A 121,896-nucleotide genomic window follows, 5' to 3' on the forward strand; every position below is an offset into this window, starting at 1 on the left:
TGGCCGCTTGCGAGGATGAGCTCTTCTTCATGATGAAGGCCATCACAACCTCGCAGAGAAAATACGACTCAACACAGGGCAATGCTCTACTTAAATGGTGCATCTCGGTCAAGGACATTGTGTGGCATCTGGTGCGGGATGCAAACGAGCCGCTGTGCGAGTTCCAGCTCAAGGACGTGGAGTACGACCGGACTGACAATTCTGACGGGTCCCACATCAACCTGATCCGTGTTGGCAAGGTCCTTGGCTTGAATCTGCTCAACGATGCACTCTATCCCGAGATGGTGGCACCGTTCTTCGAGGACCCGCGGACGGCGTCTGTCCCTGAAGGCCAACCCATGGTCACCGTGTATTGGTATATGCTTGAGGCTGTCGCCGGTATCCCAGTCATGGATCACTTCGAGGTCAACCTCTTCCCCTTAAAGATCCAGCTCGAGCGGGAAATCGGCAAGAAGCTCTTCGAGTATGTATTCCCAGGCATGGGAGGAGACAAGTTCTCGGCCAATGGCGGGAAGAACGATTCGCCGCTGATGTCCAAGCAAAATGTTCCCGGCGGGGACAATTTGGCCGAGGAAGAACTGCTGCAAGAACCTATGCGACCCGCTACAGCCATATCAGAGAGGTCTGCGTTCGACCCCGGACAGTTCGAGACCCGCGCTGGGTCCCTTGAACTGCGGCTGCGGCCGACGCTTACCTCGGACACCAAGATGAGCCCGACTAGGAGCAAGGCGCCCAGTGTTCACTCCAGTGAAAAGTCATCAACGTTTGGCTTCTTTCGTTCAAGCAAACCTGGGCTGTCCAAGAAGAAGTCCTGGGACTCACTACGCTCAACCAACCTACCACGGGCTGGCGTGAACCGCACAAACACAACCTTGTCGTCCAAGAATGAGACTAGTTCGGTGAGCTCCGACACGGTCAAGAAGTCTCGATTCGGCCTCCGCAGGTCAGAGAACAAGAATGATGAACCTTCGGACGACTTGACCGAGATGATCTCGCGCGCATCCAACTATATGACCTTCTCACATATCAAGCTGCCCTCCGTCGTTCTCTGCCTCAGCTACAAAGGAAAAGGCGACCGCAACATTGAGGATGTCCATGACTTTGTCTTCCGCCTGCCAACCATCGAGTATCACAACAAGATGTGGTCGAACCTTGATCTCGCTCTCAATTTCAAGAGTCGTGTGATCAAGGCCCTCATCAGCCACACGGGCGCCATTATTGGCAACAAGTTCAGACATCGACCAAATGTTGCGCAGCAATCCAAACTCCGCGAGCTTGCCAGCAGCTCGGTCATTATCGCCGCGCCGAGCATGAGCGACAGTCAGAATGGCAGCGGGGACGACTCATCGAGCCTGTTCGGGCACGATTTCTCGCGCTCGCCACCGCGCTCGATTCAGGAGTCCGGCTCCTCCATCCAGATCCCCCGCAGCAACAGCCGCGGCTCAAGCATCGCATCCAGCGGGAAGTCCATGCACAGCAGTCAGCTGCAGGTCACGACCAACTCCACCATCACCGCCCCCAGCTCCGGCGGAGAAAGCTCGCAGAAACCTCTCACACAGATCCCGACCGGCCCTGTGGTGCCCAGCTTCCAGATGATGCCACCTACACCCAAGGAGCGGTCGCCGTCTGACTCCAGCAACAACAAGTACTCGGGCTTTGGCATCTCCATGCTCCGCCCTTCCTCCAGCAGCAGCATGCGCTCGTTCAACAGCACGAGTTTCGGTATCAACCAGCGGCGGGGCAGCAATATGAGCTCAGCAGCCTACAGTGCCAGCAGCGGCTCTCCCGAGCAGGTCGTTAGCCGGTCGCGTACGATGCTTGGTGGGCTCAAGGAGAGGAGCGAGAGCGGTGGTAAGGACGCAGGTGCCTTCTTCAAGGAGAAGTTCACAGCCCTGGCGAGCAAATTGAACAACAACAACAACAACAACAAGGACGGCAACAGCAATTCCAAAAGCGAGGGGGAAGCGATGCCACCTCCTAAATTACTGACGACCCAGTCCGGCGCCGAGGACAGGCGTCATCCAGGGTCACGATGGTCGTCCAAGAACGCGGAAGTCATCGAGGAAGATGAAGATGAAGGCAGTAGGACTGCCGGAGAGGAGAAGAAGGAGAGAAACAAACCGGTCCAGGTCCTCGACACCAAGAACTGAATGGTGGAACCCCATGACTTATTTTGAGAACGACAATGTTACTTCTGCTGTACATATATATACAAACCCCATCTGCATATCCTTGGGAGGGAACCGTATGGATTTTTTTGTGATTTGCAAACAAGGGTGTCAGGCAGGTTTTCTTGGGCCACTCAGTGCAGCAAGCACAAAGAGAAGAGAGAAGAGTATTGGGAACAGCAAAAAGACCGGCAATGGAGTTTGGACCTGAACCTTTTTTGGTTGTTGCTATGTTGCGGACTTTTTTTTTTTTTTAAAAAAAATTGGGAGGCGCATGTTTGTTCGTTCTACACATGACAACTCTCCTCGGATCAAGGTTAGGGGTGGATGGGGGAATGGTCGGTGGGTGTTTCTTTGTTGAGGTCGACAAGACAGCAAAAAAGGGGTGGGCGGGCCTCTCGAGGGAGTTTTTGTTTGGTGGCGCCACACACTATGATGAGATGAGATATTCGAAAGGCAGGGGGAGGTAGACATATTGCTGGCGTGATTTTAAGGGGGTGTGGGGGGTGTTAACATCTATATATACTACTACTATATGCACAACTATGCGTCGGAAATCTTATAATATTCCAAGAATCTGGCGACCAAGTAAGTACTCGGTATATTCTTGGGTCGGTGCTGCAGCTTTTCAACATAGTGGATTTTCGAACCAGAAATAGATCTTGAAAGTCTTGATTTCTTTCTTTCCTCACCCAGGGCGCAGGAGATTTGTATATGTATGCCTGTATGTCTGTATGTACAACTTCTGTTCTCGTGGTCGTCCATTTGCTCTTTCAATGTAACAGTCCATTTCCACGCCATGCTCATGCAAATGCTCGAGTTCCGTAATAACAAAATCCCGTTTGAAAAACGCCGAACATGTGGATATGTGGTCGAACTCCAGACTTTCGCTACCCTTCCTAATGTTGGAAATCGCTTAAACCCCCCCCCCCCCCCCGGATTCAAGAGGCTGCAGGAGCCGTCATGTCGCGCGAGCAACTTCTCTCTCCGTCTCCCGCCAAACATCTTTCGTTCGCCGTTCGAAATCAGAATAAATGTAAACGAACTGCAATATAACCGTCAAATCCCCGCGAAGGGGGAGTGGATCACCCAGAATAGAAGGTACCAGAACGTAGTGGTCCTTCTAAAATAATGCGAGCGCGATGTTGCTGCCCTCGAAATACTCCGTAAAATCTCGATCCCCAAGGCTGGCGCGAAAGAGACGACTGATCGAGCGTATGGTCCTTGTCTCGGGTCCGAGTAACAGGGTTTGATTGGTCGGTTCCATGGTCAGCCTCGGCCATTGTGACTTGTCATGGGCTATGTCTCCTTGATCGAGGTGGAAGTGATGTAACGGTGGCGAGTTCATCCGCTGAGCAAATTCTGCAAGTCTCTCCGCCGCTGGCTCCACCGAGCCGCCGGGCTGTGGCTCTCTTTCATACCCCAGCTCTTCCCTCAAATTCAAGCTTTTTGCTCTCGAGGATCGCGACGTGTCCAAAGAGCCAAAGTTTCCCAAAGATTACCAGTCCTCCCCACTCGCTTGCATGAATTGGATCTGGTGGGGGAATTAAAGCGTGGATGGTGGGGCGTGGGTCCTGTCGCTACTTTGCGACCCTTGTAACGGATGCAAAATGATGTGTTGACATGACGAGTCAGACTCCTGCCAAACCGCCGGGCAAATCGCGATATCGGCTGTTCGGGCATCGTCTTTTTGATGACCTCGCAGAAAAGAGTCGTATCGCATTGGTGCAAAGTCTTTGGCTGGCCCGGATGAGTGAGGTGCTGCGTCGGAATCGATAAGCTGTTTCTGGACCGGTACATCGTGGTGATGATACCGTGGTGATAGCTATGCCCTGTCGGTATCGTTCAATGTGTAACCGGAACCCATCGAGCTGGAACGCCATCAGCGCCAATCTCGTATGCCCTCGCGCTCGCTTTTCTCGGAGGGAGGGCCCATCGGGCTCGACCGGGGCGTTGCTCGTCCAGCTTGCCGTTCTTGCGCATGGCCATCTCCATAACAGCCACACGGATAAAGTCAGAATTTTCCCGCATCTCACGCTGGCGTGGGCCTGGAGGGAACGAGAACACAGCCTCCTTCCCTCGGGCTGATGGTTCGCTGGAGGAGCGCGATGCACGGGTGCCTGGTGGTGCGCTTCGCGATCGGTGGACCTTATACGTCTGCATCTGGATGGAAGCCGTAAAAGAGCCATGAGGACTCGCCGCAGAAGAGCTGGCTTGCGACTCCAAGCGAGCCGTCTGAGTCGGGTTGAGATACCTGCGAACGGCAGCCGAGGGCTCTTCCTCTAGCGTGGGCGGCATACGCTCGTCGGTGAACGGTACGTTGGGCTCCAGGGTCAGAATTGACCTCGTCAGGAAGTCCTCGGGTGGGATCGAGGGCATGTTCATAGATGAGAAAGACCGTGCAGCATTCCGTAACGCGCGTAGACTGGCAGTCAGATTCGATTTGAAGGCGGACCGGAATGGTCCAAACATCTTCGTCCCTTCCTTCTTCTCCTCCTCGCTTTCAGGTGAGGGATCGAAGACGGTGAGGTCCAGCTCCTCTGCGTCCGTCTCGCGTCGGTAGAGAGGGTGGTCCTCATTCTGACCCGGGGGCGAGGAGACTGGTGTGAGTGACTTCCTCATAGGACGTATCCTCCGAGGCCTTGAGGCGCTGTGGGGGCTCTCGACAGATGAGTACGTCTCTGTCGAAAACGAGTCTGCCAGCGAAGGCACAGACTCGCAGGACACCGTGCGGGTCGACATAGGTGACATAAAGGGGTCCTCTCCAGCCGACAAGAAATCATCCGCCAGTTCCTCAGGTGGGCTTAGCAAGACATCTAGAGGCCCTCTGATGAAGTTCAAGCTGAGTTCCTTCTCCGAATCCTCGCTCTGCAGGAAGGACTCGACGGTCATGCGCTTTTCTGTCTCCCTGGCCGGACGCTGTCGCGAGTTCCTCCTCGGGGCAGGAATGGTTGTGACGGCCAGCAGCGCGGCGACAGACGGTGGGATCGCATCAGGTGAGTAGGTATCCCTCCATCGCGGAGAGCTGGAACGATGCCTGCGTTCGTCATGATTCCGGTGAGCGCGGTGTGGAGGATTACCATGGGCGGCGATCTTTTTTGACTTTGTAGGTATCTGTACGGGACTTGTTGGAGTGGTTGGTCTCGCGTCGGCCGGTGGAGAGCTCGGAGGGCTAGAGAGTGGTGAGCCGTCAGCTGGCCTGACAGACTGGTGTGTGTTCACGGCCATCTTCTGCGCAGTGGTGGCAGTGACGTTCGCAGTGGGAAGGCTGCTCGGGAATATTTGGGTCGCGTCGCGACCATATCTTCCCCAGATCGATGTGGTGGAGGATACAGGAGATAGCTGTGGTGAGGCGAGAGGTGACGAGGTTGTGGAGGAGGCGGAAGGAGAGGAGCGAGAAGAACGGCGAGTCTGGGGCTGATTTTGTCTTGAGACCAGAAAGGACCTGGGAGACATCATTGTGGGCGGCGGGTCAGGCAATTTAGGCCTGACGATTGATAAGGCTTGGCCGCAGCAGACACAGGACCGGCACGTCGGTGTTAGATCCGATTAACGGTTGGACATGACCGGCTGGCCCTTTCGTGATCCAGCACAGGCGCCTGGGGTGTCCTGTCCTCGTTATGGTGAAGCGAAGCCGCAAGCGGCCGCCGTGTAAGCTGTGGGGCCCAAAGGAGAGTCGTGGCCAACTGCGAGACGCGGGATGACCCAGCAAACCGGGAAGGAGAACTATGACGGTGTTTTTTTTGTCTTGGCCTATGGCACTGCACGCACACGGCAGGATGCACGAGACCAGTGACAGACAGGTGTCGAAGCTGGCAGGGCTGGGCCTGGGGTTCCTCGGTGCTTGGTCGATGCGCCTGGATGGGGATGGGTGGTTCAGGGTCCAGTTGCGTGTACGTAACAGTACGTAAGAGGAACAGGCGGCCTGGACTCTGCCGCGGTGCAAGAAAGACAGAGAAGAGGGTCGGTAACTGGCCAGATGGGTCGAGCTGGGCTTCCAGAAACCTCCCTAAAGCGTCGAGATCTCGTTGGTCGCAGGGGCCCTGCTGGATCGAACGAGAAAAATCGTTGAGAGAAGCCTTTAAAGGCGAAGGCCGAAAAGAAATTACTTGATGTAAACCCGAGTCGAGTCAAGATATTGCGTTGCCTCTGCGCTGCCTCGGCGATTCTAATTTTTCTGCACTGTACGAAGTGCAAAGAAATACGAATTCCAAGCCACGACACAGGAGAATGACCCTCTCGAGAGTCCCGTGAAGAGGCTCTTCTTTGTCGCGTGTGGTCGGTCGCGTGTCTCGGCGTCTTCCCACTTATGACATCCACCACATAGATCCTGGACCAAACCTGCAGCCTGTATGCTGGTTCGTAGGATTTCTAGGCCAAGCCCAAAGTCAAATTTGGCGTTGTAGGTGTTTGGTTGGTCTTTTCTTTCTTTTTTCCTCCTTCTTTCGTTGTAAAGTCGGCTTCCAACCAAAGATTCAACCAGCCAAGTTTGTCATCGGTTCCTGGGCTGCCGCTTGGTGTGACCTCATCGGAAGTCGGCGGAGTACCAATCAAAGGCCACGCACGACTGGAGCAGTACCCAAGTCTTGATAACGGGAAGAGGGAAAAGGTCGATCTCGAGGTCGCAGAGGGCGATAATGAATAGGCAGCTGGTGGATGATGGCGATGATGGCAATATATTGGTGATGATGACAATAGCGATGGTGACGAGAGGAAAGAGACAGGACAGCTGCGATAAGAGAGGGAAGAGTTGGACGTCTCGAGGAGAGAAAGGGACCTGAGGGATGTCTAGTGACAGTCAAGCTCCAGGCCCAGGCAGGGGTTGGTTGACTCAAAACGAGACTGCAGAAATGCCCTTGTCTCGCCTCGCCTTCCGGGCGGCCGCACTGATAGGGAAGCTGTTGGGCCTCTCAGCGCGTGTGCCCTGCAGTTGAGCCTGAGCCTGACCTGACGAGAGGACAAATGATTGTGTCACTCACTCACCCCAGTGTGTACAGCCACTATGTACGTACTGCGGTACGTACCTTGCTGATAAGAGAAGGAGCAGGGAAGATAGTCAGGGATAAGAGACAAGGGATGTCAGGGTCGTCCCGTTGCTTCCGGGGTACGTACATATTCCACTTACCACATTATCGTATGTAGTGCCGTTACTGCTGCGGCGTCACTGGCTAAACCCAATGTTCCTTCCTCATGGGAACATGACCAAATACGGGTGGCCACAGCATGCACAGTAGGAGTACATAGCGTTGCAGCAGCAGCAGGGGTACGTACCTTTTTTGGGCATGGGCACACAACTCTGCTCAGCAGAATGTCCTCCCTTCCCCACGCCGACTTGCTCGTTCACACGTCTGTGTTTTTGTCATCCTCACTACTATGGTAGGTCAATACCAACTGATCATCCAACCGCACACCACTCACCCACTCCAACATGATTTCGTTGGCCATGCCACTGCTATGTCGTCGATCAAGATGTCATCTACGAGATATCTAAATCCACGTATATTGGTTCATTCCTGTCCAGCACAACACCTCGCCCGCTCATTCCCCACAAGTAACGAGGCACGACGGCAAATCTTCAACCCATCGATCGACCTTCCTCTTTGCCTTCGCTTTCAATAAAGTCATTTTCCATTCCCGAACTTCTGTTTCCTTTCTCTGAAAAAATTTTCCTATCACGTTCCATGAGAATTGTGGTCTCAGAGCATGCAGGGTCTTTTTAAATTGCCCCTTACACTTTTTGCGCGCAACTCCAAAAGTTCCTCCGGCCCGGTGTCGAATGAAATTCTTGCTTATTTCCACCCACAGCCGACGGAGCCGCCTTCTTAGAAGAATAAGTAGAAGAGTGAAGGAGAAAATTGAAGAGGAAAGAAATGTCACCATCAAAGATCTGACATAGGACCAAGGGCAGGGGATCCTCACGATTTGGACCCGCAACGCGCCCACTGCAAATGCCGGCGGGTTGGAATTTCATACTGCGGGTCCAAACGCAATAACAAAATACAACTACCATTACCCACTGCTCATACCACCTGCACCCTGAGATTTGATCCCTCTCTCAAGCTCAGGGATGGGCTTGACCGCATCTACTCGCCATGATAGGAATCTCGCTTTCAGGGGCTTGGTGACAAACGATAGGTCTATGTGTGGTCGACGGTCGGGCTGCAGTAGAAAAAGTAACAAGGAAGACACGATATCACAAGACAAGGCAACTTCAGCTCCAGGGAGCTACTACGGTAAGGCGCTTCAATTTTTTGTCAGGACTACCCCTCCTTCGAGTCGTTCGCAGCATCATGAGCTTATCTCTACCCCGCCCCTCCCCCTCGTACCATGCCATGCGTCTTGCCCCAGAACCTACCCACCTCTTGACTTTTGGGCATCAAAGCAGACATGGAAATCCGCGGCTTACCGAATTCAGCCTGCAGCATCTTCCCTTGTCAAAGAAAAAAGAGTAATATTTCTAAGTAAAACCATGAAGAAGCAAAAAAAGGGGGGGCACATACCGAGAGTGGGTCGAAACAGAAGAAAAGAAAAGGAAAAGCCAATAAAGGAAAAACACACACAAAAAAACCACCCCCCCCCCGCGCATGACACAGATTGCGACCGCATACCGACTCCTCCCCACGAGCGTCGTGGCGTGCACCGGTTGGTACGAAGAGTTAAATAGTACCATAGGCAAATGGCAACATCAATTAAAGTCATTCACATATCAAATTTCAAAAGCTTTCGGAGAAAAGAAAGGAACATAATAATCCTGCACGTGGCCAGATCGAGACATCTCTTATCCCTCAGCCCTCATTCGCCCGAAACTCCCCCCCCCCCCTTTCACAGCTCATGCCTGCAGGCCTCAGATTCGGATGATATATGCCCAAGTTGTGCGTGTGACTAATGAAGGAGGGGTTGCAGGAGTGTGGCTGCAATGCATGTCATCAAGCACACACATCTGTCATGTGTGTTTGTGTGCGTGTGTGCCATAGTAGGATTGCGCAGCGCGCGCCCGAGGTGTCACATCGGATAGGGAATTTCAAGGGACGGGGCTCTGGTTGCGGAGAGTGAGGGGACGGTGATCTGCAAAACAAAACACCTCGGGAAGATATTCTCTTGACGTTGACCAAAGGAGAGGACAGGAGATTTGATCTAACCCCCTTGTTAGTGTAGACAGAAGGATGAAGGCTTCATGATGTCTTGTACAATATGACAAACAATCGATCATTATAATTGACATGTTCAATTCAACTCTTAAAGGCTGTGTAATTTATGTTGGTGCTCTTTGTTGCTGATCTTTGACGGGTTGTTGTGCCCAAGACGGTTTAATCAGAATCAATATAAGTTGAGACGGACAAGTTATGGCCAGCAGAGGCACAGGTCAACAGGAAAGAATCGATATCAATTGTCAATGCCTTTTCCCAACCCAACACCCATCCTTATGCACACCTTTTTGGGGTATTATATCACACACACATACAGCTCACCGATGCAAGCTTCTCAGAGTTCATGTTCACTCATCCCCGTCCGCATTCGCAGCCTTCTTCCTTGCCTCGGCCTCTCTTGCCCACTCCTTCGCCTTGGCACTGACCTTCTCGCGACTCTTGGCATTGCCGTTCCCTTCTTCCCACTTGGCCCACCGCTGGAACCAACCCTTCGCCTTATGTGGCTTCAGCCCCTTCATCTTGAGCCCACGCTCAAATACACCTCGCACCGCCGTAGCGTCGGCCTCCTTGCCTTGTTTCTGGGCGGTGGCGTACGCGGAGATTTCAAGGTCCAGCAGCTGGTTCCAAAGGTCAAACTTCTTGGGGTACGCAGCCAACAACCCCTCAAACATTGTCCGCCCGCGCTCCTGGTCGCCACTTGTGGAGCGGAACTCGAGAGCCGCGAATTTGGTCATCAGCGAGACGTGCGTATGTGAAGGCAGCGCCTGCGTCGCACGGGGCAGGAGAGCACGGGCACGCTCGGGGTCTTCAATAGTGTTGTGCAAGAAGTGTGCGTAGTTAGTCCACACAGTAGGAGACTTGGCGCCAAACTTCTTGGTCATGGTTTGGAAGAGCTCGTCCGCTTTCTGTTGTTGGGCAACATTAGTAATTTGTCTGATGGGAATCATCCGTGGTGAAGCTTACATCGTGTTTGCCAGTCTTGATGTAAATGGTGGACAGACGTTCGTGAACCACCTGCTCGTCGTTGTACTGGCAAGCCCGCTTGAAGACCTCGTCAAGGGTTTCGTTAGTGCCGTAAGCGTTCTCCATATTCAGGTAAGCAGTCCAGACGTTGAGCTTCTCTGCCTCCTCGCGGATGTTGATCGTCTTGAGGGCGCGCTCAGCAATCTCGCAAGCCTTTGCGGGTTCGCTGACTTGTAGATGGAAGGCCATGTACTGTATCCACAAATCGGACGAATCCGATTGTCCCAGCAAGAGCCTCTCAAAGTCGCTTGCCGTTTGCGGGCCATTGGCGTCAAGTTGGGCTGTGCGGTCGACCTGGATCTCTGGCTTGCGCTTCTTCTTTTTCTTGTCTTTGCTGTCGCCATTGTCGGACTCAGCATCAAGGTTATCAGCTGCGGCATCAAGGGCTCCACCAGACCAGTCGAAACCACCAGCATCCAGGCCCTCGTCATCGCCAGGCTCCGCCATCTCATCATCCTCGTCCTCACCCTCGGAGGAATCGGTCTGATTGTCAGTGCCCCGAATGATAATTTCAGGGGCATCCTGGAACACTTGGTCGTCATCGCTGTCGTCCTCGTCAGAGCCAAGAAGAGCTCCAGCATCTTCATCCAGATCGTCCATGTCCTCGTCCGAATCTTGATCCTCGAAATAAGACGGCTTGAGACCGAAGCTGATTTTCTTCTTCTCGAGATCAATCTTCATGATGCGAGCCTTGACAACGTCACCTGGGCTGTACAGCTTCCTGGCATCTTTCACATGTTTCTCTGCCATCTCACTTCTGTGACATAGACCACTGACATTTGCAGTGCCATCAATCACGATGAAAGCGCCGAACTCTTCAACCCCACGCACCTTGCCGGTGACCACTTGACCCTCGGTGAAGTCAGACAGAGTCTTTGGAGGCACGTACTCGTTATCGACGATGGAAGATTTCAGGCTCATGTTCACCTGCCCAGCAGCCACATCAACTGCAATGATACGGCCCTTGACCAGCTGGTCAACCCGAAAATTCTGCTTCCAGTCTTTCAAGAACGAATCGGACAAGTCAGAGATCTTGACAAACGCTGTCACGTGGCCGCCAAGATTGACGAAGAGACCCTGATCGGCAACATTCTTGACAAAGCCTCGCTTTATCTCACCAGCCTCGAGAGCAGAGACAGTTGTGACCTCCGGGTCCTTGACTGGCAGGTTGGAGCTGAGTACACGCGATGGACGGGTGGAGAGCCGCAGCTTCTTGTTGCTTGCGTCGACGTCAACGACTGCAACTCTGATGATCTCGTTCTTGGCAAACTTCTTGGGTTTCGCTTCGTCGTAGTCATCTTCGAGGTCTGCGAGATGAACCGGTCCAGAGACATCTTCACTCAACTGCACCATGACATAACGATCGCTGAGCTTGGTGATCTTGCCAGGCAAGACCAACCCTTTCTTAATGGTGTCCCATGTGATTGCGTTCGACGAGTTGGAGGTCCTAGCTGTAAGGTCGAGACGGTTCTGGGACGCATCCACTGCCTTCACTCGCACCTGCATTGCAGAGCCGACAGGAAAGCTTCCAGATGGGTTGCTGAGCAGAGACAGATCATCGGACGCGTCGTTGATGGCCATCCTACCACGGACAGATGGCGATAGGTTAATCCAGAGGCAATTCGTCTTGATGTTGTTGACGAATCCTGTCCACTCAGATCCAGCTTCGATCTGGCTTAGCGACAGCATCTCAAGCTCCCCTTCTTCCTTCAAGTCGCTTGGCTTGGCAGACAGCTCGATCAAGGCATGTGTCGAACGGTGTGAGATGGGGAGGAAGCGGTGATTCCTTGCGTCATGGACGCCGAGAACTCTGACCTTGATGACTTGTTTCGGCTTGAACTTCTGTAGAGGGTTCTTTGGGTTCCCAATCTTGTCCCAGGAGTCGTACACCTGCGATACGTCCACACGGCCTTGAATATTGTCAGCAAGCTGCACGTTGAGCTGTGTGCTCTTGATAGACACAATCTTGGCCTTTGTGATCTTGCCCACAGCGATGTCTTCTTCGGTCTGAATCGAATCATCGACGGGGTTCTCAACAGACTTTGCAGCAGTGCTGGGTTTGCTAGATCGTTCTTCCTTTGCATCCGCAACCGATGGAATAGCAACGACCGCTCGAGTATGATCCCGGTCGACAGACACGATCTTAACGGATACTGACTGCAGCTTGTGCATGCCAAAGTCCTGTTCTTTCTGCTGCTCTTGGGGTATCATGGCTGCCGGAAGGAGGGCAGTCAAGTTGCCACCGAACTGCACGAAGACGGCTGTAGGAGTGATGTTCCGAACAAATCCATGAACCAGCTGCCCAGCTTTGACCTTCTCCCAATTCGAAAGGAGTTTGCCCTCCTTCGCTGCAGCAACCAGACTCGGCTTTGAGGTCACTGTGAGCGCCCGACGGCCTTCATTTTTCTCCAGAATCACCAGATCGTTCAAGTTTTGCCCCACGTGTATCCTTTTGAGCGCGGCTCGATCCTTGGCAGCAGACTTGTCTGTCAGATGGCCGACGGTAAGAACCGCCTTCAGCAAACTGTCATTTAGCTCCACGTAGATGTCGTCTTCGGTTTTTTGGCTAACTTTGCCCGAAACAAGATCACCAACGCTGAGCTTCTTGAGGGCCAATTGCTTGTCCATGCCGAACGCTGCAGGATCTTTGCAAGACACGACGAGTCTGTTGGTCTCGGCGTCGACATCGATCACATGCACGTTGACAACCTGGCCCTGGCGGAAGTGCTCCTTGGGATCGCTGATGTATGCCTCGCTCATCTCGGATAGGGGAAGAAATCCGCGCAAATGGCCATAAAATTGGACAACAGCGCCATTCTGGAGGACGTTCATGATTGTTCCCAGCACCTGCATGCCGACCGAAACGTCATCAAATGACTTGATAGGCTTCTCATCCGAGTTTACCAAGGTCTTCTTCAAAGTGAGGCGGAGTTGACGCTTGGATGGGTTGGTTGACAGGACTCGCGCCTTGACCTTCATGCCTTCTCGAAACTTCTTTTCGGGGTGTTGCAGACGAACATCGGAAAGATGCATCTCAGGGACCAGCCCTGATATGCCCTCCGCAAGTTTCAAGATGAGGCCGTGAACACCATTCTCGCCGATGACAAGCTTTTCCACGACACCGTTAATGACGCCTCCTACTGGCACATCCTCGACGCGCAGAAAGGGCTGGTCAAGTACCGTCTTCTCAAACGAAAGCAAGAAGAACCCGTCAAAGGCGTTGTATCCAACGACGCGGCCCCGGTGCTTGGATCCCACCTTGAACGGACCGCTGGACTCGTATAGGCCGTCGACTTTTCCATCCTTAACTCTAGAGATATGGACAAAGCCAGGGATCCCCTCGATGCCCACGTCAACAAAGAGACCAATGTCGGTCTCGACTTGTCTGACAACGCATTCTTCGACAAATGAAGAGATAGGCAGCGCCTCCAGAGGGCTCTTTCCTTCGTCACCAACCTTGGCGCTGACACCTTGCAAAGATTTGACATGTTCCAGAATCGAGATGCCCAGTTTTGGCTTCTTCGCTTCCGGAAACGTGCAAATGATCCTCGCTTTGAGTTTTGACCCGACCTTATGCTTGGCTGCGAGGTCTGTACCATTTGGCCCTATACCCGAGTGGATGTGATCGGCCGTGGCATCAAGATGACCTAGGACCTTCCCAATGAGACCACGTTCAGTGATTTCAGACACAAGCACCTCGACGGCAGTCCCAGGGACAAAGGTGTTGATCGTAGTTGCCTCGGACGGAAAGTTCTTGCAGCTGCCCAGCTTGTCGCTCTTCGTAGACAATTGAGCCACCTTTCGGTTCGCACTCAAGCCTGTGGAGATGCACAAGAACACGTTGCCTGGCTGTAACCGGCCCTCGGAGATGCTGGGATCAACCTCCTTCTTTGGCATGAACCCGGTTATGTTAGAGCCTGCAATGCCAATATCCATAACGTAACCGTGATCTTCCACGCTCGCAATGGATGCCATGACAGTGCTGTTCGTGACCAGCTCTTGCTGAGACAGAGTCGAATTGGCGTCCTCTGGCCGGAGAGACAGCTCTATGCGCCTCTTCGCCTTGCTTGGCAGTGCAGACGAGTCTTCCATCGTCGACACAACATAAGCACGGAGGTATTGCCCAATGTCGAATAATTCCTTCGTATCAATGTCGTCGTCAGGTGAGTTGTCGGCGTCGGCGTCGGCGTCGGCGTCGTCGGAAGCGGCGGCTTCCTCAATTCGCTTTGTGAGGGCTGGTGAAATGGCTGCAATGGAGACATGGCCGACAAGGTTGTTCGGTAAAGCTAAAGCAACATCAAGGTCATTGATCTCGCAAACTTGGCCAAGAACCAGTGAGCCCTTTACAAGTCGCTGCATGTCCGAGTTAGCCAGCCTCTCTTGTACTAGGATAAAATCCTCAACCGAAGGCGCATACCTTATAGTTCAGACCTTCGATCTTGACAGCATCCTCGTCGCGGGTTGATTTGCGCGTTCCTTCAGCATCCTTTGTGGACGACTTGCGCCTCTTTTTCTTTGAGTCCTTGCTTCCAGTCTTGGCCGACTTGCCGAATTCTTCCTCAAAGAGCGCATCACGTTTGGCCTCAATGGTGATTTGCTTGTGCTCGAGAGGTGTCAGAACACTGCCGCCGCCTCGAGGGAACAATGGCTCTTCATCCTTGATGGTCGCAATTGCCGGGCCAGATGAGGGAGTCTTGTCAGTGGTTTTCGAGCCTTTCTTGAACTCCTCGCTCTTGCCTGGCTTGTCTGATTTCGCCTTCTTCGAGGGCCTCGTGTCTGTGGCAGGCTTCACGTTTTGCGTGGAGGAATTGGTGGACGGCGCATCCTTCCGTTTTAGAGAACTCATGGTTCCATGTGGTGGTGAGTTTCTCTGCTAGGTGGAATGGAAGCGAAGAAGACCTGTTGGTAGTGATGAGCAGGGAATTGAAGCTGCTGAAAAAGCATCACAAGAGAAGTGGCACTCACAAGCAAACTCTCCAAGGCCAAGAAAAAAAAATCAAAAAAATCAAAGGCCCAAGCAGGGATGTGCACTATCGATAAGCACACGCAGTTGGCCTCGGCAGGCAGACCACAGGGAGGGGCTCCCATGTCAGCAGGTATGTATGAACATACAGGGTTTCAGGGGTCTCAGGCCCAGGCATGTGCCAATGACTCCATAGCATTCAGGGTACAGCAAACAAAGATCAGAGACACTTTGGATTCTTCTTCATACCAACTTGACCATAACAAAAACAACCACACTCCTGTTCTCAGGATAATGATATCACCCAGACAGTCCTCACCAGAGGTCTTCATAATTCATCTACCAAGTCTCTGCTCATGAGCCCTAGAAAGAGGTTTCGACGAGGCCGTGCTGAGGCCAGCTCAGCTGCTGGCCCAGCAGCAGCTCCAACAACACTGCAGCCCAGCCAAGCAACTACGACGTCACAGGTCTCCTCGTCCTCTGCTACGTCTGAACCATCAACATCAACAACACCAGCCACATCCAGGAGGGAACCTGACAAAGGGATGCCACCTCCTCCACTTCCACAGCTGAGCTCAAGCAATAAAACAGATGGAAGCAATAAATCAGACCAACAAGGGTACAAGACAGTACGTCATTTGGGCCTGGTACTGGCAGCATGCACGGTTACAAACAAGGCTACAAGTACAATACTGATTTGCTCACTCTCTGTAGATACACAAGACTAAGAGTTGGTATGGATCGTTAACCCGAAAATCCACTGCTTCCACATCACTACAACGCGAGACAATAGTAGGGAGTCCACTCAAGGCTGGCTCTACACCTGACTTCCACCGTTACGACTTGAAGAAGAATGGCGAGACGGCGAGTCTGAGTGGTGGAAGTCAAGCGTCAGTCAACGCACTCAGCAAGTTGCACGAGACTGACACCGAGACAAACGTCGACGCTTCCGTTGCGAGGAACGATACGTCTGTGATGAAAGCGCAAGCCGATCAGGTCAAGACCCGGGAGGGTCTCGGTGCAAGGGAAGAGAGCGATGGCATAGCAGCACCCGGAACGGGCGCCGATATGGGAGCAAATACAGACGGCACCATGGCGAATGCGCCACCAGCAGCTGACACGCAACAACAGCCATCGGGATGGCTAGGAGGGTGGTTCAGTCGTAACCCCGTGCCAGCAGACCAGTCGGCCGGAGCTAGAGATGCGCCCATAGTGTCTTCACAATCAGAGCCCGCCCCCGATCCACCTACGCAAGTGGCCACGGCCAGTACTTCGGAAGTAGAATCCCCTCCAATCACATCTAGTCAACAGCCTGCGGCCTCTTGGTTTAATATTTTTTGGTCTGCCAAAACCGAGCCAGAGGGGTGCAGCGAGGAGTCTACAAAGGCAGCAGAAGCCTCAACGCAACCTGCACCGGAGGATGCGTCTGTGGAAGGCCCCGTTTTGAGTGATCCTGAACCGGCCTCAAAGCCCTCAGCGGGCTCGACATGGGCATTCTGGTCGAGGGACGCGCCCAAATCGCCTGGGCAACAGCCACCAGGTCCCGAGACTGGCGAGCTGGCTGTCGTAGGCGACCGATCAGAGAGACGCCCGCTGAGGGCCAACTCAAAAGACATGGGTGGAGATGAGCAACTAAAGGAAGAGCCTTCGAGGGGCCAGTCGATTAAGGCCAAGCAAAGCAAGGACAAGCTAAGCAAGAAGACCAAGAAGACTAAACCTCAGTCCTTGGATCTCAACAAAACACCCTCTCGGCCTGTCACACCTCAATCCGACGCTACCTCTACTAAGATTGAGTCTCCGTCTAAAGGCAAGACCAAAACGCCCACGACTGCGACCAAATCCGCTCCACCCAATCTTCTCCTACCCTCCTTCAAAGATACTTATAGGATGAAAGAAAGCCCCTCCATATTGAAGCAGATCACAGCATTACTCCTGAGGGCACAACAAGCACCAGCAAAGCATGTGTTTCTCAAGAACGAAGCTCCCAGGATCAGGAAGGCCATCGCGATTGGAGTACACGGACTGTTCCCGGCTACCTTTCTACGCCCCATGATTGGCCAACCCACGGGAACCTCGATCAAGTTTGCAAACCATTGTGCGGAAGGCATTCGAAGATGGGCAGAGAGCCATGGCTGTGGAGACTGCGAGATTGAGAAAGTCGCATTGGAGGGAGAAGGGAAGATCGAGGCGCGCGTCCAAAACTTGTGGACCCTGCTTCAGAATTGGATGGATCATATCAGGCAAGCGGACCTCGTAGTGATCGCTTGTCATTCCCAAGGTGTACCCGTCTCGATGATGCTCTTAGAGAAACTGGTAGACTCCGGTGCTATCGGCAATGCCAAGGTTGGAGTTTGTGCCATGGCCGGTGTCAGCCTTGGGCCATTTGCCGAGTACAAGAGCAGCATGGGTATTCTCATGGGTACTGCAGCGGAGCTGTGGGAATTTGCGAACTCAGAGAGCGAAGTGTCGAGGAGATACGAGGCAGCTCTAAAGAAAACATTAGAGTACGGGGTGCGGATCACGTATGTGGGGAGCATTGATGACCAGCTGGTCCCAATGGAAGTAAGCAAAGCTCTACTCATTTAACAGACGATATTTACTGAACTAGTCACAGTCTGCCATCTACTCACCGGCTAGTCATCCGTACATCTATCGAGCTGTCTTTATAGATGGCAGATTACACGCATCAGATTTCATCACTCATCTCGTCGGCTTCGCTTGCAAACTGCGCAACATGGGCGTTTCCGATCATGGTCTCATTCGCGAGCTGTCCATACCGCTTGCAGGAAGCCTCTACGGGGGCGAGGGCCATTCACGGCTCTACGACGACGACCAGGTATACGAGTAAGCTGCCCCCATCCCCCTCATCCCTTTTCCTGCCCGTGATCAACATTCCCTATTCCGCACAAGGATGCAATTACTGACTTCTATAGTCTTGCCATCTCCCATACCCTCGAGACAACGGACGCTGGCTCCGTACCCTGCGAGATTGCAAGATACGAAGGTCTTGCCCAACCGAATCCTTACGTGCTACCGTGGATCATGCGAGGTCTACTGGAAGAGGACTTTGTCAAGACGGAGCTAAGTACAGAGACAGATCAGCTTCTGAAGCGCTTTGACGACTGGAAGCCCACGACTAAGCCTCTCCAGAACGTCAAATACCGACTGGAGGCTGTCAGATCGAGGCTATAGACGGGAGAAGAGAATCAGGCTATAATGTTATGTATGGGTGCCCTTTTGCCTTGGATTCCCTGCCGGAGAGATTCAAATAGTGGTTGAGCTTCGGCTGGTCAATACTGGTTCTTTTTTTCATGTCTTCCTCCATCGATTGAACAGGATACCTGTTGCGGCTTTATCATTTTGGGGTCATTGGCAAAGCATATAACAATCATAGCGGGCGTACTCGGGCGTCGAGGAAAGGGAAACAGAAGGCGCTTATAAATGGCTCCCAAAGCCTGATACAACGGTCCTCAAGGACCCTGATTTTCTTTTGCATCTTTCTTTTCTTACAAATGGGCTTCGATGATGGCACATTATGAGAACACAGCAATTACTAGAGCCCATCCCTAAATAGATAGCCATATGATACAACAGTCCTACAAAGTCTTTAGTGGATCTGATGAACGTACTAACTGTAGAAGAGAAGCCTCTGAGAGCCATCAAATCGTTCATCTCCGTCTCAACTCTTTTTCGTACAATCACTTCATTCAACACTTCTTGTTTGGTGTGTGATTGTGTGTGTCTCTCTCCACACAAGGCCTTCTCTATACAGAAGCATACATACTTATTTTACCTCTATCGTCCAGTCTCCACACCTCAAATTCTCTCAATTAATCCCATTGCTCTACAAATTATTGGACGTATGCTGACCGTGCTCAGATACATCATGACCATGCTATTTCTTTGTTTCCAATAATGCAAAGAGGTAAAGAAAAGGGTAGCCAGCAGGTTGTAGCATAAATGCTCTGGTTCCCGTCCAAGTTTCCCCTCCCACCTTGATGCTATGCAGAGTAAAAGAGCAGGTTTTCTCCCTCTTTCCCTTCCCCCCTCCCTCTCTCTGTGTGAGTGTGCGTCCCAAGTTCTTCTCCGGTGCACAGAGATCATCATAGTAGACACTCTTCACACGTCGTCAACGCACATGGTGAAGAATGTCCCCTGATGCCGAGGGAGAACAAATAGCAACACCAAAATGAAGGATAAAAAAAATTAAGGAGTGATACCAAAACAGGAAAGAAGGGGAAACAAGTGCTCGCTGGTCCGAAAGCACACCTCATAGCTCCCACTAGTGCAATCTGCCATATGCCTGCTTCATCATCATTGTTGCATTGTGTGTTGCTTCTTCTTCATGCTCTTTTCCTCCTCCTCCGGCTGATCCGACTGATCCGAACTGTTAAACCATGTTTTTTTGGTGAATGTCAAGCTTCTCCCGTGTCCTTCCTCCCCTTCACCTTCTCAGCCTGGCACGGCCAGCGATGTTGATTAAGACGTATACTGGCTCTCCGGCCTGCAATCCCTGGCTTGTTCTTCATGTTCCTCTTCCTCTTCCTCCCCTTACCCCAGACAATCCATCGTGATCACGGAAAGGGTATCATTCCTCGATATCCATAGCATCCACCACGCCATTCAGGCTCTGCCTGGCACCTGCTGGGGGGGCGAGCCCGATCCTCGCTCCACTCCCATCAAAGACCCAGGGGCCAGCATCATTCCGCGGCGTGATCGGCCCCTCGTGACCGTTAGTCGTCGGGAGCCCCCCACTGCCTGGGCTGGGAGTCCTCCGGGCGTTGGGTGTGGTGGTTGGGATAGGCATCGGATGCGACGTCGTGTGGCAATTCTCGGTTGTCGAGGGCGTGCTGGCACCGCCATCGCTTGCGTGTGCATCGGCCACGGCCACATTGTCCATCAAGGAGTCGGACGCAGAGGGGTCGAGCGTCTCGTCTTGGGCGGGTGTCGTGGGCGGGTTCGCAGGGCGGGACCGTTCCATGGAGGTCCTCGCCGCCCTCTCGGCGGCCGATGCCCGGGCCCTCTCCAGTGACGTCCTTATTCTGTCCATTGAAGACCTGCCGGCCTCTACCTGTGCGGGAGGGTCTAGCCGCGGCTCCTTGTTCTTGCTCTCGTCCGTGCTTGCGTTGTCCTTGCCGTCCAGCTCACCGTTCAGCTCCTCCCAGTCCTCGGGATCTTCTACCTCGGCCTCGAGGTCGGCCGCGGCTCGGCAGTTGGGACAGATGAAGATCGGGTAATTTGGTCCGGACAAGAGGGCGCGAATGCATTTGAAGTGCCATGTGTGCGAGCATGGTGCAACAAAAAGACATTGGCAGGGCTGTGTAATAAGGATCATGAGTCAGTAAGTGACCTGTAGAGAACACCTGCACAACTAGGGAGAGAGGAAGAAAAGCAGGCAGGTCTGAAGAGGAAGAGGGTTGGAGGGGGAACCTACAGCGATGGAGTTCAGACAAATGGAGCAGTCCTGCGAGTAGTCCTTCCCTGACCCCTCGCTCTTGGTCATGTTCCATAGTCGCTTATGCGAGCTCATACTGTGTCAAAACGTCAGTACCAAGTTGAAGAGGGGCACACTACTTTTGAGGGAATTTACTTGAACTTGTTCAGCTTGTTCTGCCAGCCGCGATTCAACTCCAGGCGCATCTTGACGCAGCGGAAGATCATTTCCTCGCCCCCCTTGAAATCGATGCCCAGCTGTACAACATCTCCATCGTTGACGGGGAACGGCTTAGACTCCTGACCTGGAGGGCTCAGCCGTATGTGGTTGAGAAATGTGCCACTGCTGCTCTTGACGTCCTTGATGTACCATTTGCCCTCCTCGTACCAGAACTCGCAGTGACGACGGCTGACGACCTTGGATTTGAAGCCCACGGGGGCCGAGGACGGGGCGTTGGTCGGTACCGGAGGCTGACTGTCCCGCTCGGAATAACGGCCGACACGAATGACCTCCTGGCCGGTAGGGAGGGTGCGGGCTATCGGGGAGAAGTGGAGGGAGGGACGAGTGCTTCGAGGGTCGACGAAGACGGAAAAGCGGATGGAGGGGAGAATACCGTTGAGGCCGGTGCCATCTTCGGTGGGCCTGCCAACAATAGCAGCAGCAGAGGAGGAAGCAGCCATGACAGTGCCTGTCGTAGCTGACCTGGACCGCGTCATACTGCGTCGGCCCGTCGACTCTTGCTCAGGATCTGATGTGGTGATGGCAGTACCAGGTAGTGGTAGTGATGGTGGGAGGTTGACGGTCAGAGGGGTAGATCGAGTTGTGGTCAGCGGCTGGGTCTGTTCTTCTTCTCCTTCGCCGTTGTCGTCGTCGAGGGCTTGTCTGGAAGAGGAGGAAGTGTTCAACGGATGCGTCCAGGTGGGCACTAGCGTGAAACGGCGCGAGTTGGTAATGGAGCGGTCGGCGTCACTAGCCGAAGCGATGGTAGCCGAGAAGGTAGTGATGTTGTTGTTGTTGGTGGTGGTGGCAGCAGAGGGAGTGTCTGAAGCGGACCGCGTGAGGCCTTGTGCGGGCCTGAAGAAGGACGAGGAGGAGGTAGGCGAGACGGGAGAGACAGGGGAGGTAGGATAGTTGGTAGCGTTGCTGTTGCTGTTACTGCTGTGGTCTCTGGACAGAAGGTGGTTCTGGGTATAGTTTCGTAGATATGATAGACCCCTCCTTGTCCTTGAGGTGGTGGTTGACGATGACGATGCTGATGATGGGCCGTCAGGGCGGACGTCAGGGCGAGGGTGATGATGGTGGGGGCGTGCGTGAGACGCAGACGACGAGGCTGGGTTGCCAGCAGCCAAGGAGATAACGCCCGCTGAGAGGGAGGAGGTTGTCGCAGGGGCGGGCGAAGTAAACATGACCTCCAGCACTGGGAATGGGGAAGGATGCAGCCGTCCGGTGGTTGTGCACGAACAACAGATGACCAGTGGATTCGAAATTGCACTCGGCTGTCTGACTGACTGACTGACTGACTGACTTGTCTTGTCTGGTCTGTATTTGAGTGGCGGCGAACCGAGCCGAATGGGGACGGGAAACGGTGGACGGTGGACGTGGACTGGGCCAGCAGAGGCTTGCACCAAAGGAGTGGTAGATAATAGAAGGTAGAATCCTAGGCCTCAGAAGGGTTCCTCCCCCAGGGAACCAAATAGTAGGGCGTATTCGAATCTGACGGGTCGTCTGTCGGCCGTGAACATGAGGACGATGCCGTTATTACTCCTTTTTGCACAGCGGCCCTTGGAGTCGTCTCTCGTCTCGTTTGAGTGTCTTTTTCTTTCCTTCTCTCAACAAGTAACCCTCTATTCGAACGGGAAGAATATTGTAACCTTTTGGGAAGCGAGGGAAAAAAAGAAAAAAGAAGGAAAGGAAGAGGAAAAGGAGCGAAAGGAGTGCTGGCTGGGTGGACCGAGTGGTGGAGTTTACTGCCTTTTTTGGGGGGCTGCTGGTCTGCAGTCAGGCCCTCCTCCCCCCGGTCAGGCCCGTTGTAGAAACCCCCCACAACGCATGACCATCCCTGGGCCTGGGCCTGTCAGGCTACTGTAGTACTGTACATCCTACCGTAGTATTTGGCGTATGCACTATGACAGTAAATAGAATTGCCCACTGACCAGCCATCCAGGGGTACCCTCGACAACTGTTGTTGTTTTTCTGATGAGTTAGGGTCCAGACCCAACGTACAGTGAATAGCCACTCTGCCACTCACGAACGGCCGCCTGACACAATAGAGAAGCTGTCGAAGACAAAGAAGTAGATTGACTACTTAATAAGTAGTACAACAAAGCCTGAGCAGCAGAAGGATCACATTTATGATGATAACAAACGGCACAAAAGGAATCCCATGGGCTGCTTTCTATCTATCATTGTAGCAGTGCAATTTGGACTGTCCTTACCGAGACGGGACTGGACCCCTTGGCAATACAATAAGTAAGTAATGGTAGTGTAGTAATATTACTATGGGCGTTAGGGCGTTAGAAATGCAGGACCCTCGGATAACCTCCTACAAGCTAAGTGTCCTAAGTTGAGCCCCTGACACGATGTCGTAGGACGAGATAGATGCTCTGTGCACTTTGGTATCAAAGCTACTTTGACAGCCTAGTTCAGGTGAGAGAAGTGGTCCAGTCATCATCGCGCACGTTCATCTCAATCCATCGCCCGAGTAAGAATAAGAAGTAGAAAAGAAAACAGGGAAAAAAAGGAATGGGGGTTTTCAAGGGGAAAAAAAAAAGAAAGAAAGAAGGGGGGAGGGGGATCCGAAGAGGCACATGACGGTCCCCCCAGCGGGTGACCGAGCATACCATACCATATGTACAAAATAATTAGTGGCCTGAGTTGCGAAACGGCGATGCACGTCAACGTGTTTGTCTCCGCCCTCGACATGCATCCCCTCCCAACCATAGCACCCCAAGACGACTGGGAGAGGTGGTGTGGGTATGGGTATTAAGATGGGTATTGGATGGGCTGGCCCGCTTGTCTAGCGACTCGGTTCCAGAACTCGAGGGGCTTGAAAAAGCCACCAGCCACCCGCCAGCATTGGCTTTGCTGGTTTAGCCCCAGGGTTTACAAGAAGGCCGCAGGGGCGCTTTGCTAATCCCTCATCCTTATCCCTCTTTATCCAGTAACAAAGTGAGGTGAAGTCAGGGCATCGTGATCAGATTGTCCCCTCGTCCCCTTTCCAAGACTCGCATACTCAAACTTTGTTAACCAGTAAAGTGAGGAAGCAGGTAGTCCTGTCGATAGACAGCATCGGCCGAGGGCACCAAGAGTTGGCTTTCCCAACACATCTGCTGCGATACCTCCCCTTGTTATACACGCACGCACACAACACACAGACTGGGCTGACGAGGACGAAGCGCAAGCCATAAGTCTCAAGTTTTCCCGAGTTTCCCCAGGACAGGCAAACGCCTTTAAGCCCATCTTCAGCGGCATGTGGGAACGGGGCCGTCCGTCCGTGTTCAGGGCCTCGTACAGTGAAATACAGGCCCCATACCGTCCGTCCCTGCGCCCATGGATTGGGTCAAGTAGCCGAGCCGCGCCAGCCCATTATTCTCTCTTTCTTCTCCTCCTCCTCCTTCTCTTCTCATCCTAGTCCTCTGTTTCCTTCTCAGGGCGCTGCACTGCTGAGCCCCACATGCCCCAGATCCTGTCTTGCGAATCTCCAGGTCCTTTGGAGGGATCCTTCCCGTTAGTCAGTCAGTCAGCCTTGCCAGTTTAGGTCTTCTGACTATCAGCTGAAGTAAGTCATCCATCACCCTGGGAATACTCTGGAGCCTGTAGCCTGCGGTATTCATCAGTATAAAGCATAAGCTTGCACGAGATGGCCAAATATGGGCCCAGAATTCTATCTATTGTGCTGCCCAACCGGGTGTCCCTGTTGAACCTTCTACCATCTGATCAAAAGAGCCATGATTATCTCTCATAGAACCAGCCAACTGCAAGACCCAAAGTATGCAACTTTGCCCAGCTTTAAACTGTTTCCCCTCGGCTCTCAGTACCCATGAGCTGACCAAGCCATCGTTCCATGTGGAAAGAGAAGAGATTTGCGGTTAATTATGTGTGAACCGAAGCCACACGAAAGACCAGCTACTTATGCAGTGCAGTTCCAAATGCTGTTTCTCTCTCAAAGCCACGCGGAATGAACTCGTGGTTCTACATTTGAATTGATTACCATAAACATCATTAAGAGCATATTGCCATGCAATTATGCTACCATTAGCTGCACTTGAGCAGCCACACCACGTGTAATCAAAATCGATAGTCAAGGAACCAACCTCACGGCAGTGACGGAGAGATTGCTCGGTGTCCCTCAAGAAAGGATATTGCTGACGAGAGAGGTTAACTTTCTTCATTCACTGATTATTCGGTTCACCATCCTGAATCATCTGATTGCATGGTATTCGGACTTTCAGAGCAGCCGAACCGACATTTACATTTTCAAAGTCGGATATAAAATGAGGATATTCTCTCTTCGGTACATCATGACAACGATCCATGAAACTGGCAGGTATCGCTCATAAAAGCTAGTCTTTCCAGAGGTCGTCCAAAATGTGTCCTAGGTGCTCTATAATAATACTTGCGGCCCTGTGCTGCTGCTTCCACCAACCAAGTTCTGCAGCGGCTGTCCCTCACGTGCTGCGACAGGTTGACCACAGGTTTACTCCCAGAGCACCGACAGCTGGCGAGATCCAGCTGGACCTTGGCCCGCAGCTGTCTAATGGCTCCAGCATTTGGTTCCCTGGGAGTGAAGAGTTCAGCACCGCCACGTCCCGATGGAACATCTATGGCGAGCCCAACATCTCGGTTGTGGTGGAGGTCGCCACGGCAGAGGATGTTGCTGCCACGGTGCAGTACGCCAACTCGATCGACATGCCCTTTCTCGCAGTGAATCGCGGTCATGGAAGTCCTTATACTCTTTCCAAGCTTCAGAATGGGATCGAAATATGGCTGTCCCAGCTCAACAGTATCGATATCGCCGAGGACGGCAACTCTGCTGTCCTTGGTGGCGGCGTGTACATAGAAGAGGTTGTGCATACTCTGTTTGAGTACGGAAAGGTCGCAGGTGAGTTTTGACACTTTGTGCTAGGAAAAAATTGGCTGACAGGCGCGTGAAGTAACGGGATCATGTGCATGTGTTGGTAATATGGGCGCTGGGCTGGGGGGAGGCCACGGGCGTCTCCAGGGTTATTTTGGATTGATTGTTGATAATATCATCTCCATGGACGTCGTGCTCTGGAACGGTACACAAATCATTGTCAATGAAGACTCATATCCAGACCTCTTCTGGGGACTCCGAGGCGTCAGTGTGCCACATCCAGAAGGAAGAATGGATGATCTACCAAGAACCAATCGCTAATGCCACACAGGCTGGCCATAATTTCGGGATCGTCACGAGCTTCGACTACAAGATATACGATCAACCATCTTCTGTCTGGTTCTACGGACTCTATTATTTCAACGAAGACCAGCTTGAGAATATCTTCAACGAGATGAACCGCCAGTCGGAAGCCACCCTCCCCGAGGAGATAGGCGGCGTGCTGCTATTCTACGTCTGGAGCGCGACCATCAATGCAACGGACCCAGTCCTCGTGCTGACATTCAACTACGCGGGCGGCGCAACAGCAGCAGCGCCCTACATCGATCCCTTCAAAGCATTTGGGCCCGTCGCCAGCACCGAGGGCCAGGTCCCCTACGACCAGATCTCCAACGTCTCGGGAACCGGCGTGGCCAGTCCCCTATGCGCTCACGGCACGCAGCGCATGCAATTCTCCTGCGACCTTCTCACGTACAACGTCACGACGAACCGGGAGATGTACGAGCTGTACAGGAACATGACGCTGGCCGAACCCAGCCTAGTGGCCACCAGCGTCGTGTTTGAAAGTTACAGCCTGCAGGGGATTAAAGCCGTGCCTGGGAACAGCACCGCATATCCTCACCGCGGAGACAATCTCATCTGGTCCCAAGTCATCGCGTACGACTATGACCCAGGCCTGGACGCTACAGCGATCGCGTGGGGTGAGCAGGCGCGCCAGCTTATACGCGACGGCCAGCCTCCAGGCGAGGAGTTTAATGTTTATGTTAATTATGCCTTTGGGGGAGAGACCTTGGAGAGTGTGTACGGTTATGAGACGTGGCGCTTGGAGAAGCTCAGGGCTCTGAAGAAGGAGTGGGATCCGCAGGGGAAGTTCAGCTACTACATGCCCATATCATGAATTCTCTAAAGAGGGTCGGATGAAGGCAACTTTGTTCTTCTTAGGTCGGCTTCCTGCCGAATAGCCTGTACATAGTCCGGGAATTGGGACCAAGTTTATATCAAATTCCCTGCAAATAATTGGTAGGACTTATCAATTAATTGCATTGCAGACTGGCCTCCGAGGTGGATTACCCCTACGTCTTTGATGCTGTTGAACCGCAGGCACTTGGTAGAAAGACTGGCTTCCAACACTCTAGCAGAAGAAGACGAACGAAAAAGCTCAAGAAAAGAGCAGAGGAGTACTTATTCAATTGAACACGAGATCAAAGTAGATTGAGCTGACTTGATGAGCTGGACTGTTAAGATTTACTACTATCATTGAAGATAAAGCAAATAACTACTCAGTTATAACCACACTTCGGTAATTTGGTCAGAGAAACATGGGAAAATTTTGAGCGATATTGCAAAAGTCAATGTTGTTGATTATCAAAATAATATCGGAGGGTGGTTAATATGTAATTACAGGTGAACTTGGCCTGCATTTAATAGTTTAAGCAGAAAAAAAAAAACCCCCCCAAAAAACCAGACCGGGCAAGAAATAATTAGAATCTAGGTCTTTTGTGTAGTGTACTATGAGTAATACCTATAAACAAGCTCAAGACTTTCAGAACTATGTGTGATATGCTCATCACACAACACAACTATAATGATTTAATTGGTAACAAAAGTGACAAAAGATCATCAATATATCATCCAGCTCAAGTCTCATAAACCTTCTTCAGCAATCAGTAACAACTCACTCTGATCTGGAAGTGTTGCTCCATGTAGAGTCACATGAGCAAGCTGATCCTGCAGCTCTCTGCCTCCACTTTCCGCAAAAGTCTCAGCCTCGCATAAGGCTGAGGATCTCCACTTGTAGAATCAGGCTGGTAGAGTGGGCTTGGCACGATTCTACCGCTGAATAATATTGCTTTTCCAGCGTATTTCAAAAGCATTCCATGTTCATTTGCTGGAAACCGTCTCGAATTTCAGGCCACTTCTGCAAGGCGTGACGAAGCGATGCATGCAGATGGGTGGTATCACGAAAGGGGAATGTTAGTCACGCCGAAAATGATTCGAGAGCAACCGGACAGTCTATTTGTCCGAACTGTTCTCATTGACTAATAGGGCGCACATCTTTGCATCTACAGACCCTCAACGTTTGATCTTGGGGGTAAGCTTGTGATACCATAGGTGGATCCCCGTATTGATTCCTAATAAGAGGTTCATTGTATTTTGCGATCTAACCAGGAGAAGTTCTCCAAGCTGTGGATATTATCAGCCAGGACTTGCGCCGCCGTGCTTTCGGTTCCAGGTGATGGGCGATCTTTACCGAGTGAACAAGTACTTACTTGGAAGGCTTATCCTGTACTCGTGAAGATTTTTAGGTTGTATGAGGGTGAGGGCTGTGCGACCAGGCTCAAGGGGATTTGTCACATTTAAGTATACTCCAGGTATTTCGGCTATCAACATGTTAAGTCCAGCTTCTCCCGGCTTCGTTCGGGTCTTAGCGGAGGGACATCCGTTAAGACCGCTTCTCTCTCTCATGTTGAAACTGACAAGCGATCGGCCGAGGACGTTTTCAGATACGCACTGATGTTATCATATCATTTGCACTGGCTACATGACCTTTCTAGTGGAGTACTCGTGAGCAAGTACATAAATAAGCATCCAGGGCGGGCACCACAAGAAGGCTGAGAAATTTACCTTGCCAAGCAGTCTGTCTGTCCTCCCTGTTCCCCTATGTTTGCGGATGTCGTGGTCCGCTAGTGAGTAGGGCTTAGAAATCAACTCGTCTCAGCTGCGCTACTTTCCTTATGCTGGGGTTGGATATCGTCCGCAATGGTGCTGTGGCAAGACGCTAGCACGCTTCACCATCTGCCGTCGTCCGCGCTGACGCTATTACGGGTTTAGTCTTGTCTGCGCCCTTTCTCCGCTAGGGGTTGTGAATGTGGTATTAGATTGTCGATCTCGGCGACGTTGAATAGCTGATGAAGGCCTTGCTTTCTCCTAATTAAAACCGATATAGTATTGTGTAAATTCTCATAGCTTGACCAATTCTTCTTCTCTTCTTCGTTTTCTTCTTCTTCATCATTATCCCTACTCGTGACTTTTTCTGTTTCCCATTTGCCAAAGGGCCTCGCGAAGCTCACCGCCCTCGTCTGGTCAATATCACACCCCGACACCCTTTGGCCACTTCGCCCTCTGCATTCTGTCAAGTATAGATATTAAAGTCATCTCACCTGTCATTCTTATTACTATTTTACGTCTATAAAAGTAGTACAACCGAATGAGCTGCCCATGATGTGGGGCACTACTGTAGACGACACCAACCTGACACGAACAGAGAGCCATCAAAGGAATCAATGGCACAACAGCCCCGGCCCGAGCGCGAACGAGGTCCCTGAAGACACATCTGCCACAGGGAGCGATGAAGACGCCGCGTCGGCTGAGCAGGCAGGGACCTGGGGCGAGCGAGACGCTGGCCTGCCTGATGAGCGTGCTGCAATGCGAGAGTTCGCAGAGCTACAGAGAGAGCTGTCCGAACTTTCCAGGGCAAAGTCGAGACCAAGGAGCCGAGCGGCAAGTCGAGTCACCACCACAAGATCCGCTCACAGAGCCGCCTCACATGCCACGACGCACGATGGTGAGTCGCAGGCCGACAATGCGGGAGTTGCAGACGAGAAGGGCGAAGACGACGACGATGAGTTTGAGCTCGACGCCTTTATTCGCGAGGGGCATTTCGAGAAGCGAAAGGAGGGCAGGTCTGCTAAGAAGGTCGGCGTCGTCTTCAAGAACCTCACGGTCGAGGGAGCAGGCGAGACTGTCCAGTTCGTGAAGACGCTACCGGACGCGATCCTTGCAACCTTTGGGCCAGACCTCTACCGTCTGCTGTCGAGATTTCTACCATTTCTCAGATTCGACAATGGGAAACGGCGCACCCTGATCCATGATTTCACCGGTGTCGTCCGCGGCGGAGAGATGATGTTGGTCCTTGGCCGCCCAGGCTCGGGCTGCTCGACCTTCCTCAAGGCGATTGCCAATGACCGGGAAGCGTACGCCTCGGTCAAAGGAGACGTCACATATGGCGGAATCCCGGCCGACAAGCAAAAGACCATGTATCGTGGCGAGGTCAACTACAACCCGGAGGACGACGTGCATTTTGCAAACATGAATGTCTGGCAGACACTCGTCTTTGCACTGATGACCAAGACCAGGAAGGGCGCAGCTCAGGACATTCCCATCATTGCACAGGCGCTCATGAAGATGTTTGGTATTCCCCACACCAAATACACCCTGGTGGGTGACGAGTACACTCGCGGCGTGTCGGGCGGAGAGAGGAAGCGAGTCTCGATCGCCGAGACACTTGCGTCAAAGGCCACCGTTGTCTGCTGGGACAACTCCACGCGGGGGCTCGATGCTTCCACAGCCCTTGACTATGCCAAGTCCCTGCGGATCATGACAGACATCAGCGACCGTACCCTGCTCGTTTCTCTCTACCAAGTCGGACAAAATATATTTGAATTGATGGACAAAGTGATGGTCATCGACGCTGGCCGTTGTATATACCAAGGACCAGCCAATGAGGCTCGACAATACTTTGTAAGTAATGAGTACTTTCTTGCCCATTCTAACGCGTGATGTCCCCGTTCATTATAGGAGGTTCTCAAACAAAAAGCAACTTCGAGTCCCTGCTGAAGTTTGTACTGACAAGTGGAGTAGATCGATCTTGGATTTGAGGCTCCTGAGCGTCAAACCACCGCCGACTTCCTAACTGCGGTAACCGATCCGAAAGAGCGAAGATTCAGAGAGGGCTGTGAAGCCAGTACTCCCAAGACGCCCGAAGAACTAGAACAGGCATACAGACAGTCACCACTCTACACCCGTGTCCAGGGCGACATCCAGGCGTACGAGACTCACCTAAGAGACACAGAGCATAGCGATGCGAAAGAATTTGAATCGGCCGTTCGGGAGGGCAAGTCCAAGACAGTGCGGAAGAAATCCCCCTATACCGTCAGTTTCGTTCGACAAGTCCAGGCCTGCGTCAAAAGAGAGTTCTGGCTTCTGCTTGGAGACAAAACGTCTTTGTATACCAAAGCATCCACGTACGTGCCGCTCCCGATACAAACATTCTTTCACCATGTCTCCTCCTCCTCATTCTCCTTGTGGTCACTCCAATCCACTAACTATGACCACAGGATCATCTGCAATGCTCTCATTGTGGGTTCCCTCTTCTACGGCGAGCCTCTCGACACCGATGGTGTCTTCACTCGAGGAGGCGCCCTATTCTTCTCTGTCCTCTTTCTCGGCTGGCTACAGCTGAGCGAGCTGATGAAAGCGGTCAGTGGCCGTGCGGTTGTAGCCAGACACCGCGAGTACGCCTTCTATCGACCGAGTGCTGTGAGCGTCGCCCGCGTCGTCATGGATATCCCAGTCATCTTTGTTCAGGTCTGTGTGTTCTGTTTGATCATGTACTTCATGTCCAGTCTGGATGTTGTTGTCTCCAAGTTCTGGATCTACCTGCTGTTCGTCTACACCATGACGATGTGTATGACGGCGCTCTATCGCATGTTTGCTGCGCTGTCGCCAACCATCGACGATGCAGTCCGATTCTCTGGCATTGCCCTGAACCTCCTCATCATCTACACCGGATACGTCATACCAAAGACTCAGTTGGTCTCTGACTACATCTGGTTCGGCTGGATCTACTACATCAACCCCATCTCGTACGCATTCGAGGCCGTTCTGACAAATGAGTTTTCCGACCGCAACATGGCGTGCGCAGACGATATGCTCGTGCCCCAAGGAACTGGAGTCGATCCAAGCTACCAGGGCTGTGTGGTCCCTGGAGCAGCCGTCAATGCCCATTCCGTCAATGGCGCCGCATACCTCGATGCGCAGTATAGCTACACGAGGAGTCATCTATGGAGGAATTTTGGAGTTCTCATCGCTTGGGCTGCACTCTACATTCTTGTCACTGTCTTTGCGGTGGAGACCTTCAACTTCGCCCGTAGCGGTGGTGGAGCTTTGATCTTCAAGAAGACGAGGAAAGCAAAGAGGACAGTGGCAGTTGCATCGTCTCCTGTCGACGAGGAGAAGGCTGTTCCCAGCAGCGGGTCGTCTAGCGGGGTCATTGCCACCAATAGCCCAGGCGAGGCAGCAAAAGAGGAGGCAGATGGCCTGGAACGAATTTCCAAGAGCGAAAGTATCTTCACGTGGCAGGATGTGGAGTATACTGTGCCATACCAGGGCGGTCAGCGGAAACTTCTGAACAAGGTCAGCGGATATGTGAAACCGGGCGTCATGATTGCTCTGATGGGCGCAAGCGGAGCTGGGAAGACCACCCTGCTGAACACACTGGCTCAACGCCAGCGTGTTGGTGTTGTGTCTGGAGAGATGAAGGTAGATGGTCAGGAACTCGGTCTTGAGTTCCAACGAGGAACGGGATTCTGCGAGCAGATGGATCTCCACGATGGCACTGCCACCATCAGGGAGGCACTCGAGTTTTCTGCGCTCCTTCGCCAGGACCGGGAGGTGCCTCGCGCGGAGAAGCTGGCGTACGTCGATACCATCATCGACCTTCTCGAACTCCGAGAGCTCCAGGATGCTATCATCTCCAGCCTGGGCGTTGAGCAGCGCAAGCGTCTCACGATCGGCGTCGAACTCGCAGCCAAGCCGCAGCTGCTCCTCTTTCTGGATGAGCCGACGTCTGGTCTGGACAGCCAGAGCGCCTGGAGCATCATCAGCTTTCTCAAGAAGCTCTCTCGGGCGGGACAGGCCATCGTCTGTACCATCCATCAACCATCTTCCGAGATTATTCAGGTCAGAGTTTCCTCCCCCCTCCTAGTGCCCTCCCTTCTTTAGTGTCTCAGAGATGGTTGGATTTGAATTTGTCATTAAAGACTGACGTGTTTGGCACTGTTCAGACATTCGATATGATCCTTGCCTTGAACCCAGGTGGCAATACCTTTTATTTCGGCCCAGTCGGCGAGAATGGAAGTGCAGTCATCGAGTATTTCGCCGAGCGAGGCGTCCAATGCCCACCCAACAAGAACGTCGCCGAGTTCATTCTCGAGACCGCCGCAAAGAAACCACGAGGAAAAGATGGCAAAAGAGTGGACTGGAACGAAGAATGGCGCACGAGTCCACAGGCACAAGAGGTGCAAGAGCAGATCGAAGGGCTCAAGTTAACGCGCAGCAGATCCACCACGGCGCACCAAAAGAAGCAGAACGAGACTGAGTACGCCGCAACCACGTGGATGCAGACGTATGAGCTCACGAAGAGGATTTTCCGGCAGTACTGGCGCGACCCGTCGTACTTGTACGGAAAGCTCTTCGTGTCTGTGATTATCGGTATCTTTAATGGCTTCACGTTTTGGCAGCTGGGCAACTCCACTCAAGCCATGCAGGACCGCATGTTCACCGTGTTTCTCATCGTCATGTTTCCACCGACTATTGTAAATGGCATTCTTCCAAAGTTCTTTTCCAACATGGCACTGTGAGTCAACTCCCATTTCTGATGCGTCTCGTTGGGGTTCTTGGTTTCGCATTTTAACACGCAGAGCAGGTGGCAAGCCCGTGAGTTCCCGTCTCGAATTTATGGGTTCGTGGCTTTCACCACAGCGCAAATATTGGGGGAGATTCCGATGGCCATCATCGGAGCCTTTGTATACTGGGTGCTCTGGTATTTCGCCACGGGCCTGCCGACAGACAGCAGCACAGCAGGCTATGTCTTTTTGATGACGCTCCTGTTTTTCATCTTCATGAACAGCTGGGGTCAGTGGATCTGCGCCTTTGCCCCCAGCTTCACTGTCATTGCGAACGTGCTGCCCTTCTTCTTCGTCATGTTCTCACTGATGAACGGCGTGGTCCGGCCGTTCGCCCAGCTGCCCGTCTTCTGGAGGTACTGGATGTATTACCTCAACCCGTCGACGTACTGGATCGGAGGGGTGCTGTCTGCTACGCTGACGGGGATCCCGGTGGAATGCACGGCGGACGAGACAGGGCACTTCGACCCGCCGCCAGGCCAGACCTGTGGCACTTACGCGGGCTCATTCGCAGCCGGTGCTGGAGGCTACCTTGTTAACCCTACGGCGACAGCCGACTGCCAGTACTGTCCGTACAGCCTCGGCGATCAGTACCTGGCAACGCTGAACATCACCCCGCACGACAAGTGGCCTTACTTTGGTATCTTCCTCGCTTTTTGCATCAGCAATTGGGCGTTGGTTTACTTCTTCATCTACACGGTGCGGATCCGCGGCTGGAGTTTTGGATTCGGCTTGTTATTTGGCAGTCTGGGTAAAGTGGTGGATAAGGTCAAGAGCCTTGGGAAGAGAAAGGACTAGTCAAGGATTTCCTAGAGATCAACAGGATAGACAGGATTTGAGGGTCTAGACAGAGAAAAAAAAAAAAAAAAGGAATGTTTTCGGATAGAAAAATGGATAGACAAGGTTTAGACAAGGTTTTTGGGTACGCATAGAGCATAATAGTGAGAGCGGAGAGGGTGCTTCAGGGACAATGAATCTCAACATGTAGAAAGTCTTTATTTATCAATACCCTGCATTTGCAAATTGATTCGTCTTTTTGAACAGGAGTGAACCAAGTTCAATGTTGAGTAGGATGATGACGATCAAGTCAAAAGAATAGCGCACATATTCTCCGCACTTTCCAATTTCTCTACGCATGATGTGCTCTGTTGAAAGGAGGAAAGGAAGGGGTCAAGGGAAAACAAATGGTAAATATGCAGATAAAAGAGGTTTATTCATCTATCGATGCGCTGGTCAGCACCGGTCAGCAGGTTTATCGATAAGAAGCGAGGTGGCTACGACCGGGGATTTTTCTCTTCAGAACGACGTCAGTCTTTTCACATTGCGACTTGAAACTTCAGCCACAACCTACAGACAAGATGCTGCGGTCATGCTCGTCGCGATTGCCAGCGAGGCTACGCCCTGCGAGTCTCGCTCGGTCCCAGAACAGCCGCCCATCCTTTCGTACCAGGACATTAGCTACCGTCTCTCCGCCACCTGCCGCCCGAGTAAGTTCATGCTTGTTTGGTTTGGCCCTTTCTCCTTTACTGAGACCGAACACCGTCCGTATCTTTTTTTTTTTTTTTTCGCTGACCCTGCTTGCCTCCAGGAGCCTACAGAGCTGAACGATGTGACAACCCTGTCGAACGGAGTCCGTGTCGCAACCGAGGCCCTGCCAGACGCCTTCTCCGGCGTGGGAGTCTACATCGATGCTGGCTCTCGGTACGAGAACGAGTACCTCCGTGGCACAAGTCACATCATGGACCGACTGGCCTTCAAGTCGACCAAAAATCACACTGCAGATAAGATATTAGAACAGGTCGAACAACTGGGTGGGAATGTGCAGTGCGCCTCGTCACGAGAATCCATGATGTACCAGGCCGCCACCTTCAACACCGCAATACCGACTGCAGTGGGCCTGCTCGCCGAGACAATACGAGATCCTCAGCTCATCGAGGAGGAGATTGAGGACCAGCTTCTTACTGCGCAGTATGAGATCACAGAGATATGGTCCAAGCCTGAGTTGATACTACCAGAGCTCGTACATACCGCGGCCTTCAAGGACAACACGCTGGGCAACCCACTGCTGTGTCCAAAGGAACGCCTTGGGTCTATTGACAAGCATGTCATTCAGGCGTACCGCGACGTCTTCTACAGGCCCGAGAGGATGGTTGTGGCTTTTGCGGGCGTGACGCATGAGCAGGCCGTCAAGTTGGCTGAGCAGCACTTTGGCGACATGAAGGGTACCGAACTCCCAGATGTCTCAGACACTGCGTCGCAATCCTCGATAGAAAGCGACGCCTCATCGCAAGGCAGTGAAGCTCTGGCATCCTCGGTCTCTTCCATGTCCTCCTCAGCCGCCTCCTCTCCACAGTCGCCGAATCTGCTTTCCAAGATCCCATTCTTCAAGAACCTCTCAACTTCCACATCACATAACGCTTCCGTGAAGGCCGGTGACCTGCGCAGCCTCTTGTCGAGCCAAGATCTGCACCGGCCAGCCCACTACACCGGCGGCTTCCTCTCCCTCCCCACCCAACCGCCCTCCCCAAACCCCATGATGCCCACCTTCACCCACATCCACCTCGCCTTCGAGGGCCTGCCTATCTCGTCTGACGACATCTACGCACTCGCGACCCTGCAAACCCTCCTGGGAGGTGGCGGCTCATTCTCCGCCGGCGGGCCAGGCAAGGGCATGTACTCGCGGCTGTACACCAACGTGCTCAACCAATACGGCTGGGTCGAGTCGTGTGTCGCCTTCAACCACAGCTACACCGACAGTGGGCTCTTCGGCATTGCGGCGAGCTGCTACCCAGGCCGCACCGCAAGGATGCTCGAGGTCATGTGCCGCGAGCTGAGAGCACTGACCCTCGACACGGGCTTCTCGGCGCTGGGCGAGATTGAGGTGGCGCGCGCCAAGAACCAGCTTCGGTCGAGCCTACTGATGAACCTCGAGAGCCGCATGGTCGAGCTGGAAGACCTGGGCAGACAGGTCCAGGTCCACGGGCGCAAGGTCCCCGTGCACGAGATGACCAGGAAGATCAGCGAACTTACGATCCGCGATCTGAGACGTGTGGCTAAGATGGTCGTCGGCGGCATGGTGAACAATCAAGGAAAGGGCAGCGGTGCGCCCACGGTGGTGCTGCAGGAGGCGCAGGCGGACGGTATCGCGTCCAGGGCGATAAGCTGGGACGAGATTCAGGATATGATTCACCGCTCTAACCTGGGACGGCAGTCATAGATTTTCCTGTCTGCAGTCTGAGGGCATACCTGGCCTTACAATGGCCATACTGTACGTATATTATAGAGAGGACAAGCACCTCGTTGTATTAAAAAAAAAAAGACTTCACTATTCCTAGGGTTCGCCTGCAGAGATGTCAATCCGGTCTGTAATAGAAGGGGGGGGGGGGGGGGCAGAAAGGAACAAGAGAGAACAAGAAAAAGGATTGTACAGCTTTCAAGACAAGGCAACCTCTATGCCTATTCCTATGTCATCACATTTTTGGGTGTGGCGCCAAACATGAATTGGTGAATGCTATAAATCTTGGATTTCCGCAGCTCGAGACACCTCACTTCTTGAATACCGCGTGACCCATCCTTTCGATCTCCCTTCCCTCTGAGGTGTTCCTCCCGACGGCCTCCAGCAGCCTCTGCCATACCTCCGCATCCTTCATCTTGACGGCTTCCTCTGCGGCCTTGACGCGCATGCCGCACTTCTCGTACATGGTGAGGGCTTGCCCAGGCTCGAGATGCGTGCACTTCGAGATGAAGACGGAAGCTAGGCGTGGATTGCCCGCTTGTAGAGTGAGATTGTAAAATGGCTGTTTTCCTCCCGTCGGAAACGTCAGTCGGTCACAAGCACACAAGAAAATGGTCAGTAGCATGGAGTCAACGTACCTCCCATCCGATGGGGCTCTTTCTCTGTTTGGATGTCTCCTCGATTTCATTCCAGTCGCGCTTGGCCACGAGAGCTCGAAGCCTGTAGATGGGGGTCAGTGAGTATGAGATGCCACAAGGGAATGTCATGCAGACTTACCGGATCCACCAAGCTACCTTCTCCGGCACCTTAAACTCACTCTGTATCCTCCTCGCCCTTTTGTCATAACCCAGCCGGATCAGCTTGAACATCGTGTCATTCACACTCAGTCCTGTAAAGCTATCCGTCAGGTCTCGATCAAAGGCTTCCTGCATCCGCAAGAGCGTGGCCGCTTCCTTTAGCGCGCCTAACTCGAACGCGCTCTCCTTGCTATTATCGCTCAGCAGCTTGGCGGCCAACGCCATCTTGTCCGTCGCTGTACGGCTGTCCGGCTGAGCTAGCGACTCGCGGATGAACACGGATGCTCCGTCGAGACGCCTGTCGTCTTGGTAGTAGAGGTCCTTGAGAAGGGTCCTGTCGTCTTCGCGGAGAGCAGAGGATTCGACGAGGGCGGTGGCTACAGGGCGGCTGTTGATAGAGCGGAAGAAAGCGGCTAGGGGTAGCTTACGCCGCAGAGTGTGGAGGACGAAATAGACGAGGTCAGTGTCGCCACTCTCGATTGCCTTGTCGAGAGCAACCTCGTCCTCTTCCATGCTGAGGAGGAGAGGAACCTGACGGCCGGCCCTGGGTTCGTGGTTGAGCAGCTCAGTGGCTAGGCGGCCCCGGCCTTCGTCGTAGGCGGCTCGTGCGATGGACTCGAAAGAAATCCCAGGTCTGCCAGAGAGCTTATCGACAATGAGACGACATACCGAGTCGTCATCCTCAGAGCCTGCCCGAACCTTGGCGGATGCCCAGTGAATATATATCTTGTCTGAAGGCAGACGAAGATATCCTGCAATCCGAAGGGCGAGGAGATATTCGTGGCGGTTCAACAGACGAGCGATGAGCCCTTCAGGGCCAAGACGCTGGTACTGATCGTACGAAAGTGGTATGCCAACCTCATAAAAGCGGACTGCATTCAAAACACGCAGTGTCTCACACATATCGACAAAGTCGTCGCTGTTGTAGATGTCGAGAACTGACTTGCCAAATGATGCGGCTTTGAGCAGCTGTTTCTGCCAATGAATGCTGAATTCCTGTCCAGCAGCATTGACACAAGTGTCGACTGCCTCGACCAGGTTAGACCGGATCAGTTGAATATTGTCATCAGCCTTCGGGGACTGTATCTCGAGCTGGGCGACAGCATCTAACAAGATGGACGCCGCAGATTCGGTGCCGAATCTAAAGACCTCGTCTGTGACTTCTGGCACTTTCTGGAGGAAATCGCATGCCTCATTTGTGAGGATGCGTACACCATCATGGTCTTGGATGATGTGGACTCTGCCGTCGTACAAGAATTTGGTTGCGGCACCTGCTGGTCCCACGACGTGGACCTCATCTTCCCATGCAATGACGACACCGTCGTTGCCGCACCACTGTAGGTACTTGGGGGATATTCTAGACTTGGACTCATATTCGCTCAAGCGATTCTGGAAGTCACTCGTGATGACATGCGCCCTTCCTGTCTCCGTGTACAGTGCAGCGAATCTCCCGTTCGGAGACACGCTGATGTGGGTGAAAGGTCCTATATCCAGGAAGCGATCCTCGACATCTGTTGAGTCGACCAAGTATATGGTCTGACCGATGCTGAGCAGCGCCTCGACTGAGCGCGAGAGGGTGAATCTGGGTGGGATGATGGTCCACGAGTGCACTTGGCCCCCGGGTGGAGAGGCCAGCAGTTTGGGCCGTGGCTCATCATAAGACGAGACAGAAATGAGGGTATTGTTGGACAGCAAAGCTATAAAACCAGAATCATAAAATCTGTGAAGGATCAGTCTCATATTGGTCGACACTTCAAGTTATCTTTCCGACCCACCTGCAAGATTGGACACCGAGCTCCTCAGCTCCATGGCCCAAAGAGAATTGGGTGAAGTCGCCCTGCAAGTCGTAATAGCACCGCACGACGCCGTCTCTGGTGACGACTAGCAGCTTTTCATCCTCCGACCAGCCAAGACCCTTGATGGATCCATGCTCCCAGGGAATGGTCTTGATAGGCTTTCCGGCGCAACTGTAGATGTCTATACTGGGCTTGGATGACTTGCCCGTGCGGTAGGCCAATATCTTGGTCTCGTCACGATACAGTGCTGCAGGATGTCAGCTGGTCATGTTGACTCATATCGAGCATGTATACAGTGGATTTTGAGGCTCGTCACTTCGAGGCAGATCTGCCACCGAAGATATCTTGTGAAATTGCGAAGGCGGAGGCCCAGCCACATAGGCCTGCATCCCTGAAGCTTAAGGCAAGAAGAGTCAACAAGAGTTAGCACATACCGACAGCCCCGCCATAGAGAGCCCCAGCAACAAAGAAATTGTCAAGATACAAGTCGAGGTCGAAGACAGCGGTGTATAGCTGTGTCTTTCGGTAGAACCGATCGCCCACCTTCTCCCAGCCTGCCGTGGGGTGCGTCGATTCCATCTTCCTCGATATCGACAATCAACACATCCTTGAGCCCCTCGTGACCTCCAAAATGTGATGCCCTTTGTTATTCAGCTAGACTTAGCATTTGGTATCAACAAATGATCTCCCATGCGTCTGCAATGAGGAAGCAAGTTATGATGAGTAAAATCGTCGGGTTGTCTTGAGAGGCTATCAAAAGACGTGATGTGAGGTTTTGCGTCAAACCAAGTAAGTTACGCCCCAGTCGATGGCTGCTGCTTGTTGCGTCGTCTTGTGCAGGCCTGACAAGGTCCAGGGCCAGGGCCACACAGCGTCCAACAATACAGAGAGCACACGCTAACGATAACGACTTACGGAGCACTTGGCACATAGGCTCTAACCACTAACTGGTCAGTGGCCTGCGCAGGCCTGGCCCCCCACCCCCTCCTCGCCTGGAACACATCGAGCAATCACAACCAACCGCAGCCCGCCCCTCTCTGCAGGGCCTCCTAGCCTGCCAGCGAAGGACCCCAGAGCGAGGCCGATATGGACCCACCACCTGGCCCAGTACCGTCGTCATGGGATGATGATGATCTGGAGCAGTGGGAGCTTATCCCCTCCCCCACTAACACCATCGAGACCACCACTTACGAACCTCCAGCCAGGAAGCCCACGGCGCAGGACGGACTCGAAGTCGCCGTCGTGGCAGGAGGAGACTCTGCTGCCGCATCTGCCTCCTCCCTACGGCTGCAAAAGAACCCCATCATGCCGGGCTGGAAGGATGATTACCTCTCCTCGCTGCTCGAGGCCGAGAGGAACAGCCCCGTCAACTTGGCCCTCGTCGACGCCTGTACGTCTCTCATTGTTGTTGCTGTAGTTGCTGCTGCTTCTGCTGTTACCTTTGCTATTTCTGCGTTGAATCCCACCATCTTTACCCATGCAATACCAGCACCAGACTTACAGTGGTGTGCTGCCCGCACCCAACTCTAGGTTCCCAACTCAACGACAAGATAGCCCTCCTCGAGGCCGAAAAGGCCCAAGCAGTACAGCCACCCCTCAGCGCCAGCACTACCACACCGTCGAGCCCACCAATACCCAGCGCCTCCACCACCCTCCCGAGCACCGACCCCGTCCTCCTCCGACTACGCGCCGACCTCGCCCAAGCTCTACGCCAGAACACAGCCCTAGCCACCCGCCTCCGCGCCGCCACCGCCGACCGCGACCGCCTACAAGGCCTCACAAAGACCCAAGAGGCCACGATCGCCACCCTGACCACAGAGCGCGGCGCCCTGTCGCGCCGGGTCCGCGACCAGGCCGAGGAGCTGCGCGGCAAGAAGCAGATGCTCGAGCAGGTGCAGGACGAGGTGCTCACGCTGGAGATGCAGCTCAACGTGGCGGAGCAGCAAAAGACCAAGATCGCGGCGGAGAACAAGAACCTGATTGACCGGTGGATGCGGCGGGCGGAGCTGGAGGCGCGGGAGATGAATGCTGCCAATGAGAGGGGCGGGCCTGAAGGGACGTGATGATGATTTGATCATGACGACTGACGACGGCGGCCTGGATGCGCGCACGCCAAGACAAGAAAGGTGATGGTGTGCTATAGAAGTCTATGATACCCTGGACCGGCATATATTTGGTTCCTCTCGTGGATTTATGGAGGACAAACGAGGGGTACGATGATCATGAGCGTGTGGACTTTGTTCCAGCTGCCTATTGAAGAGCATGTGCAAGTCAAGGCCGGCTCTGCTGATCTGTTCTATACGATATGCTATGCTCGCTATCGTCGCTGTTTACAAGGGGTGTGTGAACTCTCTTCTCTAATGCATGTGTGTGTGCAGTGAGTCCTCTAATCTCCCTCTTCATGTTCCACCACGTTCTCCAAAATCTTGGGTTTCCAGAACTGACCATCCAGGTGCATCTCTACCCTTCCTCCCCCGATTTCCAAGAGGGGTATCAACGTACAGAAATTGCATCTACCCGCCCAACATATACTGTCGAGGAAGGAGAAAAAACGAGGAAAGAAGTGCCCACTTATGCCGTATGTGCCAGATCAACTCTTGTATAGATATAAAACGGAACACGTCCCAATGTCCTCCATCATGAAGTCGGTTGCCTCGCGCACTGTCTCGGTCTGGTCTTGTCTTTACAAGTCCTGTCCTCCCTCAATCTTGGTCGTGACATGATAGTCTCCTGTTGAGTCGGTCCAGCTGACGCCATTCTCAGGCCAGCGGTGGCACTCGGGCTCAGACAGGATACTGCTGGCAATATCGTTCTCGTTGTACTTGGAAGATGTCGTAAACTTCTTGAGCGACACGATCTTGCAGCCCTTCCTCAGGTCAAGAAACTTGATCTTGAGTCTCTCGGTAAGGTCGGGCGTGAAGGCCTGGTTGTTGGCCAGGACCACGTCTGCCCGCTTCATGACCTCGCCGATGTCCTGGTTGTTAAGGAAGTCGTCCTTCATGATGCGGACCTTGCCCGGCTGGATGCCCCACAGCTTGCACCGTGCCTCAAACTCCCGGTGTTGTTCCTTGGCCAGCCTCGAGGCGTCCTCCATGACCTCGCAACCCCAGCTCTCGCAGCCGATCTGCAGGGCCGCCTGCAGCACGACATTGCCCACCCCAGAGCCGAGATCGACAAAGGTCTGCTTGGAGGTCATCTGCAGATCGGTGCACAACACCTTGGTCACAAAGTTGTGCTTCATCTCCCCATAGATGTTGTCCGTGCCGTTCGTGTATCTCCTCAGCTGGTCCACATTCGGTGTCACCACCCGGTCGTAGACCTGCTGGAGGATATGTGTGACGAGATCCTCGGTCAGGTCATGTTGCCTGTCGATGTTCTTGAGAATGGCACCCGTCTTGAGCTGGTCGAGAATGGTCCGGTTGTAGTCGTCGATGGCGTCCCTGAACGCGCCAATGTCCAAAATTCTCTCGTTGGAGTTCCGCTCCAGTTTTCGGATGATCACGCCGAGTTCTTTCTTGACATCCTCGTCGGTGATGTATGTTTCCTTGACGTTTTTGACCACCTTGATGATATCCTTAATGACATCGAGTTTGTCCCTCTGGTTCACGAGTTCAAACCTGTCGTTATCAACGACAGTCAGTCATGTGCTTTCCATCAAGAAATAAGACATACGGGTCTAGACCTAGAAGAAAGTTTCATAATCTGTGTCACACATACCTCTCTCTTGTCAGCGACCCGGGGTACTGCAGCTCCACAGCCGAGTCCGCGTCACTCGCCTGGGGAAACGACTTGAGGTCGCCCAGCGCAAGCGAGACGACGTCCGCAGCATGCACGAACCGTAGGGGCCGCCCGCCTTTATCCTCGTATCCGGTCTCGGCCAGCTCCTTCAGTGCCGCGCTCGGCAGTCTCCGGTCCGGGTCTGTGCGCCGCGCCTGCTTGCGCCTCTTGAGCCTGCTCTCCCAGTCGTCGTCATCGTCATCCTCGCCGTCCGAGGGGTCGAACGTCACGCGTGCCTCGCTGTCTGTCCCGGGCGACCGTATGCGCTTGCTGCGCGACGAGCTGGCGGGCACCGCGAGGTAGTGGCGGTCGTCGGTGGAGGAGGACGAGGCGAAGGGGCTGTTGCTGGTGCGCGCGCGTCCCGAGGGGGAGCACTTGAGGCTCCTAGAAGCGGCGTTCGGGGGCGCGGAGCGCGAGGGTGTCTTTCCTGCGCTGCTGGAGCGCGAGGGACCACGGCTGAGAGGTGTAGACGTCCGTGGTTTAGCAATAGCGGAGCTACTCGGGGTGGCGGTCTCGACGGCAACGGTACGGACTTTGACTTTGGGTTTCGGGAGGGAACTAGGAGTAAACTTTCGCTGGTTCGAGAACATCTTGTTCGAGTCGGATCCAGAGAGAGGGAGGGAGGGAGGTGGGGAAGGGAGAGGGGGGGGGGGTGAGTTCGAGTGACAAAGAGGGTCGATGATCGTGATCGTTTGCTAGGTGGTGTGACGATATGCCGTATCAGAATAGAGACGAGGCGAAAGAGACACACGACAGGACGACGCTCGCGCTTTGATGTTCAGCGCTGAAGAAAAGGAAGGTATGCTACGAAAGCAATACAGAAAGAAGGTCACACGCAGAATATGGATGCTGAGAGAGAACTAATGGAGAGAATGCACAAGTAATACAATAAGCCGCCCCCGCGCCCTGAAGGGTTGAATAGGCAGAAACATTCGTCGATACGAAAAAGGCGGGCAGGTGAATAAGTTGAGTAAGTGTGAGCAAGTACTTTAGGTGGGTGGACGGGGTGGGCGGGTGGTGGGGTGAGTTAACGGAAGACGTCGTTATGCGCAAGTGTACAGCATTACTTAACTGTAGCCTCACCAAAAAAGAAGGAAAAAAATCAGTCTAGGCCGCCCCAGTGGCAGCCGGCAAGAGGAGCACCTGCACCTGCACCTGTGCCTGCGCCTTGTGCCTGCAGGGTCGCCTTTGCCCTGCTGACCAACAAAAAAGTTTATTGGGGCCTCCACCACACCTTCCCCGCCTCCCCCCTCAGCCACTCAGGGTTCCAAGACCTCCTGCACAGACATTTCCCAGAGGGTCGGGTCGATGCTTGTGTCACACTAGCCAAGACGCCCAGTCACTATATGTAAGGCTGAGTCTCGGCCCCCACCTGCGAAGTAACAAGGAGACAAGAAACAAGACAAAGAAGAAACTCCCGTGGATCCCTTGACGATCATTAGACATGGCGTAGGTTCAGATTAGACAACATACCATGTCAACAAAGTGTTCTTGTCTGTGATAAACCAACTACAAGAAGGGCAATGCGAGATGGACCTTCCGATATGCTCATGACTGAGGGCACTGGCGATGAATGCTGGAATTCCTCCTCACCAGGACTTGTTGACTGCTGACACACAAGAGGATATCATTATCTCTTCAAGACATATGTCGAGGAAGACTAAAGTGAACATAGCAGCAGGGAAGAATCAGTTCAGTTCACCTTGATCAGAACGCATGGATACATCACCGCATTTGACGAAAGGACGGCCTCTGGTTCATGAGGAGAATTAACTATTTTTTTTCTTCTTCTTTTCTTCTTTTCTTTTCTTTTTCTGCTTCAAAATGTATCCTTCCTTGTCTCTTCTACAACAACCCATTTGGTCTCGATCGTAATTCCCGTAGCGCCCACGCTCGTCGGCAACCTCCTCGTCGACTCGGCATCCCAGTCATCCTCAGATTGGTCGCTCGCCGCCCGACCTCGAGACCTGCTAGACCGTTCCCCTCGCTGCTCGCGCTGCACATCTCCCCTCCCGACTGTCGCCGTAAAGTGCACGTGGTCCTTGCCATAGATGGTCTCGAGAGGGAGCCCGTTTGTGACGCCCTCAACGAGGAACTTGTGGTTCTTGGGGTCCTGGTTGCCGCCGCCGCCCAGGCGCGACACATACTCGTCCTCCTCCTTGTCGTAGAACCTCCGGTAGCGCCAATACGAGTACAAGGGTAGGAGCATCGGCAGACTGTTGCAAAAGATGCTGAGGTTGACCTCGAGGATGGTGAGGAAGGCGATCTCGCTGCGAGCGATCTGTGTGGCGGTGGTGTGTTAGCAAGGTGGATTGTGCGAAACGTAAAAGAAAGGCAGCGGTAGGATGTCAGGCTCACCAATGGCGCAGAAGCGCCCTCCGCCTGAAGGAGGCGGACCATGCGGATGATGGAAACTAGGGTCACGCTGTGCAACAACAGAAAAGCATTAGCAATCTGACTGGTTGGTAGTCATGTCTGCGGCAGCATTCACAGACGTACCCAAGACTAAGCAGGAAGACCCCAGACAGGCCGAGGCGGGTCGACACGCTGACCGTCTTGAGCGACCAGATGGTGAAGAGGGGCAGGCAGTTGATGATCATGTTGGTGGTGCAGTTGTAAATGCCCGAGGCGACGGAGCTCGCCGTCTTGTTCTTGCACTGGCCAATGCCGGTCTCGAAGTGGCCGTCGTGCAAATGACAGACAAGCAGCGACTGCAGGAAGTTGCCCAAACCCCAAATGGCGACGAGCACCATCATGTACTTGGTCGCCTGCCGCGTGATGCCGTGCGTGAAGACACGCAGGTAGAAGGAAAGCACCGAGAGCTTTGTGGTCACGATGCACATGTCGTAGATGAGAGAGAATGGTATGAAGATCTAAGGAAAAGAGAGAATCTTGTCAGCGGTGATGCGCCTGGCATCGGTCATCGACACTCGTCGGCAGGTGGAATACTAGAAGCTGGAGGCGTACGGTTGAGATGAACTGCTGGTTCTCGACTGGTATAGCATCTCTGTGATAGCCGGCCCCTGCTGTGGACCCTAGATTATGTGGTTGACGATTAGCCTACGATGCTCCTCTGACTCGATCACGGTGATCTTTGGAGATCCTCCAGGGTTGGGCTCAACTCACATAGACCACCACAGGTCAAGATCACAACGGCTTGTGGCACTGCGGCGAGGATCAAATAGTCATCCCAACCTAACCTCGAGCCCGTCACCAGCCGGGCCACGATTCGAAGCCCCACTACCAGGACCGCCAAAAATGCCACAACAGAATAAGCAATAAGCTGCCTCTTGATGAAAGGTAGAATCGGAAGGATCGCGTGCTCGAGGCCCATCATGGTCCCGCGACACCGGCCTGCTCTGCGCAGCCGTTCACGGATGAGACCTGTCGCGTGCACGCGCCGAGAGATGAATGGTCCAGTCAGCGAGGCCTCCGCTGCATGTCAGTCAGGTCGATTGGTGTGACTGTAAATTGTGTGCATCAGAAAGCCGCATCCATTACGGAGTGCGCGCTTCCTGTGGAATGCCGTCGAACGTTGAAAAAAAGGAAAGAAAAGGAGTGTCGTTGAGGAAGGTAGCTTGGATGCAACCAGTTCTCGTTGCTGTCTTGATGCCCTCTTTTGTTTTTCTGTTTTTCCCTTCTTTTTCGTCCCCTTCTACTACCCTTCTAGACCTCTCCAACTCACAAGCTTTCTCGGTCTACGCACCCCCCTTGATAGCGGCATGTGGGTAATCTGCTCCTTCGAATGAGCATTAGTGGTTAGGTTGAATTAATGAGCTGAGCTGAGCGGAATATGCAGCGGTGCTTGGACCGCGAAGCGACTTTTGCCATATGGCTAGAGGCCCGCCAAGTGGGTACAGGACCCAGCCCCAACACATAAAGATCTCCGTCGCTAGTCGGCCCCAGTTGACGAGGGCTGCGAGGCCACTCGCGGGGGAGAACCGGGCCTGGCCAGGCAGGCGTGGTAGGCTGCATGTTCAGGGCGGCCCAGGTATTGATTCCTGCGACAACCCAAAGGGGAGACATCTTGGAGAGCAAGCTGCAAGTGAGCCAGCAGCCTGTTTAATGATGCCTTGTATGCGTTGGCGCCGGCGGCGCCGGCGACGACGACGATGCTTCTTCCATCACTTTTCTTCAGCAGGGTGTAGTAGCCTTCGTGCATGTAAAATTTTGTCTCTTGTTGCCTCGGCAGTCTTTTAAAAGTCCTTGCGACTCCAGCTCGTTCATCATCAAACCACGATGTGTCTCATGATCTACTTTGTGGCTGAAGACTCGACCCTGCCTAGGTCGATTCTGTCTATGCCTCCGCCCCCCGGAATCAGGAACATTAAATGCCCTACAAGGGCTCACCATGAAGCAGAACCCCATCTTTCAGGACATCAAAGCGACTAAAGTTCGGCGTGGATCATTTTTTTCGAGGTGGGGATCGGACGTTAACATATTGAGAGAGCAGACTTGAGTCTAGATCGTCGTTGTCCCTGAGAGGCGTAAGAGGGTCTGCATGCTGCTCTGATCAAACCGAACCCATCAATTCTATTTCGCCGCGGATCATCCGGATCACAGATCGTTACAATTAAACATATATTGCTGGAGCCTCAAATCGCCTTTTCTTTCCTGCAATGTGGCGCCTCCAATTGACTTAGGGCACACCATCGCTCTTTACAATGAATGCAGTTGAAATCAATTTTTGAAAATGCTAAAGTGAGACGATGCAAAGGTAAAGGCAAGTAAACACATCTTCAAACCAAGGTAATGAATGCCAAGGCTTCCCCTCTGAAGGCTGCATTTGCATCCTTTCTTTCTCTGTCCTCCAATATCATTCCCATGCTCATCTCTCTCTGCCTTGCACTTCTTGGGCCCTTGCCCCTGCCGACACCCCTTAGGCAAAGAGACGGCAGGGCAGGGCGCGCCTAGCACAGACTAGTACCTGACAACTCGACACCTGGAGCATACGGTACAGGAGATCCAACGTTGTGGGCAAAACGGTCTTCGAACCGTTGGTCTACACAGGCTTGTCGCCATCCCTCTCCTTCTTAGACCTCGCAATAGTCGAAATGATGGCCTCGTGCCTGTCGATCACTGCAGCCACAGCGGCCTTCAAGTTCCTGCTCTGCTCCTGAATCTCCGGGTCGTCGACGATGGCTGCGGCGTTGGGCTCATTTGGGATGACGCGTGCAAGGGCGAGGTACAGCTTCTGGTCGATGAGCTTTCCAATCTCGTCCATGACCTCCTTCTCACGGGCCTCCATGAGAACAGGCGTCAGGCCCTGGTCGTGTGCCTTGAAAGACATAGTTTGCTGCTGATAATTGCCGGTGACCCGCCTTGGTATGGCCAAAGTTAATGCTTGGTCAAGCAGTGGCGCGTGTTGAACGGGAATTTCCGCTGGGGCACTTGTCAGGCGAGGAAGTGAGGAGTGAGTTATCACAACAAAAACAACCTTGAGGACTAGGACGGTCGTAAATACGAATGTCGATCAAAGCAAGCTTTCATTGTTCGGAGGCGGTAAGTATGAGGAGGAATTTTGGACAACCATTGGCAGTTGCGTACGACAATATCAAGATGACGTAACTTGCATCTCTGCTGAGCTAAGCTTCAACTCACCCCCTCAATCTGCTGAAGAAGTAGAGACTTCTCTCTAGTTGGTTGAGCATCACCCATACCGTGCAGCAAGATCATGAAGGAGGGTGCCTTGGGGTAGAGGAAACTTCCTGCGTTTTAAATTCTTTTCATTTGACATTTTCTTTCTCCTTCTCAGGTCTCTAGTGCTGAACAGAATCCCAATGTATCCTCGACCTCGAAGGGTCTCTTCCTCTTTCGAGGTCCCCGCTGAATCTTGTCCTCCGCCCATCGAGACTCGGCCTCGCCCACGAAGATACAGCGTGCCCGCCACTCCCAAAACTCTGCGCCCGCGCCCCATACCGTAGAGGCGACAGGCCCAGCCTCGGGTGGTCGCGCTGCTCCCTCTCGAGACTCATCCTCATATACATATCTGGCCCGTCGAGTCCCCGTCTCTTCCATTCCATATCATCTGCCATCGACCGGTAAGCAGTCGAGGCACCACCCGCTGTTGTTGGCTTCTCATGGTCTGTCGATGGCCAGGGATGGGACACGCCTTCCGACTGGCCTACCTGGCTTCTCACGCTTTTGGACTTGTCGCGGGTGTAGTTGAGGTAACTCTTAGTACCCCTTACGATGCTCTTCCAGGCGTTGGAGATATCATGGACGAGGAAAGCCGCTGCCACGAAGATAAAGGAGACAGCAAGACCGATCCCAAACATGTACTTTGAGACATAGCCGATGGTGAGGCGGTCGCCCCAGTCCTCGAGATTGATAGCGAAGAAGGCGGCTATAAAGGACATAGGTAAGAATATGATGGTGACGATGGTGAAGACCATGATGGTTTGGCCTGGAAGAAAAACCAAAAAGGCAGTGTCAGCGCGCGCACACACAATGAGAAGAAGATCGTAGATGGCATCAGTTTACTATACTGACCTTGCTTGGCAGCGATGATGGCCTGTTCGCGGGCGAATCGTGCCTCCAGCGCGTTGGAATGCTTCTGCTTCAGATCCAACAGGTTGGTCAGACTGGCCGAGATCCCTCTGGCCTGGTCATTCATGCGTTCGACATCGTCGTACCGCTCTTCTATGAGGCGCATCTGCTCCTGGAAACGGTGCTTGATGTCCCGCAGGATCAGGTCTGTGGTCCTGCGGCTGCTGCCCTCGACGCGCAGCTCCTGCTCGATGTTCAGCTGCAGCTTCTTCAGCACCGACACCTGCACGTGCAGGACGACGGCAATGATGTTGAGTTCATCCTGGATGTCCTTGATCTCGGCGAGGAACTTGGTCTCCGAGTGGATGTTGAGAAGGTCGTCTGCGAACTCGTCCTCGTCCTGGCCGTCGCTGTCATGGCGGTGTCGTTTCTTGAGCCACTGTGTCGACTTCTCCGAGGCCCTGTTGAACTTGTTGAAGAGCTTCGACTCCTCGTTGGTCACATTTCCGATACTGCTCTCAAACATGTCCAGGAACTGAAACTGCTGCTCATCGATGCGGTGTCGGTCAAACATGCCTGCGCAGCGATTTGTGATGACCATGGCAAGGTCATAGACTGACTGGATCTGGCCCCTTGTCTTCGCATTTGTCTCTTCTATAATGCCATCAACCACGTTCAGGGGATCTTGTTTCGGCTGGTCCCATCTCTGTGGGAAACAAGTGATGACAGTATCGCCACCGAGAATCCACATCCAGAGCTGATCCACCATGAACAATTTGGGCTCTTCAGGCTCCCGGTGCTTTTGACAGTATCGCCACACAACCTGATCCGAGTCCCGCTGGGTTGTGTCGATGCCATGGTAGAAGAACTGATCCAATGTTCTCCTAGGATGGAGGTACTGCTCCATGTATGCATGGATAAGAAGTTCATCCCTCGAAGCATTGTCAGGTGGCGGTTCACCTTTCTGGGCTCTTGCGATAGTTGCTGTCATGTTCAGTCGCCGATTATGTGTTTCGTAATGAAGGAAAGGCATCTACAAAAGACCAAAAGCCGAGTCAGCTGTCAAGAAATTGCCAGACGCATGATGACACAACTTGGTGAAAAGTCAAAACTCACGAACAAGACCATTTTCCCGTTATTGACAAGCTGTCTAAAGGCCTCAGAAGAAGCCCAGGATGACTGTCTGCTGCTGCTGGCCAGCTTTGCATCTTTGCTCCCCGGTGGGTTCCCTGGGTTGCCTTTATTTCTCTTCTGTCGCTGCGGGTGGCGTTCGGCAATCTTCTCCGACTTGCTCTTCTTCTTAGTGTCTGGTTTCGCCGTGCTGTTTTCCGAATGTTCTGTCGAAACAGACTCGGCTCCTGTGTTCTGGCTCGGTCCCCCGTTCTCTTCCCTTGGCTGTTCCGCCACAGACCCGAGGAGACTCTCTTCCCTGTCCGCTCTGCGGCTTGGTATACGCTCGCAATAGTGCCTCATGAAGTTCGCATGTGCCAGCGGGCCTCGGTGCTCCTGGTCAAAGCACTTTCCCAGCGCCTTGAAACCCTCGACATCACGATGACCTCCTTCGATGAAGGACTTGGCAAGCAGGGTATCGATCCAGGCAATGTTATTGGCCGGCAGGTGAATCCATCGGAAATGAGGCTGCCATTTGATATTCTTGGTGAGTACCGGCACCGTCGCCTTCCCCGTCTTTTCGTCCCAGCCGTACAGTAGGTCATATACCGTGTGCTTGAAGACGAGCTGCGGCTTCTTCTCCTTGACGGTATCTTTGAGAAACTTTTCCTCCTGGAACTCTCCAAAGTCGACAATGGTTGCCTCAAACCTCTTGGACGCCTCCCGCGCGGGCTCCGACAGCCTGTGCGCGTGTCGCGCCGGCGACAACAGCTGGATAATCTCGGTCTCATGTCTCTCGGCGGCGCAGATCATGGGCGTCCTCTCGAACTGGTCCTTTCGATTAAGATTGGTCTCGGGCCTCTCGAGGAGCAGCCGCACGACCTCTTTACGCCCGTTAAACGAGGCCCAGTGCAGGGCAGTCATGTGATTCGAGAGCTCCGCGTTGACATTGGCACCGGCTGCTAATAACCTAGCAACCACTGCCGTGTGGCCTTTCTCGGCGGCGTTGATCAGGGGCGTCCACCGGCCGTCCGATGCGGCGTCGCAGTTGGCGCCCTTGCTCAGCAGGAGCTCGACAAAGTCGACCCGGTCCAGGATGCTCGCGAGGTGGAGTGCCGTCTTGCCGCGATTCTGGGCGGCGTCCACGATGTTCCTTGTCCCAGGCCCGCCGCTACCGCCACCACTCAGCAGGCATCGCGCAAACTCAAGGTGCCCGTTGGTCGCGGTCCAGTGCAAGGGCGAGCGTCTCGTCGAGTCTCGCAGGTCCGGGTCCGCGCCGTGGTCGAGAAGCAGCCTCACGATCTCTACATTCCACTTGCTTGCCTTCTCAGACGCCAGAAGCAGGAGCGGCGTACGCCCATCTTCAGCGCCCGCTTTGCCGTCCTTGTTTCGGCCGCCATCCGGGTGGGCGCGTGCGTCAAGAAGGATCTTGACGATAGTAGTGTGGCCGCGCAGGGCAGACACGCACAGGGCCGTCTGCCCTGTCTTGGGCAGCCGCCAGTTGGGATCCGCTTTATGGTCCAGCAGTTCCTTGACGATTGCCAGGTGCCCAGCCTCTGCAGCCTTGAAGAGAGGGGCTACGTCCTTGTCCTTTCTGGGGTGGACGTCTGCCCCCGCCTCGAGCAGCTGACGCAGGATATCGAGGTAGCCCTTTGTGGCACTTTTCACCTTTTACCAGAAACTTGATCAGTAAGAAATTGGTTGGAGTCTTCTTGAGAGTACCAGTAAGTGAGTTTACTGACCAGGGCTTGTTTTAACGTATCATGATCTGCTGGTGAGGCCCATTTCTCCTGAGAAAGCACCTCACGAACCCGTGACTCGTTGCCTGAAAGCGTGGCGCTAATAAGTTTGACATGCTTCTGCACATGTTCGGGCGCATTGCTGCTGGATAGACTCGCTGTGGTCGTCATCGTCGCTGTCGTCGTCGTCGAGGTCGCAGAAAATGGGGGTCTGACAAGACAGACGGGCACTAAATTAATAATAATAATAACAATAAGAACGAAAAAGATGATCGATCTCTCCAAATTACCCGCTTCCTCCTTCTCTCCTTATAACAACAGCAGCACAGCCTTATTCACCAGAGATTGCTGACATGACTTTGCTGTGGTGACGCCTCAGCTGCTGGTATACCAATTATTTGCAGTTTTGTACTGCAAGTTTGTAGTAGGATGGAGGTGGTAGGGGGTGATGAACGACTGGGGGGGGGGGGGGGGAGAGGATAGGGGCGGCTCCTTCTCCAATCCCTGCAGCTGAAGCAGACTGGGATTATGCAGCAGAGCGAGATTGGGTGGGTGTGGGTGTGGTTCTACCACCATAAATGCTTACTTGCAGCCTGTAACCAAGTTATTAGACGAGGTTTTACGACATAAAATATGAAGCTAGCCACATACTACTTTAAGAACTACTTACAATACTACGTAGAAGCCTGTAATGAGACGCTGACTGTAGCCAAGCATATATGCATGAGACTGATGTGCCTCATACAAAGATGGTAGTAGGACTGTATTACGACGGCCACAATTTAGCAATGTTAAGCTCAGGATACATATTAGAACACCCCCGGGCACAATGCCTAAACATGTACTCTTTAGCAAAGAGCATACATAATATAAAGACTTGCTTCTTCAACCAAGTTCCACTGTCACGCAGCCTTCCACTCAGAACAACATCTATAGCTTCTTTTGGTAATCTCTGAAAGAGAATAGAAGAGCCAAAAAGACTTGTTGTGTACTTTACATATCTCCATACAATTTCCAAATGAGTATCTCACCTGCATCTTTGTCAACAGTCAAGATTTGGCACTCCAATGGAATCAATTTTCCCAGAGGCAGTAACACAGCGCAAGCAGCGTATATTACAGCGCAGCACACTCACACAACACACATGCGCCCAGTCTAATAAACACCACCCACCCAAACCACTCTCTACTCCATCGTGATAATTCAAGGAAGGAGCAAAGGCAAGAAAAGTGAATACCCAGAGAACCTTCCTTGTTTTTCTGTCTCTGTCCTGACCCCGCACAGCACCTTCCAGACCACCCCATTTCTTGGCTGCGTCGCCTGGCGATTGCGTCTGTAGAGCTCCTTCCCCTATTGTCCCGTCCACCACATGGCCGGAGGGCCTTCCATTCTATATTTGGTTTCGTTTCCTCTTTTCCCCCGGTTTGCCCAGCATGCACCGTTCAGTTTGCGCCCTTGATTGCTGCGCTTGGTTTTTTTCTCCCTCTTTTCCTTTCCTTTCCTCTCTTCTATTCTAATGCGATCTTGTGCATCCTCTTCGACATGCTATTTCATGAGAAAGTTAGTAAACAGTATTCTCCTTTCACATTTGGCCTAGGGAAGCCAGAGTAAAACTCACAAATCATAGAAAGCAAACTGGCTCGGCTGGCTGCCAAACTCATAGACAAACCGACTAGCCAGGTACGAGCCAAAGATGGCACACAGGTACGCATCCGGAACCCTCTCAATGATGGTATCCAGCCCGATCTTGTCGAGCAGCAGCTGCGGCAGCGCGTCACGCAGCACAGACTTGCGGATGCTCTGGTTCCGCCACAGGTCGCTCTGCTGTAGCTCCTCGTCGAGTGTCGTGATGGCCACCGACAGCTTGTCGGATAGCACCGAGCGCGACACGCCCGTCTCCTCGTGCTCCCGCCAGATGGCCTCGAACTCGAGGCGCGCGTTCTCGCGGATCTTGGCCTGCACCTCCTTGACGTACGCCTGGTAGAAGGCGGGCGCGTTGCCCTTGGCGTCGTAGCACATGTGCTGCACGAAGCCTGCGTCGTCAAAGCTGAGCGACGCGAGCACCTCGAGCGACGACGACGTCACGCCGCCCTTGTTGGCGCTGGCGTCCTTGAATACGATACAGCCAGCCTCCTCGAGGCGCAGCTTGGCGTCCTGCGTGATGAAGAGGTTCGCGCCCTCGACAATGTACGGGATTGTCGATCTGCCCTCCTTGATGATCTTGGCGACGCTGACCAGGTCGATCGACTCGGGTCGCCCACCGCAGGGGACAAACATATCCGTCAGGCCCGTGTCGCGCAGATGGTACGTGTTGCGGAACGCTGTGCCGTTGCCCACAAACTCGCCGTTGGGCAGGGTGATGTTGGAGTCGTCACACAGGATCCGGTATCCGTCCTTGGACAGCTTGGACATGTTGAACTCGGAGATCATGACACGCTCCTTGGCCAGGCGGAGGAGCTCCTCCTTGTCGAGCCCGTTCGGGTCTACAAGCACACCTGATCCGTCCACGATGGAGGTGTACTTCTCGTTGCTGAGGAGGATCTCGTTGCTCCCCAGGTCGCCATCAGGACCGCCGGTCTGCATCTTCCTCACCGTGGCAGGGTCCAGGTTCAGCTTTCGGTAGATGCCCTTGACGTACTCGCGGACGCTAAGTGTGGTCATGCCGTACGAGTCGTGAGGAATACCACCAAGCCTAGGAGACTTGCCGGTGAAGAAGGACTTCCACCATGGTGCGCCACGAGCCCGGGCATGCTCAGTAGCCCAGTCGACCAGGTCGGCAGTGTTCTCGTCAGGACCCATGAAGATGATCTCCTGCTTGCCGTACAGATCCACAATAGGATTCTTGATACCCGGCGTCTCAGCGGGGAGGAGCAGATCCAGGATGCTGTCAATGTACTTCTCGAAAGCCTCCTGTGCCTTGTTCTGCTGCTTGGGGTCCAGCAGGATCACGCCCTTGGAACCGCCCTCGGGAATGTCCTTGTTCTTGCGCTGCTGTGTACTGGCCAGACCATAGTTCTCGTCAAACATGTTCCGAGCATTGATCGCATAGGCCTCCTTGCTACGGGACTTGACGATGCGGATACCACCACGGGCCACATCCTTGAAGCGAAGGTGGAAGCCACGCGACTCTGCCGAGATGACGAGGAACATACCAAACAACGGCTTCGGGTACTCGACGTCGGGGAGGAAGGATGGTTCCAGGCGGAAGCTGAGTGCCACCTTGGTCGGGGTGAAGTAGTTGGTCTTCAGGATGGCGCTGTTGAATGTTCGGAAGGCGTTCATGACCATCTCTTCATGCTCTGTCGAGACCTGCCTCGTGATGTATTCCTTCAATCTCTCATCAGACATCACCTCGGTCGCTGGCGTAGGAGCCACATTATGCTGGTCGAACTCGGGGCCGACGCTGAGATGCACGCTGGCGAACGAGGCGTACAGCGTCTTGATAAGCTGAGGGTAGGAGGCGATGATCTCGAGGATGTAGTCAGGGGTGAAGGTCTCCGTCCTCAGCCTGCGCTTCAGCTTGGACAGTATCTCCTGGTGCGTGCTCTTCCTGGGGTCCAGGACCTCAGACAGAGAGACGTATTCTGACCCGAGGCGGTTCAAGAAGTGCTGCGTGAAAACCCACACACAGTGTCCATAGATGGTCTCCTGCAGGCTAAGCTCCCCAGAGGCAAAGAGCGAGTGCAGCTTGGTCTGGGGAATGCAGTACAGGAGCGAGACTTCCTTCATGATCTGGTGGATGGACTGGTCGAAGGGGGGATAGCCGCTGCCAAGGTTGGTCGCAGGCCGAAGGTAGATACTCATGACGGTGATGCCGTTAGAGAACTGCTCGACATATTTCCTGGAGCTAGTCACGCCATAGTAGTGGTAAAGATCGGAGAGGGCACTAAACATCCCCCTGGCCGTACGCGAGCGGAAGGCCACGACAAGGCGCTTCTCATGAGACCCGGCGTGGTCAAAGACCTCAATCACAGGGCCGGTCCTGCTGACAGCCACCTCGATGATTTCCTTATACATCTGCTTCGTGTTGTCGGTAGCCTTGGCAAGGAACATCCGATCACTGATGACCTCGAGGCGCGTCTCGTTGGGATCGGCCTTTGGCTCGACAAATTGGCACTGGTATACAAAGTAGCACCGCAGTGATACCTTGGACTCGGCCGTGTCGCCCAGGACGCCCGAGGAACGGAACGTCTCCACGCGGAAGCGGTCGCTCAGGTTGCCGTCCAGGTACTTGTTCTCCAGCCTGGTCTCGAAACGAGGACCTCCAATGGCACTCTTTCCAGGCTCGCTGGTGTCGATGTAGATGGCATGGTCCCGGGCCTCCATGTCGAGCCTGATCTCTTCCCGCCCGTCGTTACGCGACGAGGCAGCCACCTTGGCAGCGTATAGAGAGGTGATGTGGTCCGCGATGACAGACGTTGTCTCCAGCTGAAAGTATACATCATCGATACCCAGCTCGTTGTAGAACCAGGCAATCTGCGCCTCCACGCGGTCCTCTGGGATCCAACCATTCTTCAGAATCAGGGATTTGACTATGTGGACGTAAGCAAGTCAGTATCTTTCTGTTTCTCTCATGTCCTCCACGATAGGGGCGGCTCATGCCGTATTTGTATGTAGTAGATATGGGGATTTCGGTTTGGAAACTCACCCTCCTTCATCTGATCTGCCTTTCCGACAAACGCCGGAGCAATGTATCCTACTGTCGCAGACCGCAGCACCCTGTACCCATTGCCATTGACCTTGGCGGGCACGCCATGACTGACCGATGTGGGCTGAGGAGAGGCGTGGCGGGAAGGATCCTCCCTGATCTGGTCGACCAGCTTATTGCCGGGACTTGAAGGTGATGATGACGAGGAAGCCATGGTCATGACGTCGTCCGAGTCGGCGACAGTCTCGTCTGAGGAGTCAAAAGGGTCTATATATGTAGGAAAGCTACTACAACACTCAAGGTCAGTTTTGATGACCAGGCCAGGCGCCACAGGCGAGGTGATAGCATCAGTCGCCATGGTTGATGATAGTGGTGTGTGTGTGTTGAAGAATATAGAGAGAAAAAGAAAGTTGTCTAATGATGATGAAGGAGGAAGAAGAAGAAGAAGAAGAAGAAGAAAGAAAAATAAGGTTGGAAACTAGACCTGGACGAGGTGCATCATGGAATTGTTCTCATCATGCCCAAATAAGAGGTCAACGACCAAAAGAAGAAGGACAGCGAGGAGGGAAGGGGAAGGGCCAAGGTAATATATAAAGTAAAATATGCAAAGGGCGCTGTCGTTATCTCTCTCTTTTCTCGTGGACAACGGCAACCTTGTACCGCGGCCAGCCCGCCAGCCATGACAAGCCACAGGAAGTGAGCCAGATACGAGTTCGTCTGTGTGAGGCAAGGGGATGTACATGGGGACCGACGAGGCCGGAGAAGAGAGAACATTGAGGGAGATGATGAGTACAAGACTCATGCTTGGGGGTTGGCAGTACCTTGATGTACAGAGGAAGTATCTCTTAATGATACCGGGGTCTCAATTGTAGGCCCATGCTGTGGCATTCCCATGAATCAGGACGAGAAGGGGAAGACAAAAAGAAACAGAAAAAAAGGTGTATAAAAATTACTGTCCCATCACGAGGGGCGTCAGCGAGCTCGCCAACCCACTGGTCAACAACACGGCCGGAACCTATTTCCGTTTGCCGTGAAGGGCCAGAAGGAGCGGCCAACCTTGACCCGTCGCAAAATAAAAAAGAGCGGCTTGTTTCGCTTGTTTATGGGTCTGACCTGCAGACTGGAAGAGGAAAAAAAAGAGAAAGAAAAAAAAGGTACAGCTGAAAAGGGGAGGTAGTGACAGCCAGGTAAAGTTCAAGACTAACACGGCCACTGGCCTCGGTCTTGTCCTTGCTGGTAGGAGAGGAGAAGAAACTCTTGTAACCTCGGAGGTACCTCGAACCTTGACCCGCGATCTTGTCGTGAAGAGCAGATCGCAGGCCACACAGGAATGGGGCCTTGATCATAGATCGTGGAAAATTCATTATGCACATGTGGCATGAGGACATGTTGCGGTTTGCTGGCACTACTTTGTGCGGTCTGCAAAATGCCATCTGCAACCACTTTGGGACTGGTGGATCCCGGGAGGAGGTGGGGGGGTTTTTGGTTGACCATGGATAATAGCATCAATTGGAAGGTGACGGGCCCTTCTTCACCGCTCTTGGGGTCTCAGCTCGCCGTCTGATAAGAGACTTGGACAATGTCCGTGTCTCCTGTATGTACTATGTGCGTGGTTCCTTCATGTGTTGTGTGTGTGTGTGTGTGTGTGCGTGCGTGCGTGCGTGCGTGCTTGAGAGCGAAAGAAAACGGACAAGCGTTCAAGAAATTGTGGACGTACCGTCTCGGCTGATCCGTGCCTGATTCGTTGGGCGGTTCGTTGGAACGAATGACGCGCCTGGTACAAGAAAAATAAAATAAAAAAGCAAGAAGCCCGAGTGGATGCTTCTGGAACAGAGATGAACGGCGAACACCCTTCGGAACGGAGGCGAGTTTAATTGATCGTGTCTGGATCGAGAGTGTTTGCAAGTTGGCAAGTAGAGACCGCAAGAAAGGACCCCCCAAGGGATGTAGAGGTTCACTTGTGGCTCGGGCAGCTGTGTGGGTCAACCTTTAACGGATTCGCGACAACAAAGGAGGAACCAGGTCTTAGATCGCTGGCCGGTGCGATCTCTCTGCTCGCCGTCCGGTGTCAGATATAAATGGAGAACTTGACACAAGAGATAAGGAGCCGCCAGGTAACCAAAGAAGAAAGTCCCCAGCTCGCCGCAAGGGGCTAGGAATGAAGAATTGCAACAGGGGGAGCGTACCGTTTGTTGGGTGTGGTGGTTTTGATTTGGAAGAGCCGTCGGATGGTGAGGAGGTGGAATGCGAGGTGTTCTGCTTCGGATCTTGGCTGGTTAATAATTATTCCTTGAGCTCCCCTTCTTTCCTGTTTCTTTAACAAAAGGGGAAAAAGAGAAGAAAGAGAGAAGAAGAGAGGGAGAGGAAGAAAAAACAAGATGCAGAATGATGCAGGGGCTTAGTCGTTGAAAGATGACAGAAAAACAGGTACAAAAAAGAGACGACTGGCAATCACGCATTTGCATCCCATCTCGTGTTTTTCTGATGTCATGAACCAATCCGACGAGGGTTGGGGCGCTGCTCGGCCGCTGGGAGGCCCCTGCCCTTGGAAAAAGGACAGTCCAAAAGGTTCAAAGAATGCTGCTCCAAGATAAGCTCTGCTGCCAATGGCGGGGCCTCTCTTGGCGGCAGTGACCCGAGAGAGTTCCACGTTGCAACACGCCAGCGAAGCCCCCTGGAGGCTGGCGCACACCTGAGCTGAGCCCAGCTAAGTCCCAATTCTCAGCCGCAGTAGGGGGACAGGGCCCAAGGACAAAAAAAGCGCCGGAGGGCCCGATAGCAATACAGTACAACAAGACAGCACTCGAGGTTGCGTTGTTTATGGTCTGGCCATGCGCAGGGGAAAGAAAAAGAAAGAAAAGAAAAGAAAAGCAAGGGCCAAAAAGGAAGGGTCGAGGCAGACAAGGAGACTTACCCAAAAGATGTGAAAATGCAATTTCTGAAGAAGACAAGAAGACCAGACCAGACCAAAACAGGTCAATGTCGATTTATTGTTGTTGACTTATCGTCCCCTCGAAAGACTTGATATACAGATATTATTGTCCTGCTTCACCAAGACGCCGGAAGACCTTACCGTCTCGGGGAGCAGAAGAGCCCATCTTATACGATCGTCAAGTCTCACCCAAAGGTCTCTCAAGCATTATGCACCATGACTCGATGAGGTAAAGCTTTGACGACCTTGTCCATCGTGACTTTTCCTTGTACCTACGCGCAGGAATGACATCCAACCTGGCCGGGTGCTGGACCAAAAACCCAACTAACTGGCTAGGACGGAAAGTCTTTTCCCCAGATTCCCGAGTCAAGTGTTTGAACAAGATACAATGGCAAGGATAGTACATACTATGTAGTAATAGAAAATAAAGAAAGAGAAAATGAATAGAAAATACCAACCAAACCTAGACTGGATCGGGAATTATGTTGGAAATTGTCGTCGCCGTCTGATTCGGAGGAGGCAAACTGCTGCACGCCGTCCTGGTTGTCGTGTACCTGGAAAAGTGGACCACAAGGGGAGGATGCCGTTCACATGTTCCCAATGTAACCAAAGGAACGGGTATTCGAGGCTTTTCGAACAGCAGAAAAAGACCATTGAGCTATTTTCCCCCCTCCTCGAAAAGATACTACTGCAGTACTGTTACTTGCCATGGACAGAACCTTGAGTTGGCCAGGTTCGAACTTCCGTTTCATGTCTAGCTTCCGAGGAGGGACACAGGGCTCCATCAGACTCCGTACTGGATATCCACTGTTGCTGGGGCTTGTGTCGCCACGGCCGACATACGAGAAGAGAATTGCGAATTGTGCGTACTACAGTACATACAACATAACATGGCTGTCCAGAATTTCGGGCTACAGTGGTGTCAATCAGCAATGTCGGTCAATACAGTACAATACAGTATAGTACAGTACAAATTTATAGCGCGCAATACTGCTATATTAAATTGTGGTACAAATTCTGGCTGCCATAAAATTCATACATGCATGCACCTTGATGGTGCATGTAACTCCAAAGACTCCAATGGAATACGTCCCGACCGCCAGCAAACTACAATTCCCACCGGGTATCATCCCTTTTTTCTCATCCTGATCTTCAAATCCTGCAACAAAACAGAGCAACGTGACCTCACGATGTGTCAAGACTAAAGTCATTGTACGTAAGAAGCCATCCCAAGTTATCCAAGCTTGACGTGCATCCTGAACAAGTGAACCACTCAGTTAGACACCTGGGCTTCCCGGCAAGGGCTGACCCCATCCGCTTGCTTCTTGTCTGGCCCGTGCTTGGGCTTCTGGTGACGTGCGAATAGTTTCTGTTACCCCCATTTTACTTCATCGTATCCCAGTTTCCGCCATTCTTCGTCTGAGATCCGGGGTATCACGCGATTTTCCGTCTCCATTTCACAAGATCCATTACCTTCTCTTTACCCCAGATTCTCTTTCCACTCTCCCCCCTTTCTCCTCCTCCCGTGAGTCCAAGGACTTCCCGTGTGTGTGAAGGCCGCATTCTGCGGGGTGAGGTCGTCCGGCGTAGCCACCATGTGTACATGCTATGTAACAAAACATCCCAGGCTGGTGGTCCAGGTGACCAAGAAAGACCCCAGGGCCAGGGCAACTCAAGTTGAACTACTGTTTTGTTCGTCTTTCTCAGCCAAAAGTTCTAGAAGGCCTGTGGAGCGTTTCCGAGTCCCGAGGCGGTGGAGAATATAGCGGCCTACTGCCCTAGGAACAAATGTCACGGGGCCTAAAGGGGGAGAGACCGATTTGTGTAATTACTGTACCGTCCTGTTGTTCTCATAGCACGTGAACACTTTTGTCCCAGGCCTCGTCACGACGCTCCGGAAGGCTCTTTTGCTTGTCAGACAAACGGCCTGGGGCTTCTGTCCGCTGGCCTTGTCTGGCACTCACAGGATTCGGTCGGCAGTCATGGAAACCCGACAGAGCCCGTTTCATCAACCATCTCGGCGGAGAAAAGGAAAGGGCTTCCAAACAGGCAAAGTGCAACCCACCCAAACTACCCAGCTCGTTGGGCCTTATTTCTATTTTTACAATTTGCAAGGTGTAGCCACAGCAGGCCGCTAACGCACTGGGACGACCCGACCATCGAACGCCGCCTCCTCTTCTCCAGCTATTGTCAGTTTACTACAGCAATTACTATGGAACCCTTGGTAATTGATGTCCGCCCGCCCCCCTGGTTCGAAGTAGGGGGAAGAAATCAGAAGCACCAGAAAAGAAAACACGAGCAGAACACTGCCACGCTCTTATCATGGACCGCCTTCTTTTCCGACAAGCCTGCAGCTCCCAAAATTAACACACGACCGTCGTCGAAGCTTACTTTGTTATCTCGAGCGGCCTCTCAGCCTCGTATTGTTCTTCTCACACGTTATGATCCCCTCGTACAGTCTACACGCACAGGCCTTGGGGGGGAGGCAATTTCCATGGTCCTCTCACACAAGATCCTTTCATCTCACGGCGTATTTCTAAAAATTTATCCATAACGCTGACAAGCCACCAGGAAAACATCGAATGAGAAGCTCGAAAGAAAGGGTCATCAAGGTTCCTTATCTCTACCGGATTCCTACATTGATGCATGCAGGGCAAGGATTCTCTAGAGGCATCGGGTTGATAGCGTCAGCCCACCATGTTGTAGGCTACAACATAATACCAGGGGTTCTTCGCCCAACAGTATGCGTGATCGTTATCGCAGGAAAACTCGGGCCACACACCGTCTCAGAGTACCTAGAACAAGGGAAAGCATTGGGGCCCAAAGTGACCCCGACTCCATGACTCTCTTGTCCTCCCAACCGCAGCATTCACCCCATCACTGCTGTTTTCGCAGTGGCCGACAAGATCTCATCCAACATGGCATCCAGGTGATTCTGCACAATTGAGACGTGTCCCTCTCCCTTGAGCAAGTGAGGTCTCACCTGGTCCCTGGGCAGGTGTTCCGCCAGCCACTTCCCATGTCCAAACGGCACCATCAGGTCCTCGTCGCCCTGGTACAGCAAAACAGGGACCTTGATCTCGCTGAGCTCAAACCCCCAGGGCGCCACAAACGCCAGGTCGTCGTCCACCCACCCGTCCACGTTGTGCTTGAGCGCCTCGCGGATCGTCTGTACAACCTCCTCGCTCATGGCCTCGTTCTCCAGGATCGCCTTCTTGTCTACCTCTGGGAGCATGCTGGAGAGCCCCTCGACCAGGATGGCCGGGTCGGCTGTGATCATCTCGGGCCGGCGGGCTTCGCAGAACTTGGTGATTGTCTCCTCGCTCTGGAGGGTGGCGTTGTACTCATCGATATCTAATGGCGACCAACCCCCCGCCAGTGTGAGCCAAAACTTGACTGCTCCGAGACAAACGGGAAGGGAGCCGTAGTGGCGTGTTGAGACTCACTGCCTTGCCCAAACCCCGCGAAGAAGTCAAGATCCTGCACGCCATACGGCCCTACGCCACAAACACACAGCACAGCGAGGCAACCCGGCAGACGAGCCGCGCTGGCCAGAGCATGAGGTCCTAGGTTCGCACGTATACTGGTCAGCTTCGGACGTGCAAGTCTTTTTTTTCTCCCTCCTTTCGTTACTTCTTTCTTCTCTTCGCCCTTTCTCATTTCCTGAAGAAACACTGTCTTTTCGACTCACCACCACCGCTACGTCCCATGACAATGCATTCCTTGTGACCCAAGTGCTCAAGCAGCGCATGAATATCCGCCACAACATCAACAATCCGCCTGCCATGGTGCCGCGTCGAGCCGCCGTACCCGGATCGGGACAGGCTGATCAGTTTGATGTTTCTCGTCTCGCAAGCAGTCTGCAGGTCTCTGTCAATGAGGTAGGACCCAGGTGTGCCGTGGATGTTGACGAGAGGAAGACCTCCCTCGGCACCGCCGACCAAGTAGTCGAGCTTGCGGCCGTCTGGGAGGGTAAGTACTTGAGCCATCTTGTTGCGAATTCCTAGGGACTGATGGACAAATAATCAGAGGGTAGATCCTTTGCGTATTGTGCTGTAGTAAGACTAGATAGGCTGGTTTTGTGGACTTGGGGGTCACTGCTACATAAGTTCGTGCCTCGTGGGGGGATCTGCAGCGACGTACACAAGCGTTATGGCTCCCTGTAGGGTCTGGCAGGGTAAGTAAGCTCGGCCTATCTTTGAGGCTTTACGGCTTCATTTTCGTGCGGCCTGCGCTATATCCAGGAGATTTATAGCCAGTGGCAGGATGAAACATCTCAAAGACACTGTCTATTCTATCCATGTCCCTGTCCTTAAGCCAGAACAAGTAACAACACCCGGAACCAGGCTTAATAAGTATGCACGCTGGATCTCGTGTCTTGTTGAGTGCTCAGTCACGATGGAGAAACGCTCGATAGGCCCTGAGCCACTGGGCTGCAGCTCTTTAAGGCTTACAACAGTCCTCGAATGAGTTCAATGCCCCGTCGGTCCAGACTTGAAGTGGGTAAGTGAATGTGCTTTCGAACATCTGCCTCGGCTTTGGTTCTATGACTGGAGATGCCGAGAACGAGAACGAGAACGGGGGCAACACAGGGGAATGCTGCAGCTGTCGATGTTCAAAGCTCGAAAGTTGGTAATCGGTCCAAAGGTCAATATCTTTTCCTTGAAGTTAAGTTGGGCTTTGCTAGAATCTATATTATCGCTGGTGTTTCGTGGTTGGTCGTGCGTACACCAGCTTTCGTGTCCAGATCTCTGAGCTTGTGAGGATATATATATTGGCATCCAGGGAGGACATGTTCAACTTGACATACAATTCAACATCCACCCAGTTGCACTCAATGTCTGGGCTCGTCATATGGCCGTTACTGCATCCATGATTGATCCGGGTGTTCGTCATTGTCCTGGGTGTCCAGGGGCCCAGGGCTGGTCGAGCAGGATGGCAACCACCGTTCCCAATACCTGGTTCATGATAGAAGGCTGCCTTGACGGTTATAGGAATGGTGAAATTGTGTCAAGCTGCAGCACTTTAAGCATAATTTTTTTTGCCAAGATTCGGGCTTGTATTTGAGCTTGAGGTTAATTCGAGCCAATAAGACTCTAACTACGCATTCAACTTACAGTCAAGTAGGCATCACAACCGCGGCCTGACTCAAATCATCATATATAACTTTCCATAGAGAGCATGTGACTCTGTATTCCTATAGTGGATGCAATATTTCAGGTCCAAACATCCATCTGTAAGGTCAACAGGCAGCTCCCTGTCTATGACTATTTGGCCTTTCGAAGAAAGGGAGCTCAGCTCTGGAATATATGTCAACCAATCATCAATAAAACTATTGAAACTCTTTTCCCAACTCGAAATTTCTTTCTATTATGCCTTATCATCTTCTCACTCATGCTACATTCTCCATCTCTAGCTTCACTTCCACAGAGTGTATATTATAGAGACGGAACCATCAGGGCCCACTCATCCACACCCTGACTCGGCTGGTTCGCACAAACAGACCAGCACACAAAATCACAACGACATAAACCTCCCAAAATCTGGAAAATTCATCAACAATCATTGGTCAGATGGCCGAGCGGTTATGGCGTCAGGTTAAGGTCAGCTTAACACAACTTCCTGATGGAGCAATCCTCCTGGGTTCGAGTCCCAGTCTGATCATTTCTCTTTTGCAATTTTTGATACTGGGAACTGTGTAGATAATTAGAGCCTTTTCACATGCCTGCGTGTTTGACTTTGGGTTTGTTGGTTTTTACCCCATGGACTTTCTCTCTTCTCTTCCTTCCTTCAGTACGAGAAGAAGCTCTTCAGCTGGGAGTCTAAGAAAAGAATGGAAACAAAAAAAAAATGCTTCGATCTGTCTGGGGCCTACATGTATCAGATGCGAGTTGGCCTTCATGTTGTCAGGATCAGCTATGTACGTGATGTATCACAATGCAGAATGGCAGAAACATACTATGGCATCATGCAGCAGTGGTCATCTGGTGAGCACCAACTTTACTGCCAGAATTGCTTGGTGCCGATTTCTTCCTATAGCAGCTTCCAGTTTCAAAGTGCTAAAAGGTTTATTCTGCGTAGTATGGATTGTTGGTGAACTTGGAAAGGTCAATGTTGTCAGATAGTAGGTATTTTCATTTCCTAAACCACGTCCTACGAGCTTCTCGAGAGACGATGTCTAGGACTTCAAGTCTATAGAAAACTAATACCTTGCCAAAAATAAACAAGGAAATGATTGAACAAATGATCTTGACTCTGTGCATTGTTTGCCATCTTGGCTTTACGGTTAGGGAGCAAGAAAGAAGAGAAAAAGAAAAAGAGGTTAGCGATTTACATCCGATTAGGTTGGTAGTGACTCGCCCCCCAGTGGCCGAGCGCCAAGCTTCAGGGGTCCTGGGACTCGCTGACAAGCTGGACCCCACTGTCAACACCCACCTAACGTACCCCTGAGCTTTCTCTATTGGCTCCAGCACCCGTTCCATCCTGGCCGGCAATCTTTCATAGCATCATTTCCGCAGAGCCTCCATCTCGACTTCCATCCTGACCACCTCCCTCCTTCTTATCTGATCTTTTCCCCAGCCTGCATTTCTGGTTTTCTCTCCCCAAACCATTCAAAAGAGCAAGGTATTACGCTCAGCTCACGATCCGCAAAGGGAGCACGTAAAACACCCAGGTCGGAGATTTGTCATGTGTACTAACCTCCAGCAGAAACAGACTCTCTTCTGGAAGATCCGGCCAGCGTAGAAAACCGCCCACCAGTCCCGCCCACTATGCCGTCAGACAGCGACGCAGCAGCAACTCCTCTCACGGACGACGAGGAGAAGCAGCAGCTGCAGAGGTCGCCATCCCCAGCAGACTCTCGATCGGAGGAGGGCGAGGCCAGGAGCGACGACAGCCCCCCTAGACACGAGGAGCAAGAGGAGGAGGGCGACAGCAATGAGGATCCTCAACATGGCGGCGACACATCTTTCTCGAAGCAGAAAGACTCTACAGACGCGCCGCCCCTCCCCGACGAGCCCCTCCCAGGCCAGGCGCCTCCCCTGCCATCCGAGGCCCCGCCAGAGAATGCAGACGACGGCTGGGAAGCGAAATGGGACGCGGCCAACTCGGCATGGTACTTCTACAATCGCTTCACGGGCGTCTCACAATGGGACAACCCGCGCGTACCCACCTCTAGCACTGGCGAGCCGGCTGGCATCTCTGCAACCGGTGCGCCAGGTACTTCCACGACGGCAGCGGCGACGGCAATCTCCCAACCCACCTCCGTAGCAGGGGGCTACAACCCCGCGATCCATGGGGACTGGGACCCCAACGCGCCGTACGCACAAGCCTACAAGGCGGGCGATGAGGAGTACGAGGCCGATCTTGCGGCGTACAATGCAGAGGCGATGGCGGGCGTGGAGGGTGAGGAGGCGGGCGACCCGTCGTACCTGCAGAATGTGGCGTTCAACAAGGGCACGGGCAAGTTCCAGACGGGCGACCAGAACCCAGAGAAGTACACGGACGCCAACAAGTCGTACCGCCAAATGAATGCGTACTTCAACGTCGACCAGGCTGCAAACTCGCATGACGGCCGGAGCTTGAAGGCCGAGAGGAGGGGAAAACAGCCCACCCGGAAGGAGCTGGCCATGTGGAAGGAGAAGCGGAAGGCCAGGAAGGAAGAGAAGAGGCGGGCCTGGTTGAGGGACTGATGGCAACTGTCTCCTGCTACATCTTTTGCTTTCTTTCTTCTCTAATCTGTGAGAGACTTTCTGCATTTACACAACGGCATTGAACCGGGTAAGCTTGGAGCGGGCAGGGTAGGGCAGGGCACATGTGTTGAAAAAGATTACAGTTGGATCGTGAGTTGACGAGTGTGGACGAGTCCTAGGATGGACATTAGGATGGTGATTGCCCAAGGAATTCTTGCTGGCTTTGCTCTGTTAGAGAGCTTGAATACCCAATGAGGACAGCGTAGTGCGCTCTTTTTCTGAACAAATTACAAAACTTTAGATGACTCAGTATCTTCAGATCCAGATATGTCTTTTTGATTGGTTCTATGCAACACCCTACACCCTACAAATTGATCATCATTTGCTTCCTGTGACACTAAACATCGCCTACCGTACCGAGGATAAGTCTTGCTGGAAGAGCCTCAACACTCGTATTAACCCTTCTTGCGTTCTCCTAGCCTCCTAGCCTATCGTGGTGCTGCCCAAGAGGTCCTGGAAACGTCTCACGCTTTCATCTAGCTGTGTGGGAGCTTCACTTCTGTAGACTGTCCAGATCCATATCGCGCTCCATCTGGGGTCGGGAGATCCGTTTCGCTTCGGTGACAGTCCAACGCCAGGAGGGTCTCCGCGTAGATTCACAAGTCCTTGTTCCGCCTCCACCATACTGAGATTCCTGTTCGCTTTTTCCAGGGGTTTGTTGAGTGCCCAGGAATCTACTTGCTTCGGGCGCTGAGCGACCTCATTTTCGTTTCTGCGAGCATGGCCCTGGTTTTCAGAAACAGGATCTTCTGCCGTTGGGAGCTTCAAGAAGTGGAAAACGGGTTACAAGTAAACGGCGCGTGACCCGGCAGTATAGCGAACGCGCCGCCGGACCCTCATCTTTGGTCTCGGACGCGAGTCTTTATGAAGTAGCATGTTATAATACGTCCAAGGAATTGTAATACTATAGCACCGAGCACAGCGGCCACCAACGTCTCCGGGCTCCACGCCATAATTTCCTCCCAAGAGCGAAGCGACGATGGTACACAGTCTCAACACTGGAGGGGTTCTACAGAATGAAAGACTGGATAGGAAAAGCGCAGTTGTCAAGATCCGATTCTAAAATTGATCAGTCTGCCGGGCATACTGTCATCTAAAACCACTTTGAATGGTCATAAGCAACAATTCATGTGCATGTAGTTTATGGCACAGCGTAAAGAGCTTTGATAAGTACGACGCCTCGACAACGCGATTTCTTCGATGAGCCTACACTACCGCAAACTGGACGCTATTTGTGCATCTATGTGCAGCAGCGTCTAAGCGAACAGGGTGGTGGAAGAGCTGAGGGGACATGAAGTAAATATCCCAATGACAGTTTCATTGAACGGGCTCGGCCTGGTTGTGGGGAGCTGCGTTCTTCAGAGCTCTGAAGACGAAGACAGCCTCAATTGACGAGGGTTTGGTGGCTTTATCTGCAATCGGACTCGACAATGCCAGCAGGACTGTCCAGGCATCCAGATTGAATTCTCACTCATCCTCATCAGAATCGTCGTCCTCCAGAACGGCGTTCAGCTGGATACTTCCATCGCTGTCGCTATCACTTTCATCTTCCTGGTCGACATTCGTCGTGGTTCCGATAGTCTCTGGCGCCTTGCCCGTGTCAAGCCGCTTCGCTGGCGGCTCCTCTAATTCCTCGCTCTTACGTTTAGACGATGACGACAGCACGACTGTCTCCTTGGTCTTGCTAAGCACCGTTCCGCCGACTGTCGTTGAGCTTTCTGTGATTATCGCCGCATTCTGCTGGACGGGAAATTGACTGCTGCTCAGATCGAAGCCCGCCTTAGGTGCTTCAGCATCAGCCATCTCCTCGTCCTGATCCTCCTCCTCCTCCTCCTCCCCCACATCCAGGCCATCTTCCTCTGCATCAACCTCCAGATCTTCTTCTGCGTCTTCGCCACCATTCTGCATCTTCTCCAGAACTTCTTCATCATCCTCACCATCGCCTGTGCTAATGGTAGCTGCCTTATCTGTCCGCAAGTTACTCCTCAGGACCTCAACTTCCCTATCCCTAGGGAAGTCCCTCGACAAGAAAGGAAAGACGCTTGCAAGCAATTTGCCCGTCCTCGTACGGTACGGATTCAAAACGCTCGCCACCATCGCTTCCTTATTGTGAGACAGCACTGCAGTGCGATCAACGAGAGCCCGGAGTGTTTGCTTGAGGTGCTGCTGAGGTAGATGAGATAGGAATGTCGCTAAGAGGAAGGACGCAGCTTCGAGGTGTGGTTTGGAGACGTCCGTTACCGCAACAGACGAAGCCTTGGACCGGATGGTCAAATAGGCGTCTGCATTGGAGGAGGGTTTGACGGAGGATGCTTTGCTATTCGCGGGCTTCACGTCCTGTGGCGAGGCTTTAGGCCTGGCGTGCCCTGATGCGGTGAGGAGGTCGCGGCAGCAGGATTGTATGAGCTTGTCGAGAGAATTGACACTGAGCTTGGGCATGGTAGGACCGTGAAGGAGGAGAAGTCTGTGGGCAAGGACGTAGACATGCTCGCGGACGATTGGAACCTGGTCATGAGCGTCGAGGATTCGGATGGTCTGGTGCAGCATGTCTGCTGCTATTGGGACAGCGTTATCCTGCAGCCTCTGTATGAGAGATATAAGGACGCTCATGACGGCGGTCTGGATGTCTGGGAGAGCAGTCCATAACTCATCTTTCTCTTCCCTTCCAATAGCGGAGTTGAGCTGGGTGCCGTCCTGGCTCCGCGCCCCCTTTTGAAGAGGAGGCACAATCAGGGTGATTCTGGTAGTCAGGTCCAACAGCGACGAGACTGGAGTGGTCACGGGTATCTTGGTAGGAGACTTGAGGAACTCCGAAAGCGTCTCGAGCAGACCGATTAACCTCTCAGCACCTCTCGACAAGCCGAGCCAAGGGGGTAAATGCTCGAACGAGTCGCTGCCTCCATGCGGCTCGCCCTCAGACCCGACTTTTTGTCGCGTATAGCCGCTACTCGATTCCCACGACTCCTGCACGGCACGGAAGACCTGGTCCGCCGTGGCATGACTGCTTTTGATAAAACCCTCTATGGTCTTGCCCCACTCCTCTGCATTATCATTCTTCGGTGTCGTGTAATGCTGCAGGACAAACAACTTCCGAGACCACACCCGGAGGCTCTGCGGAACTGCCGACTGGTCTGCTGCTGTTGGAGCAACGTAAATCCTGAAGGTTGTCTTGATCTGTGCGCTGAACGGTCGCAGGGTTGTCGGATACAGAGGCGTAATGGTGCACAAAGCGTTGGCCACCGTCTCGACGAGCCTCAGCGGCGGTGAGCCAACCTTACTTGATCCTGGAGGGTTAACAATCTGCAGACAGGCTTTGACGAAGGCCGAAAGAGTAGGAGTTGCTATCTCTCGGACAAGTGCTTGGTACTCGTTAAGAAGTGTATAAATCCTCGTCAAAGTGATGATGGCAATCTCCCTAGCCGGGAAGGGATCATTTTTCTGAAGAGAGATTGTTAGCTCATGACGAGTAAAAGGAAAGAATCAAAGGTCCATCGAGATGTGGAGAGCTGGCTCACCTGAATTATTGACAAGAGGCCTTGTACCCATGGCCCTGAAGTCCGTAGACACTCGTACCCGCCAACGTCAACCACCGCCTTGATCAATATTGCTGCTGAGAACCGAGAGGACTGGCTGCGTCCATTCTTGAGGAGGGTAGTGAGTTGAGTCTTAAGCTTGTGAACTAGGACAGAATGCTCGGGCGCACTGTCCTTGAGCTTCTGATCCACCACAAGAGACAACACCCCTCTACAGCGATGTATGTGGCTGATCAAGTTTGGGCACAAGGCTGGAAGAGCATCGGGGTCTGTTGATGCCAAGCGCCGGCAGAGGACTTGTAGGTCGGGTGGTAATGACATGACATCTAACGAGCAATGTTTGACCGGATATTATTTTTTGATATTGGAAGCTCAGTCCTTGCGAAGTGAGGGTTGAAAACTCCGGATATAGTCTGAGACTCGTCCACAGGAAGCTGGCCCGACTCTGACCCGGGACGGGGTATGTTGATTATTGGTCGATTGGCTGAAACAAGAGACGGCAAAGAGATTGTGTGGTCTTATAAATCACACTTTGCACAAAGGCTGTTAAAGCATCATGAGAAAATCTGGTCGATGTTCATTTTGGAAGTTTTGAACATTGTAAAATAAATTTCTACAGGGGTGTCGATAGTGGGTCTTGTTCGATTGAAAACGGGCGTTTAGCAGAGGTTGGCTAGGTTGGTTGATGAGGAAAGACCCCAAGACACCCCTGGAGGGAAACGCCCCTTGCCCCCCTGGTCTCCCTGACAGTGCCTGGGCCCTCCCTGCGGCCGCCTTTCCTGCACGTCGATCGGAACTTGAGCTGTGCCTGCCCTGCTGCTGTCACTTTGCGACTAGGGGTGCAAGCTGACGATTAGGAAGTTCAAGGTTTAATGCTGCATTCCACTTGCCAACCATGCTGGCACGCTTGTTGGAAATGCTGTCATTACTTGTGAATCACTTGTACTTGTGATACTTCAGTCCGTCTTGGACCTTGAATCTCGCTCCTTTCGTCTTTCAAGTCTTTTGCGCAGTGTTTTTGGGCAATACTAATACATTCTGCCCTCTAATTCCTAATCTAACTGCCTCCGCAGCAGCTCTCCTCAATGTTGAGACCCGCCTTGTTTGGTCTGTGTTGATACGATACTTGGCCAATTCACCTTGATCTTGTTGTCGCGTCCCAGAACCCCTTTTCCTACACCCTTCGTCAACAGGCTCTCTGTGCACAATGGCTGTAAGTGTCTCCTGCGAAACCCTTTGCAACCGATTGATGTACTCGTTCGCCTTTGGAGACTGACAGTTTCGTATTGCGCATGGAATAGCCCAACCCGACGAAGGCCAGAGGCTATCTCGACCAGCTCGACCATGCTCGATGTGAAGGAAACTGGGATGCCGTCCCAGAGCTCGTCCGCAAGGTTCGAAAGCACGCGCCCGCCAGAGTCTGTACGAAAATTTTACCCCGAATTCTGCCTGCTCTACGATTGCCTCCTCTGACAAGATGACGGTGCAGGCCTAGCATTAACAGCCGAAGTCGAACATGGCATTGTCAAAGCCACGAAGTCCCAGAGACCAACCACTGCGCGCCCAGGCACAGCCGCGTCCGGAAACATCCCGTCGCAAGACATCGAAGTTGCCGGTCAATTACCGAAACTTCTGGGTCTGATTGACGAGGAGCAAACCTACGCAGAAGACCGCTTCCAGGCACAGGTCTGTGCAGGGTGGCTACACTGGGTCATTGGGGAATATGAACTCGCCTCCGTTCGTCTGCCGGAGGGTCTAGAGGAAAACTCAGTCGAGAGCCTGGAGAACATATCTGAATGGACGAGGGTCTGCATGCTCAAGTCCGCCTATCTACGGGCCAACTGCTTGGCTCGGAACAACAATGATGTCCAGGCGCTGGGGGTGTTCGAGGCTGCGGTGCCTCCCTTATCCTATACATGGAACAGCCATACGGCCAAGAAGGAGCTTCGGTACTGGTCAGAGCTGTTCCTAACAGAATTTTGCATGCTTTTCAATGGTTGTCGTGACAGGGGACAAGTATCACTGGAGGAGGGCAATTCTTTGGTCTGCTTCCGGTCCTGGGCCAGATGGTGGGAAGGCCCGAAAGGCTCTGCTTTGGTGGGTGGTTTCGGCTTCAAAGGATCAGTGCCGCGAAGGCGCATATGGTTCGAGTACTTTGAAACCCTGTCGACGATTCTACAACAGGACCTTGCGTATCCGACAGCGTACACGACGATCACCGGCGAGAATTCAGTGCGACATCACCTTTGGGTGGAGCTGACCCAGGCTGAAAGGAACTTCGAGAGCCTGCTTCTGGGCGAGACAGCCTTCCCCAGGGCCGATGAGGAAAGGGAAGAGGTTGAGCTCTTTGTGGAGATGCTCGTCCAGAACTGGGCCATTTTGACTGGACGTGGTTGGAATGATCAGGATCTTGGCCAGGGCGGCAAGGCTGCTGTCAGCGCGACTGTCCTCGAACTACTGTACCGCGCGTCGATGAAGACGTTCCATTCGACTGCCATATTGAGGAATCTCTTCATCGTTCATCTCTCTCTGGCTGAGTTCGACCTCGCCCTGAAGGCCTTTGACTCGTATCTCGAGATCGTCAAAAAGGGCAAAGCGCGCGTGGAGAAGACAGGACACCAGGAGAAGAGCCTTGATGCCGATGCTACCGTCTTGGAGACAATATGTCTATGCATTTCGGCCCTGAGTCGTTTTGGCGGGAGGGAAGCGGCTGAAAAAGCAAGAGCGCTTGCTACGGAGCTGGAGCACTCGATCGAGAAGCTCGAGCCGCCACCTACAAACGGCGGCATGCAGTCAGTCAAGGAAGAGGGGGGCAGGACTTCGGCAACAGGGGACCGTGTGCCAGGCAAGATCCTCGCGTTAGCCTGGCAGTCGATTGGACTCGCGCAGGCGCAATGGGCGCGAACGACATTTGATGCGAGTGCTCGGACAGAGGTGCAGAGGAAGGCCATCAGGTCACTGCGGACGTCTTTGTCGTCTGATTTTGGCGGTTCTGCGGATGTCCGTGGCGTGTTCGCCCTCGGCCTGCTTCTTGCTGAGCAGCGAGAGCTGACCACCGCCATCGAGCTTGTCAAGACTGCCCTGTTGACGAAACCAGCCGAGGACGAAACCTTGGTTCTGCATAACGGACCCTTTTGGAAAGAGCGGTCATTGATTCCCCTCTGGCATCTGCTGTCGCTTCTTCTCAGTGCGAGGCAGGAGTACATACTCGCGGCCAGGACATGCGAATGTGCTTTCGAGCAGTTTAGGGATCCAGCCGTGCTGTTTGGACGACAGCAGCTTTATAAGAGTGATCATCTGAACGAAGTAGAGATGGACCCTGAAGCTCTCAAAGGCCTGGTGGATGAGATGGACGACTTCGAGAAAGAGAATATTTTGGAGGTAAAGATGACACAATTGGCAATTGTCGAGATCATGGAAGGCCCCCGAGTAGCAGTCAATGCCAGCCTGGAACTCTTGACTCTTTTCTCCCGGCTGTTCGGGAGCACACAGCCAAAGCAACAGAGTCTAGCGCCACCAAAGACTTCAGCTGTCCCAAGGACCTCGGGCACATTCAGGAGCATCAGAAGTGGCATTTTCGGCAATCGGACTAGCCGGGCTGATACTGCTGTCCCTCAGCGACCAAATGATGCGAAGACGGAGAAGAGCGAGAGCAGGCCCCAAACTGCCAACACCACAATCACTCGGGCGCCGACGATCCAAGTCCATGGGAGTCCCAATGAACCGCGCTCACGAAGGAAGTCGACCAGCACTGAGAAGCGGAGTGAGTCTGCTAGGAGAAACAGTCTCCGCAAAAAAGAAACTCATGGTGCTCGGCCGCGCGCTTCCAGCAGTGGGCCAAATCCACATGCCGCAACCATCGTTGACGGAGAGCCATTCTACACGCCGCTTGGGGAAGGCCAGGGACTGCAGGCCTCTGATATATTTGCCTACGCGCAGGGCCGGAACCCCCTATCTCGCCCATCGTCAGCAGTGAACACGCCAGGTGTCACCAGAACGGTCTCCCAAAATTCCGACTTTTCTCCAAGAGTGAGGGCCACAGAGATGTCTGGCTTTGCACTAGAGGCCATGGAGCCGCTTGGCGCTATCTTGCCGCCGATACAATTCGACAAGGAGCACGAGAAGAGGCGTAGAGGGGCTACGCTGGTCAAAATCTGGCTCATGATCGCGGGCTTTTACCGTAGAGCTGGCATGTATGATGATTCCAAGGGGGCAGTCGCAGAGGCACAGAAGATTGTACAAAACATGGAGGCAGACATGGGCAAAGGGTCAGGAGACACCGGGAAGAAATCTCCTGGCTCGTCCTCGCTTAGAGATCCTGGATGGGCTGGCAACAAGTCGATCGAGGAGCTCTGGGCCGATGTCTGGTGTGAGGTAAGCAGCCTTCTTTTTCTTTCTTGCCAAAAAAAAAAAAAAAAAAAAAAAAAAAAAAACAAGAAAAAAAGAAAGCAATTTGTGTGACGGACGGTGCTGACGTGCATGTAGATGGGACACCTCTCCTTGGCAAAACAAGATGTAGTCTCGAGTCGGTTGGGGTTCGAGGCAGCTTTGACGCATTTCCCTGACCACCCTGGCGCAATAGTCGGTCTTTCCAACATACTGCTCGACCTCTACTGCGAGAAGATTGTGCCGCCAAAGGCCTTCCCGGGTCTGGACCTTGTGGGGGGCTCGGACGCCATGCCTGGGACAGATCAGAGCACAGCTGACATTATATCGCCGGTACCACAACCAGCAGACCTGGCGAAGCTATTACCGACGCAGCCACTTGGTCTCGGCGCGCTCAAGAAACCGAAAGGAGAACGAATCCAACAAGCAGGCGTGCCCAAGAGCCCGGCGTCGCTGCATCACGAGGGTCACCTCCCACCACCATACAAGGCCTCGTCAGTGCCGCTTGTCGATCGTCTTGCATCCCGCGACAGAGCCTATGGCCTCTTGTCCAACCTCACCAAGCTCGGCTCGGGCTGGAACTACTCGGAAGCCTGGTTCGCTCTGGCCAGGGCGCACGAGGAGAGCGGACAGGCAGACAAGGCAAAGGAGGTGCTCTGGTGGTGCGTGGAGCTTGAAGAGGGGATGGGCGTCCGTGAATGGAACTGTGTGAATGCGGGAGGGTATGTTTTGTAATTTACGAGCTGCGAGGGACTTTGCTTTGTCTTTCCTTACTTGACTGTGTGTGTATATATTGTGGTGTCGGAGAGGTTAGACTTCCGATAGAATATACGTCATGGACGGGCAGTGTTGGAGAGGATAAACTTGATTAAAGGACTGCTTGTACTGCTATGATACAAAACACTTGTGCTCGTGAAAGAAGTTTGGGGAGCGGGGGGGGCAGGAAAACGGAAACAATTTACTTGTAGTCACATTAAGGCTTTTGATATGAGTAAACCGAATTGACTGCCTGTTGGTGCTACGGTGCGTACCAGATACTCATTAGTTTAGACCCCTGCACAACCATAGTGCACGGGCCAGGTCGCGGTACGCGTCTTCTTTAGCTAGTCTCTCTCCCCTACTGTTTTTCTCCACCAAGCCCAACCCGCCCAAGCTGCCACTTCCACACCCACCCAAATCCTTACATGTACCAAATACAGTGCACACGGTAGACTCGTGTGATGCGGTTTTGATACCCTTGGGGACTGGTCCAGTTTATGCAAAGATCTCGGCAGCAGAGTAGAATCCCCAACTCGAAGCTCGACATACACTACACACACTGCGCGCAATGCCGCGCCCAACCCGATCACGAGTCGCGGCTACGCGACGCGGCGGCGAGTCGCTGTCGACCCCTTCTGACCCCGCGATTACCTCACCTGCTGCGACGGCAACGCCTGATGAGTCAGGGGCCCCAATTCGCTCAGATGAAACAGACATTTACGGTGTCAGCGACCGTGAGATCGAGCGCCAGCGCAAAGCGAAAGAGACCTCTGCCGCCACGCGAGGCACACGCACCCGCTCAGCCAATGCAGCGCTCTCCGCCTCCCGCGCTCAACGCGACACAGCAATGGCCCGCCTTGACGACCTGACTTCGACGACGGCGAATGCGGACGATAGCCCTGTTGTGGAAATTGGACGCAAAGATAGCACGATGGAGGTCTCGTCGCTTCTTGGAGGCGGTGGCATAGGCCGTCGCGGTGGTGCTGGTGCGGGCGCGGACCTGTCAGGCATGGAGATTGCCGACTCCGAGATATTTGGGAACTTGGACAGCAGCTTTGATGCAACCTTACGCGGCGAGGGCTCAGATTCGCGGAGTGGAGTGCGGAACGCGGATACGTCGACCTTCAACGTGAGCGTATTTCGACGCCAGCCGAGCAGGACGCGTCGGCGGCAGAGCAGCATCGTGGGCAAGGATGACGCGCCGATCCGACCGAGCAGCCGTGGCCCGACTACACCGGGGCTGAGTTCGACATTCAGCCTTGGGAACTTCAAGAGACGCCAGAGACAGCCGAGCATCTTGTTGAGTTCTGCACAGAAAGCTTCGTTGAGTCTGCAGCGGTCGCGCGCTACAAGTGCGGCGAGTGGGGACGAGGGTCAGGATGAAAACGCGGTGGAGAGTGATGTGGAGGAGTCATTCTTGCCTGAGGCGGAGGGCACGCCTGTCAGAGTGTCGCGGGGCAGGAAGAGCGAGGAGGCGGACGTGGTTGCTGGACCTGAGACACCAGATCAAGGTGGACGCGAGACGCGCTCCAAAAAGCGAAAGTCTACGGAGGCTCATGGCGGCGAGTCAGCCAAGAGGCAGGCTGTCGAGAAGGAGATGGAGGAGCAGGAGGAGGACGACGAGACGATGCACCAGTCCGTTGATAGTGACGCTCTCTCATCACCTCCTTCGAGTCCTCCACAGCCGAGACGTCGTGCTAGTCCGGAGCAGGATGATGATATTTTTGCACCGCCGGCAAGCATCAGCTCGCGCGAGGGTAGTCCCACGATCTGGCCGTCTCTCAAGAACCTGGGAAAGAAACATCATGGCCACCCACCATCGCGGACCAAGACGCCAGCCCTGGATGACGGCATGTCAGATATCTCAGAGCCTCCATCCCTCACACACTCGCCCAACTTCAAGGGAGCCAAGACTGCTGCTGCTGCGGCCGCGAACAAACGGAGCGAGTCGCCCAAGCTGTCGACTGCTGATTTGGAGGCACTTTTGCCGCGTCGGCGCCGCAAGGCCCAGAAAGATACCTCCGACGTGGAAGACGGAGAGAGCAGCGCACCAGAGATAGTGGAGCTACCACGCCGAGTCACCAAGAAGAAAACCTCCAAAGCTCTCAACGGTTCAGCCAAGACCAACAGAGCCAACAACCAAGCCAAGACTATTGCCTCTGCGCCAGCGCTAGGAAAACGGACGGGTCGCCGGAAATACGGATCTCGCAACTTCGACAAGGAGAACATCACCGAGGGCGACTCTATCGAGGTCGCCCGGGAATCTTCCCCACCGCTCGACGACACCGCGTTCGAGGCGGAGATGAATGGTGGTGACGAGACCGAGATGAGCATGACACCTGGTCTGGGTGCTGAGCTGAAGGCTGCGTCAGAGAAGTTCAAGGAGGTAGACGAGTGGGAGCTGGACTTTGAGGAGGTTGTTGAGCCTTCTTCTGATTTGCCTGAGGGCCGTTAGAAGAAGGCAAAGGGGGGGGGGGAGCACAGTGACGAGCCATATTCAAGCTTGTTGCGACGGGACGTTTCACCAAGGAAAATGGACGACAGCGAGAGAATTGTCTGATGATGATTGTTTTCCACATGTTTATGAGGTATCACATACCCCCTGGTTTGGCTTGGTATTGGTGGTAATATAGGCGAGAGAGGCGTGGGGGTGGGCCGTTGCTGCGAGGCTTTTTCTACATACCCCTAACTAGCTACAATCCATGATTCCGAATTTGTTTGTCCTCTTCGTGCTGTTCTTGATCTTTTCGTGGATCTTGATTTCTCGATGAGGAGTGGCAGAATTGCTAGTCATATATCACTGGAAGCGAATCTGCCAGGCATGCATGATATCCATGTTCTCTGAGGGAGCAATAGCATAGCAGCTCAGCATCTGAGAAGCCCTCAGCCTAATAATTCCACTACGTCTTTCCCTCTACGGCCATGGGTGGGATCATGAAGAAGGCTTTGAGAGATTGATGCTTTCCACCCGCTGCTCCACCACCGGCAGCAAATGCGCGACCTGGTTAGCATCTCGTAGCGCGGAGGTGACAGTGTCTGGTGCCAGTCCCGACATGAGCAAGGCCTACGACATATTTGTTAGTATCAAGTCTCGTAGCCACTAGGAAGAATCTCTTCCCTGCTTCCCTCGCCAGAGGAGAGTAGACTCACTTTTTTGACATTTGCAAAGTTATCCTCCTTGGCTGTATACTCCCTGATCACCTCCTCCTGCGCAAAGTCCACATACAACCTCGTATCCCTCACTCGCACCACCACGTTGTCCAGCCTCATATACAGCCGCGCCAGTAGCAGCATCCGCTGCGCCATGACACGGACCTTGACACTGTACACGCTGATGCCGTTGTCGTCCAGCTCGCTCTCGAAGAGGACAACCTCGTCAAAGAACAGGATGGGGTCGCGCCGCTTTAGCAGCTCTAGCGGTATCGACTTGTCAGGCGCGGGCGCAAGCCTACCGCCACTGGAGGCGCCGGCGGGCGTCTCTGTGCCGGTATATGCCGTGGAGTAGCTCCAGTCGTAGGGCTTGACCACCTCCCGGATATCGTGGGCGGTGCTCCTCTCCCGCGAGCTGCTCCACTCGCCGGCGTAGGCGACCTGCAGCATGTTGGCGCCCGTCTTGTCGACGCTGTCCAGAGCGGCCTCGGCTGTGAACTCGACGGCCCATCCCGAGGGCTTGTGGCGCACGGCGACGAGGTTGTCGCCAAAGATCATCTCCGGGATGGGGATGCCCAGGCGGTGGGACATCTCGTCAATGGGGCCGGATTTGGAGATGGGGAGCTTGCGGGAGGAGATGGCGAAGGGGCCTTGGGTGTGGGTGGTGGTGGCCTGTGAGAGCATGCTGGGGTCGGGGTAGGGCTCGTTGGGAGAGGTGATATGATTCATTTTGGGCGATGGGGTATGAGACGGGGTAGAGGGTGTTCTCATTCCCTGGTGTCTTGGATGTGTGTGGCTGTGTGAGTTCTTTTATGTTTGGTGAAGTCTTTTCGGTGGACAGGCTCAAGTCTCGCAGCGTGGATGAGAGGCGTGTTTGAGACGGGGGGTTGTGCTTGTCAGAATTGCGTTGTGCACACCGTTTGCTTTGGTAGTTGATCTGGGTCAGACCAGATAGAGACTGGCAGTGAAGCCAGCTGAGATGGAATTAAAGTACGAAACAGATCCGCAGTATAAAGTGGTGCTTGTTCTTGGTCAAAATAGCCTCGTTGACGTCTACTTTTAATACCACCAAAAAAGCCTTGACTTGGACACAACTCGGTAAAATACGGCGCTGCCAAACATGGCAGGCGGGACTCGTGTAGGCACCTAGTGAGCCAGCTTAGTGGCCACTAGCTTACATAAAGCCCCTGCCAGAGCCAACCTCAATGCGCCGACAAGGCTGCGCAGCCTCGGGGTGAAAGCTATTGTCCTCGAGGCGGGAGCTTTCCCGAGGTACTCTGACTTGAAATACTGCTTGAATACAACTTACTCAAACACGTTATACTCATGAGGTGTCGTGAGAAAAATAATGTTTCATATTATTTTCTGAGATCAACTATCAGTTATTTCGTACAAAAGGTAGAAGGCGCAGTCGAAGCCATGCCATCCAGTCTTGGTCCTCCAAGGCTACGAATCGTATAACTGACTGTCTCTATTCGCATGATAGTACTGAGTCTAGGAAATCTCGATGCTCTCAATTTATCTACGGGATAATGCTTCAAAATTGAATAAATCATTTTCAAGACTTGTTACCCAATGCTGTGCCTCTCATTCAGATAGCACCTTCACCACAATATACCTTCTATCATTCCACACTATAGAGCATGATGTGGACCCCAATAGCAGCCATATCAAGGCCCAACAACAACCTCCTTTGGATGAAAGAGCAGAGAAACTATAGGAAGGATGACAGATGAAAAGGTCTTTTTTCCCACCAAACGATGGCGGCAGAGTGGTCATGAAGCTGGAAGCTCTGCACCACTCATGATGTTCGAAGGAAAGCAAGCCAGTCCTCGAATTTAGGAAGGAAGACTAGGCCTGGCTTCAGGTATAGTCACCTAGCAAGCCTGTTGAAATACTAAAATCCGAGAACAGGACGCGCTGGAGTATCTCTAAGCCGTGGGAGGGGTTACAGCAGATCTCGAATGGCAGTGCCCATTTCTTGTCCGTAAATGCGGGTTCGAAGCGAACGGTGACTTGAATTCTTAGTGTAGGTGGCTAGGAGTACCGATACTCGACACAAAGTAACGTCTTCCAGGCTGTGGACATACTTGACACCTCTTGTATCAAACTCAACATCTCTCGCAAATGACCTGACTAAGAAGATGCCGCCCGCAGTCAGCCGAATTGCAGCAGTATCAGAGTGGCTTCTGCAAAGCGCGGAAGGTCGAGATGATCACTTGGTCAACCTTGTGGAAGTTCCATATCATCTGAGATCCAATGAGGTATCGCAGTCGAGAGTCTCCGGCTGAAGGGTATCTGAGGAAGGTCTGCGGTGTCGTTGGTTGGACGGTATCGCAAGTCCTCGCGCAAGGGGAACGAAGTTGATTTCAAGCCGTAGGAAGCTAGACTTGATTACTTGCATGAGAAATAGTTTGGGGTGGGTGGGGCTGGCGCCACTTTGCACCGCTAACAACCGTCAACGTTGTTTCGCCGAGAAGTTCGTTAGTGCCCAGCCTCCCTATGGCAACAGCCCCACCCAGTGTTGCCCGGCAACAAACCAAAACAACTGCTCCTTCCTTCCCAATTGCGCTTCCCCTTGCAGGTCTCGACCCGTCCATCTACCATACTCTGGCCAGCGCCGCATTGAGCCTCTGGAACTTTTCTGGTGCATATCATATTGATCTCCTCTTGACAACGAACAATACCTACAGACACTCATCTCATCAAGACCCTATCAAACCCTCTTAGGTTTCTACACTGGTGTTACGAAAGGTATGGCAACCAGAACGCTCGAGGCTGGCTTTCAGCGTATGTCAATCACGGACGAGAATGAGTCCGTTTACAAGTCCTCCAAGGTAAGGGCCAAACCCACTGTCACTTTATTGTCCTCGATGCTCTCCGATACTCACACTGCTGCCACCCGACTGCAGCTCGCTCAGTCCAGCAACCGACCGAACCTCTTCAAGGTCGCCCTACAATCCCAAAGCACCAACACCGTCGCTACTGTGACTTTGCCCTCTCAGGCCGTACAGCGAAAAGCCGTAGCCTCCTCATCAAGCGCAAATCCTGCTTCACCTACCAGAAAGACACTCCAATCATCCGCCCTTGCCATCCAATCAAAGCCGGTATCCCGCAAGGCACAGGCCAGCAATCCCCCGTCGCCGACTAAGAAGGACAAAACCAGCTCCGCCAGTTCCTCCTCCTCATCCTCCCGCCCGTCCGATGAGTCCGAGAGCGAGCGGCACTCCCAGACTGTCACGCTCCTCGACGAGCCCCGGACATTCCACTTGGGCATGTTCGAGATTGGCAAACCCCTTGGCAAGGGCAAGTTTGGACGAGTCTACCTCGTCAAGGAGCGCACGAGCGGCTTCATCTGCGCGCTGAAGGTGCTCTACAAGTCAGAATTGCAACAGGGCTCCGGGGTCGAGAAGCAGGTCCGTCGTGAGATCGAGATCCAGAGCAACCTGCGCCATCCCAACATCCTGCGGCTATTCGGCCACTTCCACGATCCGAAGCGAATCTTCTTGATCCTCGAGTTCGCCGGCCAGGGCGAGCTGTACAAGCTGCTCCGAAAAGAGAGCCGGTTCCCTGAATGGAAGGCTGCACAGTACGTGGCCCAGATGGCCTCGGCGCTGAAATACCTACACCGCAAGCATGTAATCCACCGGGATATCAAGCCCGAGAACATCCTCGTCGGCGTCCATGATGAGATCAAGCTGTCCGACTTTGGCTGGAGTGTCCATGCGCCCAACCGCCGCAGAGCTACGCTTTGTGGGACCTTGGATTATCTCCCTCCAGAGATGATTAAGTCAGGGAGCAAGGACAACTCGTACGATGAGAAGGTCGATCTTTGGAGTCTGGGCGTGCTGACGTACGAATTCCTCGTCGGCGAGGCGCCTTTTGAGGATACACCGGTAATGACACAGCGGCGGATCGCACGGGCCGACATGAGCATCCCCTCATTTGTGAGCCCAGAGGCTAGGGACCTCATCAAAAAGGTAAGTTCAAGAATTTGTGACCCCGCCCTCTCTAGGATATGCTCGTTGCAAATTGCCATCCACATTGAATCCAATTAGCTGACTTGACCTTTCACAGCTGCTTGTGTTGGACCCAGAAAAGAGACTTCCTCTGCAGGCTGTGCAAGAGCACCCGTGGATCTTGAAGCACTGTGTGAAGGGGGAACGTGCTTCGAACCGTGAAAAGTCGAGGTGACCGTGGACAATCTTGATGTGGTCCGGATAAGCTCTGTCGAAGAAACTTGACCTCGGCATCAAGGCAGGCCCGTAGGGTGGGGAGTAGATGATGGATGGTATTGTATATTTTACACTTGTTTGGCGTTTTGGTCACATATGATTGGATGGCCGTCATGAGTTCTTAGGCCGAGGGGCGTTTCATTAACATTTTCAGCGTTTCCCGGTTTTTTAACGGTCCGGCTCTTGTACCGGACAAGAAGGACATAGCACAAAGCCGCACATCGGCTTGATGAATGATACTACCGTTTATGAGAATACAAAAATTATTCAAGCGTTGCAGCGTAGAGTGGTGGTATCATTGGTATCCTGTCTGTGCTGTGTCATGTTGTGTCCACGCATACGTCTTTTGCCTCATCTGTATACCTCGTTGAACGGCCTGGTATCTGAGAAGCATGAGTCCCACACCTCGTTCACGACCTTGACCGCCTGCACGTCGTTCTTGACCCATGGCCGCGCCATCATAGACTGCACCGCACGCCGCCTGACGCAGTCTTGGAACTGCTCCGTCAGCCTCCAGTTGTTCCTTGTCCAAAACTCCCTCGTAAACCTGCACTCGCCGCTGAGCATCGACGCTCGTATCTGTGCCAACGTTAGCCATCATCTTATTTCTTCCCACACTGGTGTCCTCCACCCCCAGCGTGACACAACTTCGTGAGAAAGAGCCTACCTCAGTGCAGGCAGCCTGCTTCAAGTCTCTCTGCCCTCTAAAGTCGACCTCGAACCGCAGCTCATCATAGGCATGCACCATCTCGTGTGACAGAATGTCCTCCAGGTGACCTCTGTTGCGGATCTCGTTCGCGCAGACCAAGATGCCATGTGTGGGCTCGAAACCACCTCCTTGCCTCTCGACGTGGCCGTCTGCCGTCAGCCGGGCCGGACACCGGCGGCACAGGATATTGGCGGCGTCCATCTTGCGCCCGTGGTTGAGCTCGGCGATGCGGTCGTTGAGGAAGGTGACGGTCGGGCTGTAGCGGAGCAGCCAGTCGCGGAACTGCTCGCAGCGCTCGACGTCGCGGGCCTCGTGGACGCGGCTGCGGCTCTCGCGGTAGTGGAAAATGCCCTCGGGGGTGACGCGGCCGGTGAGGATGTGGAAGTAGTTGAGCCACCAGCTGGTAGAGGGGTCGAAACCTGTGCGGGCGGGGTCGTTCTCAAGGTAGAGGTTTGGTCTCGAGGGGGAAGAATTTGAGGAGGACGAGGAGGAGGAAGGGGACGTCATCGTGGCTGTATCTGAGCCTGTTGGTGGGCTCGTGGTAGCTGAGCTTGAGGCCATCGCTGGGAGTTGCGAGGAGGAGGGTGGTGGATGGGATCGCCAGAGCTGCCCTTTGGCAGGCGGACTGGGAGAATAGGCGCGCACGAAGTTTGCTCTTCCTGGGACTCGAACACAAGGAATACATACGAACAATTGGAGCGTATAATTCGTGGTCAACTGCAGTGTAGTCGAGGCGAGGCTGGTCGCTGATGATGGGAGACCCTTGACTTTGCGCCGGCAATTTTGTCAGAGAGCAGTTAGCTCAGAGAACGCGCTGTAGTTGATATCGTTTAAAACGGAACTGGCGTTTAAAACGATATGTCGCTCCAAGCATAGTACTTCCGACCTAGAACAAATTCAAAAGACGAAATGGGATACAACAGGAAAACTCCAGAATGGTCTCCAGCGAATATCTAGTGAGCCTTGTTTCAGGTCTGAATAGAATGAACACCAGACTTTTATATGTTATGTAGATTGATAGCGATTTGCTAGATACTCAAGTTTCTGAGATTCTTGGCGGCTCAAAACTACGCCGTCCAAGACTGGTTGTTTTCAAACTCGAGACCCCAGTAAAAAATTGCAGATACAGTAGTTCTCGTGAAGTACCTGCTCTGAAGAACAACAGGTTATCTAGTGTTTTTCTTCTTCTCGTGGGTTTTTTCTTCATTTCATTTAGATCACAGTATGGACGCCAGCCTTTCTCCTGCCAAACCCGCCTTGCGGATAATCAGTGATTCCTTCCTGTTGTTCTCGTTGCAAACGCTAGGTTCGTCGCAGGCGGCAGAGAATTTATTAGTCACGGCCGACCGGTGCCGGCTTCAACTTTCCAAGATCCACTCAAGAAGAATTTCCCCCCTACTGTCACATCGCATCTGCGCCCTGCGAATGCCCCATTCTTTGTTTTCTTACTGTACATGGACTCCAGTTCTACGACACTGACTCGAAGTCTTGGAAGTGGGTTCTAAGCCACATCTAACGTTACGTTCCGCAGCGGTGCTCCAGAGTTGTTGCCCTGGTTTAGCGGAGTATATTCTTTTTCCAAAACGTCTTTGGGGGGCACCATTCCAGGATGTCAACATGGATATTAGGGACGAGTCACACTGTAAGCACATGGTTACCACCTTTTTATACTCTTTCACTCTTTTTTGGATTTTTCTTCATGAGGCGCTAGGTCACAAAAACGGAGTGGTCGACTTGTTCAGAAAGGATCCTCACTTCATAGATTCTGAGAGTCATCACACGAGTGCTTTTCATCCCACTAAGACTACTTCCACCAAGAAATCATCCCATAGAACTGACAACTACACCACCTGGTAGACATGAAGAGCCACAGATCGCTCGGCATCGTCATCAAACTTGGTATGGTTTCTCTCCTCCTTCTCACCGTTCTCTTCACCTTACTAACTCGCCACTCCAGGAACATCTTCCATAGTAGACGAGAAGACCCACCAGCCTCTCCTCTCCAACCTCTCGCTCATAGTTGAGACGGCACACAAGCTGCGCGAGGATGGTCACCGCGTCGTCATCGTCTCGTCCGGCGCCATCGGTGTGGGCCTGCGCCGCATGGAGAAGGAGAAGCGGCCCAAGCACCTCGCCCAGCTCCAGGCGCTCGCTGCCATAGGGCAGTGCCGGCTCATGAACATCTGGGACAGCCTGTTCAACCACCTCAAGCAGCCTGTGGCGCAGATCCTACTCACCAGGAACGATATAGCAGATGTGAGTCAGCTCAAGACTATACCTTGGTAACCGGCAGGGAACCACAGGACCAAGTTGCTAACAAGTGAGGAATCTACGTGTAGCGTTCAAGGTATCTCAATGCACAAAGGACCTTTAACGAGCTGTTAGACATGGGTGTCATTCCCATTGTGAATGAGAATGACACCCTCGCCGTCTCTGAAATCAAATTCGGCGACAACGACACGCTGTCGGCCATAACGGCAGCCATGGTCCATGCGGATCTTCTATTCCTCATGACGGACGTGGACTGCCTATATGACAAGAATCCACGTACACATCCTGATGCCCAGCCTATCGAGGTCGTGGAGGACATAGGGGCTCTACAGGCTGACGGTAAGGTCTCTTCCCACCGCCGTGTCCATGCCTTCTCTTTGCGTTTCGAAGCATAGATGACGTTGGTGCTCATTCCCCCTCCAGTCTCATCAGCCGGCTCCTCTCTCGGGACAGGTGGCATGTCAACCAAGATCGTCGCCGCCCGCCTAGCCACTTCAGCAGGCGTCACAACGGTCATCACACGCGCCTCGAATCCAGGCAATATCAGCAGGATCGCGCAGCACATCCAGGCCAGCCGGTCCCCCGCCTCCCTTCTCACAAGAGAGAATGGCGATGTCAATGCCGCCGCCGACGACACAGAGGATCCCCTGGCGAGGTCGACCGCTTCGTTGCAGAGCCTCGACGTGGCGGCGCGGCCGCAGAAGCAGTCGCAGACGGTGCCCTTGCACACACGTTTCCTGCCTTCGCCGCAGCCCATACGTGACAGATCATTCTGGATTCTCCACGGGCTAAAGCCCCATGGCGACGTTTACATTGACCAGGGCTGCTACAAGGCGCTGCTTAACAAGGCTGGCCTACTGCCTGTGGGCGTGGTGGACCTCGACGGGACCTTCTCGGGCCACGAGTGCGTGCGGCTGCTGGTCGTGGAGAGGAACAACACAACAACGGGTGCGAGTGCGGACGGGAAGCTGTGGCATGGCGAGCCGCTGGACGTCGGCCGGGCCATCGTCAATTTTTCGTCTGCCGAGATCATCCGGATCAAGGGACACCAGAGCAAGGAGATTGAAGGGCTGCTGGGCTATGCTGACAGTGGGTACGTGGCAGAGCGGGAGCACGTCACCTTCTTCAGGAGGGAGAGCAGACCGCAGACGCCCACGCCCATGGGGCCTGGCACGGCGACGCCCGTGGTTGGTGTCGCCGAGTATGAGTCCAAGGGCGCAGTACCTTAGGTTGCTTAAGCGGAAGAGAAAAAAAGAAAGAATAGAAACGTATGCATCGAGGGGGCTGTCCATAGAACGGCCCATTTCAATATTTGGTATCTAGATGATGAAGAGGTAGACGGCCCATATGAAGGAGGTCCTCTATTTAGAGAAAATGCAAATAGACCTTGGTTGATTTTTTTTATACTCCTGAACGCCCTCCATGATGTGATCGTCCTCTGTACCTTTCTCTCTCCCTCACAAATACGGTTCATCCTCGCATCTTCACAACTTTCCTCTTATCCTTCTTTCCTTCTATTCTTCCCCTATCCCGACGCGAACAGGTTATCCTCATCCCGCAGATACTCCCCACAATCCGCCTGCCGGAACGCCACAACGCCCGTAGGATCCAACCGCCTCGCCTCGCTCGTGCCCCGCGCCGTGATCCCAAACCCCAGCGGCGTGTCGTTCATGCTGTACACAATAACGCCCTGGTGCTCCGGGCAGTCGTCGGACCACCTCCCCACGTGCGCCTTGACAATGTTGCCGCCGTACAGAAAGGGCATCTCGCCGTTGGGCTTCACCCAGATCTTGTACCGCGCGTGCTCGGCCAGGATCGGGAGCGAGGTGATGTGCAGTCGGAACTTGCCCGTCTTGGTGAACTTGCCGAGGCAGATGCCGAGGGAGGTCAATTTCTCGCGCTCTGTTCGAGGACAAAGGAGGTGTCTTCTTGTTAGCTGCAAGTGCCTTTTGTTGGGGCTTTGGAAGAGAAGGACGAGAAGGGGTGGAAGGGAGGTGGGGGTGAAAGACGTACCAATCGACACGGCCAAGTTTGCAATCGACAGCCTCACATAATACACACGGTCCTTGTGTACCCGGAAGACATATCGGTCTGCGGTCGGCGAATCGTCGAGCGGAGCGATCAGGTTCTTGAGGGAGTTGCCGGTCTGTTTCATGGGGAGTTTGCGCAACGCTCGTCAGCAAGTGTCTTTCTCTCTCTATCTCTCTCTCTCTTTCTGTATGTGTATCATCTTGTCGGTGACATACATAATGCGCCAGCTTCTGGAACAAAGTTTGCGTCTCTGGTTCTGTAAGAGGACGCATCTTGTCGGTGGTTTGTACAGGAAGAGAGGGGGGGGGGGGAACAGGTTATTTGTTCGTCTCTCGGTTGTCGCAAAGGAAAACCAACTGGACGATTTGGGGGGAGCGGGCCGATGCGATCAAGAGAAAAAGTTCAGTGGATTTCCAGCCTTGCGTCTTATCGATAAGATCTACTACTGCGACAAACCACTCCTTCCGTACTATACGCTAGGTTAGCACTACCACAACCGAGGACTGGCTGACAACAGACACTGAGGGAGTCGACTTGAATGGCACATTGAAGGTCAGGAAATGAACAAGTGACAAAGGCAAGAGATGGCTTGGCTCCCCTGTGACGATAACCTTTGGCTGTCCTATGCGTTGGTTCTGCATGCGGATTCCATGCACTCTTGCCCTCAACGAGGACAAGTGGCTATGATAGCACACGCAAAATCTCCCACCTCTTCTGGCTGGAAAGCATCTGCATAGGTTAATTAGAGAGGGGAGAGAGACGTCACAATTATCAGCAAGTTATCTGATAAGAGATTGGCATGCTATGATACTACTCATATTTTACGGGAAGACCACCTTCACGCGTACCTCAAATAAGACTTCGTGACATCTCTCCCACCTGAAAAGAGTTATGATCCAGATACCGACCGCTCATGTTTTTCGTGAAAGCACCTGCATTTCTAGCTCCCCGAGATGCTACGAGACCATCTCAACCTATGAATGAACAAAACCGAAACTCAACAATCTATTTTCCACCCTCCCTCAGGTGCCGCGGCACCCACTTGCCAGGCGCACCAGACGCCTTCAGAGTTTCCTGAGGAGGAGCATCTCGGCTAGCATCTCGGCCAGTATCTCGGCCAGCATCCCGGCCATTTTCGCCACGAGCAGAGCCAGAACGGCTCGTAACCGGAGGAGGTCCGCTGCGATCAGGAGCAGCACCACCGGCAGCATTCTTGGCAGCCTCACGCTCACGCCAGCTGGGCTTGTTACCCGCAAGCGCCAGGCGTGGTGGGCCAGAAGGACGATCGGCGCCCTCGGAGCGCTCAGGTCGCTCAGGGCGCTCGGTGCGCTCGATGCGTTCAGGCCGCTCGCGCTCGACGGGCGGGGGAGTTGGGCGGCTAGGAGGGGCAGACGCCGTCTCGGCATCGCCTTGGCCCTGCTGAGCCTTGGCGGCTTGCCGCTCACGCCAGCTGGGCTTGTTGCCGGCGAGTGCCAGGCGAGGTGGTCCAGATGGGCGTTCGGCAGATTCGGTGCGCTCCATAGGCGGACCGGCAGAACGCACGGGAATTGGTCCGCGAGCACCCTCCCGCTCGGCCTTGCGGCGAGCAAGAGCCTCTTCCTCGCGACGAGCTTGCATGGCAGCCTTCTCCAGAGCCTCCTGGCGTTCCTGCTCGCGCTGGGCCTTGATCCGCGCCATCTCCTCCCGGCGCTGTGCCTCCCGCTGCTCGCGCTCCTCCTTCTCGCGGGCCGCCTTCTCCTCGGCCTCGCGCAGAGCACGTTCCTTCTCCTCGCGCTCCCGCTTCTCGCGCAGCTTCCTCTCGCGATACTCTCTCTTCCGCTCGGCGATGGCCTTCTCCAAGGCACGATCCGCCTCCCGTTGTCGCCTGTCGAAGTCCTCGCGACGACGCTCGTAGAGGCTCTGCTTGAATTCTTCGTAGTACGGAACAAGGCGCTGCACACGGTGCTTGAGCTCAACATTCGCCTTGTGCTGCTGCTTCGATGTGATAAGCTGCTCCTCCTTACTCTTCTCATAAGCGGCGATATCAGCAACGCGTTGCTTCTCGTAGTCCTCGCCTAGCTTCTTGGCCTCCTCTTTCCGGAAGGCACGCTCGAGATGGTCGATCCTCTTGCCTGTGATGCGCAGCTTCTCGTTCACGTCGTTCTTGACACGCTCAAGCTGGGCCAACTTCATCGCACGGAGACGGCTGCTGTCCAAGTTGGCGAGGTCCTCTTCCTCAATTCCGAGCGCCTTGGACTCGATCTTGAGCTCCTTCATTGTGTTCTCCACCTCGCGTCGGTGGATCTCCTGGCGCTCCTTCTCGAGTCGTCGCTGCTCACGTTCCTTCAGCTCCTGCGCGAGGCGCTGGGCCTCAGCCTCCTGCAGTTGCTGCTCGCGCAGGCGCTTTGCATTGGCATTCTCGCGCTCAATGCGAGCCCTCAGCTGGGAGACCTCCTCCTTGCGCTTCTGGATGATTTCCTTGCGTGCCAGGATCTCCTTGTGCTCCTGCTCGGCACCTGCCTTGGCACGGTCCAAGGCAGCCTGCCGCGCCTTGATACGGTCCTCATTGAAGGTAGGATCAATGTAGTAGCATGTGGTATGAAGAGTCTTGAACAGACGAGTCAATTGGGTGCGGACAATCTCCGAAGGTGTGCTTTGGAGCCTCTGGACAGAGCCAGCGTCGGCCTCAGCAGAGCCGGCGGCAGACCCGGAGCTTGCGGCCTTGGAAGAAGAGAAGATATCACTGTCGAAGCTCAGAACACCAGTGGCATGGTCCATGCGGATGGCCAGGTCACCCTTCTTGTTACCGTTCATGATGAATTTCTCAATCGTGGCACGCGACACTTGGAAAGGCTCTGGGAACTTGGCAAGGTTCTCAACGTAGGTCAGGTCGACCGTCTCGTACACCTGAGACAGCTGCTGGAAAAGACGCGTCAGGATGACCTGCTGCAGAGGCAAGATGTACTTCTCCATCTCGGGGTCGGCGCCGATCTGCGCCAGAATTGGGGAAATCTTTTGGCAGATGGAAAGCGGGTGGAAATCAACCTCGAGGATGTTGTACAGGTCACGGATCTCAGGCCGGGCGCGGCGGAGGAGCTGCTTGGCACGGAGATCCTGGAATAGTGCAGCACGGGTCGGCGCCTGGGTCATGCCCAGGAGGTGGGTGAGACGGGAGTTCTTGTTCTTCCTAGCCTCGTCGAAGTCCACCATTGCGCCACGAGAGCGGGTGGTGCTGATGACCGGAATGGACAGCGCTGACAGTAAGACGAACGATGCAGCCTTCTGCAGATCAGCCTCGGTGGCGGGTGGGTTGTCAGACTTCTTGCTCTGGCCAGCCGCAACGAGGGTAGCAGACTGGCGTAGCAGCTGGTAGTAGCGGGACCAAGCTGCGGCGTGGAACAGATAGTTCTCACCGACGAGGAAGATGCGGGTGAGCTTCTCGTAGTAGTTGGCCATCATGACGTTCTTGGGGGGGCGCTTGCTCAGGTTGAGCAGCGTGTGGATGTCCTCGACGCTGCGGAAAGCCTCCTGCCAGAGCTCCAGCTCGACAGCGACGTTCAGCTGCTGGAAGCGGGTCTCAAGGTGTCGCTGCAGTGTGTCGGGGTCGTTGAGGTTGATGGCGTGCATCTGCTGAGAGTACTTGGCCGCGGTCTGCACGTGGTTGCGGAGGAGCTCACAAAGTCGGCGGAACTCGGTCTTGCGGGTGTACTTGAGGCAGAAGTCGAAAGCCTGCATGGCAGTGCTCTGGTAGAGAAGCTCAAGGCGAGCATTGTTGCGGAGGATATCGAGAACAGTACGGTAGGCCTCCCACAGGAACTTGAGCCAAGGGGTGACGATGGCACGGTCGGTACGGTCTTTGGACTGCTCGCCAGAGACGGTGGCAAGGAGGATGGACTCGGGTGTCTCGGTCGCCTCGAGGTCGTCGACGCCGGCCTCGCCAGTCGTAGCATCGATGCTAGACTGGACCTCATCTGCCTTCTGCTGGGCAGCAGTGACCTTTTCGGCGGCCAGCTCGAGGAACTTCTTGAGGACCAGCTCAATGGTGCCCACGTTGCTGTTCTGAGCAATGTTCTTGTATTGGTAGAGCGCGTCCTTGGTCAACTTTCCCTTCTTCTGCTCGACGGACTGCTCGACGAGAAGGAGCATCACAGGCTCCAGGGATGCGATGGGGACATTTCGTGAACGCTTAGACGTGATGTGCTCGTGTAGGAGGGTCAGGGCCGCGGGGGCCTGGCCGACGCCGATGAGCTCATGGGCTCGCTTGAGAACGTTCTCAGGCTTTTGGTGGGGAGGAGGAGGCATGCTGGGCAGCAGTCCCTCGGAGGGATGGTGAGCGGGACAAGTGTGAGGATATCAGTATTGATAATGAACACCTGTCGGATTAGGTGGGATGGCTGAAGCCTCGACAACACGATGTTGGAGGAGGAGGGGGAGGGGGAACTTGTCTGAGGCTTGGGCTCACACAGGAAAAATCTCTGGAAGGTTTGCTGGCGTGCGGGAGTCAGACACGCAAAAAAGGGCAGGCAGTGGGGCTGGAGCAAAATGTGTGGTACTTGCCCGTCGTGCCCGCTTGGAATCTAGCGTGAGGCTAGTGCGGTCCTAGCGCCCCAAATCAGGTGACCTAGCAGGCCTGAGCATTGGGTGTCTTCGCCTGCCCGGGTAACAACAATCAGAAGAACAATCAAGACGACTGGACGAAGACTAGAGTGTCTTTCCGTTCTGAGACTTCAAAACCCTAATAACAAAGCGATCCCAGACGCCTGAGCTGGTCTGTAGCGGCAGTTAAGACTGTGTGCCTTTTGCTGAGGGCCTGTGTGACGGAGTCTCTTGGCAAAAATCGAGGTTGAAGGGAGGCGGGGGTGTTTTGGGGGGGGGGGGGGGGAGGGCTTGGTGTTAGAAGGAAAGGTGACAGTCCTCACTCAGACAGAGATTGAGGGGCTTACCCCGCGGCACGCACTCTGTCCGTCCAGTCATTGTATCCGTGTATGAGAATACGTGCTTGCCATTTCACGATTCAGCGGCTCATGTATCAGACACCAAAACAGGGCAAATCGGATTCAACTTAGCAACTATGGGATGAGACACCATCAATCTTTCTGGTCCGATTTGTCATACCGCAACTCAATAGAGAATTGCACAGCCAGATACAGATCACAGTACTTTGGATAGATGGAATGCTGGTCTCATTATTTACTGCAAATACCCAGATTGTAGTGTAACCTGCAGTGGGTTGATTGATGGGTAGAAAGGTCACCTGTTGTAGGCTAAGCGAACGTCCGTGTCGCTGCTTCATGACTCTCTCCATCTGGCCGCTTGGGCATCCGCGCGAGGAACCCAAATCTCAATTTTTCGACAAGGCCCCCTTAGGGTTGCAGAATCAAACCAAACAAACCGTTTGGAAATCGATAACAGCTGTGCTTTGGTACGGACCATGGTCCTCCTAACCTGGGGTAAGGGACCACGTCAAACAAGGCATTTGATACCTTGACGTGCTTTTACGTGCTTATCCTCCCGTTTACCCAAGGCTCAGATGCGGTACTACTCGGTGCATGTTCCAGATCTCATAGATATCCAACAGGTCATGAGCGTCAGTGGACGCTATCAAATCGGTAAGATCTCATTTCCGCACGGGGGAGAGCTGTGGAGACATAAGGTATTCAGGTGGAGACCCTGCGAGCGGAAATGGTAATGGAAGTACGCACTCACCGGAGAGAGTAATAATACGCATGTTAACCATCACAAGGCAAGCAAGTGTTGATCAGCCACCTGCAGGGTCAAGAACCTTTCAAACTGTAGTAATAGGATACACATATTATTGGTGTATACAATCTTTGTTTTCTTGTCTCGAATGGTCTTTTATGCCTGCATACATGGCAGATTAGCTGTGATTTTCGAGGATCATTTCGTGGTTCGCAGTATGCTCTGTACCCTTGTATGTAGTAATATCAGACCGCCCCTGTCTTAGCCAATCCAAATTCGCTGCGAGATGTTTCTTGCAAATGGCTTGCAGCCCCTTGAGTGGGTGTCACTGGGTTTTTCTCTATTTTTCTTCATTTTGCTTCCGTCAGACTGGAATCGGAATACTCCCTTGGTTCATTGTTTGTTTTCTTCCATTTCTCCATTCTTCTTGATCTCCTCCTTTTAATTTTTATACAGTCTCTTCGTGTATCTCTTCGTGTGTATGGTATAGTAGGTGCACAACCTTTTTCAACATCGACGAGACCCTAACTCCTGGTTTCCAACACACTTTCGAACGGAGTAAAGGTGCACATCACACCGCCTGACAAAGCAGAAACCCTCCCAAGCAGGACCAGTGAGGAAGATCAGCGGCCTTCAGGTACATGACCCCCCCTGGCTAGTGCAGCTGCTGGTCCCGACATTGCGGCTTACCATAGCAGGACTGCAGCACTACCTTAGCACTGCAAGTAGTACATAGTACGGGTAGAGACGCTGGGCTCCATTCTCCCCCCCATTCCCATCCCATCCTTCCGGCAATCTAGGCACCTGGGCCGCCCTACCATAGCAGCATTACCCGTCGCCCTCCCTCTCTCCCTTGGCTCTTCCTTTCCCTCCGACCAACTACGACGTGCGAGAGTGCGAGAGCAGTTGCCGCCCACTCTGACTTCTTCATTCCCTCCTTTACATTCCAGCCCACGGAAAGCACTCAATCCCTCCTTCATCGACGAACGGAAATATCCTCATCAACGGAAACTACGCCAAGGTCTCAGGTTTCATTGAATTGTAAGTGACCCTTTTCTTTTTCTCGCTTTGTGCACCTGGCCTATTGCACACTGCATCCCGGAATACCAGACAGCAAGTCGTCAATTGTCCTACCAGCTGCACTGCGCGAACACGCCTGCCCGTCGCCTTGGTCAAACCTCGAAAGCACATTGCCGATCCAAACGCGATAATCAACTCATTTCTCGATTTGTGGTCATTTCGATTCTCTTCCGAATGGGACCACGTTCGACAGATAATCACGTCCAAGGCCTTAACTAAATCCGACCGATCCCTTTTGCTTTCAAATCTCCCCTCATCCGCAACTTGACTGACAGCCGCCATGTCTACCCCTAAACAGGACAGAGATCGGGAGTGTGACCAGCCTACTCGCACTCGCATCCCTCACTCATCCACCCAGCCCGACCTCCTGGGCCATCTTCCTCCCTCCGTCGATTCCGACGCTTCGCAGCCTTCCATAGCACACCCCGACGTCTCCCACGACAACACCTCTGTGGCCAACGACTCCGCCAACACCCCTGCCAACATGCCTCAATTCACCTCCCGCGATGTTGGCGACCCAACGCAGATCAAGAAGAATAAGCAGTCCATGGCCGACCTGAAGCTACGTCGCCTGACAGAACTGAACAACCGTCTGCGCGAGGACCTGGAGCGCGAGCGTATCCCTGTCTCCCAGGCCAGTAAAAGGTAAGACGGGTCCTGGCAGCACATGCCGCACATCGACGTGTCTGCTCCCTAAAAATGGGTGGTCCTATGCTGACAGCTCTGTGTCTCTGTGTGTAGCATTATCGCCTACTGCAACAGCACCCGAGACTACATGGTCCCGTCTGTCTGGGGGGTCGTTCCCAAAGGCGAGGATCCCTACGCTCCCCAGCAGAGCGGTGGTTGCTGTGTTGTTATGTAATCGGCTCATGAAGGATGGAAGAAGGAGATGGAATTTAAGATATCCAAAAAGGGTTCTCGTCGGATCCGACGAGGGAAAGCGATCGTGGGCAGATTTTCGAGGCATACGACACGAACGACATTCCGAGGAGGGAAAGAAGTCTTTGCTGCCTTGCGCGTTGTTTCTTGCCGGCGTTACTTCGTGGACAAAAGGGAAGCGAACCTTCTGTGAGATTAGGGAAATGCCCAGAGGAGCAGGAGGATGTTTGACAGGTGTGGCACTGGCAACTGGGTGGGGAAGACAAGGAGAAGGCCCCATCGGGTTATCACGATGCTTTTTGTTCCGGCCGTTTTCTTTCTTGGACTTAACCTGAGGGTCCCTTGAGGGTGCTGGTCCTTCACGGTCGGGGCGGTCACGATAATGGTTTCTTTTCGTTATACCAAACAACCTCTGCATATGGGCTTGTGGATACTGCCAGAGGGATAATTCGGCATGTTTATTAATACTGCGTCACCACCTTCTTTCTTCAGTTGTACCTTGTCAGTCTAGGCCTCCCCGACAATCGTGAATACCCTCTCTCACGGCAACTATTTCTGGTATATGACATCTATCAGTTGATCACGGTGCGTGTCCGCTCGGCCAGCATTTTGTCCCTCAACCTGCGAGCCGTTTTTCCATGAGCCGATTAGCTGAGGCCATTAGGAGCCTGCAAAAAATCATTTGGGCTTCACATGTCATGTCTACTCCACGCCTGTCCAGTCAGGTCGAAGGACATCCTTGAGGTGCAGCTTCCGTGCGGGTGCGCGGGACAGTATGTACTTGTTGCCTCCTTCCGCGAAGGCCAGAAAAGAATGGGGCCCCAACTTCAGGATTGAAGCTTCCGCCTCCTGTTTGGAAATTGAGCAAGCACCATATCAGTCGGTTAGCATCCAGTGTTGTTGACTGCTTTGGATCATCCTTTTCTCGGCCTCAGATTTGCCTCATCAACTCAAAGCCACGATATCTGCAGCCTGACACCACAAACCTCTCATAATAATACGTGAAGTGGCCTTTCCGTGTCTTTCCATAAAGATGTTTACTCTTCTCCACTTCCTTCTCGGCACCCTCTCCTCAATTACCGCCTCTTGTCTTGCCCTGCCCCTGGGCTTCCCCTATCCTTCCTACGACCGTATTTTCACCTACAGCAACACGAGCCATCCCGATCTCACAGCCAGCTCTGGACAGGACCCCACCTGCCTCGACGACATTCTCTCGCGCCGAGACTTCGTCTGGACCGATACGACCAACCAGGCTCAGAGCCTCTGCGGCAACTCCACAATTGCCGTGGTCGACAGTGACATCGGCGACAGCGATAGCTACGGCGACAGGCCGGGCATTGAGGACTGCCAGCAGTTTGTGTACTACGCCAAGACCCGCAACGGGTACTGGCTGGTCACCGGGTTCTCGGCTGAAGATCAGAGCTGGGTTCAGTTCTCGACGCTGGCGACTTGTAAGATTGGGGTGAGGCGGACAGACGGGGAGACAGGGACAGTGCCGTGAGTTGGATAACTTGACCTATTGCGTACTGGGATACTAAAGGGGTAAGGGCGATATTTGTGATTCTGACGGCTGTGATGTGCAGGATCGGAAACCAAGATGTCATCGACTTGCTCAACAGCGTCATGAGTCTGTACGGAGAGGGAGGCACGTTGCCGCCTACGCAAGGCAATATGAGCTGCAGCCGTGGCACCACGAAAGCATCTGTGGAGTGGCATATCTACAATGATTGATTGAGGGCGGCATGAGGGGAGAGACAGATGGACCCATAACTTCAACATCTGCATGCTTTTACCAGTGATAGTCCGCGCCTCAGGATAGCATGATCTCGGTCGCTCGACGGACGAGTCCATACGAATCATCAGGAGCAAGACTTCAGGATACGGCCCGACTTGAGCCAATGCATGGAACTCATAGGATTCTTGTTACTGATGCAAATACATACCCCTTAAGCACCCTGGTCTAATCTAAGCACTGGGGCTTTCATTATAGGCGACAATTGAGTATACGGCAAGAGCTTTCTGAACACAGAGTCTCTTTGACGCCTTTGAGTTTATAGGCAAAGGATGAGAGAATACAGGTAATAGGTCCAATTAATGCGTCGTGCCGAGCGGTATTGACCAAGATTCTCATAAGTACTGCTGTGACAAACAGCATGAAGGGATAGTATTCTATTTGTAACGGTGTTTCCGGACCCGATCGGTAGGTCCCGAGCCGAGTTGCCCCGCCATTGCGGGACATCGGCCGGAGCTCGGCCGGATTTGCAGTGTCCACTTCATCATATGTACATGACGTACTCAGCAGACGAAGCGCGATCTCACGGACTTCGCCCACAAGAGAATCATCATTTCATTACACGATCAATCTCGACAAATCAACGCATCCAAGTATTTACGCACAGCAATGGTTGAAAAGGCTGAAGAGGCCGCCGCGCCGTATCCTCTCCCCCGCGTGACTATCAAGTTCTGCACGCAGTATGTGACATCAGGTCCTCCGTCATCCTAAAGCTTTCCATAGCCCAGTCCTAAATCAATACTAAACACTAAACCAGGTGCAAATGGATGCTGAGAGCCGCATACGTACGTTCCTAATGGCTGTGGGCGCAACCCCCGGTTCTCAACTACTCTCATCCGATTTTCCCGGCCTCTGAGCTGACATGACGCGCGCACACTAGTTCGCCCAAGAGCTCCTCTCGACATTCTCCACATCTCTGGGCGAGGTCGCGCTGCAGCCCAGCACGGGCGGAACCTTTGTGGTGGAGATCTTCCACCAGGTCCCATCGTCATCGCCTTCAGCAGCCTCAACCGTGCAGAACCGCATCCTCTGGGACCGCAAGGCGGACGGTGGGTTCCCTGAGACGAAGGAGCTGAAGCGTAGGGTGAGGGACGTGATCGAGCCTGGACGTGACTTGGGACACGTTGACAGGCATGGAGGGACGAAAGGAGCGGCGGCGGTTCCGGCGGGAGACGCTGGGCTGGAGGTCGGCGCAGGCGAAAGGCTTCCCTCGAGGTCGGAGCTCGAGGCGGTGGGTCAGGCGGGTGGAGGGTACCCTGGGTCAAGCGAGGCTGCGGTGCAGCTGGTCGGAGACCTGAAGCGTGGAGAGCAACAACAGGGCGGTGAATGCGTTGGCAAGGAGGCCTGCGAGGACTGTAGCTGAGGTGGCTGTGTAGAGGAACCTGGACAGATTTCAAGCCTATGAACGCAGTTCTGGGCAAATTGCAAAGCTACAGCAGAAAAAGTATCATCATTGGTTCGTGATCTCGAGAAGCCTGATTGGTTGTTTGTTACTTGCATTGGAGCCTTGGAGGTTATAATTGTATTGGTGAATATTGCAATACACTCAGTGACTTTTTCGGACGCAATATCCATACACGTATGAAATTATTTCCAATCTGTAACTCGAATCTAGCTTTTTTCTTGTCCAACATGTTTTTGGTGGACCTTTTGCGAGCCTTGTTCCGGGTGCCAGAGATGTTCAGTATTTTATGTATCCTCGCCCTGACACCAATCAAAGTACTCGCTCACATAAGGCCCCTGATAATTTCTATGCCTTGAAAAGTCTTAAACCATAGCATCAGAGTCAATCTGTTGTCCTTTCTGTCGTCTGAAACCGACAAAATACCCCCACGCCAGGAGCGTGAGGAAGGTACAAGCACCCGTGATAGCAACGTAAATCCAGATGTAGCTGGAGACGACACTCTCGCTCTCAGAGGGGCTCCAGTCAAAGAATGTCATCGAGAAGAAGGTCTGTCTTTAATAAGTATTGTGAATAATGTTATAGAGATGGTGGCAGCCTACAGCGAAGAAAGTACCCGGTAGAAAGACCATGGTCACGAGAGATATGGATCGCATTTGATTAGAATCGTTCCCTGCGGCCAAAGCGATGTCGACATTTATGTCTGCATTCGACTTTGTAAGCAGTTAGTATGGACCATAACCTTTTCTGAATAACAAAAGCAAATTGTATGACTCACCCACTGTGTGGCCATCGACATGCCTTCAACCCTCATTGTACAGTCCTCTGTATGTTGCTGGAACTCCTCAGTGAGATCCTTCAGACGATCTTTGATGAGTCTATTTGCCTCTATCATCGCTTCATCCATTTTGAGAGGTTCTGCTGCCCCCCTTACAGGTAACGGATCCGTAGACGAGAGCTCATCCGCATGGTCAGCCATTTTCACGAGCTGTTGTCGCCATATCTCGAGCCTGTTCCTCAGGAAAGTGGCATGAAGCCAGACATCTCTTCTTTCACTACGTGCGCCTCCATTTGCGTCGCTCTTAAGAGCATACGTTCCCACGCCTGTGTCGAGCTCAAATATCATCTCCTCAACTTGCCTAGTAGTCACGTCGACAACCTTTAGCATGCGTTCGCGTTCCAGCTCTGCAAAGATCCCCGGCAAGAGCAGTGGATGACGGCAATACTCCATCGAACCAGCCAACCGGTTTAAGACTTTTCGTTCAATATCGGCCGTGCAACCGAAGAGCATACCGAACGTGCAGCTGAGGTCGGGGAAGTGGGTGACAGTGAGTGCCAGGTCCCTCTTCCACAGGTTTGCGGATCGACAATTGTAGACTTGCAGAATACCCTGTCAGCAATGTTTCCAGCACTCTTTTTTTCTTCTTTCTTTTTCCCTTCTTCTTTCATTCTTTTGGGGGTGTGCTAAGTTGAGTTGCATACCAATTGACGGAGTGTTCTGCCCATGCATAGCTGCCTTCAGATATGCTCGCGAAAATAAAGGGGTATCAGCCCGACTGATTGCTCGTGCTATAGATGGGTGTATGAAGAGAGCTTCACAGATTTCCTCAAACAGGTCCTTCTCAAGTGGTATCCGTTGGACTTCACGTCCACCGCCTTGGAGTTCCGCGATGGTTCTTTCACTATCTGCCGTACCTGTGCCCCGCAACAAATTTCTATTCGCGGGCCAGCGATGGGATTTAATCTTGTCATCGTAGATGACGCCCAAGAATTCGCCATCGACGTCTTTGTCTCCAAAGCTAATAGCACCACTGTCAATCTCTTTGAGCAAGCTACTGTGTTCTCCCTCCCTTCTAGCAAGGCTGTCGCAGTTGACCGGTGTCGTCAGCTTTGCTCCTTGAAATCCGTACGATAGAGGAATCTCTTACACCAAGACTGTGCATGGCTGTCCATCAAAGTAATGTGGTCGTTCCTAATGGAATTTGAAGTGAGCAATCAGAGTGGCAAAATCTTAGCAAACGGAAAAGGCAGTCTCGCCACTCACATGATGAAGCCACATATTCCAGTCTTCAATTCCTTCCAGAGACCATAGTCGAGGAGTCTGAGAGATCAAGAGTCAGTGATTACTCGTAGTTGATAAAAGTCAAATCATTCCTCCTCACCGGTTCTCCTGCTTGTAAGCACACTACTGTTGTGGGTTGGGGTGTGTAGCGGAAGACCTTCTCCAGGTCACTCTCGGACATTGGTCCAAATTCCGCTGGCCAATTCATTCCGTCCTCTGAAGGAATTCTCTTTGCCTCTATTGAGTAACTCAGCACCGTGAACAAAGTCTGATGGTCCAGGCACCTGTATATGGTTGTGTCTATCTATGCCTTGAGTCTCATGACGCATTTATTTTGCAGCCGAATCAACGCAGCAAGCGGGGCAATGGAGAACAAGATTTTTGTCGTCAAATACAATAAGCGCCGAAAGCAGGGCTGGTAGTGATGTGGCAAGACAGCTCCGCCTGTCGACCTATGCACATGCATGACAGTTGGCTGGCAGCCACGAGCATCGCCCTCTCACAGTGATTGGGTCAGTCCGAAAATGCAGAAATTTATAAGAGCCTGCCTGCCCGTAAATTATGTGCCTTGAACCACTTGGCCGCTGCCTCTTGGTGCTTACTCCAATTTTTTGCCATCAAGAAACGTCGATAGTACGACTGCCAGCGGACGACGATGCCAACTATGGCTATTCCTACCCGATATGGAGATTACTCCGTTATAAGCAAAGAACTCATGAAGTATTTTCCCAAGGGCAACTTCAAAATTCGTGTAATAGCCTAGCCAATCTGATGTCCTGGAAAGTCTTATTGACCCTGTGCCTGACAGGTCAGCGGCAATCACTTCATCTGCAAGGTGCCTACCGCCTTAACAAATGTAACTACTATGAGCTTCTCTTTTCATAGTGTAATAAGGACTAAGGAGTGACATACAGAACCAAATTCGTGCTGTGGAGGATGCCGTCAAAGAACAGTCACACTACAGGGACACCAATATTGAATAACTACCAGCGTTTAAGGGCGAATACAGAAGCGATTTTGGCATCATCCCGTCATGATTTCTAGCAGAAATAGGAGGATGAACTGTGGGGTCGAAAATGTGGTAGAAGATATGTTACTGAAGATGATTTCCCAAAGGCTGCATGCATGTAGCTCGACACTCTGAGCATAAGTTCGTCGTGACAACAAACACAAATTCAAATTTTTTTTTTCTTATGAAACTAGCTTATGTTCACAATTATTCGTCTTGCTGATCTTTGGCCTTCCATTCTGGTTTTTCCACAGCTTCTTAACCCCTCAGTGGCTGTGCAAACGTACTTTTTGTGCAGTCAGCCCGAGCCCCCTTTAATTCAATCAGAGATCTTAGTGCCTCATGCGCCACGCCGGAGCTTATTACTGAGGATAGCCTCCACCGAACCGCCATGTTGAATCCAATTTCGGTGAGGACATGGCGTCTCATAGTATGTGGCGGGTCTTGATGTGCACAAGCCTCTCATCTTCTCTTGTAGATGTGGCCCCTTGATCCTCTCATCTGATCTCACACACAACATGTGCCGTTGGACTAGCTCCAAGAGGTCTCGGAAGAACCCAGTGCAACGTGGGTGCTGATGCAGAGAATCGAGGCGCTGGGAAGTAGATGTCAGCAGGGTAGTCTGATCGTGCCCATCTAGCCATTCTCAAGTTCGATGTCCATCGAGAAAAAAGTTCTCACCTCAAAGACCGGTGTTTTCAACGAAAATCTGCCCATTTGCCCGTTGATGCGCTCCAAGCCATAGTAAGAATCATTTCCTCCCATGTCCAAGTAAGTCACACTACATCGATCAGAAGCAAATCTCTCAGCCCCGTCCCATCCTTGAAGAGCCCAGACAGTGAGTTCAAGGAAAAGACAGCCCAAAGTCCAAATATCGTAGCTTCTGGAGACGTATCCAAGATTTCCACCCTGATGAGGCGCCATATCACACTCTGGCGGCCGATAGTTGGGCGTTCCTGGAAGGCCTTCCCCAGGTATGTTGGATCTGGTGGCGTCGCCACGCGCCTGGGCGAGGCCGAGGTCTGATAACACAAACTTAATCTTTCGGCTCCCAGGCTCTATGAAGCACAGCACGTTCTGGGGTTTGATATCCCCGTGTCGTCCCCACTTTTCCACCCCGTCTATGAATATACGAGGATTCGGGTTGTGAATCGAGTTCACGGCTTTCACAATCTCATAGCATTGTTCGGCCAGCCAACTGACCCTATAAACGCCGTGGATTCCAGCCGGCTGCAGCTTCCATAGCCTGAGTAAGTCTGTGTCGGCCCAAGGGAACAGGAGGTGGAAGTGAGGAATTCCATTTTCCAAGCAGACCACGGTGGCCAGCAGACAGATAATGTGGGGGTGTATTCCGCCAAATCTCTTGAGCATTTCAGCTTCTTTGTCGAACTCCTCCTTATTGCCTGTGAACAACCTCTTGAGTGCAAAAATATTATTTTCTGCGGACCACTGATTAAGAATGAAGCATTTCGATTAGCAACTGGCCATAATGCGAACAGGGAATGTATTATGCATGCAATGTATTAGAAAACACAATACCTGAGCAAGGATATCCCTGTATTCGTGTTGCGTGGGGTGAATAACGACCTTGCGGACTTCACCGAAGCCGCCGTATCGATTACTGTGCAAATTGATCCTGGGCAGTTGCATAGTTGGTCGAGGTTGGGGGTTTGTAGGCGGTGTTATCGTGCGCAAGACTTCCCAAGGCTTGATGTCGTTGGGTTGCAGCTCCAGCTCACATACTCGCCTGGGCCTCCTTTCCTTGAAAAAGTAAGGCACTGTCAAACGCCACTGGTATGCCTCGCAGAACAAAGTGATATCAGGATGGTTCCAACTGCGTTGACTCTGGAATACCTCATGTTGTGGGTGGAGAGGTAACTTGGCATCCGTCAAGCCCAGCCTGATGAAGTCATGGATTCGAGCACACTTATTCACCATCATAAGTAGGGCCAGAACTCGACGGTAACCGCTCGCGCGGCTGTATCCAAGCTTCTGCTCTTGTGGGTGGCCATTAATAAGTAGTTGCCAATCCTGACAAGTCCATATCCGGCCTCTCCACGCTATGGGAAGGTACATCCGTTTCAGTAAATGCTTGACGAGCTTTTCGACAGTACTTGGAGTCATGAGCCTATCAAAATACTCAGGTGACCAGAAGTGTTTGGCATGTGGGTTCTGAAACTTTATTGGATACATGTAGAGCCTGTTTTGGATTTCTTTCGTGAGAGCGGATCCAACAGTTCTCGTCACATGAGTCGGAAAACCTATCGCTGGACTGAGCCAGGGATGTTGTGGCTGAGGCTCTAATCCCCCTAGGCTGCTCATGGTCAAGTCGTAGATATGTCAATAACGTGGCCTCGGTGGTTGTAGCCTCCAAGGCTGTGAAGGTCGGTGCTGAGTTCTCCCTGGTCAAGTGATGCTCTCGATGAAATATTGTATTCGTTATTTTGCCGGGCGCAGGTGGAGTAAGAAAAATTCCATTGCCTCATGAAAGTGTCGCAAAATTGAAGACACAGTGTGGTCGGTATAGCTGGCGGAGCCTTATTGTAATTCTACATAAACGAGCCTCCCTGTGACTACATAGTTCTGGTTTTTGGGTGTGTCGCGATCGCAGACAATCAGGCTCTGAACAGGCGCTACAGACATCATTGCGCTGCGATCGTTGAAAACTTGATTTCACATGTGTGGGTAGTATTGCAGTCTCGGTCAAGGTGGGGAGACCTCAAGGACTGCTGCGCAATACCAATCGTTCATTACAAGAGGCTGAGACCACCACTACGATCGCAGTCCTGATAAGCTGGCTGCAATCATGACGGACCCTCATGCGGGGCTTGGCACAACGGGGAGGCGCTATCACAAAAAGACGGTCTGGATTTCTATGGATCTAGGTGAGGCTCTGCAATATACCAGCACATGATCGACCCAAGTCTGAAGAGCAGAGGGCGGTCAGACACTACAAAAGGACTGTTCAATGCCATAGTTTGCGCCCTTAACTTTTGAGGGTGGTCAGCAAGATGGACGGTGGAAAAGATAGATTCGGCATAGTAGCACAAGTATGGCCTATAACTGTGAAGGGGCCGAGATAGCAATCATGCAAAGCTTGGAGACAGACTTGAAAGGACACGGTTCAGAATAGTGTATTATGCGAGTTGGACATTTAGAAAATCAGTGCTAGAACTGAAAGTTCATTTCAAGAACTACCGGAAAATTCAAATAACTCAGCGAGACTGCAGGATACTGGAAAGTAATTTCTCTTTGCTATGATATCCCAAGCAACATTCAATGTTCAGGGCTCCAATCCCTACTGACGACTCCTCAAACTAATCAAAACGTTGATCCTGGAAGTTGCATAATGTCGGGCATTACCGATTGTTGTATCTCTATTCGGGGTGAAGTACTGCCATACACAGGTTGAAACGCATGTGAAGTACATGGTTCTCTCTTCTTGATGCAGTAGAAGTCATGTCGGATCTACTCTCATCAACAACAGAACAACTGGTTGACACGACTCGTTTGACATACCTCGACGGAATATTTGCCTTCGCCATATTTCCTGGTGAGCTCATGACAGAGCTTTTGTTGATTCCCGACTTTTCTGAAGTGGATGCGCTCGTCGAAAGCACGCACACTTGAGATCTTGTTATCGAAAGTCATCGACGATGATCAAGACTGTGATCAGAGACGTGTATTTGTAAACGGTGTTGAAAACGGTGTCGAAAACGATGTCGGTTATATTTTACTTCTGGCAGAACTGTTGACCACGGTAGACCCTAGGGCCTTTTATCCTACCAGGTATGTGCATTTTACTTTGTTCACAATATATATTAACATTCGTGCGTGTGTGAAGTTTAGCGCCCTTTCTAACTCGCCTCTATGATCAGGTTGCCTCACAGGCCAAATCATTCTGTTACCACTCCGCTGTCTGAAGTACTGATTGGATGTTATGTGACAATATACTAGAATGGGCACGGCAGGCTGGATATTGCCTAGTATGCCTTACCTACGTTCTAAACCCCACACGGCGTCTGATTGCCTACTTCTGTGCTTACTTACGTCGGGCGAAAGCTCCAACCCAGCGCCCCTTCTTGCTACAAGAAGTAAGGGGCCAGGGTAGCTTTTCTGTGCGAGGGCCAGTGAGTCACTAGCCCAGAGCCGTGCACGGCCCCAGCCAGCCAACAGCCAGACCTGTTGATAGCCTCAATTAGCTGCCCTCGTGGCGTTTCTCTTCCTTTCTCTTTTCTCTTCAGCGCACAGCAATGCAAGCCTTTTGCCCACACACATTTTCGGTGTCTCTCGAGACTTGTAGCAAGAGGGTGGGCTGGTGTGAGAAGTTAAAGCAAGGGAGGCAGAAATGGTGTGTTTGGTTCTGTAATTATACCTGTCCGAGTCGGATACGAGGGCGGTTGTTGACTTAACGCATAGCCCAAAGAAATGCTACCAATTCATGTAGAAGGCGCGATCGCAGGTGGTGACCCTAGTCAATTGGCAATCATACACAGTAAGTATAAGTATGATCATAGACATCCCTCTATGCAATGTGCACCGGTCCAGTCCCTATCACTCCTCTCATACTATACCTGAATCTCGAATATCCTTAGCCCCTCTCACATCAGCAATCAGTCCTTCTCCTCACCTGATCTTGTTGGTCAGATAAAACTATCGGAAACATTCTGGCCTTGGTGGAGTTGAACAACTACTCATTGAACTAAAATAACTTTTTTCAACGTAAGTAAAGCTATGTCAGTGAAGATGTACTTGTCTTTACTCCTTGTTGTTCGCATGTCTTCCTGTCTTAGGAATCTTATGCCACTCTTTACAAAAGGCACTGAGGATGAAGAAAAGGCTAGGACCTCGGAGGGCTATTCCTCCCAATGGAGGTTAAAGACATCCGGAGGTCCATGTTCTCTACTTCAGATGCCTCCTTTAGCCTTTGATCTGACCAGATACTAAACCTGACCTGCTAGGTTCAAGCCAAAGCAACCCAGCAACATAAAACTTGTTCAGAAGACCTTCACGAGAAGACCTGTCAGTCCCCGAATCAGTCTGGAAACATCATCTCTAACTAGCCTCCAGGCTGGCGCTCTGCGAGGCTAATTCAACAACATGGAACCATTCGCATCGATCAACGCGGCTATTTCAAAAGGCCAACAAAGTCAGGAAGACATCGAACTCAACACCTTCGAAGCATTGGATAGAGGTTTCGCATCAGCGGAAGAGAAACATGGTCAACTGCTTGATTACAACTGGCGGGATTCAATCACCTCTAAGGACCCACAAAACCATCCTGACAACTTCCCGCGGTTGATATACTCTCGTCGTACAACCTACGAAGAGAAAGACTGGTTACCTTACGACCAGCTGTTTTCCCTTATCAACGAAGAGACCGTGTACCAGGAGCTATCTCGATCACTAAAGGACCAGAAAGGAACATCCGCCTCATGGGGACCTCACAACAGTGGTCTCCGCCGCATAGCCAAAGAGGTCTGCAAGCCGATTGACCTTCCCGGCCAGCATAAGAGATCATTCAAATCATCGAGAAGGGGAATTTTCGCAGCTCTGTGTTTAATGAAGGACCACGGCCCGAACCTGCTGGAAGAAATCTTAGCTTTCCTTGATAGTGGCATCAAGGACTCGGATTTGCCTTTAGCTTCGGACGAGGGACAAAACTCGACTGGAGCTTTCGAACTCTCAAGGGCCATTGACCCGTCCCGAAAGCCACTGATTTCCCGCGGCTGGAATCATAATACCCTCAATCTCTTCAAGGTGTATCAGACCTGGGTAACATCGCCATTCTTCGATCTGAGCCAGAAGGAGGTCCCGTTCTACGATCTCGCACCGACTGATGTGCTGCCATTTGTAAAGGAAGACAACAACGCACTCAAAACTGATTGGGGATATCACGGCACTGTGCGAAAGGTCCAGATTCATCCATCTCATCATAATTATCGCGGGGTAGGTTGATTCTTATCATGTCTGAAGCCGCCGCCCTTCACTCCATGGGGAGACTTTCGCCCAGCTAAATTGCTGCTGCTACAGAATGCAAGCGGTTCCAATCCGTTCTTTGCAGTGAAAGAACTGAACCACAATGAACATCAACACGTGACATCACAGGATGAGGTGGTCGGCTGGGCCAACGCTGTTGGCACCAGTGAAGATCAACATCTTGTAAAGCTTCTCGCTGTCTGGCGCCAGAAGGAAACGTTTTCATTGTTGTTTCCTTGGGCTGATGGAGGCAATTTGCGTGACTTCTGGAACACTGACCCAGAACGGACCAGCGTCCTTGCCGGGTGGATGCTTGAACAGCTTCTCGGTATAAGCTTGGGCCTTAAAAGGATCCATCGATTAGGAAGATCGTGGATAGAGATACAACCCCGGAAGTGGGGGACTCATGGCGACGTTAAGCCCGCAAATATCCTCTGGTACCCTGGCCCTGATGGCGGCGATCTCGGGCGACTCGCCATCTGTGACTTTGGATTCACGAGGTTTCACGAGGAGGAATCCCGATCCGCAGCTCAGGCGTGCGGCATGACTGTCACGTATCGTGCACCCGAGGCCGGCACTGGACCATCATGTCGAGCCTCGGATATGTGGAGCTTGGGATGCGTGATCCTAGAGTTCTTGACGTGGTACCTGCTCGGCCCCGAGCAAGTCGAAAGCTTCACCACCCTGCGGGTTGAGGAAGACGACGGCAACGGCAGCCATGTCCGAGAAGACAAGTTCTTCGTATCCCAAAATGTTCCTGATACACATGATGGCCACAAAATGAGGGTCAAGCTGTGTGTGCATCAGGTAATTACATTTTCTCAGCATTGTTGAAGCTGGACAATCCCTTCTGACAATATGATGCGCTGACAACATATGGAATATTTAGCTGATTCGTGAGTTGCGTGTAACTCCACGTTCCAGCAGCATGGTACGCGATCTGCTTGATCTAGTCGAGCAGAAGCTTTTGGTAGTCGACAAAGAGACACGAGAGAACTCTGACAAGATCGTGGACGCATTGAAAGAAATGCAAACGAAAAGCAAGCGTCATGGGACAGCCTACACTTTCTATGGCGCTCCTAGCCCAGGGCTTGGGCACAGCGTCAGATTTGCGGGCAACACAGAGTCCCTTGAAGCGACAAATGCTGCAACGATGACGGCCGACATCCCGACCAGTCGCACAGGGAAGTCTGCTAGCAGTGAACCTCTGGCCAAGGCCATAGAGTTCAACAACCAAGATGGACGCCCAGGCAAGCAAGGGCAGGGCACGTCACAGAACAACGAGCGTACGCCATTGCTAGGCAATGTCCCCGTACTAAGAAGGCAGAGTTCTCTATCAGTCCAGTCCTTGGCACAACAGGTGTCTCTCACGGCGCAGTTGAGAATTTGGCTTCAAAATTATCTGGGAACGTGCTGGGAAGCCAACATGACTTAGGAATTCTCGGCTATTTTACCTTTTGCACCAGGATTTCATGGGAACAAGGATACTTTGATGGCGTTTGGGATAGATCACTTTTGCCTTCGATTGTCATACAGCTCTGGCGTAAAGAGGGATTGTTCTAATTCGAAGGTTTTACACTGAAGGTTCTCCGCTTTGTCTCTCTTCTCTTCTTATATTCAAATACGGCTGTAATATCGAGAGAAGCGTTCTCATCAGAGGATCACATCTCGCCAAACAATAGAGGGGGCTGATTAGGTGTTGACAGGCTGACATGCAAACGATAATCAACGTAATGTAATATCCTTTAGTCCGTTCTGCACGTAAAGCAGGCTGGGGTTCAAGACGCTACTGCCCGAGGCGTCTGACATGTCACATGGAGAACGCTAGAAAGCCCTGGAGTTTAGGATTGGCAGACTAGTTATGCTGTGCTATGCTCTTGGTCCTGTTGTGCGACACTGAACACGGTCGAGATGAGCCTATTACTCAAGAGGCTGCTAAATGTGGCAAATTGCGCCTCAGCTCTGACCAAAACTGCCTGGCATGTAAGCTAGGGGAAAATGAAAAGGAGCGAGAAGAAAAATGGAAGAAAAAAAGATGGCCAGCCATCCCAAGTGGGATCCCATCGCCTCATCAGTATCGCCAGTGAGCGAGCTTTGCTTGCTGAGATGGTCATACTGGAAATTCGAAGGTTTCGAATCGAGAAAAAAAGGCTGTTCCGTCCATGCCCTTGTAAAACATTCATTCCACGGTGTTCTGTTGATGTCCGAAACAGAGAGCAGACGCTGCGACTGCAGCCAGTTGCATCTCCACATGCCTTACCCGTCCACGGGCTTTCTTCTCCGTGCTGCAGATCATTGGAACTTCTTTCATATACGATTGGTGTAGGCAACAGGGCCGCATGCTTGATGGAAAGATAAAAGAGAAGTGATGTCAGTGGCTGTATACTCCACCGTGCTGATGATACATAGGACATATTAATAATCTACAGCGCTACCCGATCATCGTGCGCAGAGCACTGATGCGGCAGGTAGGTGCTGACTGACAGACAGACTTCTAGGCTGCCTGCAGTGCTGCTGTCGAAGTAAACGATGCATTATTGCAGCCAATGGCACCACACTCTATCAGAATCTCCTGGGCACCTGCAGTATACGAGGATGCTCAATCCGCCACCGGCTATTTATGCAAACGTTTCGGAATCATGCAGCTTTCCCAAGCAGATATCGCATTGTCGCCTGAGGAAGTGGCCGACACGATACAGCTGCAGACAAGCGACTGGGATGGTGTGGTACTGGCTGAATCTCTAGATATTGTGGTTTGGGTTAAGTGTAGATGACTTGTATCCCTAGCTTGTCATTTCCCTTCAGTATAATAGTGTGCCTGTGTCGAGGCAGTTCAAGATTGTGAGCGTACTTGGCTAGAGACAGATTACTAAGTAAGTGTATAAATACCTAGGATTCAAGAAGCCAGATCGATTCCAATGCCTACAGACTTTGCTGCTGCTACTGTCCATGCTCGAGGTTCCCAGTAGTACTACCCTACTGTTTCTTTACAGATCTTCATACGATCATGGAATTTAATCAAAGTATTTGACTTTCACACCCTTGATGATCTCAACTTCCTTGTCGGCATTGTCTCCAGCCGCTGTGCTTGTGCCTGGGCCAATGTTCTTGATGACTCTTTGCTTGACCCATTCTCCAGCCTTCACAGGCTTCCCATCACTACCGAGAATCTTGTCTCCGAGCAGGCCACGCTCGCGGAGAACTGGTGACTCTTCGATAGGCAGCATCTCCGTGTCGTCCTCGATCCGAACCACGTAAATGACCCGCAGCCTGTCAACATGCTGTTGGTCCTTGGGCGGTGCGATGACCCTGTGAATGCTGGATTTAAGATAGCCGTCTAATGATTCACATGAACGTGTTAGCCATCCAAGCTCATTTACGAATTATGCGGCAGGAGCTGCAGAGTGTGTCTCGTGGAAAGTTTCTACTGACTTGTGAGAAAGTGAAGAGCGTCGGCAAGATTCACGGTCAAAGTGCCCGGCACCATTCGGACGTCCTTCCACGAACCGTCCTTTGCCAGGACTTGCAACCCGCCAATAGGCTGATAAAAGAGCAGAGTCAGACTGCCCAGGTCCGAATGTCTGCAACAGTGTCAGCAAAATGTCTTTGTCGTCCTCCATATTTCTTTATCTCGACTGTGAATAGTACCCTTTCAGCCAGACACCGCCGCATTTCTCATTATCCTCCGTACTTCTCGCAAGATACTTCATATACCTGAGATGACAAGCGCTGTTGGCCTCATATCGGTGTCTCTTGACCAGCCAGTTCTCGTCTTCGAGCCCCAGCGCCAGCGCGAAAACGACCAGCAGTCGGTGGACGATGTGATTGTGCACGTGTCTCGAGAAGCGCTCAACCTCTGCCCAGTGTGTCTTGATGATGTCCGGGTGTGCCATGTCTGCGTGCTGCGGTGTGAACTTAGGGACGTTGTAGAGCTCATAGTTATCTCGGACCCCGGGGATCAGCTCGCGGGTGCCCGCAGGCTTGTAGCCGTTGTATTCGCCGGCCTCCATGTTGGCGAGGTAGCGCATTTTCTCAGCCTCGGGCAGTGCGAGGAGGGCCTGGCCGATGGCAAACTGTCTCTCGACCTCGTCCTCCGTCAGACCGAAATTCTTGACGTAGAAAAAGCCTGAGTATTGTGTAGTCAGTAAAATAGCCCTGCCTCCCCTTTTCCCATCCCCTTAGGTGCTGAAAGACCAGCGTACATACCCACTTCTTCAATTGCTCTCGTAAATTCAGTGGCCAGCTCTTGCTTACCCCCGGGCTGGTCGAACTTGGATAGATCCAGCGTGACCAGATCCGCCCAGTTGCCCTCTTCTCTTGAGACCGAGGACTTCGTCCATGTCAAGGTCTGGGTAGTCGACATGGTTCAATCTGGTTCTTGCGTCTTATCAAGGAGAATTGAAAGCAGGAGGAAGTTCATCTGACTAACTCAGCGGACTGATGCTTCATCAATAATTTGCAATGTCATCGAAAATGAGAGGGGAAAAAAATGATGGACGCTTGTGCTTTAAACAATGCCAAGTACTTATGTTCATCGGTGTTGTCACATGAGCTTGTTTTGGGGTGGGTTGAGCAAGTTATAGAATAGGTGGGGATAATTTGCTCATGCAGCAAGGTTGGGATAACACTACATACGGTATTTGATGTACTCTGTTGAGCCCCAGATTTTCCCCAATGGGCATGATTGGCACAAATATATCATTAATTGTATTGATTCTCTTCATGACTCCTGACTCCGGACCAGTCTGCAGTCTTGAGGAGTTATGTCAATAGTAATAGCAGGGAAAGAGGATGTTAACATTTATATGTCATTGCTCTCCGAGTGGAGAATATTTATATATATAGATAAATGACTAATAGCCACTTGACGCCCTCTCAGTCGTGCTGCTTATGATGACTTGCAACTGATTGCAAAGGAAGTGTGTTTAATAATACTGAAGCATACGATGTGCTAAGTAGATGGTGACTTCTTCTTTATTCCATCAAATTCAGATATGACTGTAACCAAGTGCGAGTCAATCTTTTGTTTGTGTTTTGAGGATTGTTGAAAATAGGTGCAAGTCTTGAACTCCGTCCATAATTAACATGGAACCCTGCAAGTTCTTCTTCATCCTCACTGGAGCAAACGCTGCACCATTTGTCGCAGAGCTGGAAGATCAAGCAGTGGACGTGAAAACCATTATAGACTCCTAGCAAAATAGTAACTACACATTAATCAACCCCCTCGAACAGCCACAGAGGAATGATTTCTAGCGCAAAGAATACCTCACTATGATCACTCGTTCAGATATGCATTGAGGCTGAGGTATCGGAGGCGCAGGTCGAAACAAGGTGTAGAGGTCTGGCTTTTGATTGGATTAGCAGTATAACCACTATACTTTGGGCAGTCTCCTAAACCCTTCTTGGCGAAGGAGGCCTGTACCTCAGCTTCTGACCTCCAAAGGACGGGGGATTGTATACTTTTGCTTCTGTCGATTCTCTGGTCTCATGAACTCTCGAGGCCGACACAACATGTTTATACTTACATAGACAGGTAATTAACAGCTCCGCAATACTACCACTTCTCTTTCTCCCAGCCGTGGTTCGCTATCATGGACCCTCTATCCCTCGTCGCCAGCGTCATCGCCCTTGTGCAAGCCGCAGCCGCCATTAGCAAGGGTATCAACACGCTCAGGTCCATGGGCAAGGCTCCAGCTGAGCTCTGCGCACTACTCAACGAGGTCAGCAGCTGCAAGCCACACAGTGATGAAAGAAGAAGAAGAGAAGGAAGTGAAAGAGAAAGAGAAAGAGAAAGAGAAAGAGAAAGAGAAAGAGAAAGAGAAAGAGAAAGAGAAAGAGAAAGAGAAAGAGAAAGAGAAAGAGAAAGAAAAGACTCCAAGGAGATACCCTCCCTTTTCGTCGCATATGTGCTGACCTGACAGCTTTCCAAAGCTTACAACCCTGCAGTCGCTGTCAAATCAGCTGCAAGAGGATCACCCGCCTACAAACTCATCGAGCGTAAATGCCGTGGCGAGATGTGTGGCCGACATCAAGGAAATCGTCAAAGACATGGAGGACTTGGTCAACAGGTTCCTCACAAGCAGTAAAGGCCTAAATAGGAACGGCCAGCACAGGATATCTGCAGCGAGATGGAGGCTCGAGAGGGACAATGTCCTCACTCTCCGTGACCGGGCACGCCAGGCCCGAGAAACTCTGGCAGTCTGCTTTGCATCCAAGGCGGCGGCCGCTGCAGCTGCTGTAGGCACGACGACGACGACGACGACGACGACAGCCTCACCAGGGCAACTCGTTCTCGAGGTGGAGCGCGTGTTCCGGGTCTCGGCAGGTGAGCTGGGCAGTTCCATCCGTGCCGAGAACAACGAGTCTCTGCAGCGCATCGATGAGTCTCTTTGCCATCTCCGTGATACGCAGATGCAGACTATGAACAGTCTCGCAGCTTTGACCACGAGCATCTCCTCCATACAGCACTCGCCAACCCCCACGGCAGCAGATCCAAACCCAAGCCAGTCCACCTCAGTCATCACCAGCAGTCCCTCGCCCAAGAGCCCCGACGCTATCGCGTGTGTGCAGGCCTTCAGACGCACGCCCTGCACCTCGTCGTGCAAATGCCAATGCCACCGTACAGAGCTCGTCCGCAGCCCCGAGTATCTTCAGCGTGCCGTCGGGGCTCTGGTCCTGGCGTACAATGCGTTGCCGCTCTTCAAGGCCAGACCGTGCGACTATCATACGTGTCGAAGCCGGTCCAGGTCTACGTTCAAGCTGTACTACCACCTCCCGAGCTGGATCCTGTCCCGCGCCCTCTTGTTCACGCTGTCGTGGGATTCCTTGACGGGCCAGGGGGCATCTTTATACCTCAAGATCCCTCGCGTTATTAGTTCACACGACTCAATATGGAAAGCAATTCGATGCTGCGACACACAGAGGCTGCTGGAAAGATTCGCGTCCAAAATCAACACTCCTACAGACATATCACCATCAGGAACATCCCTTCTACTTGCAAGTCCTTCTTATTCTTTCTTTTTTTTATACATGATATACCAAGTAGATATATACAGCTGTTGAGACAAAGGGTACACCCAAGACTGACAAAGCCACAGCATTCCATGTCCACTGGACAGCCCGTGATGATGGGAATCCTCCTACATGCTGGATGCGACATCACCTTCAAGAACTATCATGGGATGTATGTGAAACCAGTCTTCCACACCTCCTCTTGTTATCATTTAGCCCCCCCAATTGACAGCAGATCAATACAAAATGAGCATCCAAACTAACAATTTCTGCGTGTCCTACACGCTCCCCTTAAAGATCCCCCGCCAACAAAGCCCGAGGCCGCCTCTATATAAGCGACCTCGAGCCCATAAGTGAGCGAATGCACCGTCTATACCAGGCCATCGTACACATGGACGACGAAAACTCGTACAATTCCACCCTCATCCACGACACCCTCCTCCACCGCCACTACCAGACCGGCCCGTCCGCAGCGACCACCGCCACCTCCAGCCCCCTCCTCACCCTGCAAGACGCCGTGCGCCTAGAACCAGCCGCCTCCCTCGACGCCCTGGACGGGCTGGGATATTCCCCGCTGCACTGGGCCGCCCGCAGGCAAGACAAGGCCAGCCTCGAGATCCTCCTCGAGGCCGGCGCCCGCGTCGACACGAGGAACCTCAATGGCCGCACCGCGCTGCACTTCTCCGCCCAGCGCGGCCATCTCGACGTGGTGAAGCGGCTCCTGGCTGCCGGCAGCGACGTCGGCGCGTCCGATGTCAACGGGAGGACTCCTCTGCACCTGGCCGTGGCAGCTTCGGCCGAGACGTCCACAGAGACGATGGCCGTGCTGCTCGGCGCCGCGGGTGGTTGTGACGTTGACGCCCGGGACCGCGTCAACTGGTTTACGCCGCTGAACAACCTGGTGTACGAGTCGCTGGCGCGAGACCCCTGGGACTGCCACGGCAAGATCAACGCCTTGCTCAACGCGGGCGCCGACATTGACGCGCCTGACAAATGGGGCTGCACGCCGCTGCTGAACGCGGCCATGATTCCCTGGGACAATACATTGTTTCGCATCCTGTATGAGAGGGGAGCCAAGACGCAGGTCCGAGATGGGACTGGGAGGGGCATTCTTCACTACGCTGCGGCCTATGGCGATCTAGAACACCTCGAGTACTTACGGAGCCTTGGGCTTACGCAGGAGCAAGTGGACACGTATAGCAGGGACCAGACTGGTCACACGCCATCCAGCTTGATGGAGTGGAGGGCCGGCACCAACCCCAAGAAACTCTGGACTAACATGAAGAGGGCGACCAAGGAGGAAGTCTCGGCCTTCAACAACCTGATCCGAGAGGTTCGCCTGGGTGACGACACGGGAGACGTATTTGTTGATGCTTGCGAGAGCTTTGGTTAGTCCGTTGATCAACGACGGGTAACAATTATTACTCAAAAGGTTCGAGGTTTGCAATCCATCGCCAAGTGGCCACAGCGCACTGCAGGAATGGGCAAACTAATTGATAGGGTCAGCAAGTATATACGAAAATGCAACCATCCATGCTCACCGGCCTGAGGCGAATACTTGTCTGCAACCGCACTCCAGCATCGCTGCATCGACATGTGGCCAAGAACTTGTTGCTCAGATCGTGGATCGTTCTGTCCGTCTTCGTGCCTTGGTCCAGGCGCATCCCCTTTCGACAACCATTCTTGCTCACTCCCAAGCCAACCTATAAAGCAGAAGCTGCAGAATAGAAAACAAAGAAACAAAAGCCAACCGCCGGTGCCGACAGTAATTCAAAAATAAGTAGGGTAAGAAAGAAGAAAAAAAGACCGGGGGGGGGGGGGGTGTTGGTCACGAGTGAAAAACCGTGGTGCAGCAAGATCAAGAGCAGGAGAACCACAAGAGTCAAGTATCAATACTTAAACAGCAATTAAGAAAATCAACCCCCTCCCCTTTTCCCCCATCCAAAGTCCGACCCTTCCAACCCATCACGTTCGTCAGGTCACTCCTCTCATGTCATTTGTGCTCGCCTCAAAATTGTCCTCCCTTTAAGCAGAGAACTTCCCTGATTCCTCTCTCATTACCGAATCTCGATGTAACAAAAATGAAGTCACCCGGCACAGCCGTTGTAAGCATCCGCCAAGCTGACCAAAGAAGATCCCCCCCCCCCCCTTTTTCCTTTCCCATTGAGCCGACCGTCTAACGCAATGCAACACTGAGACGTTCGAACCGACATGACATTGTCTCTCATCATAACTATTGCTGAGGCCGAGGAAGCAATGCGTAGGGTTTGCTAGAGGTCGTCGTCGCAGGATTGGCCGGGGGCAGGCCGTGTGGAGCAGATGAGCGATCCGCATGCCATCTGAGAATATTTGTGTTGTTGGAATGTAGAATATCCTTTACGTATATTCCACACTGATGAAATCCTCAAACGAGTCAGCAGCCATTGCTGGGGTAGGCCGTCTAGCAGTAGGGCGGATGTCTTGGGCGAATGTAGAGCGCGTCTTCTGGGGTCAAGGCGAAGAAATGGTGGTACATCGAGGCAAGTGTTCGGCATAGAGAAGGGACCAGAGAATAGAGAGCCTAATAGATTCGACACGGCGAGGAGCGAGAATCCGTTTGTGGTGGTAGTAGTCGAGTTTGACCGTGTTTGCGTGGTGAGTGGAGGAAAAGCAAATCATCGTCGTCCGAACCTAGAAATACGAAGAAGGGTGTTGGTGTGAATTCAAACTCAGGTCTTGGACGACTTCCTGGGAGGAGTGATGGATCTACTGCCTCCGAGGCCGGGAACGTACTTTTGTTTCTTCTCAGCGGGCTTGAGGATCTATATTGGCATCCAGAATCAGCGGACTGTTCCACGTTGTTGCATGTTCAGGCAAGAATTTGCACACGTACCTGGAATGAGCAGAGTAGACTCTCGTCGACACTCATCATGGCACCCGCATTGTCAAACTCTCCACAGTAGTTAGGCGCGCTGAAGAGGGTGACGAGCTGGCGCTTGGAGAAGAACTCGTATCCGTCCTCGACCACCTGATGGGCACGGCAGATCAAGTCCATGTCGTGTTTTTGCAGGAAACGAGACACGACGTCCGGCCCGAATGTGAAACTAACACCTCTATCATTCTCACTCCAGCCGGTGATGTCCTTGTCAGGGTCTGACCACAACAGGTCGCACAGCAACCCGCAGTCTGGAATCTGTACGGAGCAGTCAGTACCAAAACCGTGTCGAGTCGAGACGGTGCAATAGCGGGGGCAGGAACAACTGGTTAATTGAGGTGATTTTGGCAGTGGGAAAGTCAGTGGAAGGAAAATTCAAAGACTCACATCAGTGGGGCGCATGACCCTGCGGATCTGCTCCATGGAGTTCAGGTCTGGGCTCAGACCACCGTGCATGGTGAAGATCTTCTCGTCGATGATGGCCGCGATGGGCAGGCAGTTGAAGCAGTCGGTGAAGGTCTTCCACAGCTTGATGTTGTAACGGCGCTTACACTCGTCGTAGAAGCCGTAGATGCGGTTGATAGAGGCGCACTCGTGATTGCCACGCAGGATGAAGAAGTTCTCGGGGTACTTGATCTTGTATGCCAGCAACAGGCAGATGGTCTCCAGAGACTGCTTGCCACGGTCGACGTAGTCACCGAGAAAGAGGTAGTTCGCCTCCGGCGGGAACCCGCCATACTCGAACAGGCGCAGCAGGTCATAGTACTGCCCGTGGATATCGCCGCAGATCTATTTTTGAGGAGGGGTGGTAGAGGGCGGGGTCAGCAGTGCGCCACACGGCTGACGGCCAAACAAGGAGGCGACAGGACAGGACAGGACAGGACAGCCAGAGGCATCAGGGTAGGGGGATATTCATGATAGGCACCGACTTACCTTGATAGGAGCCTCGAGCTCGAGCAGGATGGGCTGGGAGATGAAGATCTCACGAGCCTTGGTGCACAGGTATCGGATCTCGGCCTCGAGCAGCTGCACCTGTTTGCCAGGGCGACTGCCACGAACCTCCAGCAGACGGTCGATTATGGAGTCCAAATCAACATCATGTTGATCTGCCATGGTGATCGTGTCGGCCGCCAAGAGCTGGCGTGATGATGGCGGAGAAGGGAGGAGGGGTGGGCGCGCCGGAAGGGTGGGAATGCGCTGTGGTGGGACAGGATTTTACGCAGTCAGATAGGTGGGGTGGGTTGATGCACTTCTGTCGGCTGCGTTTGCATCGATGCGTTAGCGCCGGAGGGACTGGTATGCGCAGAGGGAGACAAGGTAAAGAAGGGAAAATAGACCACAGGTTGATGAGGTTCTGGAGTGGCAATGAAGCGATGAATAGAGTCGATTTGGGCTGGATGAGAGAAGTGTGATGCTCGATGCAGGGGGGAAAAGAACAATAGTGACGGAGGCGAGGAGGGAGGGTGTGGAGCAAACATACGTTTTAGAAGTGATCTCAGCCAGAGGTTGCTTTCAAGACAAGCTGAAAGCGTCTGCAGTGTCAATCGCCTTCACAGAAACGAGTGGTGACGACCAGTCTCGTGTGTATCTGAGGTATTGTTATTCGGATAGGTAAGAGCTTTGTGGATGTGTGGGTATGCTGCCGGTCAAGATGGGCGACCGGAGCGATCAAGGTAGGTGTCGCGTCTCGACAGCTTCAGCAGCGGGGCCAATTCAGTTGTGACGTGGATCGTCAGGCCGCGGTGCTGGGGCTGCGTCAGGGTGTTCGCGTCTGCTTCGCCCCTTAAGTGCGAAGATAAAATACAGATGAATGAAGTTTCGGTCTCTTTGAACCGTTTGTCGCCTGTATTGAGGGATGAACAATCACCTCGTGATGCGTGCACCCGGGAGGCACGGAGCGGGTTCGCGAGTGGATTTTTTTTTTCTTTCTTTTTTTTCTGTCTTGGGGGTTCTTCCCTCTCGTCTTGGTTCGCCGCGGGACTTGGGGTGCCAGAACAAGCTGGAATCGTCGGGTGCGTCGCGTAGTGTTGAGTTCGAAAAATAGAGGAGAGTATATCCTCGGTCGCCGTGGTGGATTTGCAGGTTGAAAAATGCCTGAATCAGGTCTTGTGGTCGCCTTAAAGATGAATCGGATTGACAAGTCGCCTGTGGATTGGGGTGAGTGTCGGGGTCAACAAAGGTCAAAAGATTGCTCAGGCGAGGGATGGGAGTGGGAAGGTTGGAAGGCAAACGGGCGGATCGGGGACGTCAGGGCAGGGCCTTAGGGAGAATTCCAGTCACAATGCTACCTGGAACCGTTTCGAAGGGGGGCGTACGGGGGGTGGTGCTGGGGGGAGGGAGGGGGGGGAGAATGCTGGGGCGCAGGGTTGCAGGTTGCCCGCCTAAAAGCTGAGGAAAAGCGCGCTAAGTGAAGACGACGGCTGCGTTGCAAATCGAGACTTGGCGCTCCCAACTGCTTGGATTTTGGGGCTAAGGCCTGGACCTGGGAGTTGTGACTAGGACTGCAAACAGGGGCTGGCTGGCTGGCTTCTGGCTTGTTGCTAACTGCTGCTGCTGCGGCTGCTGGCTTCAAAGTGGAGGCAGCTGGGCAGGCAGAGTGAGTTTGCAAGGGAAGGGGCTAGCGCCCAGGGGTCGGTCCCTCAACCGCAAGAATGGCAGGCAGGCACCCGGGGGGGCTAGGCAGGCACGCCGCAGAATTTGGCCCAAAGTCGAGGTCCAAGTCAGCTCTAAGCCCTGAGGCCTACTTCTTTTCACCCCCAACGTTACTGCTACTACTATAGGTGTATATACTGCAATCGTACCTCTTGGTGCGGGAGGTTGCGGGCGTCGCAGGCTAAGCCCCACTTCCGTTATAATCCAAAAATGGCCTGGAACCTGGATCGGTCTCCACTTATCTGAGCTCCCAGACAGAGCTGCCATTGGGTCCAGAGAATCTAGCCTCGCTCCCTCCATCTGACCTCACCGGGGATCTGTTCAACCTTACTTGCACGAGGACCAAGTACCATGTATATGTATATCTTCTTTTCTTCTTTTTTCCTTCCACATGCGAAAATCAATTGAACTACTTCTTCTCCTGCAAGCGTGTCGTCTCCGTCTGTCACCGTTCCCAATTCCAACAGCTCCATCAGATGACCTCGACCTGCCTCTCCTCCTCACCTCGGCATTTTTCCCTTTGTTCTCGCCCTC

General features: G+C 52.9%; 36 protein-coding genes and 1 non-coding gene across 37 annotated transcripts in view; 20 read left to right on the forward strand and 17 right to left on the reverse strand.

Moving 5' to 3' along the window:
• The window catches only part of M406DRAFT_33650 (uncharacterized protein), a gene marked incomplete at both ends in the record, with an annotated part of 9,204 nt that extends 7,054 nt beyond the window's left edge, over positions 1–2,150 (forward strand). Inside the window, one exon of the mRNA XM_040921158.1 lies at positions 1–2,150. This exon is cut by the window's left edge and continues 7,054 nt beyond it. Coding sequence (XP_040780540.1) covers positions 1–2,150 — 2,150 coding nt within the window.
• A 1,863-nt stretch (positions 2,151–4,013) lies between these two features.
• On the reverse strand, positions 4,014–5,300 carry M406DRAFT_24281 (uncharacterized protein; the record flags this gene model as incomplete). Its single annotated transcript, XM_040916187.1, has 1 exon — positions 4,014–5,300. A coding segment is annotated over one exon (1,287 nt), but the record flags the coding sequence as incomplete, so codon positions are not given.
• Positions 5,301–9,663: 4,363 nt separating this feature from the next.
• Positions 9,664–15,185, reverse strand: M406DRAFT_325080 (nucleic acid-binding protein; the record flags this gene model as incomplete). Its single annotated transcript, XM_040919945.1, has 3 exons — positions 9,664–10,221; positions 10,280–14,692; positions 14,757–15,185. The coding sequence occupies 3 exons, from the start codon at positions 15,183–15,185 to the stop codon at positions 9,664–9,666; spliced, it is 5,400 nt and encodes a 1,799-aa protein (XP_040780542.1).
• A 1,209-nt stretch (positions 15,186–16,394) lies between these two features.
• M406DRAFT_248705 (uncharacterized protein) lies at positions 16,395–18,494 on the forward strand (the record flags this gene model as incomplete). The annotated part of the gene is made up of 3 exons (XM_040916557.1): positions 16,395–17,852; positions 17,917–18,146; positions 18,236–18,494. 3 exons carry the CDS (start codon positions 16,395–16,397, stop codon positions 18,492–18,494), a joined length of 1,947 nt encoding a protein of 648 aa, XP_040780543.1.
• A 531-nt stretch (positions 18,495–19,025) lies between these two features.
• M406DRAFT_354056 (uncharacterized protein) lies at positions 19,026–19,877 on the forward strand. The gene has a single exon (XM_040922822.1). It carries the CDS (start codon positions 19,602–19,604, stop codon positions 19,779–19,781), a length of 180 nt encoding a protein of 59 aa, XP_040780544.1. The 5' UTR covers positions 19,026–19,601; the 3' UTR covers positions 19,782–19,877.
• Positions 19,878–20,490: 613 nt separating this feature from the next.
• On the reverse strand, positions 20,491–21,338 carry M406DRAFT_231237 (SMAD/FHA domain-containing protein; the record flags this gene model as incomplete). The annotated part of the gene is made up of 3 exons (XM_040915869.1): positions 20,491–20,619; positions 20,737–20,827; positions 20,893–21,338. Coding segments are annotated over 3 exons (666 nt in total), but the record flags the coding sequence as incomplete, so codon positions are not given.
• A 474-nt stretch (positions 21,339–21,812) lies between these two features.
• On the reverse strand, positions 21,813–22,363 carry M406DRAFT_53479 (uncharacterized protein; the record flags this gene model as incomplete). Its single annotated transcript, XM_040924523.1, has 1 exon — positions 21,813–22,363. A coding segment is annotated over one exon (263 nt), but the record flags the coding sequence as incomplete, so codon positions are not given.
• Positions 22,364–25,323: 2,960 nt separating this feature from the next.
• On the forward strand, positions 25,324–26,987 carry M406DRAFT_245267 (FAD-binding domain-containing protein; the record flags this gene model as incomplete). The annotated part of the gene is made up of 3 exons (XM_040916316.1): positions 25,324–25,837; positions 25,890–26,074; positions 26,142–26,987. The coding sequence occupies 3 exons, from the start codon at positions 25,324–25,326 to the stop codon at positions 26,985–26,987; spliced, it is 1,545 nt and encodes a 514-aa protein (XP_040780547.1).
• A 2,386-nt stretch (positions 26,988–29,373) lies between these two features.
• Positions 29,374–34,408, forward strand: M406DRAFT_343760 (putative ABC transporter; the record flags this gene model as incomplete). Its single annotated transcript, XM_040921913.1, has 6 exons — positions 29,374–29,407; positions 29,445–30,610; positions 30,731–31,113; positions 31,207–32,830; positions 32,935–33,506; positions 33,576–34,408. 6 exons carry the CDS (start codon positions 29,374–29,376, stop codon positions 34,351–34,353), a joined length of 4,557 nt encoding a protein of 1,518 aa, XP_040780548.1. The 3' UTR covers positions 34,354–34,408.
• A 505-nt stretch (positions 34,409–34,913) lies between these two features.
• Positions 34,914–36,888, forward strand: M406DRAFT_343761 (uncharacterized protein; the record flags this gene model as incomplete). The annotated part of the gene is made up of 2 exons (XM_040921914.1): positions 34,914–35,042; positions 35,144–36,888. The coding sequence occupies 2 exons, from the start codon at positions 34,914–34,916 to the stop codon at positions 36,770–36,772; spliced, it is 1,758 nt and encodes a 585-aa protein (XP_040780549.1). The 3' UTR covers positions 36,773–36,888.
• A 93-nt stretch (positions 36,889–36,981) lies between these two features.
• Positions 36,982–40,150, reverse strand: M406DRAFT_343762 (vacuolar protein sorting-associated protein 16). Its single transcript, XM_040921915.1, has 5 exons — positions 39,818–40,150; positions 39,363–39,630; positions 37,568–39,307; positions 37,429–37,510; positions 36,982–37,352 (listed from the first exon to the last, which is right to left on the reverse strand). The coding sequence occupies exons 1-5, from the start codon at positions 39,960–39,962 to the stop codon at positions 37,101–37,103; spliced, it is 2,487 nt and encodes an 828-aa protein (XP_040780550.1). The 5' UTR covers positions 39,963–40,150; the 3' UTR covers positions 36,982–37,100.
• Positions 40,151–40,634: 484 nt separating this feature from the next.
• On the forward strand, positions 40,635–42,642 carry M406DRAFT_319982 (uncharacterized protein). The gene is made up of 2 exons (XM_040919330.1): positions 40,635–40,773; positions 40,914–42,642. The coding sequence occupies exons 1-2, from the start codon at positions 40,689–40,691 to the stop codon at positions 41,444–41,446; spliced, it is 618 nt and encodes a 205-aa protein (XP_040780551.1). The 5' UTR covers positions 40,635–40,688; the 3' UTR covers positions 41,447–42,642.
• Positions 42,643–45,661: 3,019 nt separating this feature from the next.
• M406DRAFT_16482 (uncharacterized protein) lies at positions 45,662–46,488 on the reverse strand (the record flags this gene model as incomplete). The annotated part of the gene is made up of 3 exons (XM_040915411.1): positions 45,662–46,033; positions 46,128–46,195; positions 46,287–46,488. Coding segments are annotated over 3 exons (642 nt in total), but the record flags the coding sequence as incomplete, so codon positions are not given.
• A 1,241-nt stretch (positions 46,489–47,729) lies between these two features.
• On the reverse strand, positions 47,730–52,669 carry M406DRAFT_348789 (uncharacterized protein; the record flags this gene model as incomplete). Its single annotated transcript, XM_040922421.1, has 7 exons — positions 47,730–48,438; positions 48,762–48,864; positions 49,080–49,566; positions 49,653–50,682; positions 50,766–51,501; positions 52,075–52,409; positions 52,502–52,669. The coding sequence occupies 7 exons, from the start codon at positions 52,667–52,669 to the stop codon at positions 48,163–48,165; spliced, it is 3,135 nt and encodes a 1,044-aa protein (XP_040780553.1). The 3' UTR covers positions 47,730–48,162.
• A 793-nt stretch (positions 52,670–53,462) lies between these two features.
• Positions 53,463–58,251, reverse strand: M406DRAFT_270537 (uncharacterized protein). The gene is made up of 4 exons (XM_040918082.1): positions 57,968–58,251; positions 57,147–57,430; positions 54,117–57,030; positions 53,463–54,043 (listed from the first exon to the last, which is right to left on the reverse strand). The coding sequence occupies exons 2-4, from the start codon at positions 57,364–57,366 to the stop codon at positions 54,007–54,009; spliced, it is 3,171 nt and encodes a 1,056-aa protein (XP_040780554.1). The 5' UTR covers positions 57,367–57,430; positions 57,968–58,251; the 3' UTR covers positions 53,463–54,006.
• A 4,696-nt stretch (positions 58,252–62,947) lies between these two features.
• On the reverse strand, positions 62,948–64,067 carry M406DRAFT_104996 (uncharacterized protein; the record flags this gene model as incomplete). Its single annotated transcript, XM_040915123.1, has 3 exons — positions 62,948–63,432; positions 63,525–63,644; positions 63,770–64,067. The coding sequence occupies 3 exons, from the start codon at positions 64,065–64,067 to the stop codon at positions 62,948–62,950; spliced, it is 903 nt and encodes a 300-aa protein (XP_040780555.1).
• A 1,578-nt stretch (positions 64,068–65,645) lies between these two features.
• Positions 65,646–65,742, forward strand: M406DRAFT_t2. Its single transcript has one exon. It is a non-coding gene; the product is annotated as a tRNA-Leu (tRNA).
• A 930-nt stretch (positions 65,743–66,672) lies between these two features.
• Positions 66,673–68,073, forward strand: M406DRAFT_270539 (uncharacterized protein). Its single transcript, XM_040918083.1, has one exon. It carries the CDS (start codon positions 66,849–66,851, stop codon positions 67,767–67,769), a length of 921 nt encoding a protein of 306 aa, XP_040780556.1. The 5' UTR covers positions 66,673–66,848; the 3' UTR covers positions 67,770–68,073.
• A 1,541-nt stretch (positions 68,074–69,614) lies between these two features.
• Positions 69,615–71,674, reverse strand: M406DRAFT_22037 (uncharacterized protein; the record flags this gene model as incomplete). The annotated part of the gene is made up of 2 exons (XM_040915563.1): positions 69,615–71,267; positions 71,345–71,674. Coding segments are annotated over 2 exons (1,983 nt in total), but the record flags the coding sequence as incomplete, so codon positions are not given.
• An 895-nt stretch (positions 71,675–72,569) lies between these two features.
• Positions 72,570–76,483, forward strand: M406DRAFT_335450 (uncharacterized protein; the record flags this gene model as incomplete). The annotated part of the gene is made up of 4 exons (XM_040921045.1): positions 72,570–72,575; positions 72,679–72,784; positions 72,852–75,736; positions 75,848–76,483. 4 exons carry the CDS (start codon positions 72,570–72,572, stop codon positions 76,481–76,483), a joined length of 3,633 nt encoding a protein of 1,210 aa, XP_040780558.1.
• Positions 76,484–79,371: 2,888 nt separating this feature from the next.
• On the reverse strand, positions 79,372–80,441 carry M406DRAFT_319986 (TIP41-domain-containing protein). The gene is made up of 2 exons (XM_040919331.1): positions 79,658–80,441; positions 79,372–79,571 (listed from the first exon to the last, which is right to left on the reverse strand). The coding sequence occupies exons 1-2, from the start codon at positions 80,384–80,386 to the stop codon at positions 79,440–79,442; spliced, it is 861 nt and encodes a 286-aa protein (XP_040780559.1). The 5' UTR covers positions 80,387–80,441; the 3' UTR covers positions 79,372–79,439.
• A 1,972-nt stretch (positions 80,442–82,413) lies between these two features.
• On the forward strand, positions 82,414–83,851 carry M406DRAFT_33019 (uncharacterized protein; the record flags this gene model as incomplete). Its single annotated transcript, XM_040920490.1, has 3 exons — positions 82,414–82,644; positions 82,810–83,637; positions 83,735–83,851. The coding sequence occupies 3 exons, from the start codon at positions 82,414–82,416 to the stop codon at positions 83,849–83,851; spliced, it is 1,176 nt and encodes a 391-aa protein (XP_040780560.1).
• Positions 83,852–84,243: 392 nt separating this feature from the next.
• Positions 84,244–85,108, reverse strand: M406DRAFT_247351 (mitochondrial inner membrane protease ATP23; the record flags this gene model as incomplete). Its single annotated transcript, XM_040916463.1, has 2 exons — positions 84,244–84,471; positions 84,560–85,108. 2 exons carry the CDS (start codon positions 85,106–85,108, stop codon positions 84,244–84,246), a joined length of 777 nt encoding a protein of 258 aa, XP_040780561.1.
• Positions 85,109–86,460: 1,352 nt separating this feature from the next.
• Positions 86,461–88,101, forward strand: M406DRAFT_335454 (glutamate 5-kinase; the record flags this gene model as incomplete). The annotated part of the gene is made up of 4 exons (XM_040921046.1): positions 86,461–86,500; positions 86,559–86,857; positions 86,941–87,211; positions 87,296–88,101. 4 exons carry the CDS (start codon positions 86,461–86,463, stop codon positions 88,099–88,101), a joined length of 1,416 nt encoding a protein of 471 aa, XP_040780562.1.
• Positions 88,102–88,397: 296 nt separating this feature from the next.
• Positions 88,398–89,175, reverse strand: M406DRAFT_245894 (60S ribosome subunit biogenesis protein NIP7; the record flags this gene model as incomplete). The annotated part of the gene is made up of 3 exons (XM_040916368.1): positions 88,398–88,774; positions 88,886–89,018; positions 89,119–89,175. 3 exons carry the CDS (start codon positions 89,173–89,175, stop codon positions 88,398–88,400), a joined length of 567 nt encoding a protein of 188 aa, XP_040780563.1.
• A 6,287-nt stretch (positions 89,176–95,462) lies between these two features.
• M406DRAFT_319988 (uncharacterized protein) lies at positions 95,463–97,088 on the forward strand. Its single transcript, XM_040919332.1, has 3 exons — positions 95,463–95,623; positions 95,961–96,307; positions 96,404–97,088. The coding sequence occupies exons 2-3, from the start codon at positions 96,147–96,149 to the stop codon at positions 96,522–96,524; spliced, it is 282 nt and encodes a 93-aa protein (XP_040780564.1). The 5' UTR covers positions 95,463–95,623; positions 95,961–96,146; the 3' UTR covers positions 96,525–97,088.
• Positions 97,089–97,574: 486 nt separating this feature from the next.
• M406DRAFT_66089 (uncharacterized protein) lies at positions 97,575–98,272 on the forward strand (the record flags this gene model as incomplete). The annotated part of the gene is made up of 2 exons (XM_040924968.1): positions 97,575–98,038; positions 98,125–98,272. The coding sequence occupies 2 exons, from the start codon at positions 97,575–97,577 to the stop codon at positions 98,270–98,272; spliced, it is 612 nt and encodes a 203-aa protein (XP_040780565.1).
• Positions 98,273–98,942: 670 nt separating this feature from the next.
• Positions 98,943–99,696, forward strand: M406DRAFT_58876 (uncharacterized protein; the record flags this gene model as incomplete). Its single annotated transcript, XM_040924613.1, has 4 exons — positions 98,943–99,013; positions 99,091–99,118; positions 99,214–99,492; positions 99,673–99,696. 4 exons carry the CDS (start codon positions 98,943–98,945, stop codon positions 99,694–99,696), a joined length of 402 nt encoding a protein of 133 aa, XP_040780566.1.
• A 196-nt stretch (positions 99,697–99,892) lies between these two features.
• Positions 99,893–100,577, reverse strand: M406DRAFT_354069 (uncharacterized protein). Its single transcript, XM_040922823.1, is given in 5 exon segments — positions 99,893–100,000; positions 100,017–100,027; positions 100,045–100,286; positions 100,338–100,448; positions 100,514–100,577. The coding sequence occupies 3 exon segments, from the start codon at positions 100,547–100,549 to the stop codon at positions 100,101–100,103; spliced, it is 333 nt and encodes a 110-aa protein (XP_040780567.1). The 5' UTR covers positions 100,550–100,577; the 3' UTR covers positions 99,893–100,000; positions 100,017–100,027; positions 100,045–100,100.
• A 1,837-nt stretch (positions 100,578–102,414) lies between these two features.
• Positions 102,415–102,919, forward strand: M406DRAFT_354071 (uncharacterized protein). The gene is made up of 3 exons (XM_040922824.1): positions 102,415–102,548; positions 102,606–102,653; positions 102,712–102,919. The coding sequence occupies exons 1-3, from the start codon at positions 102,453–102,455 to the stop codon at positions 102,778–102,780; spliced, it is 213 nt and encodes a 70-aa protein (XP_040780568.1). The 5' UTR covers positions 102,415–102,452; the 3' UTR covers positions 102,781–102,919.
• Positions 102,920–103,592: 673 nt separating this feature from the next.
• M406DRAFT_76407 (uncharacterized protein) lies at positions 103,593–104,745 on the reverse strand (the record flags this gene model as incomplete). The annotated part of the gene is made up of 2 exons (XM_040925948.1): positions 103,593–104,255; positions 104,346–104,745. Coding segments are annotated over 2 exons (1,063 nt in total), but the record flags the coding sequence as incomplete, so codon positions are not given.
• Positions 104,746–107,374: 2,629 nt separating this feature from the next.
• M406DRAFT_348798 (uncharacterized protein) lies at positions 107,375–108,755 on the forward strand (the record flags this gene model as incomplete). Its single annotated transcript, XM_040922422.1, has 2 exons — positions 107,375–107,528; positions 107,768–108,755. A coding segment is annotated over exon 2 (849 nt), but the record flags the coding sequence as incomplete, so codon positions are not given.
• Positions 108,756–109,106: 351 nt separating this feature from the next.
• Positions 109,107–109,487, forward strand: M406DRAFT_29070 (uncharacterized protein; the record flags this gene model as incomplete). The annotated part of the gene is made up of 1 exon (XM_040918919.1): positions 109,107–109,487. A coding segment is annotated over one exon (381 nt), but the record flags the coding sequence as incomplete, so codon positions are not given.
• Positions 109,488–109,709: 222 nt separating this feature from the next.
• On the forward strand, positions 109,710–110,366 carry M406DRAFT_354072 (uncharacterized protein). Its single transcript, XM_040922825.1, has one exon. The coding sequence runs from the start codon at positions 109,714–109,716 to the stop codon at positions 110,218–110,220; it is 507 nt and encodes a 168-aa protein (XP_040780572.1). The 5' UTR covers positions 109,710–109,713; the 3' UTR covers positions 110,221–110,366.
• A 1,433-nt stretch (positions 110,367–111,799) lies between these two features.
• On the reverse strand, positions 111,800–113,234 carry M406DRAFT_58880 (uncharacterized protein; the record flags this gene model as incomplete). Its single annotated transcript, XM_040924614.1, has 5 exons — positions 111,800–112,122; positions 112,218–112,366; positions 112,434–112,911; positions 112,992–113,101; positions 113,215–113,234. The coding sequence occupies 5 exons, from the start codon at positions 113,232–113,234 to the stop codon at positions 111,800–111,802; spliced, it is 1,080 nt and encodes a 359-aa protein (XP_040780573.1).
• A 3,124-nt stretch (positions 113,235–116,358) lies between these two features.
• On the forward strand, positions 116,359–116,583 carry M406DRAFT_30009 (uncharacterized protein; the record flags this gene model as incomplete). Its single annotated transcript, XM_040919311.1, has 1 exon — positions 116,359–116,583. A coding segment is annotated over one exon (225 nt), but the record flags the coding sequence as incomplete, so codon positions are not given.
• A 1,921-nt stretch (positions 116,584–118,504) lies between these two features.
• M406DRAFT_34828 (uncharacterized protein) lies at positions 118,505–119,823 on the reverse strand (the record flags this gene model as incomplete). The annotated part of the gene is made up of 4 exons (XM_040922373.1): positions 118,505–118,597; positions 118,669–118,968; positions 119,098–119,499; positions 119,644–119,823. 4 exons carry the CDS (start codon positions 119,821–119,823, stop codon positions 118,505–118,507), a joined length of 975 nt encoding a protein of 324 aa, XP_040780575.1.
• Positions 119,824–121,896: the final 2,073 nt, after the last annotated feature.

This window comes from Cryphonectria parasitica (genome assembly GCF_011745365.1).
Source record: "Cryphonectria parasitica EP155 unplaced genomic scaffold M406scaffold_1, whole genome shotgun sequence".
Taxonomy (NCBI): Eukaryota; Fungi; Ascomycota; class Sordariomycetes; order Diaporthales; family Cryphonectriaceae; genus Cryphonectria; species Cryphonectria parasitica.

Excerpts from the sequence above, each read along its gene's own strand:
- M406DRAFT_319986 (XM_040919331.1), bottom strand. The coding sequence starts at position 80,386 with ATGAATCATATCACCTCTCCCAACGAGCCCTACCCCGACCCCAGCATG. Across the intron at positions 79,572-79,657 it reads ACTTTGCAAATGTCAAAAAA|GCCTTGCTCATGTCGGGACT; the intron begins GTGAGTCTACTC and ends AATATGTCGTAG.
- M406DRAFT_354056 (XM_040922822.1), top strand. The coding sequence starts at position 19,602 with ATGCCTGCTTCATCATCATTGTTGCATTGTGTGTTGCTTCTTCTTCAT.
- M406DRAFT_270539 (XM_040918083.1), top strand. The coding sequence starts at position 66,849 with ATGCCGTCAGACAGCGACGCAGCAGCAACTCCTCTCACGGACGACGAG.
- M406DRAFT_270537 (XM_040918082.1), bottom strand. The coding sequence starts at position 57,366 with ATGACCATGGCTTCCTCGTCATCATCACCTTCAAGTCCCGGCAATAAG. Across the intron at positions 57,031-57,146 it reads GGCAGATCAGATGAAGGAGG|TCAAATCCCTGATTCTGAAG; the intron begins GTGAGTTTCCAA and ends ACGTCCACATAG. Across the intron at positions 54,044-54,116 it reads CAGTTTGCTTTCTATGATTT|CATGTCGAAGAGGATGCACA; the intron begins GTGAGTTTTACT and ends CTCATGAAATAG.
- M406DRAFT_354071 (XM_040922824.1), top strand. The coding sequence starts at position 102,453 with ATGCCAACTATGGCTATTCCTACCCGATATGGAGATTACTCCGTTATA. Across the intron at positions 102,549-102,605 it reads AGGGCAACTTCAAAATTCGT|GTCAGCGGCAATCACTTCAT; the intron begins GTAATAGCCTAG and ends TGTGCCTGACAG. Across the intron at positions 102,654-102,711 it reads TGCCTACCGCCTTAACAAAT|AACCAAATTCGTGCTGTGGA; the intron begins GTAACTACTATG and ends AGTGACATACAG.
- M406DRAFT_343762 (XM_040921915.1), bottom strand. The coding sequence starts at position 39,962 with ATGGAATCGACGCACCCCACGGCAGGCTGGGAGAAGGTGGGCGATCGG. Across the intron at positions 39,308-39,362 it reads CTCGGTGTCCAATCTTGCAG|ATTTTATGATTCTGGTTTTA; the intron begins GTGGGTCGGAAA and ends GATCCTTCACAG. Across the intron at positions 37,511-37,567 it reads AAGGTAGCTTGGTGGATCCG|GCTTCGAGCTCTCGTGGCCA; the intron begins GTAAGTCTGCAT and ends CCCCATCTACAG.
- M406DRAFT_354072 (XM_040922825.1), top strand. The coding sequence starts at position 109,714 with ATGGTACGCGATCTGCTTGATCTAGTCGAGCAGAAGCTTTTGGTAGTC.
- M406DRAFT_319982 (XM_040919330.1), top strand. The coding sequence starts at position 40,689 with ATGCCGGGCTGGAAGGATGATTACCTCTCCTCGCTGCTCGAGGCCGAG. Across the intron at positions 40,774-40,913 it reads CTTGGCCCTCGTCGACGCCT|GTTCCCAACTCAACGACAAG; the intron begins GTACGTCTCTCA and ends ACCCAACTCTAG.
- M406DRAFT_319988 (XM_040919332.1), top strand. The coding sequence starts at position 96,147 with ATGCCTCAATTCACCTCCCGCGATGTTGGCGACCCAACGCAGATCAAG. Across the intron at positions 96,308-96,403 it reads GTCTCCCAGGCCAGTAAAAG|CATTATCGCCTACTGCAACA; the intron begins GTAAGACGGGTC and ends CTCTGTGTGTAG.
- M406DRAFT_354069 (XM_040922823.1), bottom strand. The coding sequence starts at position 100,549 with ATGAGGGTTGAAGGCATGTCGATGGCCACACAGTGG. Across the intron at positions 100,449-100,513 it reads TGTCGATGGCCACACAGTGG|TCGAATGCAGACATAAATGT; the intron begins GTGAGTCATACA and ends CTGCTTACAAAG. Across the intron at positions 100,287-100,337 it reads TACCGGGTACTTTCTTCGCT|ACCTTCTTCTCGATGACATT; the intron begins GTAGGCTGCCAC and ends TATTAAAGACAG.